Genomic DNA, 144,179 nt, shown 5'->3' on the forward strand with positions numbered 1-144,179 from the left:
CCCCCAAACAACTTGTTTGTGCCTTATTTGTCCCTGTCCCCTTCCACCATACACCCTCCACACATATGTAAACACACATACACAAATTACACACACTTACTCATACTTAACCCCACACACATGTACACACTCCATCTCACACCACTTACAAATACAGTGGGGCAAAAAAATATTTAGTCAGCCACCAATTGTGCAAGTTCTCCCACTTACAAAGATGAGAGAGGCCTGTAATCTTCACCATAGGTACACTTCAACTATGAGAGACAGAATGGGGGGAAAGAATGCAGGAAATCACATTGTAGGATTTCTAATTAATTCATTGGTAAATTCCTCGGTCACCGATAAACAAGCAAGATATCTGGCTCTCACAGACCTGTACCATCTTCTTTAAGAGTCCCCTCTGTCCTCCACTCGTTACCTGTATTAATGGCACCTGTTTGAACTTGTTATCAGTATAAAAGACACCTGTCCACAACCTCAAACAGTCGCACTCCAAACCCTACTATGGCCAAGACCAAAGAGCTGTCGAAGGACACCAGAAACAAAACTGTAGACCTGCACCAGGTTGGGAAGACTGAATCTGCAATAGGCAAGCAGCTTGGTGTGCAGAAATCAACTGTGGGAGCAATTATTCGAAAATGGAAGACATACAGGACCACTGATAATCTCCCTCGATCTGGGGCTCCACGCAAGATCTCACCCTGTGGTGTCAAAATGATCACAAGAACGGTGAGCAAAAATCCCAGAACCACACGGGGGGACCTAGTGAATGACCTGCAGGGAGCTGGGACCAAAGTAACAAAGGCTACCATCAGTAACACACTACGCCGCCAGAGACTCAAATCATCCAATGCCAGACGTGTCCCTCGACTTAAGCCAGTACATGTCCGGGCCCATCTAAAGTGTGCTAGAGAGCATTTGGATGATCCAGAAGAGGATTGGGCGAATGTCATATGGTCAGATGAAACCTAGGTAGAACGTTTTGGTAGAAACTCAACTCGTCGTGGTTGGAGGAGAAAGAATGCTGAGTTGCATCCAAAGAACACCATACCTACGGTGCTTTGGGGCTGTTTTTCTGCAAAGGGACCAGGACGACTGATCCGTGTAAATGAAAGAATGAATGGGGCCATGTATCGTGAGATTTTGAGTGAAAAACTCCTTCCATCAGCAAGGGCATTGAAGATGAAACGTGGCTGGGTCTTTCAGCATGAGAATGATCCCAAACACACTGCCCGGGCAACGAAAGAGTGGCTTCGTAAGAAGCATTCGAAGGTCCTGGAGTGGCCTAGCCAGTCTTCAGATCTCGACCCCATAGAAAACCTTTGGAGGGAGTTGAAGGTCCGTGTTGCTCAGCGACAGCCCCAAAACATCACTGCTCTAGAGGAGATCTGCATGGAGGAATGGTCCAAAACACCAGCAACAGTGTGTGAAAACCTTGTGAAGACTTACAGAAAATGTTTGACCAAAGTATTGATATGAAATTTTGTTATTGACCAAATACTTATTTTCCACCATAATTTGCAAAAAAATTCCTTAAAAATCAGACAATGTGATTTATGGACTTTGTTGTCTCATTCTGTCTCTCATAGTTGAAGTGTACCTATGGTGAAAATTACAGGCCTCTCTCACCTTTGTAAGTGGGAGAATATGCACAATTGGTGGCTGACTAAACTTTTTTGCCCCACTGTACATGCTCACTCACAAACACCTATACATCCATGCTCACACACAAGATTACACACCCATGCTCACACACATAATTACACATCCATGCTCACCCACATACACAATTACACTTCCATGCTCACACACACGCTCCAAAATAGTTTAGACCTGGGCCACACCTAAAACTAATTTCTAGGCTTTGGCGCCGGCAAACTCTTGGTGTAAAATGCCACTCCCTTGCCCAGAGAAAGAAGAAACTGATCCGGAGAAGTAGGAAGCTGAAATAAACTTTGTAAATTAAAAAAAAATGTATCAATTGTTTACACTATGTGCCTTGTATAAGGAGCCAATGGGCATATCTACCCCAAAAGGGGATTAGACATAGTTCCAAAAGTAGCTGGAAACTATCTTAGTTTGTGAGCCATATCCTCTACTTTGAGATTTACTAGTTTATCCTACTTGTTTTCTAACCTGGCTTCTATCCTATTCCTTGCTAGAAATCCACCTACCCTGAACTTTGGACTAATTTAGTAGTTTTGGTTAGTTTTAATTTTGGACTGTCCTCTGGTACCCCCTACTTGGTTATCCCTTTGAAGACCTTCTTAGCACCATATCCTGGGTCTACCTCTACGTTGTTGACTCTGCTGCCCAGACAGGGTTGTCTATAAGTGTAAAGCCTCCCAGCAGAAGTGGTAGATGTTAATACAGAACATTAAAGGAAATGAAACATGTGGGACAGGCAAATGGTTATCTTGAGTTTTTACACCAGGCTAGATGGGCCGAATGGGTCCTATCTGCCATTAAATTCTATATTTTTATATCAAATTCTATGTACCCTTGACCTGCTTAAAAGGGGTAAACCAAGTACCTATGGTCATCAATATGGGGGGAGCAGAGGGGGCCATGGATAAAACCTGTGTTGTGTTTGCAATTGTTTGATATCCATGAGAGCAGAGTAAATAATCTAGAGGTGATATTGTGCGCTTGAGTGATATTAACAATAAGTATAAAATATTATGCAACCTTTGAGAGTTTGTTTTTTTCAATATTCCAAATATAGGAAAAAAATACAAAAAATAAAGAAAAATATATATATATACACCACTGAGTACCTCAGAAGACAGTTTCACAGACAGCTGTCTCTTATCTGCTCTGTAATGTTATAGAGAGCAGGTTTGAAGTAAATGATATATTTGCTCTTTTTGTAAATGCAGGCCTTTGTTGTGTTAATAAATATTTCCCCCCCTCTAATGCATTCCATCACATTAACACCATGTCATACATTGTCTTCTATGTTCTTTTAACTATTCATTAATGAAGTACATACTGCAAAGCAATATTCACCACACACCACCACCAAACAATTGTTCACACCCGAATCTATAGAATTCACAATAAACTTGAACAATAGATATGTTAGTGGGAAATGGCAAGATGCCAACAACTCATTATTTGTCATTGTTTCTGCCTGTTTATGCCGTCAATGTTATTTTTATGTACTTAACATTGTAACCAGCTCAGCCTTCTTGGAGGATGGTTCAATGGCGATATTTTACTTCAGTTTCACTAAAAGAAGGTATTTTTTCACGTGTATCTGATGTCTATGGGGGGGATTATGGAAAGTACTTTTCAAGTAATACATGTAAGGTACAGTAAATAAAACAAAGCACAATGAATTATGCACGTGTGTTACTGTGCATTTTGTTACTAAGCCTTCCTTCATTCACTTTAGAGTTATTTGTTCAGCAGACAGCTGGTTTGGCAAAGTTGTGCTCTGCTGCTGAGCAGACAGCCCTGAGACACCGAGGTGGCCTTGTGGTGGGAGGGAGTCTTGAAGGCAGTGAAGCAAAAGCAGCCATTGAAGCTGCCTGCGGGTTAACAGTGCAAGTAGAGGTCCTGTGAAAAGTCTGTGTAGTCTGCCTTGGCAATTCTCCAACAAGTACTGTTCACAGGCCTGTTCTCAGAGCCCCTTGTTCAGCAGAATCTGAAATGGGAACAGAAAGTAAAATGCATTTTCGTCAGTCTCAATGAAGCCCTTTTATGGACAGGCCTACGCCTGAATTGTGTTTGATGTGTCTTGAGAATGGTGACCCGTGCTGCCTGCATTGCCTGCCCTCAGCTAGACAACAGGTGAAATTCCCAGCATGTAGAGGCTGGTCAGTGACGCTTCATTCCCACCCTAATAGGAAATCCCATACTTTCAGCATTTAAGAAATAAATTATTGGTCTCTGGTGATTAAATGTTAACAGGGCATTTCTACTGCTCCAGAGATTTTAATATAATGTAAGGATACACACAAATGAAAAAAGTTTCACCAATATATCTAAACATCTAGCTTATTTTCCTATAAACTTGCATTTTTGATAAAACATTATAATACACAAAACATAACAATAAAAACAACTAACTCCATATGGTAGGGTGACCATTTTAGGAGGCAGTTCTTATCTCTATCATCTGATTTTATCAAACTATTTGTTTTTAATAAAAATCAGGTAAATCAGAAATTTGCAGGAGGATTGAACAGAATTGAGAGTGTTATTCTATAAAGTCTTATTTAGGCAATAAATCCTATAGATTTTTTAACATGTTTATAAAAAAGGTGACAATAAGTATAATGGTCCTCCCATATAAGTTAATTGGGTTAACCTGTATGTGTTAACTAGTGTGTTAGTCTTCATGGACAGCTGCCTCTTTGCCACATAAGCGGGTTGATCAGGCTCCCCCAGTTAGGGTAACCACATTTTATTTCTGCCATTCAGGGACACATTATGAAGTGAATAAGATTACACCGATGAGGGGGAGACAGTCAGAAAATGGAGAGATATGCAGGATAGGTAATGAACAGGAGAAATAAATGGGAGTGATAAAAGAGAAAGGAGTGAAAGAGAGAGATAAAGAGAAAGCGAAGGAGAGACAGAGAAAAAGCAGGAGAGATAATCAAAATAGGGGATAGGGGGAAAAGATGAGGTATAGAGAAAGAGGAGGAGAAATAACAAGAAAGGTGAGATAAGAGAGAAAAAGAATAGCTGAGGAGAAAGATGAGCGATGATGTGATAAATAAAAAGAGAATGAGAGATAAAAAGATAGGAGAGAGATGAGATTAAGAGAAATTGTAGCTGGCCAAATTCTATGTGTGCAATCTGGGTACTGGGGAAGTCCCATGTGTGCAATCTATGTGCTAGGGCTGGCCTTTTGGTTGTGTGACCTATGATCTATGCCTGTAACTTGGGGTTTCTATGCATTAATTATATGATCTATACCTTCAATGCTGATTTTTTTCGGTTGATCTATACTTGCAAATACAGGTTTGCACATCTTATTAAGTGTATCTGTGCATACAATAGTGTGTCCCCATGTGTTGTTTATTTGATCTTGAAATACATGAAGGGAGGGAAAGAGGGGTGTAGCACAGTGAAGGCAGAGACAAAGAGACACTGGGGGTGATGACAGGGGGTCATCTGGACACCTAAGGCTGGCTAGTGGCCAGGCTCCATCATTTTGTAACGGGGAAGTACTGGAGTACTGGAGTCAAAGCAGGGGGGGTCATGTGTATAATAAGCTCACATGACTCCACCTCAAGGGTGCAACAAAAGGGACGGTGCATTGTTCATAGACATTGCCTTTAGAAATGTGCATGTGATTGACATGCGTGGAAGTGGCTCCTATTGGTTGCTACTGGTCTGTCTGGGTGTCCTTGGTGGTTCTGTTGCCAATCACGGTTGCAGTTTTACATCCTAGGCCTTAAGGGCCAGTTTTTAGAGACGTAATATTACATCATCTGTTCTTAAAGGGTTAAACTATCTATCTATTGATAATGTTGATGCATTATGAAGTACAGCAGGCCTTCTTGGAAGCATGTGGATGTGATTTTTCTAACCTACACTGTATTTGCATTATGTGGTTTAGAAAATGATTTCTAAACAAAACAATTGTGTTGGAGAAAGGCTAGGAGAATGGACTTTGGCTTTAAGCCCTACATCTCCACTGTGTACTGTAGTCATGTTTATTAGGTAAATTAGGCAGGTATTTCTAGTCAATCATCAGCCACTTATAACGTGACCCAAGTCCTGCTGATTGCTCTGTTTTTAATGTTTTGAGCAAACGTTTCAATGAGGAAGCAACCAGTCGCAGCTTAGACAGCTTTCAGTCCACTGCATGCTTTGGACTGCTAATTAGCCTGTCAGGACTCACCGTCTGCTCTCATTCTCCCATATGTTTTTACAGGCCACCCTTTGTTTACACAAGGATTATTTCCTTTCCAGTACTTTAGAAATATTCTCAGGCGTTAAACTGTACTTGCTCCTATAATGTCATTTGTTAGGAACCTTTGACAGGGCTACAATTAAGTCCTGTGGAACTTAAGACTTGCTGGACAAGTCCTGTAGATGCCATCTAGGGGCTCTGGCAAGTCACATTTTTGGAATCTGGGTGGTGGGCAAATCCTATGTGTTCAACACGGGTGCTAGGAAAGCCCAATCTCTGCAATCTGGGTGTCTGCATTTTAGGGTTTCCATACATTATTTATTTGATCTATGATTGGTCATCACAGAGATCAAATGACTGTACTGACTGCTGATCATGTGAATATGCAGGAATTTCACGAATGGAAGCTTCATGTTTACACTAAGCGTGACTTTCGACTTGGATAAGGGGGGATGATGGTTCCTGAGGAACGTCATAAAAACTTCAAGGGTTAAACCATAGAATGGAATTATCTTTAACCACACCTACTTTCCTTCTGACCTGCACGCAGACCTTATCGGCCATTTTTTGCAGGGCCTACAGTGCCCTTCACTAATATTGACATCCTTGGTAAGTATGAAGAAGGCTATGGAAAATTGTCTTTATTGTTTAATCCTTTGATACACAAAATACTCTGCTCTCATGGATATCATAACAATTGCAAACACAACACAGGTTTAAAAAAAAAAATACAAAACAAGGGATCTCAGACCATTCCTTCATCCACAATCTCTCCAGATCCTTAAAATTTTGAGGTTGATGCTGGTGCACTCTTCGCTTCAACTTATCCCAGAGGTTTTCTATGGGGTTTACATTGGGGGACTGGAATGGCAACGGCAGGACCTTGAGTTTGTGGTGAAAACCATTTTTGTGCTGATTCTGATGTATATTTTGGATCAACCACACCCCATTTTAAGCTTTCTGGGAGAGGCAGTCAGGTGTTCATTTAATATCTGTTTATATTTGATAGAGTCCATGATTCCATGCACCCTAACAAAATCTCCAGGTCCTCTGGCAGAAAAACAGCCTCAAAACATGAGGTATCTTTCCATATGGCTTACCTATGTACACCAAACCCACCTCCAGTGTTTATTGCCAAAAAGCTCTATGTTGGTTTCATCTGATCATAGAACCCGATCCCATTTGAAGTTCCAGTAGTGTCTGGTAACATCCACCACCATATTTAATGTAATATGGTAAAGTGAAGACAGTTAAGTTAGTTTTTGGATGAAAGTAGATGCATTTTTCTAGAAACCCTTCCAAACAACTTGTAGCGATATAGGTGACATCGGATTTCAGCTTTGGAGAATTTCTGACCCCAAGACGCAACTAACTTCTGCTATTCTCCAGATGTGATCCTTGGAGATTTTTTGGCCTCTCAAACCATCCTCTTCACAGTATGTTGAGACAATATAGACACATCCTTTTCCAGGTTGATTTATAACATTTCCAATTCACTGGAACTTCTTCATCATTACCCTCATGGTGCAAATGGACATTCTCAATGCTTTTGCTATTTTCTTATAGCTACTTCCCTTTTTGTGAAGCTCACCAACCTTTTACCGAACATTACAGCTATAAGACCAAGGAGGTCTTACCCATTCTGATGAATGACTGAGAGAATTTAGTTTATGTGTTACCTGTTTTTATACCCCTGTGAAACAGGAAGTCACGGTTAAACACTAATAATGTAAAAAATAAACTTCAAATATATTTTACTCATATGAATTCATAGGGCTAATAATTGTGCCACACATATATTTCAAAAAAACCTGTATTGTGTTTGCCATTGTTTGGTATCAGAGCATTTTCAAAGGGTTAAATCACTGAACTGCTCTGCAGTATGTGAGATGTATAAACTGAGTAACTGATCTCCTTCTGTAAGCTTTACATCTCACGTACTACAGGGCAGCACTTCACATGTTCTGTTCAGCAACCAAAAATTATGTATATCCTGGAATAAATGGTGGTCACACTAATTTTTGTGGACACATTGTTTACCACTAAAAGAGGAATAATTGACATAACAGCAATTTATTCTAATCCTTCTTTTTGTTCTGCATGACTATCTTTCTCTCTGTATTCTTTGGCGTTTCTCATTAAAATTAATCACCGTATATTTTTATTCATTAACATTTATATACATAAGCTATGAAACCAAAAGTGACAACCAGGATTTTTTTGGTTGGTATAGGGGGATCTTTTATGTCCTATAGTATATTTTCATTAAAAATATTTGGTATATTTGGTATGCATTGACTGTGTAGGGACATTTGTTATTAAGCATTGCAAACATGATTTGTATTATCTTGATTTACTACTTTTGTGATACTTTGAGTTCCATCTCTGACTTTATTTGTTTACATGTACATTTAAAATATATACGAATAGTAACGTAATCCTATAAGTTTCTGTAGTCAAGCAAAAGGATCTTAAAAGTACAGTTAATGTAGTCTGTGTGCCTTTGCCACAGTCTTCTACGCATCTAAAAGCCAACAAAACCCCTTAAACGATAATATTTATGAAATTGGTTTTAGGTTAGTGTGACATGAACAGCACGAACTAAAGAGAACAAGTTATCCAAACTTTCAGTAAATTAGGCTTACCATGGTTATAAAGTATTTAATTCAGAAATCCTTCCCATTTTGACCCGTTAATCTGCCTAAAATCCCTACAAAAAGGAAGTATTTACAAGGCATATATATTACCTGTATGCTCATTATCTTCTAGCGTTGTTTTCCAAGAAAGCTAAAACTTTGATTGTCATAGTGGCTTGAGCATATCTAATGGAATCAGACTGAGGCAAAATAAACAGGCTTCTGAAACTCACACTCATGCACCGTGATCTCATCTCACCGATTACCCATGCAGAAGGAAATAAGAAACCAGCAGTACGACCAGCCTCTGCTCAGATATAATCATTATGATTTTCTCAGCTCTAGTCTAATATCGGTTATTGTAATATTGTAGTTTAGTTTTTTATATATTATATTATAAAAATGTGGATGTCCTTAAACTTAAATAACTTTAATATTATCAAGAAATACAGGGGTCTTGTGTACTTGTACAATGGTGAGCACTAGGATCTTCTCTTACTACTAGAACTAAAAGAAGCAAACATATAGTAATATATTAATGGGTACCAGATAGGATGGGTATACAAAGAGCTAGGAAATATGCTAATGCTACTTTTTTTGTGAAAAAGTCTTTACTGTCTCTTCCAGTAAAGACTTTACTAGAAGACACAGAAACCATATACTTTGAAACAAGGTGGTAGATGAACATTTTAAACAAATAGAGATGGAAGCATGAGAAAAAGTCAACGATGCTTTGAGGGTTTGAGAAAAGTGGCCAAATGCTGGGAGAGAAGGGGATGTAGAGATTTAGACATTTAGGGAGCAGATAGGCTGAAAGAGAGGGATTGTGGACTAGGGAAGTAAATGAAAGGAGTAGAGGATGGAGCCATTAAACATGATTACTTTAATGTGGCAAGAAATTGACTTCCAACTGATTGTATTCATAGTCTTCTCACATTTGACATCATAACATGTATCATTAGGCTGCCGCAAGTAAATGCTGATGTATAGATCTTTAGCGGACTTTCAAACTTTAAGTTTATGAGACTTCCCCAAGTGACTTATGACATTAATAAAAATGTACAGACCACGAGAGACCAAGCCCTAGATAATAATAAGGAACTAAATGACCTGCATTCATGTTGCAAACACTTTATAGTTATTATGTTCATTTGTGATTAACAAGTTTGGCGATCAATGCAACGGCACAATCAATCATTAAAATGCAGAGCATGGTCATATAAATACTACACAAACATTCCTTTAGCGTACGCTCTCTTGGAACGTCGTTCAGCGATGTAGTAATGTCAACGATCCAATCGTTTGGATACTACTTTGTAAAACTTGCTCAGCCATGTGTCTGAAATGGGAAAGAAACTTCATGTGCTTTCACATGCTTGGTTCCCCTGGGAATGTCTGTCTTTGGTTACCATGTGTGCCCCTCGTCCGTCCTAACGTCCAGCTTATCTCTGTCTCAGACATCAGGCATCACAGTTTCATCAATGGACTCTTAACTGCTGTCTGGGAAAATGAAGAAACGCATACACACACACACACACACACACATATATATATATATATATAGATATTTTTTTATGTGTAGTCGTTTTTTAAGTGATCTGGAAAGAGGAAAATGGGTTATTTAAGATTTTTTTGTCTGAAAATAATGGACTGTGCTTTTGCCCTTTTTGAAAGATTTGGCATAGCTGTCAATTTGGGCTCAAGTAAAATACTGTGAGTCTGCAGTAAGATTTTTTTCCATGCATAAAATTGTAATTCAATTGTCACATTATCACCTAATGTAAAATGTACTCTTTACCGCTTGTATTTTTTGCACTGAGGTATGTGATATAGTTATATGGGGTACTATGAACATCCCTGTTGTTAATAGTTTTTATCATTTAACAATGTATTTATGGCATGTATACATGTCAAATACGTGTGCTCGTCAGCAATATGTTAAATGTATATGTGCCCTGGAGATGATCAGCATATTTAGTCCCCTCCCTCTGCTGCTACACACAGAGGCAGATTAAGGAGTTCCATGGGGTCTACTTAGGTCTAACTCATAGTTCACAACATTTCAAATGGTTAGAGGTGTGCATACCTAAGAACACCTACGTGAAGTGCTGCTCCTCCAGGTCACACTGCTCAGTCTCCAGGACACAGAAGCGGAGTTTAGCTACACCCACTCCCTGTCCATTCCAATACTATTTTTGGCTATGTGGGCCTTCACAAAGCCCCCAAAAGAGTTAGGGATCCAGGTAACTTGATGCCTGAAGTTCACATATATGATGATGTGACTGTGGAGGTGGTGGGGTGAAGACTTTTTGTGAGTGTTTGGCTTGTCAATGCATTTTTAGGTTACAACCATGTTTTTTCTGTTATGGTCAGAGGCATGCCTGGGGCAGAGCTTTACCAAGACTTTTCATGTGACTTTGTTACTTTAAGATAGTTGTTTAGGTAACAAAGTAAGGATTTTAGAAGAATACTATATTTTATGTACACAATGACATTTAGAAACACACATTCTGTTCTTTCTGTAAACATTTAGGGCTGAAGAGCACCAAACATGTTTACAGGGGGCGAAAGAGAGGCAGAAGGACTGTCCCTCCTCAAAAGGGACACTTGGGAGGTGAATTATTATAGCTTAGGGCTGGAGAAAACTGTAATACCCTTATAAACAACAAATATTCTGAAGCCGTTAATAGGGAAACTTTCTCCCCTGCCTTTCAGGAAATATCTTTCTTGAAGGCATTGAATGAGGAATGGAAAGCATAGAATGTCGTTTTAAATACTTTTAACGTAATAAAGATGTTTCTGCCTCCATGTGATGAAGAATCATTTCATCCATCAAGCTAATGTTTAGCTAGCTTTACATGTTCACAAAAATTAGTATAACATGACTATAAACATTCAATTTTCTTTCCTGTTTTCATTCTAAATGAAATAATTTCTTTCAAGACCTTTGTTAAATGGTATTTCCAGATCCATACATGACACAAAATCTGTCCTTATAAGTGATGTATTTCCTCCATATTATTAATAGCTTATCCCTCAATAGAGCTTATTGAGTGAGTAGTTTGTCAAGCAATGAACAAACCTTTGTAGCAATACTGCTGCAAAACTGTGGCCAGGACTGCTCACTGCTTTCTGCTGATGTCAAGAGATGTTCCCATTGATGTCAGTGGGCGTTCCTGCTGACATAGTGGGAAACACCCCCATTTAAAGGGAAAATGGGTGGGGCATATCAACACCCCACTTCCTCGACTTGGAGGTGCTGGTCTGGATAACCAGAGAAGCAGTGTTTGTCCTGGAGTTCTCCGACTCAAATCTGGAGAGTTTCCAGATATGTCCTGTTTTTTTCTGTTACAGTACTGATTGTTAGGCACAGACCCACTGTTCTACCTGGCTGCCTTACATTTATTGGCAGTAAGGATCATAGATCAGTTGGGGAGCTCCTCTGTTCTCCCATACTGGCTTAGTGAGTTGTAAAATCAGCAAAGGTGTGTTTCAGCACAAACCTTCATTGCGGCTCTTATGTGGCCACCATCCAGGGGTCAGCAAGATGCCTGTACACGGACACTGGTGTCCATCACCACAATTTGTGGTGTCTGTCCCCCTACTTGTCCCCTCCAGATACGGCCCAAAATGAAAGGAACATGAGGTCTGTTTCAGTGCTCTCTTGGCTAATTTGGCTAAGCCCAGGGATATTATCAAATTTCCTGGGGCTTAGCACTGAAGCAGCATGTACCGTAAGAGAGTACTGAAGCGAAGGTATATTGGAACAGACCCCTGGCTTCAAACAAAAAAATGAATGCATACTGTCAGCTAAACAGGACATTTGAGATTGTTCAATGGAATCCTGGGGAAAATAACTGCATAAATGGTAGCTTAATGCTTACTGTTTAGCTGATGAGGACCATCTATAGCATTTATTCTGTGTCTCTTTCCCTACAAAATTGAAGTCACAAATGTTCTGTTATCATTTCCATTACAGGCCACCAAATAATTTTATGCTCGTAGATGCTATAGACCTATATCTCCTTCATTCCTAATACCCACTTCCGTGTGCCGACCTGTTCTCCTCCTAGCTGCAGGAGTGGAAAAAGGAGTTAATTTCTTGCGGTGGCTGGTCTCTGCAGCAAGGGGTCACTTGACCTGGCTATACAACACATACAAGAAGCAAGATAGACCATTTAGCACTTAGTTTTATGTCCTTCTCAGCACTTTGGGAGTGTCAAAGTGTTATAGAACCTACTGTATATAGTTTGGCCAGAACTAAACTGGGAACTTGAGCATTAATACAGCCACAGATTGACATCTGTGTGAAGAAAAGTTTGTATGTTAGGACAAATGTGCCTGGGTAAGGCAAACATGAGTAAAGACAAGTGAATATATATTTGCAGTCTACTCATTAATATTACCACTACCATTGGGCTGTTCTCAAGGAAATGATTAATTCTAACTATTTTTTTTAATTATTTTACATTTTAAAATTAATTGACAGGGCCATCCTCCCATCAACCCACCGAGGTCCATCATTTCCCCACTTGTTGCCCCACCCATCACTAGATCTTATGAATCCTCTCATAAGCATACTTCATGAGAACAATGGCAAGCCTAGGGTATGGTATTTCTTCAGTGAAACTCACAACTAATATGCATACATACTTACACGCAAACTCACTCTACATACACACATTCTTTCTCTCCATCTCCCAACCTTAAGCTTACCCCTACACACACTACACACACTAACTCTATCACACACACTCACAATAACACCATATACTGACCACCATCCATATGTTAACATCAAATATTAGCATACTCCAACATCATACAATAACATAAACTTTACACACTCTACCATACATTGACACCCAAACGCAACTTCTAATACCATCTCTACACTCTAATTCCATACACTAACAAACACAGACATATGCTAACCTCATATGCTTACAAAACACTTTACAGTAACACAGATGCTAACACCGTATGTTCCTGCACATGCATGCTAGCACTATATACGTATACACAAACACTGTATGCTGATGTACACACTCATGCTAATGCTATACAGTAACACACAACACCACACGATAACACCACTCATACACATGTACAGGCTACCCAACAACATACACCAACATCAACTGACTCTAACACTAAACATACTCACACAAACTATGCACACATAAAGACAAATTAAAACTATGCACAAAGAAACACTATACACACACAATATTCACACTCACAGACTAACACTACCTACACAGAATACTATACACACACAGACTAACACTATACATACACTCTGCAAGCAGAAACACACAAACACTGTTCTCACACAAACTATGGACACACAGACTATACACACAGACTAACACTATACACACAGACTAACAATATACACACAGACTAACACTTTGGACACATCAACACACACAGACTAACAGTATACACACAGACTAACACAATATAAACAGAATCACACAGAAACAATATACACAGACTACTATGCACACAGAAACACACACACAAAACTCTGTTTCTATCTTCCTTTTACGAGATTCTACTGCATCTCACACTGTATGGGTCACATCACACACGTAACATGTCCCTGCAAAGTCCCTTCGGTATCTGGAGCCCTTAGTGTGCCACTGCGGCCAAGTACGGGAACCTGAACTTAAGTTGAGAACTATAAGACAATTATAGATTTTATAATCTGGATGAGTATTTTTGTAAACATTAACATCCTGTCTAGGGGTTTCCATGCAGTTCCGTGGCGCGTGGATGCTGAATTGATAGACTGTAGTTTGATGTTATTTTTTCTGATGAAGCAACAGATCAACATGATGTTTATTATTGAGTGAAATCCCAACCGAGCCTTAGAAGCCCAACCAGGGCTTTAAGGCCACAACCATTTTAAACAAGTACATTTTAAGTAACTTAAAGGAATTCCAGCCCTATTTTAATGTTAAATGCACGTGCATTTTGCATGGTCTTCAGTGAATTATACTGCATGCAAGGAAGTATATTTTAATATTGTTCTTGCACATGCTCAGTGGAGCTCCCATTCTAGTCAATGAGAGCTGAGCTCACGCTGAAATCAGTGGGACTAGCAGCAGCCAATCACATGCATATACAGATCAAAAAGAGGTTAAAAAGGCTGCACTTAAAATAACAGATATGAGATAAACAATGATAGTTAATATGCTTCTATGGTGAGAAGCTCTTAAAAAAGCATATAACCCCCCTCAACTAAATATGCAATAGTACAAATGGGCTAGGACACCGCCTTAAGAGTGTCCATAAGTGTCTTTTATGAGCCTAAATTTTTAATTTGGCTCTGAATACGGTGAGCAGACTGTGTATAGGTTTTAACATTTTCATTTTATACAGTGATGTTTTTTTGCACTATGATGTCTCTCTTTGCCTTTTATATTTCATACAATATCTGCAAAAAATATCTTATATTTTATAAGTGCTGGGTTAGAGAAATACTCTATTTTTTTGTTTGTTTTACAATCACATGCATGTATCTGGACACCGACATTTAGCATAATTTTGGTGGCTGTTTGAGTGACTTCAGTGAGAGTGCTACTGAGCATGTGCAAGAAGTTTACATACTAATGATAAGGTATGCATTATTTAGTTATTGGGGTTATAGATTTTTTTTTCTTTCCCAGTAGAGGCAGCCTGGGAAAGAAAAAAATTCTATAACTCAAATAACTAAATAACGCATACTCCAATGTGCATGAGCTAAAATACATGGGAATCCTACCAAAATGGACTCTGATTATCCATTCAAAAAGTAAATATACAATTGGGGGACTAGATTGTTTCTTTAAATGGACTATTGTATGGTAGATATGGCTAGATGTTGTTCCACATGGTTTTGGATGCACTTTGCCCATTTTGGCAAATACTACATCTGTGTGCTTCTTATGAGTTTTAGTGCTTTAATTGTTTAGAATCTCTAGATGTGGTTTTACAAAAGGAAATTTAATCTCTAGCTTCAGTAGTAATCAGATAAATCAAGGTATTGCTTATCCCCTATGTTTTCAAAAGAGCTACATTATGTAACAGTAACCAATAAATACAGAATGTAGGGATTTTTCCAGGGGCTCTTCAAGCTGAAAAAGAAAAAACAAATCCAAATAAAATATGCATAGGTCATGCAAACTGAGCAATTAGTGGTAGGAAAAACACAAGTATTTTCCATGTCACTATTTGAAGGATGTTAAAATATTTTATAGATTAAATATTTTAATTGCCTAGCCTAGAGAGCTATGTATGGTGGAAGAAAATGAACAAATATTCTAATATTTCATAAGGCACTATTAATTTAGAATAAGACTGCCTTTATTTTCTACAGACTTATTCACAAGAATATATTTGCCAAAACTTGTTAATTTTAAACAGAAAAAAAATTGATCATATATAGTTTTAGTTTTAGAAACAAGCAACACAGCACAAAATATTTCTGCATTCTTCTTTTTTTAGAATCCATAAAACCATTGTGAAATAGGCAAAAAGTCCAAGCATGACTGTTTTTAATGAAAAAATCATGATGCCGATTCCCGTTGGCATTGTGTTTGCAAATAACATGCAGATAGAGAGATAGAAAGGTACTTTGATTTATATACATCTATCTATAAACCAGAAGACTCTCTTGAAATCAGAGCTGGTGGGGGGGGGGCAACACCACTGCGTTCTCCATGCAAGAACATTGGTGATGGATACATGGTTCCTTTAAGTGCCATAATCTGGCCCTGGTAACAAAATATATCCAATTAATAGCACATAAAACATCAACATCCCTTGGATGTCTCATGATCTGTCTCAGCTTTACAAGCTTGGTAGCCAATAACATTTACAAGATAAACTAACTTACATTTTAAACTACCCATGGTCATGACAAGTTAAAAAAGCAAATTAACATATGCAACAGAACTGCCACACTGTATAAGCGTAGAGCAAATATAGAGTCAAGGGTGTTAAACACACGTCTGACATTTCCTACTATAGCTGCATCAAATTAGTTGTACTCATATGAGGAACAATTGGAGAACAAAGGAGAATGAAAATGTGTTTGTATCAAAAGCTTGTTGCATCACAGAATTGTTAATCACTATAAAGGGAAGGTTTATAATGTGCAAATACTTGGAAAATAACACATTTCTAGACAAAAAAGCTTCATATGATTACCGTATTTGATTATAAGACGACCCTGATTATAAGACGACCCCCCAAAATCTGAATATTAACTTAGGAAAAAAAGAAAAAGCCTGAATATAAGACGACCCCAAAGGAAAAAGTTTTACCAGTAAATATTAATTCATGTAAACTATTTTTTTTAATAAAAGCTATGATTGAGAAAAATATTTTTTTTGTTTTTATTTCCTTGTATTTTCCAACCTGTCCCCCAGTTACGCACATCTGCCCCAAGGCTTGCCACACCAATATGGCACTGTGGCCCATGATATGCCTTTTAACCCTCTATATGCCACTGTGCCCCATGGTATGCCTTTTGACCCCCTATGTGCCACTCTGCCTCCAGAAATGCCTTATAGCCCTATATCCCATTCTGGCATTTAGGGGGTTAAAATGCATATTATGGCGCAGAGTGGCATATAGGGAGGTATAAGGCATTCCAGGAGGCAGAGTGGCATTAAGGGAGTTAAAAGGCATTGTATAGAGCACTCTGCCTCCAGAAATGCCTTATACCCCTATATGCCACTCTGGCATTTAGGGGGTTAAAAGGCATATTATGGGGCAGAGTGGCATATAGGGAGGTGAAATGCCTTATACCTCCCTATATGCCACTCTGCCCCATAATATGCTTTTTAACCTCCTAAGTGCCAGAGTGGCATATAGGGGTATAAGGCATTCCAGAAATGCCCTATGCCCCCATTTAACACACTAACACACTAACACACACACACTTACCGGTGCTTCCAATTTCCTGCTGTTTTGCCGGGGCAGCGGGTTGACGTCTCCTTCCGCTGCAGCCGGAAGGAGGTGGAGTTGGCAGCGGGGGTTTGTCTGCGTCCGTCGCGTATACCTTCCCCGGCTGTCAGAGATCAGAGTTCCCCACACTGGTGCGGGGAACTCAGATCTCCGACAGTCGGGTAAGGTATGCGCGACGGACGCAGACAACCCCCGCTGCTAGCCACACCTCCTTCCGGCTGCAGCGGACGTTGTCTACGCGGATCGCTGCCCCGGCAAAACAGCAGGAAGCACCGGTAAGTGTGTGTATGGGGGGGGGGGACAGGGGGATCCAGGTCCCCTGCAGCGGTGCGGGGGATCTGGATCTTAGTCTCATAATCAGACCTCTATTTGAGGTCTGATTAGAAGACGACCCCGATTAGAAGACGAGGGGCATTTTTCAGAGCATTTGCTCTGAAAAACACCTTGTCTTATAATCGAGCAAATACGGTATAATCATAATACCCACATGATAGGTTTTTCCACCTTGCTTTTCCTGCAATTGATGTAGCTTAGGTCCGTTTCACTGAAATGCAGTCTATAAGGTCTTTAGGCCAAGGCCCAAGCTTCATGTAAACAATCCTTTGAACAAATATGTAAACTAAAAACACATATCAAGTGCTACCCGTATACTTATGGTACTGGATTTTGATATTAAAAATCTGGAACCAAGGAAATGTAAAAACTTCATATGATCAATTTTTTCTCATGGAAGAAATATATGCTGGAAACATTTTGTTCTTGTGGCTAAGCATTGCCTAACAAAACCCTGTGGTATCAGGACAGTAGAACTATAACATCTATGTTTATTTAAATATATCAATGTAAGGCACAATTTTATTAATAATAAAACCTCGCACAAATCACTGTGTACATTGTCTCTGAGAAGGAAATCAGACCTTCTTTTCTAGGAACACACGTGGCAGTAGAGCTCCTGTTTTATGGAGAATAGAACTGAACAAAAATTTTGTTTCCCGGGGAGCATTCACAAATGTGATGTGACTACTGCAATTTTTCTCAAAACTTCCAGTGGGATTGAGGCGCCTGTTGAAGTAGTGGGTAACTGCAAAATCCACTAATAGCATTACAACATACTCGACTTGAAACGTTGTACAACTGACCATGGATCACTTTCTTTCTGAAGAAGTTTCCATATGGTAGAAATTCACATTTCCTCCGTGTTTAGAATATGGGAGAAATGTTTCCTCCATCTCTGATAGTGGACCCTTGGAACTGCACAATTTGCCCATTTGATAGAAGGTTTCTGTCTGTGATGGTATCTGCTCATCGCACGTAGTTGAAGTGTTTATGCCTGGACTATTTTATATTTAAGGTATGACTCTTTGTTCTTTATTATAAGTGTACCCTATTAGCATTTTACTTAGATATGGTCTTTGCTCTGTTAGATAATTATTACTTGGCTACATAGTTGGTGTATCATATGAAGTCCAGAGGGCATTGCCACTGTTGGTATTTCATAGATCCTAGATAAGGGAATGCTGGAAAAAGAGGAATGCTGGGAAAGTGTAAGTAATTAGTGACTCATTCTTGTGGTAGAGCTGGTCAACAGAAGTCTGCTTAAATCAATATTTCCTTAAATTAAATGTTAATTGTGTCATTGTACCACTTCAACCTCAGAATCAAATCTGGTTTTCATCAGCCTGGGTGCTTCAAAAGACTGGATTTTAAATTGCAGTAATAGATTATTCTAAGCAGGTCAAGTCCATGACCAAAATGTTTTGCATGATCTGTTTCTACACAAAGTAATTTTTTTTGACAGCTTAGTATTTAGAGGGCCATAGAAATGAAGCCCTTCTGTGCACTCCAGCCATCGTATGCACTTTAATGCTGTTTGCTGTGCACAGCTATTTGCTCTGCAGGAGATGTGTTAGGCTGAAGACATCTCTGTGCATATGATATGTACTCCCCTCCAGTCAGCTCTAGAGGAAAAGACTCCCAATGGGAGTCTAACTAGACCCCTGAGCACATGCACAAAAATGCTCCAACTTATGTGAATATGTTTTTAAAGATTTTAAGAGTAGAAATTTCAGTGAACACAGAGATAATCCTGCATTATGTATTATTCATGATGAGACAAATGTTTAGATTTATACTCTATATAGAGGTTCCCTATTTGGGATACCTTGAGCAAAACATGTTCTGCCAACATTTGGGTGGTGGTCAGAATGTTAGATATGGTAGACAAAGATAAAGTAACAATTTAGAGAAATACTATATGCAGCTATCCTGGGCATATAGAAGAATACTGTGCAGGGATACTCATATTCTCATTTGGTAATATTGGTTACATAGGTAAAACTGAGCTGGCTGATCACATGTGACTTTTTGCCTAGACTTTGCTTATTTGTGTTATACTACTTTGTAACCAATAATAGACCACCATAATTTTTAAGATTAATTTCTGTATAAATTGGCAACAAGTGTAATACTTAAACAAAGACCAGGCTTAGTAATTAACATTTAGAAAAACAAATCTGGGTTGTATTAGGCAAGTGAAATGTAAGTGTTTATTTTAAAGAACTATAACTAATGTCTTTCTTGGATTTCACTGTGAACCATTAATGATTCTTACTGAATTATATGTCTAAATGGCTAAAGAGTTTTGTGTTAGTTTGTGTTTCAGGTGAAATGTTTACCATCAATTTGATTAACAAGTATAAAGAAGCACATTTTTTATTAAAATGGGTGTATTGACACTAAAAGGAGAAATAAACATGGATTTCGCTACTGCTTGCACTAATCAGGGCTGCAATTGAGAGGGTATAGCCAATAAGGCTGTAAGGGGGCCAGCCTTCAGGAGAGCCTGTATTGAGCTTTACTGTCACTAAGACTCTGTGCCTACCTTTCTTGCTTGTCCAGTCGTGCCGGCAGCAGAAAGCATGAAGTACGGTGAGGAAGCGAGTGATTGAGTGAACAAGAGGTTAAGGGATGGTGTATGTATTATTGTATGTATGTCTGAGTGAAAGTGTTTGTGTGTGTGTAAGCATTAATGAGTATGTGTGTGAGCATATATGTGTGTATGTGTACGTGTGTGAGAATGGATGTGTATGTGTGTGAGCATGAATGTGTAGGCGTTTGTGAACATGGATATGAACGTGTACATTTTATTAGCATGAATGTGTATGTGTGTGTGTGAACATGAATGTGAGAAGTATGTGTTAACATGAGTTTGTAAGTTTATATGTAAGCATGAGGGTGTAAGTGTGTTTTATAGAGTATGTGTAAGCTTGGGTGTGTACATTTTTGCAAATGTAAGGGTGTGTATAAAAATATGTGTCAGTGCGCATGTGACTTACCGGGGGGGTAAGGGACTGATGAGGCCACCTGGCTTTACCTAACGCCATGGCCAAAAGGTGACAGCCCTCCCCCTGATACTGGGAGAGAGGGTGACAGAGGTGTATGGACCCTGATGGAACAAGATAATGGGAGAACTGGGAAAGAGACATAGGCTTAGAGACTATATGGAGTAGTCACAATGCATGATGGGTATTATATATAGAGATGAAGTGTATAAAGTCCCCTCTTGTATTTAACACAAGATTTAACACATTTCAAGCAATTTTATATTCTTGGAAGAACTGGGTTATTTAGAGAGTTTTGATATTTGGTAGGGAGAAACTATATATGAAATATATAGGTAAAAAACACCAAAAACTTTAGATATAGGGTATGTTTTATCCTGGGTCTTTGAAAAAGTTATCTTTATTGTTGAGTAGGGAATTGGGGGGGGCAGCTTAGTGGATTTAGTGTAAGAAAAAAAAATAATGAAAAAATATGTTTTAGTGTGTTTAGTTTTAAGTAATGTGTACACCTTTTTCATTTTTTCTTTTTTAAAAATTGAAACAGATTCAAATCCAATTGAAATTGAATGTCTTAAATTAGAACATGTAAACTGATATATATATCTGGGTAGTTTTCTTCATCTGCTTGTACTGGTCACGACATGCCACATGTGAAACTGTGTTTTTACCCATGTTTATATTTCTATTTATACTTATGATGAGTTTTATTATTTGTGTTTTCAAATTAAGAAATTGTAAACTATGGATGAAAAACATCCTAGCAAACATGTAACTGCAAAATATCTTTGGTCATGAAGACCTTAGTGGGGTGAGGTATAAAAAGCCTGCATATTAATTAGAACAGGGCCCCAAAATTTCATTACCATATATGTTTATTATTATAGTTTATTTGATTAGATATAGCTTGGAAGAGAGAACAGGGATGAGATGGGCCCATTGGTTCTGATGCTATCAAATTTAGATATTTTAAAGGAGGATTGTACTCAATATGGCTAATTGTAGTAAGAATCTCTCGGAAAAACCATCATTGCACAAGAACTAAAGAGGTCTACTGTATGTTCATTCCTTAGCATGATATTCTCACGGCAAATTAACAGTCTTTTTTTCTTTATGTGTCAAATCTACTATTCAATAACAATTAATAGTCTCACTAGTACTATAATTTGATTATATACACTGCTGAATAGACAATTTGTTTGGTGAATTAAATCCTTAATGCATGAATGGAGTGCATTGTAGTACTGGGAATAAATGAAAATCTTATAATAGGGGATATCCATTCTAAATGATTCACTTTTTGCCCCTGAATAGAAAGAGTATTGAAATCAATAAAAAAAAAATGAAAACCTATACAAATCTAAAAGATTTTTTAAAGAAAAAACACTTTTAAATTCCCAATCATGTTTTTAGCATAAATAGCTGCAGGATTAAAGTGTGTTTTTGGAATCTGGAAAAGTTATTCTTAATGTTAGCCAGCATTTTGGTGCTTTTGGAACAGGTAGAAACGGGTGAGATCCTGAACATTCTCTCTTTTCCCCTATTGTTCCATGATTAAGAGAGAACAGCCATCAATTGATTTTAATACTAGTACAAATAGCTGTATTTTAGTTGTTTCCATGTGCTCTAGCTTTGTTATCTTAGTCCAATCTACTAGACAAAAGCCCGACTCCTTATAGTTTTGCGGAAAACAATAGAATGGTGCAGTCTTTCAATGAGCGGGACACTGTAACTAATGAGTCAATGGAAGAATGGACATTGTTAGGATCACCATGAAAAATCAGTTCAGCGTGGTGATTGTGCAATGAAAGTCACCCAAAATATTACATGACTCGCAACTGCAGATAGGAAGTTTATTGGAAAAATGCTAACCTACTGTACATTACGATATACAGCACTGTATTTATTATGCTCAAGGATAAAAATATTCTTCCCTTTGAAGATTGCTGGGATATGGCATATTGTAATTTAATAAACATGAAGACTGTAGCCTATTACCATATGAGACCATTCAAAAAATTATAAATTAGTATACTTTCTTTTTTATTTAGTTATTTTGTTGTTGGGCTGTATTTGTTTGCTTATTAGAACTTAGTAGCATGCATCCACACATACTTATATAGGAAACATAAATTAATTAAAATGAAAATAAATTTAAATCAATAAATAATTTAATTATGCATCCTTTTTTCTGGCAAAATACTGATTATACTAAACTGAAGGGTTCATAAGATGGCTAGGAAAATGTTTTTCATTCATATGATAGATATTACTGTACTTCTCTACATTGTCTTATTGTCAATGAGATTTAATTGTGCCTTTCTTTCATGTTTTTGTGGAACCAATAAAAAGTTTAAAAAAATACACAGTCTGTTATATGTCAAATATTTAACTTTATTGTGATGTGTTATATCATCACGGTTGCCTATATTACACACTTTTTACGTATAACACACTGGATCTATAATTCATAAAACAACTTTGATAATGCTTGCTACCATACTTTTTTTTTATAGTTCTTTAACCATCACTTACTTACCAGCCATACATTTTTTGATATTTTCTTTCTGTCCCACTACCACATAGGATTGTTTTCTCAGGGTTTTTAATAAGATCTTCATTCTACTAGTATCCCCACAGTCTTACAGTCTTACAAATTCACAGGTAATGTACGCCTGCCTTATTATGGTATGAAGGCTATGGGGGGAATGTATAAAACAGTGATTCTAGTGAAAACGTGGCGTCATCATCAAAGTTAGAGTGGAATCATTCAACATTGGGTACTAAAATGATATGACCCCTTTTATTACTTTACGCCAGAATCAATTTTAATATATAAACATTTATAGGTCCTGGCAGCTTCAGACAGAGGAACAAGAAATAAGAAGGTGAGCTCAGGACAGGGGAATAAATTATCATGCAGGATTAGCCACTAGGGAAATGTTTGCTAATGTAATATGTTCCCTAACCAACATCTTTAGTAATATCTTGCAGGTGGCAGATCCACTTGAATGATGTGTCGACAACCTCTATAACTTGCCGCTGTAGTAAGCATTAAATTCAGCCTCCAAGACCTTGAATATACTGTATGTTCATTTCATCTTAAAAGCCAGATTACTCATAAGTATAATTTTAAACACTGAGAAAGTAACTATGGTATTTATGACTTAAGCGAAACTTAAAGTGCTTAAAAAAATGCTAATAAGAAATTGGGTGTGTATGTTAACCCATCACCAGAATAGTAAAGCCTAAATGGCATAAACCATATACCATCAATACATTGTATAATATCATGCCCCCCAACTTTCCCGATTTAGGCGGGACAGTCCCGATTTTGGGTCTCTGTCCCGCCTATGCCTTCCTCTGTCCCGCTTTGCAGGGGCAGAGGAAGGGTGAGGCCAGGGCCAGACTGGCCCACCGGGATACCGGGAAATTTCCCAGCGGGCCAGCTGGCGCCTTATGAAATTAAACGGGCTGGCATGCACACACCGCACAGCCCAATGGCCGTGCCTCAGCTCTTCGTCCCACCCCTTTTAAGACGTGGGACGAAGTGCTCAGGCACAGCCATTGGGCGGCGCGGTGAGTGCACGCCAGCCCCTTTAATTTCATGAATGCCGTCCTCCACCAGCTGCCCCCACCAGACTCCAGTGAGTCAGAAGCACTTTTAAGAAGTATAAGGCATTTCTGGAGGCAGAGTGGCATATAGGGGGTATAATGCATTTCTGGAGGCAGAGTGGCATATAGGGGGTTAAAAGGCATATCATGGGGCAGAGTGGCATATAGGAGGGTATAAGGCATATCAGGGAGGCAGAGTGGCATATAGGGGGTATAAGGCATTTCTAGGGACAGGTTGGCAAGCCTGGGGCAGATGTGCATAACTTGGAGGGCAGGTTGGCAAACAAAAGGAAATAAAAACAAAAAATGCTCAATCATAGCTTTTATTAAATATGAAAAAATAGTTTACATGAATTAATAAAGAAATACAAGTTTCTTACAAGAATATTGTGAAGAATAATGTCATCACTGTTTTGTTCCACTGAATAAAATGGAACGTTTTCATCAAAAAATTATTGCAGTAGCAAATGTTTTGATTCCAAAATCAAAGGGCAGTGTACATGTATATGTGTGTAAGGGCAGTGTATATGTGTGTGTGTAAGGGCAGTGTACATGTATATGTGTGTGTAAAGGCAGTGTATGTGTATATGTGTGTGTAAAGGCAGTGTATCTGTATATGTGTGTTTATGGGCAGGTGTGTGTAAAGACAGTGTATAGGGGTCCTGGGAATGAGGCTAACATTAGCCTTTTTTAATTAAAAAAATCTCTGCTGCTGTGGACTACTCTTCCAATGATGCTCAGCCAGCATTATGGTGGATACCTGGCTGGCTGAGAATCATAGGACTTTTAGTTCACAGCTAACATCTGCAGCTTTACTGTTGCTGCACTTCCCATGACGCTCAGCCAGCATCATGGAAGAAGTATGTCTGGCTGAGCCTTATAGGAATTCAATTCAATGTGTTGGTTATTTTTAATATGCATGACTGTGCTGACAAAAATGATGCGTGTTTTAAGTGGCGATGCAAGCGCAACATTTTAAAGTGCAATTGCTTGTATTGGTTCTGCGAGATTTTTTTAAAAAAAAGTTTCCCTAAATAGTACATATAAAGAATAAATATAAATCTCAGAAGGGATATTTTCTGATTAGGCAACGTTACTGGCAAATATAAGACTCAAGATTGTTGATGTACAACTATAATGTCCCTCAGTTTGCATTCTGTCTTGCAAAGCATCAAGGCAGTTGTGGTCCTAAAGTGGCTTTTGGGCTACATGTTGATTATCATTACCTCTTGCACCCACTATTTATTACAATATACAGTACAGTTATTTAGGTCTAACAGTTCTTGTGTCCATGTGTGGAAAGAGGCAGAACAGTAAGACACATCTACAAATTTAACACAATCTATGTCTTAGCTATTCATTTTCTGAGGTAGGATGTGATATACAAGGGTTAATGTAGTATACAAGCAAGTTAACACATAACACATTCACCTCCTCACTTTACATTTGTATGTTCGTGGTGAACTACAGTATATTCTCTCAGTGATCCACAGCTAATATCTAGTGATAACCACCCTCTTCACTACCTTAATGGAAAAGTCAGTCTACCATTGTCGTTGTTTCCCCCCCCCCAAAAGAACCAGTGCCATACTTCTGCGATACAGCCTCAATGTTTTGTGGGTTCTTTTCCATTGTTCAAGTGTGACCTTCATGTAAGTCAAAAATACCCTTCATTGCTATGAGCTACTCAAATGTTTAAAATCCTGAGATATTTTTGAGGATTCTGTAGTTCCTCATGTAAAGAGAAATTAGAACACACAATTTACAACAAGCAAAAGGAAAACATTACTTGCAAGAATGATTAGGTCTGTAATGTATTGTTGCTTTTTTCCCTGTATATTTATTGTTCTATGTCATAGATTTTGAGGGGTTTGCAGCCTTCTCTCTTGGTGCTTGCACACTATGCAAGCAGCCTTGGTTTCCCCAAGGGGTCACGTGACGTAATGTGACCCAGATACATACCTGTATTCCAGGAACAAGGGGTTGCAGGGGTCACACTGGGCCCCCAAGAGGCACGGGCCCTGTCGCAGCTGCTACTTTGTAAAGCTGAAAGACACACCGATCAGCCATAACATTATGACCACCTGACTAATATTGTGTAAGTCCCCTTTTTGCCCTCAAACAGCCCTGTCCCATCGCCGCATTGACTCCAATGGACCGCTGAAGGTGCGCTGTGATATCTGGCAGAAAGACGTTAGCAGCAGATCCTTTAAGTCCTGTAAGTTGCGAGGTGAGGCCTCCATGGATACATCCTGGTGTCATGTGCGACGCCAGGCCCGGACTGAGACAAAAAATAGGCCCGGGCATTTAAGCCTGAGCAGCCCATTTTTATTTATTTATTTATTGATTGTTAAAGCCCACCCTTCATGTACCATCATTCACACAAATCATTAACACATTCATTAATGCAGTCTCACAAATCATTCAAGCAGTTCATTCACACATGAATTCATTAATTACCTTGTTTTTTAAATCAATCCGGCCCTGACGCGGCCCGGCCCACCGGGCAAATGCCCGGTGTGCCCGATGGCCAGTCCGGGCCTGAGCGACGCACATGCACCTGGCCATCCACGTGATGTAAAAGAAGAAGTGATTAATCAGACCAGGCCACCTTCTTCCATGGCTCCCTGGTCTAGTTCCCATGCTCACATGTCCATTGTAGGCACTTTCAGCAGTGGAGAGAAATATTTTTGTTATCCTTTGCCATTTTCATGACATGTTTTGTATCCAATGTAAAAGGATAAACTGTAACAGTTTCTAACATCTGGTGCATTTTGCCGCTTTGTCACCGGAATATTGGGTACTTCTTGGGAAAAGAAAAATAATTGTATTACTGATTTTAGAGACTCTTTTCAGCCTATGTTTTTGTTTTTGGTGCCTTCCTGTGCAATTCTTAACCCTCTGGTAGCTGCTGCTTAATGTTGTCATGTAATGGTGTCGTTGAGCCTCCCTCTTGCAATTCTTCATTTGCCCCGCCAGGAGATGTGTGTGTGGCTCCACCAAAACATATGGTTCTATTTTGCATAATGTTTTCAGACAGCTGCGTATTATTATTTTTATTAACTTTTAATTATTTTACACCAACAATTTAGGCAGCACTTCTTACAATATATACATTCAAAGGGTATGGCAAAACTGGAATTGACAAACTAAGGCAAACCAATATTTAAGTAAAGAGGACTCTGCTTGAAAGTTTACAATGTATAAATTGTTTGTGTGTTCTAGCTGTTACTCTCACTCCTTATCATGATCTTGTGATAAACCATAGAATGGCCGAGTCTGAATAACCCCTTTTGACACTATGACTAATATACAGTAGGACTTCATTAGCATTGCTATAAAAAATTGATTCACTGTGATGTTTCAGTAGTGAAAGTCATCCAACATATCACAAGACTACAAGCCTGCAAATAAAGGTTGATTGCAAAATTAACTAAAAAACATTTCTGTATAAAGAGTGTATTTTATGCTTAAAGAGAAAAAAAAACATTGTTTTCATGGCATTTCCCATTTGAGTCCTTATCTGCTCTGTCTGATTAGCACCTACTGTTCTTTGCTGCACTTCGAAAAAGAATAGAGAGGTCAAGTGTGTGTCATAGTATTATGCAAACAGTTTATGGGGAGTCACAAATTTATTGAACCTTTAAGGCCTTACTTTATGACCCAGTGAACATACAAAAAAAGTGGACTTTATCTAAAAAAAACAAAAAAAACAACATGTGAAAGGTGCAGTTCCACTTTCAAAAAGATTAATTGTGCTCTATACTTAAGCAAATAAAGTTTAGGGGATCTGACATTGTTCTTTGAAATTTGAACCACATAGAATCAACACATTTGTTACTGGGTTACTGTAACAACAATCTTTCAGTGCCTGGTTTTTAGTCACATGACAGTTAAGCGTTCCTGGTAAAAATATGAATGACAAAATAATTCAACATTTCTGAGTAGTTTTTGGGCATTCCAATGTCAAAGGAATTGTGTTTCTTATGCGGCCTTTAGCTATAAGCCAGTTGAGAAGGTGAAACAGCAACTTTAAGGAATATTAATTAAATTGTGGTAATTCAATTGTTTTTGTAGCACTTTAAAATGCAAGTATGGCAAATATAAAAAAACACACTCAACTATACTGAATAAAACCGATATTTTTACAGACACGCCAGAAAACACCAAAGCTTTGTTCTTTTTTAACAGAACAATCCCTGCTCCGTCAAACCCCAAATAATTATTTCAGCTCTAAAGTCGAAACAAGATGGCACCAAAATCTGGCTATGGTAAAAGAGTGGCCGAGGGATTTTTGACAAATTGTAGTAAAACATTCTCGATAGTATTTTATACCTTCCTCTGCATAGATTTTACAAACCTGACCTAATATAGCTCATCCCAGAGATGTAACAGAGTCTTTGCTACCTAGAGTTCCTGGGGAAGGGCTCTACAGGCCCTAATACACATTTTGAGAAAGAGATGGGAAACCCAGCTAGATAAAAACTAGATTAACCAAAGGGACACTGTCTATTCCTTGAAGATATAATGTTTGTTTTCTCTTTTTTTCAGCTGTTTCCAAATGTATTATCACGGCTGGACAGGGAAGTCCCTTACAGACTTGTCTGAGAAACATCCCAGAAGGAAGTACTAGAGATTACAGCTATTGTCAGTCTGCCTTGACTAATACTATCTTACGGAAATGTTTTAACAGGACAAAATATCTAATTAGATTACACAAAAGTGTGCGTCTTGGGCTCTCAAGCTATGCCAACAGAATAATACAGAAAAGTTCTGATTATAATGTATGAACCATGAAAGCTTCTAACAATGAACACCTGCGCAGTGCTTTGTACTAGTTAGCACAGTGCAACCTGTGCCAACAGCCACTTGTTCCTCTCACTTCCGATTAGTTACAAATCTGTCTAGAACTGTGGCATATGAAGCGAAAGCCAAATATTAACCTTGTGAATACGCACACACAAACTACACATATGCTATGTTAACAATTTTTTTGAAATATTTTTATTAACAGTTTTTAAGCTGTCTTGGAACTTATTTAACTTGTAACCTTGCAATGATGCCAACACTAGATACATATATAAACAAATCAGCAGCAAATATGGAAATATTATAGTATAATAGCTAATGGAAATATTCTTTTTATTTTCTGCTCCTTTTTAAGGAGGCTGCCGCTCCCTCAACAGAGCCTCCATTAGAAATCTTGGTAGTGAATATAGTGCTGTAACGTAAATAATGGTTATGCTGTTTATTAAACAACCATCAAACTTTTCAACTTCACAAGTTTTTTTTGCCTGTGCTATTAAAGACGAAAAATGTTCACTGGAACATTGACTTATGCCGGGGGTAGACAGCAACATTTCTTAGAGTGGATATTTGCTGGGATGTGTGGTGGACAGTTGAATGATGTTCTATGGACCTTCACAAACCTTGCCACGGACACTTCACTTGTTCAAGAAAGAACAGACAACACTTAAACTACATGTCATCATGGAAATGACAAGCTGTCACTAGGGGGGGTAACATTTTTCTAGTGAAAACATATGTGAAATTACCTTAAGGTTTCCAGACTTTATTTCTAAGCTGGCACTGATAGTGATAAAGTCTACTAAAATATGGTCACTGGGTGGACTGCATGTGTTCATAGGCCTCTTGGCATATTATGTGTGCAAGTGTTTGCAGAGTATTGTATGACACAACAGAGATGACTGGTGATGCTTGTGCAATTACATACACAGCCTACTTACCCATACATAAAGCGTGATGCTTACCTGTGTTGACTTGTCAGGCACACATTTGTGAATGTTCGGTCCACTTTAACAATTTGCAGTAAACCCACTAAAGGGGGGGTTAGGCAATACTTACTGAAATGTTTATTTACAATGAAGAACAAAGTAAAGCAGAAGAAGTAAAAGTGAACAGTATCACTGCTTATAGAAATCTTGTTTAGAATTCAAGTAGTCAGGGTGTGGGTCATTTAGATCTGGTTCCTTAGTGTGTGTGGACACACGCCACTAAAGTGTAGCTGGTGACCTTGTATATCCACCAGGATACGCATATCTTATATTTTTATATAAAGAAATTAAAATTGAGCTGTGCCAGTATGCTTACAATATACAATCACATAAATTAATTTATCAAAATGTAATTAACATCATTATCATGTTTGGCATTTGCGGGGGGGTTTCAGTTAATGTACTCGGTAAATGTTTTATATATTTGGTATAAAAGGCACTATTTCATCCATTGGAAGCTGAGATCTAGGCAAATTGAAGTTGAATCGCTTTGTCTCACATTACCCACACATAGACTGTACGCAGCAATTGGTTGCCACCAAAAGGGAGCAGTAGTAAGTTAATACAAATTAAGTGACAACTTGATGAGTTTCATATTACACAGTAACGAGAACACCTTACAAATGAGAAATTGTCTGCAGACAACCTAATATAAAACAGATTAATACGACAGTATGTATTAGCAGTTGATCCAAGTAAACCGTGGTGACCAGCATTTAGTGTAGTCTGCCTATGACTACCTATAGGCATCAGGTGCTATATTACATTTTCCACTCAGTGTTCAGAATTCAGCATGGGCATTCCAAAGGTATGTTTAACATTCACATGCGCAGAGTGACAGCGCATTTATCTCAGGACACAGAATGCCATATGCCTACACATCAAACAGTGTGGGAACAGACGCTGTTAGCTGAGCAGCTGTACTGAGATCCTGTTCACACCCTTCCTGTGTGCAGAGCCTTAGCGAGGGATATACTTTTCCCAACAGGCTTGTGATTTTACCTCTTCCATTCACTGCCGCCGTCTCTGCTTCCAGTCCCAAGAGGCGGTGGTGGGGGGGCTAGGCACTTGTCTTGCTGTCAGCTGCCTGTTCCTTATTGTTCTCTTAAGCAAGGTGTAGATAGTGAGCTAGACAGGCTTTCTCTGGCACCTAGATAAGGTACAAGAAACAGAACCCTATTTTTTTTTTCTTAGCTTGTATATGAGTAATTTGGAAGAAAATGTAATTTATCATTGCTTGTACAGGAGTTTGATAAGTGTATCAGCCCTGGAGGCTTGAGTATTAATAGTAAGCACTATTTTTTTTTAGTCTTGTAGAATAATTATCGGAGAATGGGTAAACAGTGGTGACCCTGTATTTTGCCCTTTGCAATTTTGTTTGCCGCTCCATTGCATGCATGGGGTGCAAAGCCACATGTTTAATCATAAAAAGAGCAAAATTACAGGGGCACATTGGACATTATTCCAGCTCTGGATATATTATTTTGTCTTTACCTGTCTAAGTATCCACATGCACCCATAGTAAAGAGATTGTAAGAGAGTTTAAACATGCATGGGATAAACATAAAGCTATCGTGAATCTAAGACAAGACCAAGAACTGAATAAGGGGGCAGACTAGATGGGCTAAAGGGTTCTTATTTGCTGTCAAATTCTGTAATACATATTTGCTTACTGTCATCTTGGTTGAGAAAGTAGTATCCATATCTGTGAAAGCCATTCGATAATAGCTTTTATTCACCAGATTAGTATTTTCAAGGTTATTAAACTGGAACCCCTGCTTGGAAGGTTTTTTTTATTGCGCTACAATTTTAAAGTAACAGTTTTTGGTCATTAGATGGACCGTTGCAGTGGTTGTCATGGAAAATGCTGGTCATCTTTTGACCCAGGTCTTTGTAGCTTTTGCCTTTTTGAATTACCACACTAGGGTGGTGACCATGCCTATACTAAACATAGGTATAGAGGAGCTACAAGTAAAGACCAACATAACAAACACATAATTTCTCTATTGGTAGCATCAACATGTTATTTCGTTATTTAACATGAATACAGATCTACTGTCAAGATCACAGCTGAGCTCTTGATGTGTCCACCATCTAGTCAGCTTTTTTGGCATCAGTCTGTTTACATGGTCCATAACATTTTGTTGCATATACTCTCTCCTGTTCAGCTTTAACTACTGTATATGGAGGGGTGATATTTTCCAAGAACCACTATCTATGCTAACTCATGTTGTTCTAGAGTAGCAATGAGTGACAATATTCTCTTTAACTTTGTGTCTGAGAGGCAGAAGGTTCTTGCTCTGCCATAACAGGGCCTCAGACATCGCAAAACCACTGGGACGCTTGTGAAACTTTGACCTGGTGCTCCATTGCATCCCTGTGCAACCCTAACTGTCCAAAAATAATAATTTCTTCTTGCTCATAAAGTGTAATCTATTAGAAGTATTACTTGTTTGTATTGACTCCCTTATTTGTTGAAAAACTTTTGGCGCATCTTATAAGCTTCATTGTATATTAAAACAACATTATAATTTTTAAACATAAAACAGATCATATAATGTAGTACCACATTCGTTTTTAAACCTTTTGCAGGGGCCACAAGCACATTCTCAAATTCTATGGCAACATCTGTCTATCCTGCCACCCCAAGACGTCGATAGTAGTATTATTGTTTTGTTATTGGTCTTTTCCCAGCCTGTTTATTTTCCTGAAATGTCTCTCAATACACAATACATAGTATTGTCAGTCTTTGCTTCCTCTGTCTCCGTAGTTTCCTCTGAGAGACTTGTATTTTATTGATTTTGTTGAATCATCAATAGAGACATGCGTAGAGAGATGCAGCCGAATATCAGATTCTGAAGACCTTTAAGCTACTTGTGTACCCTGTGGCTAACTAAGTGCCACTCTTTTATTGCAATACACTTTTGTAAACCTATTATTTATGACAAAAATAAAGCAGTACTATTCTTTGTTCATCATGAAGGCACCTCATACAGCTATGGGTTTGCTAGCCCTAGAATAGTTGCTGATACTAGGAACTCAAACCAAATGTCATTAATGTCTAAATGATAAGGTGGCTTGTTGAAACAGTGAAGACAACTGATTAAACGTTACTTATGGAGCACCAGCGGCTTCCATAACATTAATGTTCGTAAACCAACAAATATTACAAAGAGAAATGTAATAGCACTAAACTGACTTATCTAATAGTATGAGTCTGCTTTACACCTATCACACATCATCTTACTGACCAGTGGGATTCTGTATTAACACGTCAACAGCTACAAGTGGGATACTTTTGTCACGTTACCCATCACAAGCAAGGTGTAGGAGTCAAGAGTGAGGTCAGATGAGTCTTAAGATCTGGCGAGTGCCAGCAGACTTTGTGTCTCTAAACACGGCAATCTTCCGTTCAGCTTTTGAAGATGCCAAAAAGAGAAGGTAAAATAATTAATGAAATAAATAGTCACAGTACACAGCAGGAGAATAAAGAATAAGAAATCTGAGATAGCAGCACTGTTAATAAACATATAAAGCATATTTTAAAGTTTTATATAACTGGGAGAAAGAAAAATTATGGCCAACCTAGAATAGGCCACAAGGCAAATGAAGTTCAACCAGCCAAGATCCTATCAATATGAAACAAGCCAGGAAATTGTAAAGAGCCACACATAGGCTTACATTACCTAAATTGCCAATATTTGAAAAGTATTTCCAGGGACATTTTGCCGCACAGCTTGAAAGTTTAGCCTTAAAAGCTCCACCTACACTGCCCAATATAAGTAGCATAATTTAGCTTTGCCTAGTTATTATGGCACAGATTATATCGCCAAGTTCTCGCCAATAATACCATACATACTTGGTATGCTGAAGAGCGTAGCATCTATATCAGGCAGGTGAATTTTATCACCTGTACAAAGGTTATTTTGAGGAAAGTAGATAAATAAATAACGCGAAAATAATAGTAAAACTATTAAATAGTAAAAATAGTAAATTTCTCCAAACCTAGTGATTTATTCACATTTTGTGCTGGTCGGTCCTGAGCAAGAGCCTTTGTTCTCTCTCACTCACGCCCTCTTACACTCTCGCTCTCTCACGCTCTCTCTTATTCATGCTCTCACACTCTCACTCACACTCTCACTCAATCTTATTCATGCTCTCACTCTCACTCATACTTTCTCACATTCTCACTCACGCTCTCACCCACTCTTATTCATGGTCTCTCACAATCTCACTCTTTCACTCTCATGCACTCTCACTCACTCTCTCTCACACGTTTTCACACTCACTCTCAATGTCTCCCTACCTTCTTTGCTGACTGCTTCCATGTCCCTGTCTCCTTTCCTGCAACTCCACTTCTTCTCTTGCCTCTTCTTCTGTCTTCTTTATTCTATCTTCTTTCATCAGTTTTCTTCCCCATGGTATCAACTCTGATCACCAAGGCCTCACGGAGCATTTCCTCAAAAGGACGGAATAAGGTGTGCACGGAAGCACCCTCCCTTTGAAAAAACACTCCAGAAGGCTTAGTCAGGAGAAAGAAGCCATGGGGACTCAGAAAGACATGTCGGAGCTCTGGACAGTTAACAAGTATCCAGTACTGTGAACTAAGGTTGTTTGTACTGGGAAAACGAGATCAGATTTGCATTGCCTAAGTGCCTATATATTTTTATTTGTTAGAGGCTGATTTAGGAATCGGGATCGCCTGTACAGGCGCGACCAGGCAAGTCCCCATCATACATGTAATGGGGTACATGGTGGACAAAGATTGTTGAGGGGTGAGCACAGCAAAACACTACGCCTCTAACCCAGACTTGGCCCTGTAGGTCTAGTAATCGGCTGCAATAAAAGTATACAAAGCATGGAATGTGTCCTTTGTTCGTTTTGGTATTAGTGCAGTGAAGAGGACTAATAACTGAATGGGGAGCAAAACCTTAGAACATGCTGTTCCCACTGCATACGTACCAGGTGTTTGGAAAGGCCAGTCCCTCTTTGTAATCCAAATGCCCTCTCTGTCTTTCTATGAGCTGAGAATGTTTTGGGGGTTATATTGATGGGAAGGGGGTTGATAATTGCATATAAATTATTTTGGCTATAAAAATTTCACATGGAGGTTACATGGACATAAACATATGTTTGTCCTCATAAAATGACTGCCGGTTTTAGTCCGATGTGGTTCTGCAGACCCTAGAACTGGAAGTGACTAAAGAGTTAAATGTAGTATTTGGGAAAGAGACAGATCCTTAGAGCTGAATATATTTAGGGGATATAGAGAGGAAGATCACATTCTTGTCTTATGTGTAAATAAAATAACTGTTTTAATGAAACGTTGGATGCCATTGCTTACATTGTCAGTATGTGAATTTCAGAACTAGAGAATAAAGAGTTTATTCTGGTGTCTGCTAAGTTATCCAAAAAAAAATTACAAATGTAATTTGTAGAACAGTGCATCGTCTTTCATTTAATATGATAACATATGGAAATAATGACAGATACTCAGTGACAAGCACACGACAGTTAATGACTGTCAGTTCACACTTAGATTTTTATAATTATCTGATAAATGTCAATTACAGATCTGTGCTTTTGCTGAAAATGTCACTGCATGGGAGAGAATCTGCTGCTCATTCTGTCGCCTGCAGACAGTCATTTCCATACAGCCATCAACCTGCTACTTGTTTGTTGTAACCCTTTCGGCAGGTGTGTGAAGAAATAACTGATTTAAAGTTAACAGGAGACTGTTCCTTTTTTTCATAATAGACTTGCAGATTACATACAGTCCCACTTTAACTTGAACACACGATAATTTTTCCCCAACAGAATAAGGAACACAATAAGAATATATAACTGAGATGATTCTAGCCCCCCCCCAAAAAAAAATGGCAACATCATAAGTCTACACTTATGGACAAAGGCATTATTACAAAATGAAAAACAAACAATCTCATAAAACTGTATCACGAGATAAAAGCTTGCTAATTACCAATTCAGTAATTAAGCTTGGCACACGGCTCCAGCATGGCGTTCATATGTCTATGAGCAATATACTCTATGGTCTATGATAAGCCAAAATGGGTTTCCCTAGTTATGTATTAATAATTCCTAAATCACAAAGCAATCTTTAATGAAGAATGGGCTGTATTAAATTGAAAAGATTGACATATTTAAATAGATCAGTCTAATACTTGGAGCAATCTATTATTTGAGTATCATTAATTCCAAGGGAAATAATATTCTTCCATTGATTTCTCCTTTCAATAAGGTTTCATTCCTTAAAATTGAACCAATTCCACAATATGTTGCCTAGAACACTAGCTGTTCTAGGCAATGATGATCAGATTTAGGACCCATAACAGGGTAGCTGTTCAAAAGGACTTTATTTACATTTGCTTTTACATTTTCCCCTTCTACCAATTTATATAAAGATGCTCAAATTTGTAGAACTCTTTGTTTTACTAATTAGTGGCCAAACTAAATGGTCTTTTTCTCCTATAGTAGTGCTATAGTGCTATGTATTATTATATATATATATATATATATATATATATATATATATATATATATATATATATATATAAGGTGGTAAAGTGTATGGGAGAGTGGTTGATGGGATATATATCTCACCTGGTTACCTCAGCCAGGCATGGTAGCAAACCCAGGTGCTCTCAGGTGAGGCTTCCTAAGCTCGTTACTGGGGAGGAAACCCTAAAACAGAGGGCTGTTAGGTTTGCAGAGAGAGGAGAAACTGGGGGAAGGAGCAGCTACAACCAGCACTGCAGCCGACCAGGTATGAGGCTTTACCCCTGCAAAACCTTTTACTTTGCTTTGTGCCAGACCTTGGCTTGTAGAGAGGTATCCGGATGTTTAGTTAGAGCCGGACAGGCTTAGAGTTTGTTTTGTTTATACGGTGCTCTGTGCCTACAGCATCTAAATAAACCCGCTTTACGTTTGAAACCGGTGTGAAGACTGTCATTGCCGCCCCATGCGTGAGCTGTTCCCTACAATATATATATATATATATATATATATATATATATATATATATATATATAACGGATGGCTAAAAGGGATACCCGGTATATTTATTTAGAAAAAAGGAAGACTGTGATAGCAGTTATTTTCCAGGCATTTTGTTTATCCAAGGCATCCCCTAAATGGTATCGTACAGTAAGTGTTTCAAAAATCAGATGACATGTCATTGATCTGTAAGGTCCAGATAACTAGCTCTCATTTGAAAAGACTGTAATTTTTTTAGAAGGTGCTCGACTGATAAAAAAACATAGAAGCATATGTTGTCACATTCTGGAGATGATTAGGAGGCATGTCATGGGTTAGATGAGGGTCACTGTGAGGTGGCAAAGGGAAACAGAGGGTCAAGTATGTGCACATGGCACAAATATACAGCCACAGTGTTGACAAGACAAAAACATGGATACTAGGTGTTCTCATACAGAAGCCTTTATGTTTGTGGTATTTGATATGAAGATACATAAGATGTAGGCATACCTTGCACATGTCCAGACGGGACTCAAATCCATCTGTCCCCCTTTCTCCTCTTTTTAGGAGTTCAGAATGCTTGGTGGTATATCAGTATATCATTGTTGTGCAGCCCTAAATAGGTGTAACAAGTGTGCCTGGCAGTACTGGACTGGCGATCACCAAGTGGCCCTTGCACTTTAAGGCCAGCGGGCCCCTGATGATGTAAGTGTGGCGACACACTATGTTTTTATACTCAAGATATGGCATATGTTTCAAAGATGTTTTATGCCTTGTGCCTTGAACGCCTAGAGGCAATGGTGTATGTAACAGCCAACCCCCTGCGGTCAGCATCCTGAATGCATTAAAAGGCACTGCACATTGCATGCAAGTATTCAAGAAGCCTTGGGGGACCCTGCTACTTAACAACCCTGTCACTTGTCACCCCTAGAGCAGCACACCCCATTTATACCTCACCCCCTACATGTTCATTGGGCTAAGTTCCAGGCTGATATGAGTTCACCATATTAACCTTGCCTTTTAAGTCCATGGCTGCTAGGTAGTACACATAAAATAACACAACCATCATGTAGTCCATTATATTTCTTTGCCCATTTTCCCTTCTTGTTTGCACTTCTGCCATGAATACTCTAGTTATGATCATATTGTACGTATAAAACCTTTATTATCTTATTGACCTCAGAAGCATTCACTTGGCTTTTTGAACTCCACCTAATAACTGTACTCTGCACTTTTTGCAAGAGCCTCTTATATCTTTGATTTCTTCATTTGTTCCCCGCTCTCCAATCTTTAGTCCTGCTTGTTCTTTGTCTTTTGCGCTTACATAGTTTGACAGCACATATTTCCCTTTATTAACAATTCTAATCTTATAATTCGCATTATCTTAGAGAGCATTCAGGTATCATCACTGTCACTCAGCACACCCTTGTTCGTGCTATGCTTTATTTTTGTGTCTTGCCCTGGTCTGTCTGTTGTATCTAAACACATCAAATATGTGTGAACTTGTCTTGGTTCACTTTATCAAGGATTCTTCCAATGCAATGTAAATTCCAGTCTTCCAGAGCCAGATCTCATTTTTCAGTAGATATATGCATGTATATATTTTATGGGATGGGAAAATATGTCATATTTCACAGACATAAAAGCATATAATTTTTTAGTCTACCAGTTTAGTGCTGTAAAACCTCAAAACCTATTCAGCCCTTGCCTTTGTTTGATATTCAGGATAGCCTTATGCCTAACCAATGCGTGTTAAAAATCCTTCACTTTATTAACCTCAAATCCCACAGACATCACCAATTTGGATGAACATTATGTAGTCAGTGTGTTGGTTCTGCAGCACCAAGGTATTATACCTGTTTAAGTTGTGTTATTACACCAGATATCTGGCATTTTTATTTTAAGCGCTGAATATCAATCTATTTGTTTTCCACTTTGGATGAACATTATGTGTCTAAAATTAAAAAAAAATTCTTCTTCTTCTTCTATACGTATTTTTGTAAAGTTCAGAATATCTGGAATTAGTATTAGTTACTAATATGGAAAATACTAAACTAATATGGAAAAAAGAATTAAAAAGAGGGTGAATTTGGAGGGGTAATACCACAAGGTTATTCAAACTGGAAAGCCGTTCTCTGAATGCTAAACATGGACTGATCTGAGGACATCACTCATACATTGCGTAAGTTAAGAGACCTCTGTGCTTTAAGGTCTCTGCCACCTATCTACGCTACTTATTGTAAATTACATGTAATAAGAAGATATTGTTTTTGTCACTGTGACCCAAATATGTACTAAATAACTGCAATAGAATAATGTATTAATCTGAAATTATTATTTAATTGTATTGAACAAAAAACATTGTGCTTGCACATAGATCCTACTTGTATAATCCATGCCCCAACTGTTCATACAGTTTAATAGAGATGCAAGTATAGGGCATAGATAACACAGACTTGAAAGGAAAATGGTATTTGTTGGATATTAGCAATTCCTACGCTCAGGATTCGTATGAGTATTCCTCCAGATTACCGGCAAGTTATTTTACCCCTTTTTTTCCTTTAGTGTACCATTTTGCTAGCAGCTTTTGTGAGTGGGCGTCAATAAGGGAAATCTTAGGATTTCAAGAAAGGAAACCAATTACTATGCTCTTTAACCCACGGTTCTCAGCTTTGAATCTTGGTGGAGAGTCTAAAATTTGTTAGCATTCCGCTAAATGGAGGATGACTCCAATAATAAATAAAATATATTACACTCTATTTCATGGGGCCTCGCTTTATTTATTTTCCAAATCTGCCAGTTCACCATCTGGATTGCTGTATTGCAGGGTACAATACAATATGTAAATACATGTGTCACAACAAGACAAAATGTGTTGGGTGTGGGTTGTGATAAACTAGGGCTCTAGATCAGCAGATAACGGAAATATATGTATGTATTAAATCAGGACAACTTTAAGACACAAGTGGGTGATATTTATAAAAATGCAAAGGCCACAAAGTAGCACAAGTAAGACGTATAAGTAGAAGTGGTACACCAGAGGATGAACCATGGCCCACCTAGACCTCCTGTTTACTTTGTCAAATATACCTGGGAACTTTCTAGCTCCATCTACTCAGAGCCCCCCTTTGTGGGATGCGGGTAGGAGGTCCTGCTGACATCGGTGGGCAGTCCCACTGAGATTATGGGCGGTCCCGCTGTTGTTGCGGGATATGTGCTATTTTTAATGAGGAGGTGGGCGTGGAGCGGGGCAAGTCACCTCCCGCAACTAGGCCCAAACTGACTTTGAAAGACATTCTTACAGCAGTACGGGATATAACTAGTATATAGCACTGTATAGAGCACTAGTGCATTACAAGGCATTAATACAAGCTTGCATGCGCTAAAACCATATTCCTATTTCTGCTACCCTCATGACTTTCACACCATAACTTTTCACTCTGTATACAGACTTCAAGACAGATTTCACAGTAGGAAGCAATGCTTACTTTCAAAGCACTTTTGTGGCCAATCACCATGTTGGAAAAGGGTCAACCCTGACAAAGACCCTATTAGCCTTTTCACTTCTCCCACCTTCCTCAGTTGTATTCCTTTGTTGTCTGTACTAAAGGGGCAACCCTTCAGCACTACACTAGTTAAACCTTATCTGAGAGCTTGGTGTGTAAAATGGGATTTCCTTGTGTAACACACCCCCTGGGGTTTGTGAAGTATTTTGCATTTCCAGGCTAGGGTTTATCAAACTTATTCAGTGTTCAGTAATCTTAAGTGTTATTGTTTCAGTGGGTGTGCACATGCTGAGTGAAAGCAAAAGTATGGAAATAAAATGCTTCCCATGTGCAAGCATGTTTAAAATAATGGTATAATGCATTCCCTATCCTCCATTCTGAATGTAAGCTTGGTGATGCAGGTCTCCTGTTTCTTGTCTCCTTTGGAAATAAAATAAACACCTTTGGATATTAAATAAAATTGTTTGCAAGGCGAATGTAGCATGAAGCATCCATCAGTGTGCTTCCATTTTATTATAAGATGTGATCATGTTGAATGCAATGGGCATGTGATGAGGTGTAATGGTGAGTGTGTGTGCTACACTGTAACAAGTTCAATTGCTTTATTCTTATGCTCACCGACTAATGTTTTTAGTTGGCTCCAGCTGGCTTTTCATCCCTTCTGATGAGTTGGGCCAAGTCAGATCAGACATCAATGTCAAAAACACACTAGTTTACTCATCCTCTAGTATATTTTGACATTTTGGTTATAATTTAGACTACATGGTCACACATGTGGTGAGTTTAATTGACCTGAGGACACAGAGCAGAGGTGGCACACATTCTTCATGTTTATCTTTGCCCCAAGTTCTAATTCTAGATCACCGCAACTCTACTCTAAAGTCAAAGGATCCTCAGAGCTTGTCCCTTGGAATTGTCACTGGAAGGAGACAATTCACATTGTTAGAAGCTAAGCCCTCTGTATTTTACACTAATTTGATGTTCATGTTTTTCCAAGTTTTGATGAGCCACTTTAGTGCAACTTGTGCCGCTATCATCACATGGATGGTTCATCAACTTTATCCTTCACAGAGCATGTGTTTCCATGAACTGTGTCTCCACTGATTTGGATTTTAAGTACTTCCGCAAGGATCTGAACATGATAAAAATCTGAATTGTGTAAAGATTTTATGGGAGACAAAAAAGATAGTTCTTGTGTTGGGTTGTTCTTGTGTTCAGGGGCATTTTGTGGATACACTGAGAAAATAATTCTGAAAAATGTACCTCAGGAATATTTGCTTTTGTGATTAGTAAAGGGTTAAATTCAGAAGAGTCTCAAATCAGGTTTTTATGTATCATCATCACGAGGCATCAACTTGCATGTTCCAAAAGTGTATTTGAGAATTCACTTTTAGTCATTTGCACTTAAATGCATATAATAGCTGCATGGCCCATTAAAATTGTCATGGTATTCCCTTTTGCACTTGCATGGGGCATTATGTTGAATCCCCTCATATGCATCTTGCACCTTGCCTGCCTCCCAGCTATTTTCTGTGCAGGAGATCCAAGTGATGATTTACAGATTTTAGGGTGAATCCAGTTGGGCTAGCTTCCCTTGCTTCTTCTAACACTCTGTGTCCTGTAAGGTAATAGTATAATCGCTAGTAGTTCTGTACTAACAAAAACTGAAAGGAGCCCTACTATGAGATCATATCTTGCACAGTCAGTAACATCTGAGATCTGATCCATTAGATCCATAGATCTCTAATATACCCCTCATAATCAGCAAGAGCTTTGATTGTGGGGTATTTTAAATATATTCATATATTATGGACCCTTTTATTAAGTTGCTTTTCACCACATATTATACATATATAGAGAGAGAGGTCTAATAAAACACCAAATTCCATCCTTTGCACGACGTGGAAAGGCAATCAAGACTTTTCAACATATAATGCTTTATTGCAATCCATTTGTGCACGCAAGGAAAAATAATAATAAAAAGCTGTTTTACCATTTGTTTCCTTTGATAAAAGATTGCATTACCGTCTTTCAGTTAAGACCCGACTCTGCCCAGTTCCTGATGCATGGTACAACGCGTCACTTAAGGAAAATTGACGCCAATTTTGCTTTTATGTCTCTAATGAGAGGCTCCAGGGCAGTGAGTGTGGATAATAGAAGTGTCTGTGATGCCAGCCACTGTTATATACAGCATTCGGGGAATCACAGACCTGATCAATTAGTGTTCAGCAAGGTTCCGGGATGTTAAAACTTCAACGCTCACACAATTAGCTTCAGACCTGTGAGTCACAGCGGCATTTGGTATACACTGTAAATTAGCGACCACGGTTATTTCAGGTAAATATATCTAAACTAAATTATATATAATTCATAAAATATGATGTTTCCCACAAAATAAGGTCTTTCTATTTTGTTCTAGAAACATATAGACATTTGGTATACAGCCATGTTATTTTACACCAACCTCCTAGGATTGTCTTTCAGCCGCTTATAATCCAGGTTTCCAGGATCTAGCAGTCAACAGTAAGAAGCAAAAGCTTGCCCGTGGATGTGTTCATTAAAGAAGTTTTTTCAATTCTCTGAGGTCTCTACTTTTTGCTGATTTAGTCCAATATCATCTGGAGGTTTTCCACTGGACTGCCCTGCGTTGGCTAATGCAGGCCTCTGACTATGAATAAACTATATTATAGTGGAAATTTATAATTTAGTATCAGATGCCTCAGTTTGATTTAACATTGCCATTGTGAACATTCTAAATGTGCATCCAGCTGAGAGAATAAACAAAGGTTGGATGTTGTACCAGTTCCTCAACCACTGATGACAAATATCATGAGGGCTTTGTGTACCACAGGTCTGCGTGTGGTAACAGAATGCATATTAAAGGGTTTTGCCTTTGGAAGACGCACAATGTCTCGTTGTCCCATTTTGAAACTGGTAGGGTTTCCGTCTGTGCATTTGGACAGGGGGTATCATTAGACAATCCCTGGCAATCTTGCTGAGCCAGTGCTTGAGATCACTGGAGCTGAGTACACCATGTGAGCGCAGGCAGCAGGAGATCGTGGGATTCTGTAGACTCCCTCTATCTATTTGAAAAGAGGACCATATATAAATTGTTACAGTTACTATATGCATTAAAGTGCATTTAATGACTAGAGTGTCTCTCTCATTAACAGTTTAATTATTGCTTTCTGCCTTCTGCCCTACGAAGTATTCACTGGTTAAATTATTCTGCTTCTATTTGTCCTATATTGTAAACTTGCATTTCGCTAACATCTAAAAAGAAAACTTCCCCCTTTTGTATTAATTTTCACAGGATGTTTTATCTCACTTTAAAAAATGTACTTAAGAGATTAGGTCAAAGGGAAAAGCCATTTGCTGAATACACTTGCACCGGGGAAAAATGAATGATGTTTTCTCCAAGTTCTGGATCACACAGTGAAAAGTATTGTAGTGATTTTTCAGAAACAAGCGGAGAGCTTATCTACACGAGAGCAGAAATACTACATACATTGGAAAATGATATACTCTTTCCCGTTGTGTGTTGACATTAAGTAAATAGCAAGGTTAGTCATTCAACATGAATGAGCGTGGATACGTGTGTGCGGGTGTGTGTGCCAAATCTAATCAGAAGAACTATGTACGAGAAAAGAAAATGCCATCTGTACACTTGCTCCAAGTTCAGGAAATCAGCTACTTAGTCATACTTACATAACACTGGAAAAGCAGAGGTCTATAAAAAGAGGTTCAAACCTAATCTAATATTAGGACAAACGAAAAAAAAACTCTAATAACCTCTCTGGACCAAATACTCAAGCGAAATAGTTTTTACTATTCTTTTGAAATCTTTCAGAAGTCACACATCAGGACAGAAGAAATGCGTAAACATAATTTTTATGTAAATAAAGTATATGAATAACAATTTTATCTCTATATTAGCTATAAGCAATATATACATATAGGAAATATACATAAAGATGACAAAACATCTGATATGCTGGGATTAAATAACTAAAAAATAGGAGTTTGCAGGAGAGATTCAGTTTGAACTTTTTTACTTCATGAAGTGTTATGCCAACTTCAGTTGCCCTGGAAATCAAGGCTAGCCAAGCTCTTTCTGCAGCAGAAACGCACATGGCTTGACCCTTCTTCATGTATAGTGAAGTAGTTGAAACCAAATTTCTCCTGCAAACTTTCCTGTCAGCTCTCAATTTGGCTAATATACCCCTGGGCCTGGGGGACCTGGCGAGAAGGGCTCCGAGCATCTTGGTTGGAGGCTCATAGGGAGGGATGTTTTGAGTTTCCCCATGCTCAAAGTTTAGTATGGCTACTAGGGCTTGGATCAACTATGCGTGTTGAAACTCACCTTGTATCAAGCAAGGTTGGAGTTGCTGCTTCTAATGCAAATACGCTACATGGACAAAAGTATTGGGACACCTGACCATTACACCAACAGACACTTTTATGACACACAGCTGGGAAGGCTTTCCACAAGATTTTAGAGTGTTTCTGTGGGAAATTTTGCCTATTCATCCAGTAGACCATTTTTGAGGTCAGGGACTGATGTTGGATGAGAAGGCCTGGCTCGCAATCTCTGTTCCAGTTCATCCCAAAGGTGTTTGATGGGTTTGAGGTCAGGGCTCTGTGCGGGCCAGTCAAGTTCTTCCATAACTAGATGAGAGCCTTTTTGGCATCATCTAGTTAGTGGCAAGGTCACAGATAGCAGATTGTAACCAGGGCTGTTCTACATGAAGGACAAGGACATGAAGCCAGTTGCTTAGAACAAGAACATTCGTCAGAGCTCCAGGGTGGCTATCCCTTTCGCTGTCTCTATATATATTGTTATATAATATAAGCATTTCAGGGTAGGGACCTTCTTTACAAATGTATTTATATTCTTTGACTATATATGAATACGGTACTTTAAACTATAAAACGCTAAGTACATCTGTTAGGATAACATTGCCTAATGCAGGAGTGTTACACCAGAGTCCATTTGGAAACGTTGACATAATAAAGCTCTAATATTGAGAATGGCAGGAAAACCTCTATTATTTGAACTCATTCTATCTGCTGTAAGGCAGTGTGGCGCCTGGAGCCTGTCTCTATTTAACTCACTCCCCTGGATTTCCGAGTCACCACCACAGCCTCTGCTAAAAGCCAAATATTTCACTCCAGAGACATGTTACACTTCCTGATAAAGGATGCACTTGCATGTCTCCTAGTGACCTTAAACACTAATAAAGGAGACACAATATGACCTAGACGGGTTTGAAAGCCAATCATAATGTGAATGATTGGCTCACAGGCTTGCTGGCTACATTCAGAATCGCTCTGTCTCAAAATCTCTGGAATATTGTTTTGTTTTCTTTGTTATTATTCTGGCTATTTAGAAAGGCCATTATAACAACCAATTCAATGCATCTGTTTGCCAGCAACGAAGGTTAATAACTTTGAACTAAGGAATCAAACAGTGCAATATGGAAATCAGTTCAAACTGATTGCTATTTAGCAGTGAACACAATCTATACAAGTAATATACGAGAATGGAAATGCAAGCTCTGCGCGATAAATCAATAAAAAGGTGCCCCTAGACCAGCAAATATATTGCACCATAGTTTAATTTTCTAAACAGAGGTATCTGTATTTATTTCAGAACTGGAGACAACAGGCAGTAATTTATAGGAAGGCCTGAAAACTGATTGATGGACTGCCACAAGGTGCACATGAAAACATAGAATGTGTCGGCAGATAAGAACCATTCGGCCCATCTAGTCTGCACAATTTCTGAATTAGTCTGGCTTATTTTAAATCTAGGATAGCCTTATGCCAATGCCATGCATGCTTAAACTCCTTCACTGTTTTAAAACTCTACCACCTCTGCTGGAAGGCTGTGCTGTGTATCAACTACACTCTCAGTAAAGTAATATTTTGGACATGGTACAACGCTTCATGGCACGAATTGGCAGGAAAGTGCTTTCATTGAAATCCTTCAATGAAGCCTTATTACACCCTCGTAAAACACCTGCCAGTCCAGGTCTATAGCTGATGGTGGTACACTGCATATCAGGAGCTATGTTTAGCAAAACAGATCATCTGGACAGCAAATAGGTGGGGAGTGGAGAAAAGGATATGGTGGGTTTGCAAATGGGACCACTCAGATATGATAAGCATCAAAGTGCATATGATGTCTGGATGGTCTCTTTAAGAAGAAAAAGAGGTTCTACCATGGCTTCTCCAAAATATTTAGGATATGTAATTACTGAGTTATAATTGATACTGCATCAATTATAACTCAGTAATTAGATATCCTAAATATTTTGCCGTTTACTTAAGTGAAAACTGGTGGTAGACAATTCAATTAACACAATGCTGGCATTGGTTTTATGTTCATTAGCAAAAACTTTTGCGTATATTAAACTGGATGCAAGTCATATTTTAAGTTCTCTAATATTTTTCTTTAATATTGTTAAAGTGGACCTTTCACTTGAAAAAATATATATACCTTCCTCAAAAGTAAACTGAAAGTATTGTATCAATATTTTGCACATTTTTAATCTATCATCATTTTTTGGATACATTCTCTTTTTATTAAGTTCCATGTTTCAATACCACATCATACATGCGTGCAAAGAGCAAGGGCTTTGTAAGATTACAAAGCATAAAACATAATATTCTATATAAAGCCTTAGGGATAAAGAAAAAAAGCCATCCCTCTCTTCCCAAAACATATGTTGACAAGAGACAAACATGTTAGTCTACAAGCAAACCAAAACAAATGGATTTTATACAATAAAACCAAAACAACCCCTTCCCTTCCATATATACAGTTGTGTGGAAAATAAATTCTATGGTTTTACATATCAGGACTTAATAATAATCATCTGTTCCTTAACAGGTCTAAAAAGTAAGCAAATTAAACCTCAGATGAACAACAATACATCATATATTACACCGTGTCATGATTTATTTAACAAAAATAAAGCCAAAAATGGAGAAGCCATGTGTGAAAAACTAAGTCCACCCTTACTGCATCCATAGGAATTAAGATTATAAGTAGCGTACAGGCATTGCTAATTAAATGCCCTGAAGCATTCAGGTGTGTGTTAACACAATGCCAAGGAGTAGAGACATCAGCTATACCCTCAGAGAAGCAATTGTTACTGCCTATTAATCTGTGAAGGATTATACGGTTGTTTCCAAACAATTTAAAGTCCAATTGGGCTTGTTTTGCAGCACAGGACCAAGGAACTTTGCAGTCATTAAGTCCACCATGAACTCATGCAACAGGACAATAATCTCAAGCATACTAACAGAATGGTTAAAAAAAGAAAAGTTGCAATGGCCCAGTCAAAGTCCAGACATTTGCTGTGGGGGGATCTTAAGAGAGCTGTGCATAAACAAATGCCCGCAAACGCAACGTTGAAAAGAAGAGTGGGCCAAAGAGATACTGATAAAGTTATTGCTGATAAAGGTGGTTGTACAAGCTATTGAATCATGTACTTATTTGTTCACACATGCTTTCTCCATTCTGGTTGTATTTTTGTATTGTTGTTAATCTGAGGTTTTTACCTATTTTTTAGAACTGCTATGGAAAAGATGACTGTTATTATAACCTGATATGTAAAACCATAGAATTGAAAGAAGGTGTACTTTCTTTTTCACACAACACTCATCACCCATAACATTATGACCACCTGCCTAATATTGTGTAGGGTCCTTATTTTGCTGGAAAACCAGCCCTGACCCGTCGAGGCATGGACTTTACTAGACCTCTGAAGGTGCGCTGTGGTATCTGGCACCAAGACGTTAGCTGCAGATCCTTTAATTCCTGTAAATTGCGAATTGGGGCCTCCATGGATGCATCCTGGTGCCATGTGTTCTCCAGGTAAGGGACACACACGCACCCGGCCATGTGATGTAAAAGAAAATGTGATTCATTAGACCAGGCCACATTCTTCCGTTGCTCTGTGGATAAGTTCCCTGGGTCTTATGCTCATGCTTATGCATCCTCTTTCTGATAAGCTGCTCTGTTTAAACCTTTTGGTCTTCTAACTGCTCCCAAATATTTGAGAAAGTGAGTTCTACGGTAGCTGGGATTAATTATAATATTAAAAATATATCTTAAACACGCATTTTTTGTTTTACTTTTAGTAATATTTTATTACATATTTCATAGTTTGGATTTAGAACAGAAGCTTGCATTTAACCTAGATGGAGAATCGCTCAAGCAATATTATCGGTAATGTTTAAGGCCATTAAGAATCCTGTGGCATGAATAGATAAGTCTGCAGTGCTTCCAATATTGCCTAGAATCTGAGACGCTGGCACCACAACTATCCGCAGACGTCTCTGATTATAGAATGCTTCTGTGCCTTGTGTGTGTCACCATGATTTCTTACAGAATTTGTACATATCACAGACACCCTTGGGATCACAAACTCCCTATTGTATTTTCACCTTCTTCACATATACCACAATCCTGTGATCTTCAAATTATCCACTCTTCCTGTTTGTAATGTTAGCTGAAGCATATGGAATTTTGACTGGTGACTGGCTGATTCATTTATTTTTGTATGCACGCTAAAGATGTTTGTTCCCCTTTACGTTGGCAAATATTTCTTGGCTTTTTTCCTAATGAAAAAAATAGTATCCTCTAGTAAATTATTATTTTCTTTTTTATTTGCAAGATCTTTTGAAATGGACAATTTATGGATTAAAAAAAAAAACGTCTTTGGGTCACCGGTGCCAAGATTTAGGCCCTGGTCTAAATAGGGGCCATGTTGGCCCCCAGTTCTGTACCTGCAGTGCAGCCAGTAGTTTTGGCAACAAGAAAGCTGAAATTAATGATGTTGTTATGTAATGTCCAGCTCCTGTCCTTGGTTGGGTACTTAGGTAAGACCAAAATTGGTACTGATGGTGACCCTAATAAAATGTATCATAAAAGTGCGGTTACAACCTAACAAAATAATATGTTATTAGCCTTTGGAACAAATCCTTAATTTATATATAAAACTGTATTTTAAACATATTTGCAGAAACCATTATATTTGATGTATATATATTAAAATGAGCCACATTTATAACAAAATCTATGGATCAGTCACAATGTAAACCTATAGACTACTCTTAGTTGTATCTTTTTTGGCTTTGTATCTTAACTGCTATCTTGCTATGTATGTTTGGTCTGCTGTTAACTATTATACTTACAACTTCCCCTGTGGTGCATTTACAAAACTCAAATCAGGCCTAACATGGCCTTCTCAGTGGCAAAAGCATATTTTCCCCATGACCTGCTGAGTTCCTCGAAGAATAATCATGTTCAATTGAATACAGTCTCTGCTGAGTTTAATGCATGGCTGTTGAGTCTGTCCAAATCACAAGTCTGGCCTTTAGCAAGCTTTATCTCAAAAAGCTTACATCAACATTTTATGCATACCCACTGCAATGTACAAATCTGACCTTTATCCAGAAATGATGGTCTCAGGAATGCTGTGCTTGAGCAAAGACCCCACAAGTTATTCATCAAGACTCACTCTTGTTGTTATGCAATAATCTATTATTATTATTATCTTTTATTTATATAGCGCCAACAGTTTACGCAGCGCTTAATAAAATACATAAATTCACGGGATATGACAAGACAAGAATTGACAGACTAAGACAAACCGATACATTCGGTGGAGAGAGCATTGCTCTCAAGCTTACAACTAGAACCAAACTTTAGCACAGCATGAAGACTTAACTTGGACACTTGTTTCTCATGAAATGAGTGCCCACAGATGTAGTAGTTCTTAAAATATGTATAGCCAATTCTCAGTGAAACTCTTTGGCACCTGTGGTTGAGGATCACCCCAGTAAGATCTTCATCAGGATAAGTCAAACCTTTAACCCTAGACAGTGAATATATAGGAATGTGAAAATTCTCTTATCATATCTATTTTTGTCATTTTACAAACAGAGACCCATAAGCTCTTTTGAACAACCACGACTTAAAAGAAAAAAAATACAGACTTTTATGTGATGACCAGCTAATGGCTAACACACATCTGCAAATTGTCCCGAAATTAGCAGACTTGATGAGGTAAAGAGTAATGAAGCAGTTAAGTATTTCTAAGAGACTCGAAGAAAGAAAAACAGGCTAAGAACAGTCTTGTGTTTGGGAGGAGGGTTACAAAATGAGGCTGCTGCTGTTGTTTTCATTGTATGCACTCTAATCAGGGAGAGTAAGAACAATACTGCATGTAATGCTGATTTTGGAACGTGTCCATGCAGCTTTTCCCAGGCTAGGCAGCCTTGGGAACCACTGATAGTGTGGCACACCAGGGGCATAGCCTCAATCACCAAGCACAGGGCAGGGCAGCCTTTTCTTTGGGTGAGGTATGTGAGGGATGACAAGAATCTTCCCAGAAGTGCACAGAATTCCAGCACACTCTAAACAGAATGCTGTAACAGTGCCTGCTGTACATGTATGTATATATATATATATATATATATATATATATATATATATATATATATATATATATAGTCTTTAAATAACTTGCACCCTTCCCTAACAAACATTAGATGGTACAGTACTGCGGGAACTAAAATAATATAGAACCACTGATAATACTCACTTGTTGAAAATGTAAGGTTTTAATCAGTCGGTAACCACAATGAAGCCACAGATGATAAATTATACATATACATCTATCAGACACAAATATTCTACAAAACTCTGATTGCACCATTGTAGAAACTTTACCCCCCCCCAAAAAAAACAATGCCAAAAACAATGATGTGTAATTAAAAGATGTGGTAATTAAAACGATGGTCCTACAGGACCCATGATGTACCTGGTACATAATCGGTTAAAACCTCTCCTACCACTGTTGCTGAGCGCTCTATGACCTCTCCTCCTCTTTTTCTTTATTTCTCCTTTCTATCTCTCACCTTTCTCTTTATCACCCCCTACTTTTTATATTTCTTTGTTCTCTTTATCTTCCCACCCTTTCTGTTAATCTCTCCTCTTTCTCTTTACCTTACTCTTTTTCCTATTTCTCCCCTTTCTGTATATCTCCCCTCCTCTTTCTCGCTCTCTTTTCTCATTATCTTGCCCACTTCTCATTATCTCCCCTTTTCTCCCCATCTCTAGCCTTTCTCTCTCTCCTTTCTTCTTGTCTCTCTCTCCTTTAGCTATCTCCCCTCATCTTTATCTCTATCTCTCCTCGTATTCATTATTTCTCCTTTGCACATCTTCCCTCTTTCTCATCTCCCTTCTCACTATCTCTCCCCTTTTCTCTACTCACTAGCTCTCCTTTTTCTCACTATCTCTCCTTTCACTTACCTGTCTTAAGTCCTGTGATACAAGCGTGAGATCTGTTCATACAGACCTCTGTCTCATACAGACCGCACACTCCTTTTATTTTAGGCCAGTTAGAGGAAGATCTATGAGATCTATGATCTCCCCACCCAACCTGGCTCCGCCAAAAGCACATGGGGGCATGAGATTATGTAGGGAGGTCATGCCCCCTTTGACCTCCTTCTGAAAAAGCCACTGTTTTTCAGAAATAAGGTATCATCTTGACCAAATTATTTTTTCCCCCCCATGGTTATCATGGTACAAGGCTACACCTGGCTTTTTTTCATTTTTCAATAATAAAGAGTCGGTACTGCCCATTTTGGTACAGTTTCCTCTTTTCTGCCTCACAGGGAGTATGAATGTGGTTGACATTAGGTCAGATAATTATAATCTGCCTAATAAATCCTTGTGGATATGGCATTTGAGTGAATGGCCCAGTTTCTGAACTCTACACGATGACTGGATATATGCCAGGCTCCCATATCACTGTTCTCGCTCAGTGTAGAAAATATACAAGACATAATTTATCAAGAAAAATGCATGACATCTTCATTGTAAGGTATGCTTGATTGGTGAGAACATTTCTGAGAAGTTGATGTTGCTTTATCAATAGAAGGTGGTAAGGTACTGTTTAGCTGCTTGTGGTAATAATGCAATACTTGGCACCTGGATTTATCATAAGCAGTTGTACAGAATTAATTAGGCATTTTATTTATCTCTCAATACATAAAAAACCAAAATTAAGAAAAAAAGTGGTGGCTCCAACTACCCAAATTACATTTTATAAATTAAAAAAAAATAGAATTGTGTGAGTGAAGTTGGATAAGTGCCAACCATAAGCTGCTTTTTAACAATTTGCCACTCAATGCTGATGAGAAAAAGATGATAAATTATGTGAAGCAAAGCAACAATAATTAGATAAAGAGCCCTGGACAGCACTTGATATTTTTTAAATAATGCATAAAACCACAATTCAAAACAATGGCACATAAACTTTATTACCTGTATTAGTGCCATTATCTTGATTTACATTATTCCTTTTCTCAGCAATTTCTATTTTGTGTACCTCAATGATACCTATATTCCAAAGACAAAAAAGTATTTATGCAAATATTAAAAAGTTTATAGAACTAATAAAAAGGAAATTGATCCTGTGTAACACCATTGTTTTTAATAGTAACAGCATCTCACAAGTGTCCTGTTTTAAGCAGGACAGTGCCAGAAATCGGTAACATTTTTATTAAGGAATGAAAATTTTAAACAACTATTACAATTTTTTGACAGAACTCTTCCCTCAATAGAAATATGTTAACTTCCCAAGCCTCAGCAATTGTTACTATATTTAAAAAATATATTGAATGATGAGTGGATGATGTCTTGTTTGTCAAGACATTTAGTCATCAACAGTGGTACTAACATCTAAGTAGAGGGCAAAAGTATTTGATGCCTCCTCCACTGGCCTACTCAGCAGTCTCCACCACCAGGCCTGCCACCCTACTCCTCAAAAACCTTGGCCAGTATATGCTGCTGAGGAAATAGTTATGTGAAGCTGTATCATTGTACTGTTTTTTTATTAAAACAAAATTATTACAGAAAATTATGGGAGACACCAGTTCAGGTGGGCTAAGAGTTAGCAGAGAGCTTCGGAAATCAGAACACATGAGACCCTTTGTAGATGTTCATAAAATTAGTCTTGCTAATTACTAAAGTAGCCACTCATAACAAGTCAATATTTGGAATAAGGGTTTAGGAAAACTACCCCAAATGTATTTGCCACTACTATGACAGATATACTTTTTATTCCAAAACCAACAGATTTAAACTGACACATATATGTTTCAGATCTTACCATCAAGGACATATAAGTAATGCCCAGATGTAGGATGTATAACTGAGTGATTGGTTCCTAATGTGAGTTTATACATCCACAAACTCTAGGGAAAAAACATTAAATGTGCTGTCCTAACAAAAATGGGCATTATGGTCACTCAAGCCTTGATCCACTTCCCATTCACCCTGACCTTTCTGTCCACACTAATTCTATCTATCGACACCAGAACCCCCACCTCGCCTCGTGCCGTTGGGTGGGATTACTCCACATCACACAGTCAACCATATTGTTAGGTATGTCTGCCATTCACTCCATTTAAAATAAGAAGCATCTTAAGTAAATCCTTTTGTGTGTGCATTTATATTTTTAGGCAAAAACTTAGGACAACAAAGCCATATTTTAGGCTGCATTCTTGGTCATTTACTTTTTCATTTTTACTTGGTTCTCTCAAATATGCCAAATACATTGATTGAAATTGATAACACATGGTGAATTGGACTAAAATGGCCTAGTTAAGCCCAAAACCGATTAAGAGAATACAGCATCCAAAAATATTAATGTTTGTCAGATGACAAAACAAAAAGCCTATACTGCCTTACTGTAGTAAATAGGATTATATACAGTACTTCATTAAATCAGTGAGTTGATCTGAAATGGGAAATTCCATTAAACCTATTTTGAGGCTCTTTAAAAAAAAATATTATTTTTAGGCCACCATGTTAGACCGAGAAGCTGTATTTTTTGCCATTTACATTTAGCATGGGGGATGCAGAACATTATTTGTTTCATTAAAGCAGATGATTTATCACTATAGCAGAAAAACCCCCTTATGTCATTAACAGGTAATGTTCAGCCTCCCATGCGCCAGGTACCACTCCATTCACTCTCAGGTAACAGGATAGCGTGGGCTGTATTTTAAAAACCTCTTGGTAAAAGCAGTTTTATGTACATTAAGGTTGTGGTGTTTCTAACCCCCCCCCCCCCCAGTGATGTACAGTGCTTTGTGTCAGACTGAAAGGGTTAATATAATTGAGTCAGATAGTGGTTGCATCTTAGCCATGGTAGTTTCTATTCTTTATAATAGTTATTTTTAATACTTATTTTGATTTTGTATATCAATTATCCAGCCACTCCTGAACTGTCCTGTATTTATGATACAACTTATTTATGCCTTTGATACAACACACCCACCTCTATTACCTGAACAGTTTTTTGAAACTTTCACACCTTCCTTTCTCAGCCTTCCCAACTATGATCAGTGCAGGATATGTGTTTCAGCTGGGCACATGTCAATGCACGCTATATACCGGTACTTACTGCTTGTCAGCTCCGGCACTGTCTCCACGAACTCTGGCAGTTGAGGTCTGTGTAGACCCTTGTGCACATGCACGAAAAAAATGAAAACTGATTTCATACACTTGTAGCCAATGGACAAGTTGTGGCTTGAGTGGAACGTCTCCTGCTCTTTATAGGGGGCAGGAAGGGGATTATCCCTGTTTAAGAAGGTGTGACTAGCCAACAAATCAAATGAAGGTCTAGGAGGAGGTGGGATTTGGGCAGGAACTGGGTGGGCCAAATACTGCTCCTTTGTCCATAGATTAAATACACTGACCAGGAGGTCTGGTAATCACCTCTGATTTCAGGAGCTCCCAGGTGAAATCCAGAACGTTCCCAGTTATGCCATGTGGACATTTAAAATTGGACTTATATTATTTTTAGATATCGTAGGATCACAATAAATTGAATGCATACACTGACATAATAATGCAATAACCACATCAGAGCAGAAGAGAAGCCACAAAAAGATGAAGCTCGTGGATGTGTGTATGCATGTTTGAGCATGTGTATGCTACATGAAAAATTTCCTAGGGGTCCCAGTGTGTCTTAATCTGGCCCTACACGTGCGCACACACAGTGGGAGAAATGTCAGTAATTTCATACATAAACAATATTACCTGCTATTGCTGGGAACATCTCCAACCAGAGGCTGTGCATGATGACAATTGGAATCAAGTTATGCCTTGGTACAATGAGATATAGCAGTTGATATGATGTCAACCGCTTCATAATAACAGACACCAGCTCTCAAACCATTATCTGCCTCATGAAACAATCATCTTAGGACTTTTATTACTACAAAATCACAAGCTTGATGTCTCCAGAAGACAAGCTTTGTTGAGGCAGAAGATATTTGTAGCACTCTGCCTCCTCGTATGACTATCACACGGTGATTGGGTTACACGTTAACTGATGGAAGCTTTGGGAAATGGTTGATTCCACAGGCAGCAGTCTTAGGATGCTGCCGAGATCACCAGCACAGCGTGAGCAGCAGGGAGCAGAGGCCCCAGAGTGATGGAATCCCTTCCATATTTTCACAGCTGTTTTATGCTGCAGCTTCTTCCACTGTAATGGGATATTATTCACAGGAATAGTGTCTACCTAAGGCAACAACTGCTTTGCAAACAAATAAACAGCTGACAGAGCTTTACAAGCCTCTGTCACAACCCCAACAGCATTTCAAAAGGAATATGGATAATCTTGTAATCCCTTCCCTCATGAAGACACTGGGAAGTATCTCTAATTACATTGTCCCTCTCTTTGAGATAGGCTTTTAAAATTTCATGCTAGCATTTTCATCATCAGAACCCAACGTTCATTATTTTTGGAGGATATATTTCCATACTTCATGGATTTTCTGTGTGAATGTTCCAGCACTAACGAGAGAATTCATAGGAGATCATAAAACAATTTGCTAAATACAATCCAATACAGCAAGCTGTAGGCGCTGGACCTGTAGGCTTGTAGAACATTGGTAGCTGACATGTAGCTCTCAGCTCGCATGATCTCAGCTAGCTTTATACAAAGTGCTGATTTTGAAAATGGTATCCTATAAATCCCTTGTATTCCATGACAATTCCAAAAAGTAACCAAGTAAATTGTTTTTGTTACACATTTTCTCTCATCTCATCATCACTCATCCCCTTAGATAAGCAGCCAAAATAATAGCTAATAAATACACGCTATAAACCTGGTATCATCACAATAAAATCAGGAAAAGAGGAAATTGACACCAATCAACTGCATTAATTATCAGATGATGGCAAAAACTAAGAAACTAAACTGTCCCAATAATAAAAAAAATATAACAGAAGGGAAAAAAAGTGCATACAACACCAAAAAAGATTTGTTAGAAACAAAACAAAACAAAAACCCATGAAACTTAAAGATACATGATCTTACATATTCCCAGTGGGTTTAGCAAAATAAAAACATAATGTAGCACAAAACAAAGTAATACTGTACCCTTGAAAAATAATAAAGCAAGATACAAATAAAACTAAGAAAAAAACCTAAGAAAAGTGTTCTGTATTGAGCACAACTAAATAATATATATGTAATATTAATATGTTAATAATAATCTCATAATTTGGAGATTATACATGGAACCATGTAGGGTGCAGGACTTTAGACATTTAAAGAGTGACTTAAAGTTATATACACACATATAGCCACAGTACTAATAACACATTTGTGTATTTCTATTTTGTTTTTTTCTGATATACCCAGAGAAAAAGCTTTTACATGTTGAAGATGGATTCTCCTAAATTATCCACCACAGAGAACACATTCGGGAAGTCATATCAGATCTAAAGGCAAGACACCCAAATCCTACACTGACAGTCAGTTGTACTCTACATGACATGTCATGGAAACAATTTATTTGGAATGCTGCCTGATTCATACATGGGTTTTAATGAAACTTTGTATGAGGAGTACAGTATTTTATTGTATTATTTTGCATTCCCATATTATACTTTTCTTGGCTATAGGATCTCTCTATTAAGCTTATGTCGAATCGGGCTGGCCGCCATGTTGAGTTTCCAAGGCCAGCTGGAATGAGTTGGACTTCAGGGGTCATTTGTGTATTCACTTAATTCACCTGGCTGCCAGCTTGAGTACAGATCTCCTCAAAGGGAACTAGGTTTCCAGACAATAATCGGTTGAGTTTGTCAATTTAATGTGACATATTAACTTTGTAATTTGACTTAAACTTGGAAGTATAGCGATTTTACATATTAAACAATGCAAGGAATTCCCCAATCAAGACACTGCTATTCACACAAAGCACACTGTGCTCATTCTGTGAATATTAAATCCTCTGTTTTTGCAGTACATTTGGAAATATTCATATTCTAAGGAGATCATTGTGCTTTGATTTGTGTATGCTTTCAATTTACTTTTGCACCCCCCCCCCAAAAAAAAAAAATCTATAGAGCAAAAGATTATTTTATTGGTTCCAGGAGATGTATAATCAGGAAAAGAACAAGAAGAAGAGATAATTCTCTATCACTTTTACATTAATCCATATGGTAAGGGTTGCATGAATAACAGATTTTCAGATGCAAGATGGGAAACCTCTCTTCAACCATAGAAAATGTATATTCTGTATGTTTGGTGATATACAATTGTATATAAAATTATATATGATTATAATGAATGATTGAAGGAGAATTGGATTGAAGGAGAACTGGGATAGATTCTCCCAGTAGCTGGACACAGGGCAGGATTTAGAAATGACCTATATGTGCTATACTGGCTCTATTGAATCTTATATAGAGTTCATATTTTCAGCTATGCAAAAGCTTTCTGTAAACCATGAAACTGTTCATAAACCTAGTTCTGTAACTAATGAGCTAAAACCCATAAAATTAACCCATCATTCTTTAACTGTGTATTTTAGGTTACATTCTATCCCGTAGGTCTCTACTAACGTCTTGTGTATTAAGCAGTCTTCCCTTACTCCTCAGTGCAGTCTATTCAACTCTCAATTGAAGGTTCCAAAAAATGATCAATCAGGATTAAGTAATTAAGGTATTATGCACTCTATACTTTGTAACAGTACAAGAGAATTCCACAATAGGTTTTCACTGCAATCAAATATATTATAAGTAAAACACGTATTTTTAGAATCAGTCTTGCCAGCCAAATCTCAGATAAAAATAATTGTATTTATTTTGTGTATCTATGTTGTGACATGAAACCTTTGCAGTTATCCCATTAACTGTAAGGGAGACTACCTCCTGCACCCCATTTTTTATTAGTATTGTTTTTTACTGGCCTTGCCCTGTATATGATTTCTAAAGAAACATAAACAAAACTTTACATGAAAATGCCATGTGCACAAAATTAACATTTAGGAAAACTGAGTTGCCACTGTCTTTTATAAAACTTTATAGAAGTTTTTCCATTATATTTATATCTAAAGCATTCCACATATCAGCTGGCACTTTCTTTTAACCATAATAATCACGCATATTATATCCAGTTGTATCAAACCTGACCAGCTGTTGTGTGTTAGCGTATTTATGAACTATGTAAGCCAGAGATACTTTTTATAAACCCAATTTCAGTTACTATTAACTAACACTGTTCAGCTTTCCCACCAACTCATTTTTTATCTGTAGAGGAGATACTGAAAAGCTAAACAAACTTAGATTTTCTAAATAATTTGGAATACAGTTTTCATGAAAAAAGGTAGATGTTTTTGCAGCAGGAACATTTAATTTCATAAATGTCCATTCCTATTGATAGTGTATGCTCTGTGTCTCCTAAGGTTTATTTTCTAAATACACTAAACTCAGTTATATTATGTTTTAGCATTGGTTCACAGCTCACAGAGAGCTCAGGACATCTAGGCTAGAATCTCTGTTATAGTATAGTGGCGAGAGAAGGAATCTTGGAAATCTTGGAAAGCATGAACAATAACAATACCATTCACCAATGGTGGTCTCAACCAGGTCTAGGCTGGGGATGACGAAGTGGCCCTGACGTAAGTTTGGCCGACAGCTGACATTATATTTTTATGCTCACCTAGCATGCAGCCAGTCATATGTAGCCGACGGATATGCACTGCAGCACTCGATCTGCCACTGCAGCAATGTTGGCCAGCGGCCCACCGGGCATTTGCCCGGGCCTGGTCACAACATAAGCTTGCCATATCAGTCTTTTTAGGAACACATATACATTCCACATGTTGCTGACCTGTAACTTAGATGGTGCAGGACAGCATTTTACACATGCTGGCCAGTAACATGTGTAAATCTATTCCTCAAAAAAATGGCAACCCTATCTCACCATAAAACCCTAATCCAGGTGAACGTACCAACATGCATTACGAGACATTTAAAAGCAAACACATATCTGGTGGTACCAGCTGAACTTTTTGGGTTGTGGGTACAGCATTTCAAAGTTATAACCAGCACTGCTTTTGGTTTTTTTTTTGTTTGCCTTCGTTTGGCAGGGAGGATAGGTAGAAGGGTTGAACTTGATAGACTTAGATATTTTTTCATTCTTAATTACTATGTTTCTATGTTACTACGTTATGTTGCCCCAAATGAGGTCCATGAGTGTAGGTCTGTGTAATTTACTAAATATACATATTCACTTAAGATGAATGAGGCCTTGCACAGGAGATGCCACCTATTGCTGAGTTCATTTCTCTCTTTAGTCAAGTGCTACTACATAAATAATGCCAAAGAGAAACTGAAAGCGACTAACCAATTCCAGGTTAGGCAAAGAATGACTGGAGGTAATTCTCAGGTTAATTTATGATAACAGGAAACATGTATCTACCCATTTATTGTAAACAGAAAATTATATTTATATGTATAAAATGAAAAAAAGGAAAAGGATAACAGAAGCAGAGCATCTGATATTTTAGAACATAAAATCTCTGGCCTACTTTTTATTCACTTCCAAAAAATACTGAAGACAAGACACTTTACAATTCCTGTCTCCACTCGACCTCCTCTTGACCTTGGTGATTAAATGCAGCAGATATACCGATTCTTTATCTGCAAATGCTTCAAAATATATTTTTAAAAGCTGTGAGCACACTAAGTAAATCTGGCTTATGGTTCTGGCTCTGAAGATGTCGGTTTTGCAAACCCAAAAGTTTTTAATTTTAATACTGGCTGAGAGAAACAGAGGTTCAGAAGAATAGTCTAACACACAAAGCAACACACTATTTGTTAATTTTACCCAATATCTGAGTCTTACATTCTGGTATAGAAATCAGCACAGCGGCATATAAGGGGGATATAAGGCATATCAGGTGTCACAGTGGTATATATGGGGGTATAAGGCATATCTGGGGGGCTGAGTGGCAGGCCTCGGGTCAGATGTGCATAACTGGGGGGGCAGGTTGGCAAATAAAAGGAAATAATATACGGAAATGTATGTATATAAATATAATATTTATTTTTTCTTACTACAGATTTAGGTTTCAGGAAATGGTTTCATTGAGTTAAAAAAATGGTCCCACCAAAATACATGTATATTTGACTGCTTGAAAAAGTCGCATTATAAACTATAAACTTTAATGGAGAACAAACTTCAGGGGAAGCCACGACCACATGATATGAAGACACAATCCAACAATTCCACCTTTAAGTTAGGACATTCCAAATAATATTCTTTGTGGAAACCAACTTTATAGAGAAGTCTATTGACTGAAATATTTACATACGGTCCTGTGTTTTCAAGTTTATTCTAAAATAGATTTTAATCTTGAATTTATTTTCTGATAACCTACATTTTGAGTTTTCACCATTTACTTTAGAAATGGTTATTAAAATTCTCATTGTGCTATTCTCTTAATGTTAACATTTTATCTTGCAAACCAGTACCAATGGCATTGTCTTGAAGGCACTCCTATGTCTAGCATTTGTATGGGGGTGGAAATTACCTCACACATTTATCACGCGCTTAACACAGCTAGTAATTCATAGCAGAATTTTTTCATTTGTGCCAAAATCAGTGTGGAAAAGAAGAAAGGACTAGAATAAAGCAAAAAAAAAAGTAATAAAAAAATAATTGAATAAGCGCAAAGATGGATTTCAACCAGGCAGATGGCATGTTACTAGAACTCGCTGAGGAACAGATGACAACCACAGGTTAACCAGTCCAAAATACAGGGTAGAAGACAAGCCAAGGTCAGTAGCGGGTAAAACTGCCCATGAAGCGCCATCAGGAGACAAGCACAGGGTCAGCAATGGGTTAATCAGTCCTAGCGAGGTACCACAGGGCAGATCCACAAATGTATCAATAACCAATTCTGCCTCAAAACTGGAATAACAGCCAGAGTAGGGCAGGGAGCAGGGGAAACAGGAACTGGGAACTGACGGACTGAGGAAACTGGGGTTGCTACGAGAACAACAGAGTGCTGAGTTTCAGTGGGTACACTAAGACAACTGAGGACCTAACTGAGCATTAAATACTTAATATCCCACCAACCCCAAGGAGAGCTCCAGCCAAAAATAGGACGCAGTCCCTTTAAGATCAGGACACTGCTGGCATACACTCATGCCCATGTAGTGCCAGCTACAGATGAAAGGAGTTAGCGTCTTCCCTTTTCTGTCAGTGCTTGTCATGGGACTGCTCCAGGATGTTGTCAAACTCATTCACGCTGTGCTCTGGGACTGATGCGGGAGTCTGCGGCCCCGCAGGTCCACATGGTGGAGGTGAGTGTTAATCCTGACAGCAGGAGGGCTATGTCATTTATCAGGCTTCAAATGCAAGGGTTTATATTTATCCCTAGTCTGTTCCTGGTCACTATAGAGATTAAGGGGTGGTGGAGCCTGTTATGGCTAAGCCAGCACACAAGCCAAGCTTCACATTGTTAAGAAAGCGCCTACCTGCTGTAGGACATGGAATGCCAGGAACTACTATCCAGAAAGAACAACTGCTCGGGAACTACAAAGTAATCAATGACTCGAATGGAAATGACCAAACTTAGCAGAAGACGATAAAATATGGGCTGGTAGACAGATCGATCAAAAGTGATCGATCAAAGCCAGCATTCAGTAGCCAGAAAATCAGTCAGGTGGCGCTACGGGTAAGTGATGTCAGAAACTGGCTATCACCTGAATAAGCAGTCTAGGTGGCACGGTTACACAGGGATTCAAACCAGTGATTTGGCTGTGAGAGCCAGTGTGTCCAGCATTCCTTGTTCCTGCTTCCAGAGATCCTAATTTCAGACCATTACTTTGCAATGATCATTTTAAGTTTTGTCTGGCACCAGGACCAGGGCCATCTTTATTATTAAACACTACCCCAAGTGCATAGCCTAAGCGACTAATTGACTGAAGTAAGGTTTACTGGTTTGTGGGAGTTTCCACTTTGACCAACCTCATCGAACTCCACCAGCACAGAGAAATTGAGCTATGCATTATACAGGACCTGATAACCTATTTTTCCACTAAATAAACTTGCTAGGTTTTGCCCTTCATAAGAAGGTCAGAAACAGGCCCAGACCAGACCTTGAGCACCCTGGGCAAATGCTGAGGGGGCCTGTGCCCTTTATGATCTCTTCTTACGATATGCACTGTTTGCGTGGCTGATTGATGCTTTAGTGAGGCAGGCTGCTTACTTTAAATAAGGGCCGCATGCTGCAATAGTCTAGCTGAGTATTGATGGGACGGCCACATAGGGGTGATTATGTGGCCTTTGGTTTTAAAGTGCCAGGACATATTTTTAGTGTATAAACCATAAGTAGAAAACATGACATAATAATGCATCATCAATAATCTATTGTGGGAAAAAAAACTTCAGATTGGTGGTCTTTAGTGAACCAGGAACTGATGTTACAGGAGTATATATTTTTAGTATTTTTGTCTTGTCTGAAGAGGCACTTATATTCAGGATTGATCAAAGGTCGACCGGAGGATGTACATTCATAGTAATGAATGACAAACCAGAAACATCCCAATCACTGTTACAGGAAATAGTCTAAACTCATCTTCCTTCCATCATTCAGTTTTGTCACCGACACACAAGTTGACAATGTCTTACCCATAGTCTCTTCCTATGAAGGACAACTATTGTAAGGAAACTGACATGACTACTGAATTTCTTAGCAAGGATGTGTATCACCCCTGCCATTTGTATAGCTTTTTCTGTAAACTCCCAGTGGGATGTATTTCTGGTAAAATGTGAACTGATGATAGAAACATTTTTTTCCTCTTGCTATTCCTGTCCGTAAGGTACACTATATGACCAAAGTATGTGGACAGCCCTATGACCCGAATCCTCTGGGTCATAGGAGCGGGGTCTTGACAGGGAACTCCCCTAACGTCAGCAAAAACGCCCACTGATGGAAGCAGGTAGCCGGAGCCCAGAAGTTCCCAGGTATGCTAATCACACTGTGATCAACATGTATGTGTCCATTGACTTGTTATCGGCCAAAAGACAGGGGGACAATTGGACTTACCAGCAGGGTCTAGACTTGCAGGGAATATCCTGTCCTCCAGTGACCTTCCATTAGCAGTGACGTATACCGGAAGGGAATGCCCAATTGCACATACCTGCCACTGCATGAAAGCATGAAAGCATTGGTACGTCCTAATAGGCTTTATAGTACAGCTTACCAGAAGGAGTTAAACTGAATTACTGACATGTTATATATGATACTCATGAACAACAGCTCTGGCCTCTAGTTATCTGTGTATATTTTTGCAATTATGCTCTCACTGTAGAAAGTGAAAAGCTAATTACAACCAGGGCCGCCACCAGGCTTAATGTCTGGGCACCTATACCTCTCCTGCCCCATGTTCATCCCATTACTCCACACATAACTCCACCTTAAGATCCTCCCATAAGCCCACCTTTTGAGAACAGGGGCAAGCCTAGTGCGTAACCGGGTGCACATTGGCAAGCCTAGTGTAAGTGGCGCCTGGGTGCAGTACTTCTCCTAGGCCCCCAGGCTCACTCCTGACACTCCAACACCATACACTCATGCACAGATATGTTACCCCATACAGCAATGCACACATACACTCTAACACTACATGTGCTCATAGTTCATGCTATACATAAACACACACAACACCATATGCTCACATACGCTAACATCAAACTCTTATATATATGCACACACTATCCAAAAACATACAATAACACACACCAAGATATATATATATATATATATATATATATATATATATATATATAGTTAGATTCAGTGTGTATATTATATAACAGTACACTATACCTAAACACACACTCTACTTACCCTCTTACCTCACTGAGTCCTGTCTCCCATGTTGCTCACGCTCCGTGCACAAGCTGCAAAGGCCATACCTGGGAATTTATGGGCTCCGGCTACCAGGGCCTACCCTTGCGGGACGCAGACCATTGATTGGGGAACGGTCCCACTGACAGGGGTGGTCTCACCATTCCCAGATATGGCAATGATTGTGGCATACTGCGGCTTAACAAAAAATACCAGGGCCCCCTTGCGAGACGTACGGTTAGGATCCTCAATCTCCTCTTAGCTGTGGACCGGGGCAGATCTAGTAGGGTAGACATTTCGTGAACAGTGGCATCCTATGACAGTGTCACATCTGTGCTCTCCAGTATGTCCCATTCTACTGCCAATGTGTGTCTATGGAGATATGCTTGATTTCATACACATGTTAGTAATGGATGTGGCAGAAACACCAAAACGCATAATTATCACACTTCTCATCCTAGATTCCTAAGTAGGATCTAACTGGAAGGCTTGTCCTATTTGAATAGTTTACATATAACATTGTAGCTTTAAATGCGTGTTTAGAGGTGTCGCTAGAGGCGGGGCATTTCAATTACTTTGTGATCTCTAAATAAATAACATTCTATATTTTATGTACACCATTTATTACCATATTTTCTGCTGTTTTTTTTTTTTTACAAATTATTAGTATGAGGGCTGTAGAACACGCTCATACTGTAGATAATGGAAAAGAGGGACATCAGGGGAGCAAAGAGGGGAGAGGGGGCTTTGGGGCCAAAAGAGGGACTGTCCTCGTATAAAGGGACACTTGCATCCAAATTCCCACGCGGGATGCAATTACTTCAAGGAAGGGATCCCGTGGAAGGAACCATTCCACTGTTCCAATACTTTGTAAGTGCCAAAACAGAGATTCCCGTGGCGGATGTAGCGATGACTCCAGTGGGCGTGTCCTCATATAATGGAAGGATTACCCCGATGGGTGTCAGGAAGGGGTGGGTGTGCCTGGCAGGGGGCGTGGTCATTCTCCGCTAGACTGTGGACTGCAGCGTGGGAAAACAGCGCAGACCTGGGCAATAGATGTAATGTGAGCGGACCTCCAGCGCTAACTCCCATCATCCGGACCCCAGGAGCCTCACCCTATGGACACTGCATCCCTCACTGCCTGGACGCTGCTTCGCTTAGCCATTTGGAGCCCTCACTGCTCTGCGATTGCTTTGTATCTGCCGGAGGATAATTAAGAGTCCATTGATTTTGGTTGAAAATTGGCTGTCACCCAGTTTGAAAATGAAGAGACCCTGTGATGACAGCAGCTCGGACAGTGACATGGATGAGACCATTGATGTAGGGAGCGAGAATAATTATTCCGGGTGAGTTGGGGCAATCTGCTGCAGGATTCACTAACCGCACACTCAGGCCAGGGGACATGGAACAAAATGAGTAGATATCTGGAAAAATGAGTATTATTGCTTCAGATGTAAGATCATCTTTCCTTCTGTGTTTTAAAACTTTTCCTTCTAAGTTGTGCAGTTGTCATAGCTAATGGTAAAATATATAATAATTATTATTATTATTTTAATTAACCTACAAATACGATCAGATTACTTACATTAATAATATTAATTATATTTATGTACAAGTAATTGTGTTAAACAGTCCAATATATGTAAAATACGGAGAAATGCCCTTTGATTTTTGTAAAAAAAAAAAAAAGTGAATAATATGCACAAATCTGGTTAATGCACATCATTGAACTACTAAGGACAGGGTGTCAGTATAAAAACAGACTGGTTATAAAGATTCAAAATAATAAAAACTAATAAAAAATAGTAATTTATTGCATTTCCAAAAAATTAATCTGCAATTACGTACCAAATTGTGGAGCTTTAAAATGATAGTGAGTCAGTTTACCAGCCCCGATATAACTATGTAAATATGAAATTATATATATATATATATATATATATATATATATATATATACACATTATTACTTCAGCGTTAAGGTATGACATAATTATTTAGTAATTAGTAAAACATTTTTAGATTTGTAGTACTTTTTAGATATTTTTTCTTTTCTTGGAGTTAAGTATTAGATTTCTCTGGTGTGATGGGGTTTTTTGGCTGTGAAAGTTTTGATAATAAACTTGGTCCCCTTATATAAAAAATTCTATTTTTCTTTATCTAACTTCAAATGGCCGTGGATGCAGAATTTAGAATGAGATGGATCTGCTGCAAAAAAGATAATACGGGACATTTCCGATGAAAAACCAAAACAGTTACTAGTAGTATTAGAATGCAAAACAGTGTGATCTAACTGCTAAAACCTACTTAGCCTATAGAAATTGCTCTGGTGCATTATTATTATTATTATTAATATTATTATAAATAATAATAATATAGTTTTATATAGCACCGTCATATACTGTAGCGCTGCACAATCAGTTATGCAAACAGTGGGACTATAATGCCCATTTTTCTCCCAGCATTATATAGCCTACAGAGCTCTATGGTATCGTAGTTAAATCTATGATTTCCTAGCCTTGCGTTTGGGCTTGCAACTTTCCAGTTATGGCTAACTGTTTTCTTGCTCTCTGGTTGCGGAAGATCCATAACAGTACATAGTGCCTATTCTGGAGCACGTTGGTTTTGGGGATAAGGGCATCTTTGTTCTTGTGCTTCTCTATGCGGACTCGCTGTTCTCTTGTTACTTGCCGGGTATCAGACATGCCATTCTAACTTGTTTGGGAACACAATTGGCAATTCTTCGCGTGCAGCGGGAGAGTTGGCATGTACCCTGCCTGATACCCAAGACAGCATTGTGGCAACGCATGGTGGTTTAGCATGTCTTCCCTGCTGCAGGCCAGCAGCGTACATTTATTTATTTATTTTTAGTGCCCTAACCCCATTTAACTTGCTTCCTGATCGTTTTAACCTTTGGTAGACGCAGCCGTCTTAGCAAGTAGTCCCAATAAATTAATGTCCAATCTGTATACCAGTGGGAGGCCATCATGCGCCATTAAAAATTTTTTCATAGTTAATGGCAATGTTGAGCCATTGGTTTCCCACCTGTTGGAACAGGCCCTAGCGCACGAAGGGTGATTTTTAATCTAATTTACATGAGCCAGGTTAGGACATATTTTTGAGAAAATAAGGAATGGTATACCAATGGTATAATTTTTTTAGGAACCACAAATTGTGGGGTTTTTTTTAATTAGTGTCATGTATAACATTATATATATACAATATATATATATATGGTATTTTTTTTTAATTTCTTTAATTTCTTTTATTTTTTTTTTACAAAATATTGCCCACTGGCCGCTTTGGAGAATGAGTTACAAAAAGGTTTACCAGGTTATGTGAGAGGGTAGTAGATGAATGGAACAGCCTCCCAGCAACAGTGGTAGTGGCTAAAACAGTGAGAGAGAATATAAGCATGCATAGGATAGGCATATGGCTATACTGAATCCAAGACAGGACCAAGAACTAAAGAGTCTTGACATCAGCAAAAATTGGGACAAATGGTCTTAAAAAAATTGATAAAAGTATCCATAACTAACAAATTCCGTTTAACCACTTTATAACATCCTACATTTTTAATCTGCAAGTGTTATCGCACTAGACTAAAAATTTTTTTTTTACAATGTGTTTGACAGAAAACTGTCTGCTTCTGCTGCACAAAAGTAGTTATTCCCCCCCATTGTTGTGATGTGTGCTTGTCAGATTGTGTTAACGTTCCCAGCAGTCATATACAGACTGTCACCTCATCTCGTATTACAAGATGTGTAAATTATTTATAAATGCATGCTGTGATTTTGTCAAACCCGAACTTTCACTGTGTTTCAAGTAAAAAAAAAAACTACTTTCTGTTTGACGGAAACATTTGTTGCTGAGGAAGCAGTCTTTAGAACTCAACTTTATCATATATTTATAACTGGGATTTATACTGCACAGTTCCAGAGCTATACTCAGTTCCTACGGGGCGAATATTAGCCTGTAATTCAGATTTTTATATTTTGAATACATTTATATGAAAAAAAAAAAAACATATTAGAACCCAACTCTTGTACTCGCTACTCAATAAGTTAACGGTTCAGCCAGACTTTGTAAAAAGTTATTTGCTCGAGGACCAGACCAGAATATTCATTTCTACATTTTGCGTCATAAACTATGAGGGAATAAGGATACCGAGGTCCGCGCAGGAATTTAATGCTGTTATGTTTTGATTTTGCCCTGTAAGCAATGTTCTAAAATGAAAGTCCATTAAAGGGTTAAATACGAGACAAACATTACTCCCCCCCCCTCTATAAGGGTTTTATTTGCACGTTTCTGCGTATCTATAAAAAAAATAATAGTAAGCTCGGAGAATTTATCAAGACATGGGGAAACTACCCCATTTCCATTATAATTACTCCATGTTTTAATAAGAAAATTTGCAACAGACGTATATAATTAATAATTAGATATTTGTTGCTGTATCAAGGGAAAAGAATGGAGACATTCTGGGAAAAAAATAATATAGTATAGTGTTAACCATTTTTAACCTCTGAAAAAACATTGCAGCATAATTTTTAGTGCAAAAAGAACAAAAAAATTGAAGTGTTTAAAGGGTTAAAAAAGTGTAAATTACCAAATAGAGAATACTGTATTTTTATATTATAATTCAGTGTAGTTCGTGTTTATTTTTGGTATGAAATCCTTTAAGAATGTAGGAACTCGTTTGCTCCAATATAAAGATGCCCCCAAAGAGGCACTTTGATATCCCTAGCTCGATTGACCCTTATCCTTCATGTTTGCAGCTACTACTATCGAGCTATCAGTCTTCAAAGTATTGCAAATAAGATGTATAAATGTGTTTTAAATTCTAAGTGGAGAATTTTATTGTCAAGATTAATCTAAAACCAGCATTTTTTCTGGAAACCGCTTCTTTGATATCCCTACCTCGATTGACTGGTGTTCTTAGAGCTAGCAGCTAACTACTACCGAGCTGTCTTCAAAGTTTCTCCACTAAGGTGCATGGGTGTGTTTGAAGGTATAATGAAATTTAAATTCCAAAAAGTGAAGAATTTTATTGTAATGTTTACTGTAATATTTAGACCCTAGTGTATTATATTCACTATAACCTCTCACAAGCAGGGCCCATATCCTTCCTATTATGTCTCAGGTATTACAGTTATTTAAGGAAAAATGTAAGATGTGACACTAAAGGGTGAAATGGTGTCATTATTATTATTATTATTGTATTTATTATTATTATTACTATTATTATTATTTATTTATTAACAATTTTTGTTAACAAATTGTTAACAATTGTTAACAATTTAATTTAATTTAAAGACTCGAACCTTAATCAGGCTTAGGTCGTGGCTCTACCATGGACATTTAAATTACCACTTCTGTTGGGAGACTATTCCACTAATCTACCATTATCTCAATAAAGCTCAGTAAAGCTCACCCCCTTTTGCATCTCTTTTTGTGATTTAACAACTCTTGTCAATCATTTTTTGATCTTATGTGAAACTTTTTGGCCTCATATAGGATAGCCACACGCATCCTTAGGTTATATCCCTTTATTAACCTCTACCATGCTGGATGGTTATTCTGTGTATCCACTACCCTAATGAGTTTCTGGTCCTTTCCATTAAACTCCCAGCATTTCTCATTCTTATCCATGAACAGTAATTACCACCCCTACTTTGTTTCACCGCTAAATGTACTTAACTCATCATTTCTAGGCTCCCCCTGTCTTGTCTTCCATCCAAGTTTTTAGTTTTGTCCAATTTTACTCTATAATATAATTTCTCAAAGCAAAATGACCTTTCTATGTTCAGTTTTATAAGGAAGATTTTTATAACTCAAAAAAATCCCTTTGGAAATTAGAAAAGAAGAAAAACGTAAAGTTGCCATTGTAGCGTCCTTAAATTTTCGCTTCGATTTGTAACCATTGAATTATTTCTGTATTAACAGGCACAGCAGCGGATCATTAATTCGATCCAATTCCCCTACGACAACCTCGCAGATCATGGCCAGAAAGAAGCGGAGAGGGGTAGGTTTTCTTTTCAGTTTTTTTCAGTTTTTTTCCCCCTAAAAACAAGGAATACGTGAAAAAAATAACACTTTAAACTAAACATTCAGATTATTGTATGAGTTTATACAATATCTCATACCAAAGCCTTGCATCCATACTTGGGTACTTTCTAAATGAGCTGACCCAGAGAAATATTAACCCTTTAAATAGCCCAGCGAGACACTTCAGAGTAGTCACTCCCCAATTGAGTTCCCCGAATGGCTCCAATACTGTTCCTCATGGAAATCGTGACTTGTCATTATTTAAGGATACCATTAATTAAGTCACCGGCAATCAAGAAGGGATATCAACCACAACATACTGATAGCAACAGTATTGGGAGCCTTATATATGATCACAGCAGTGTAGAATAGGAAAGAGTCATTTTTAGACTGCGTGACCCCAAGAATCTGCCCCTTCAGACAAAACCCTGAGACTCAAACCTTGAGGGTTCCCAGGTATGTTCACATCCCATGGTCAGTTGAGAAGATACTAAAATACACCCACCAACACTACCCATCAACACAGTCCCTACACTACACAGTCCCTACACTACACAGTCACTATACTACACAGTCGCTACACTACACAGTCACTACACTACACAGTCACTACACAGATACTACACTACACAGTCACACTCACTACACTACACAGTCACACTCACTACACAGTCCCTACACTACACTACACAGTCCCTACACTACACTACACAGACACTGCACTACACAGTCCCTACACTACACAGTCCCTACACTACACAGTCCCTACACTACACAGTCCCTACACTACACTACACAGTGACTACACTACACAGTGACTACACTACACAGACACTACACTACACAGTCCCTACACTACACAGTCCCTACACTACACAGTCCCTACACTACACTACACAGTGACTACACTACACAGTGACTACACTACACAGACACTACAGTACACAGTCCCTACACTACACAGTCCCTACACTACACAGTCCCTACACTACACAGTCCCTACACTACACATTCACACTCACTACACTACATAGTCCCTACACTACATAGTCCCTACACTACACAGTCCCTACACTACACAGTCACTAAACTACACAGTCCCTACACTACACAGTCACTACACTACACGGACACTACACAGTCCCTACACTACACAGTCCCTACATTACACAGTCACTACACTACACAGTCACTACACTACACAGTCACTACACTACACAGTCACTACACTACACAGTCCCTACATTACACAGTCACTACACTACACAGTTACTACACTACACAGACACTACAGTGCTATTGCTATTCCTGCATGTATAAAAGGTCAATGAAATATCATATTGAGATTCTAGTTATAAAATATTAATACGTGCACATAATGGTTCATCAAATATTAAACTTTGTAATCTTAATTATGGGCAATTAGCACAATTAAACTGATTAAATGCAAAGGTTTGAAGTTATGATTAATGCAATAATAGGGACTGCCTCTTCAGTTGTAGATTATTTAGGCACCGAAATAACATATCCAGCAATAAAAGGGAGATGTTTGGTCCAGTTATCATGGTCGTATCCTCTTATGCATTAAGGTATTCCTGCAGTAGCAACATAACTAGTATGAATATAATTCAGAAACAAGTACTAATATCCTTTTTCAGAATAGCTTACAATTTTATGATATGGACTAATGAATAGAAACATAGAATTTGACGACAGTTCCTGATGTATCGATTCAGGATAGCTTTATGCCAGTCCCATGCATGTTTAAATTCCCTTGTGTTTTAACGATCACCACTTCTGCTGGGAGACTGTTCCACTTATCTGCCACCTTTCAAAGTAAAGTAAAACTTCCTTACATTGAATGTGAATCTCTGACCCTCTAGTTTTTCTGCCTTTGAAATAAACATCAATACCGTATTTGCTCGATTATAAGACGAGGTTTTTTTCAGAGCAAATGCTCTGAAAAATACCCCTCGTCTTATAATCGGGGTCGTCTTCTAATCAGACCTCAAATAGAGGTCTGATTAGGAGACTAAGATCCAGATCCCCCGCACCGCTGCAGGGGACCTGGATCCTCCTATCGTCGCCCCCCCCCCGCACGCACGCACGCACGCACGCACTTACCGGTGCTTCCGGAGGTGAAGTTGGCAGCGGGGGTTTGTATGCGTCCGTCGCAAATACCTTCCCCGACTGTCAGAGATCAGAGTTCCAGAGTTCCTGATCGCTGACAGCCGGGGAAGGTATTTGCGACGGACGCATACAAACCCCCGCTGCCAACTCCACCTCCTTCCGGCTGCCGCGGAATGAGACGTCAGCCCGCTGCCCAGGCAATACAGCAGGAAATTGGAAGCACCGGTAAGTAAGTAAGTGTGTGTGTGTGTGTGTGTGTGTGTGTAGGGCATTTCTGGAATGCTTTACACCCCTATATGCCACTCTGGCACTTAGGGGGTTAAAAGGCATATTATGGGGCAGAGTGGCATATAGGGAGGTATAAGGCATTTCAGGAGGCAGAGTGGCGTTAAGGGGGCATTTAATAGAGCACTCTGCCTCCTGAAATGCCTTATACCTCCCTATATGCCACTCTGCCCCATAATATGCCTTTTAACCCCCTAAATGCCAGAGTGGCATATAGGGGTATAAGGCATTTCTGGAGGCAGAGTGCTCTATATAATGCCTTTTAACTCCCTTAATGCCACTCTGCCTCCTGGAATGCCTTATACCTCCCTATATGCCACTCTGCCCCATAATATGCATTTTAACCCCCTAAATGCCAGAATGGGATATAGGGGTATAAGGCATTTCTGGAGGCAGAGTGGCACATAGGGGGTCAAAAGGCATACCATGGGGCACAGTGGCATATAGAGGGTTAAAAGGCATATCATGGGCCACAGTGCCATATTGGTGTGGCAAGCCTGGGGGCAGATGTGCGTAACTGGGGGCAGGTTGGAAAATACAAGGAAATAAAAACAAAAAAAATATTTTTCTCAATCATAGCTTTTATTAAAAAAAATAGTTTACATGAATTAACATTTACTGGTAAAACTTTTTTCCTTTAGGGTCGTCTTATATTCAGGCTTTTTCTTTTTTTCCTAAGTTAATATTCAGATTTTGGGGGGTCGTCTTATAATCAGGGTCGTCTTATAATCGAGCAAATACGGTAATATGTTACATCCTTTACTTTGTGTATTTATAGCCCTAGCATATTTTAAGATAACATTAACATAATTATTTATATAGAGCACCAGCACCATTACAAAGGTCAAGAATACAAAATTACCAACAACATTAAAACTGACTCTGACTAAGTTAACCTACTGGTAAATAAACAGAAGAGGGCACTAAACATGTGAGCTTACACTCTATTATTAAACTACCAGAGGCAGAGATGAAGATCTGCCATATATTAGCTCATTAGCATCCCTTTTGATATTGAATCCTTACAAAGAGCAAAAGTATACAAAAAGGAACAAAAAATGCCTTGTGGTGTAGAAGAGAAAAATTATATAGTTTTTTTTTTTTCTTGTTCTTTGCTAGTAAAACGCTGTGGGTGATCAAAGCAAAAACTTCAAACTTACTCCACTTACACTAAATTGACTTTATTTGGAATAAGATATGTCATCCATTGTTTATACTTAATCCGTTAAATGTATGATAACTTCGTAGTGAGCTCTGCAGAAATATAGGAACTTGTATTAAACGGACCCAAAAGTAAAAAAAAAAAAAAAAAAAAACACAATATCAATACTGTCTAAAGTAATTTAATTTTTTTCCTATTATTATTATTATTTAAGTTTCACTTAAGCAAGCATAATTAAAAATGAGGGGGGGGGACATAAAATGGATAAATACGTATTTGTATTTGCAAAAAGTGTATATATATTACATAATTAATACAGTGTGACATTGCCAAAGGGCAAAATAAGATGCATACAATTTTGCATTTTTAAGAATAAATACACATTTTTGTATCCATATATATGACAGATAACATATAAATCATATATATGTGTTTTATTTAAAGGTTTCTGTAATTTCCAGTATCTATAGGGCAATGACAAATATTTGTGACAGCTGAAGGACAGAATTTATAACAATAGGAAGGGTTTTTAAAGCAAAATGCAGTACTTTTTCTCTTTAAAATGGGTAAGATCTCCAATCGTGTTACCTTTATTATCATTATTATGCATTGATTTATATAGCGGCATCATATTCTGCAGCGCTGTATAGTGCTCTAACGGGCAATAACTAGTAGTGCATCACATAACACTTTGAACTTACAGAGGAGGGTCCTGCGCAAACAAGCTTACAATCTAGAAATCTTCCCTTTTATTTTATGGGGAAAAAGTTTATTTTTTTTAAACAAAATGAGCATTTTTAAGTATACACAATTAAATATTTCTAAATGTAATAATTTAATGGGACAGCATCTTTGAGATACTTCAATTGATCAATATCAGACATATTTCCTATTTGAAATTAAAGAACTTGGTGTAACAGCCCAAACTGTCTTTTGTTAAAAATAAACTCAGTTTAGTAGGGTTGTTGGTCGTTATAGAAATATAGAATTAATCTACATCTACATCTACTCTGGCCATTTTTCAGGCTGTAAAGAGTTAAAATAGAAAAAAGGCTCCAGGCACTCAAGGGTTCCACTCAGGCTTGAACTTGATAAAGACCTCGGTGTGAGGCCGAAACGTTGTTGTTCTTCTCCTTCAATAAACCTGCCTGAGTGGAACCCTTGAGTTCCTGGAGCCTTTTTCTATTTTGATTTACTGGGGAGCTGGCCCTTCCTGGCAGAGCTAAGCACCTGAGTTCCTGTGGTGTGTGTGCAGATTCCTGATTGTGGTGACTTGCTGTAAAGACTTAGACCTCAACCAGTCCTTAGATTCAGGATAGATGTCTGTATAACCCATGCATGGTTAAATTCCCTTACTGTCTTAGCCTCTACCACTTTTGCTGGTAAGCTCTTCCACTTATCTACCACCGTCTCAGAAAAGTAAAACTTCCTTACATTACATCTAAGCCTCTGCCCAACTAGATTTGGACATTATGACGTTAAAGTAATCAAACTTAACCTTTTTTCAGTGTATTTCTGGGATTCTGTAATAGACTTTCTATTCCAAAATGTGTAATGAGTTAATGCTCGTCTGCTTTACTTTGTCCCTGATTATTTCTTCTCAACAGATCATAGAAAAACGCCGGCGTGATCGTATCAATAACAGCCTGTCTGAATTAAGACGACTTGTGCCGACTGCCTTTGAAAAACAAGTAAGCTGTTTTCACAAAACTTTTTTCTTCTGATTCTTCTCTTTTTTTTTTAACTGCACCTCTGATCTGAAATTGTTGGTTCATTTCAATGCTCATTAAAGTAATATTGCATGCAGCCTTACCCTGGCACTGAGTATACTTTTCAATTAAATTCTTTGTTGTGGCAAAACTGTTAAAATGTAATCCGATCATGAAAGTTGGGGGGGGGGATATTTCCACTTGGGTTGCCTGTTGTATTACCCTTAAGGGCAGAGTCCTTCATACTTAAGGAAATGTGGTTGATTTATAAAAGACAGTAATCTTTTAGAGTAAATGTACTTAAAAAAAGGTCAGGGAGGAGAGCTTCCAATCCAGTATGGAAGGAAGAATATTCAACTTTAATATGCATTTTTTGAAACTAGGGGGGGGGGGGGTACTTACCTTCAAGAGAAGCTGCAGCTTCAAAGCTGTGGCAGAACACCACCTCTGTGGACTGACAATTTGTGCCACTGATTGGCTGCTTGAAGCAACCAAAGAAAAGCAGGAAAGTGCCGCCATTTAAATCAGTGGCATGACATAAGTGTTCACCAAACACATCAACTGTATGGGAAATAGCTGGGGTTGGGGAAAGGGGCAAATGTGTTCAAGCTACTGTGGGCTTGAGCCAGATGCATGGCTTTTGTTCAATAAAATGTATTCCAATAAATGCTTAATTTGGGTGGATTTATCATTTTGTTTCTACAGTTATAATAGGTGACATTTAATTTAAGAAAATGTAGTTTACCCCAAAGGTTGGTGGTCCTTGAACCACTGGAGGCGTTAGTCAATTATTTGTAGCAGAAGCTTCTAATGGTTAAACCTGGTAAAATGTTCAGATTCAAATATGTTGTATCCTTCAATTGGAATCTAAATATCTTTGAAAGCCGTAGATACATTTAAGGTGAAATGGGAAAAGAAAAAAAAATATTTTGGTTTGTAATGTGTCCTTACAGTTCTTTACTACATTCCTCATTCATGGTGAGATGGTATATTTTTTATCAGCATTTTATACGTCCTTTATATATTGGAGAATAACTGTTTAAAAACAATAGGGTCCGTAGTTAGATGGCGATGGTTGAATAGGCCTGCCAACCCAAGTCCTTTTTTGGGAGAAAAACAGCAAAAATACATATAAATGCAGCCTGCAGCGGCTGGTCTTCAGCACCTCAGTGGTGAGCATGACGGCCAGCATGACTTTCCTTCAGTCCCATCATGCCGACTATGGGTGCCGTGATATGATGTAATTTCCTGGTGCTCAGATTCAGTAAACCTGGAGTTATGGGTTCTTATTATATACAAGTACTTACTAACTTTGTACGTGTATATGATACCAGAATTGTTACAGTATACATGTAATAATTTACTTTATATTTAAGATATCTAGATCCTTGGCTCAAAATATACGCATTAATCCAGTTCATTTTTTTTAATGGTTTCACATTTGAACAGACATATGATCACCATTAAACATCTATGCCACGCTTCAAGTATATTAAAAAAAACCTCCAGAATAAAAAGTATTTCCCTCTGGTGACAGAGAAAGATCAACCATATACAATATGACATGTACAATGGATCTCTTTAGAAGCCACAAGTTAAAAGGCCTTTTAATACACATGGGAAGTCTGCTTTACAGCTTAACATTCTTGATGTGGTTACCAAGAGTTCTACAAAACCAAGCATAGCACGTGGGATTAGTGGAGATACAAACCATGACCAGGGTAACACCGCCTGTTTAACTTTATTTACTGGTTTCTAAAATCACAAACAGCCATTTATATGTATTAAACCTGAATAAAAAAATGAGGATTTCATACAGACCTACAAAATCTGGTCATAAAAGAAGTTCTGGGTGCTAAAATAGAATGCCATCAGTTGCTTGTTCCTGTAACATATCAGAATAACTAACAAATAAACTTTTCTATTATCAATATCTGTCCTTCATATTAACTCTGTCATTATTATTGATTCCCATTGAGCTAGGCCAGTCTTTTGGTCATTGGTTCTGATATCCTTCGGGACTTGGATGGGATAAAAGGAGTTGAGTTTGGGACGGCATAATAATTACCAGTAATCTTCCCAACGTGCCACTCAATTCAGTCTTAACGTTCACACCAAATCTCAGGCATAATTACACAGCTACTTTTGATGAATGCATGCAGGCGTTCCTTTAAGAACTTCTGTCCACCATGGCGGAAAATATCTTTAGAAGTGATATATTAACCCTTTTGGTGGTACAGCTGTAAGATGCAAGTGGATTTTGTTTCACGTTTCTGCTAAATACGGCTGTACCTTACCAGCTGTGTCATATTTAATATTGCTTTAACGAAAAATGTGATGTAGAATAAAGGTTGTGAGAGTTGTGACTTATAAAAGTTTTCAAAAATACAAAATAATCAGTTAATTATCATGCTGACATCAACTTTACTTTCTTCGGTTCACTATTTGAGTTGAGTGTTGTCAATTTTAAAGGTATCCCAACTAAACTTGGCGTGAACTCTGTGGTAAGAGAGTCATTGTCCCAGTTCCTCTCCTACCACTCTATTCTGTATGGACTTTTTCCAGGAACTCACACAGAGAGTGCCATTGAAGAAGTGTGAAGCCTAATGTTTTGTGTTCAGGACGCTTTGTGGTTTGCTAGGAACTGCCTGAAGCGTTGTAGGGAACAAATCGGTGCTCGAGACTGTTGCAGGTTGATCCTCACCTCATCCTTAATGACTGCTCCATCATTGACAGTCTCAAGGAGGAACACTAACCTCCACATCATCTCTTATGTGATTCCCTCAGGTGTCACTCCAGCCATAATACCACATAATAGGCCCGCGGGACTGTTTCCTTTTTTTACTGCTTTCTTGACTGTAGCTTCTTTATATGTGTAAATGATTGTTAGTGTTGTGCTGCACCACAGAAGAGTACTTTATGATGTGAAATATGTTGATTGTACAAATGATATGACTGTATGCACATGGCGAAGCTGTCTATGTTTTTGTTCTGTGTGCATCACAGCATGCCTTGTATATGAAGTGTATGTCTAGTCTTTGAATAAACTGAATCAAGCCATTGTCCCAGTCGTCCAGGGGGTGAATGGTTTAAAGGGCAAGTCCGCTTGAGTCACACCAAGATTAAACACGTGAATGTCCGAGATAATGACTGGCAGTTTTGACCGATGATCATCACCTTGGCCGTGACAATTGTATACCATGTTTACATACACTTTCCTTAGTGTATAGCGTTATATTTTCTATAAACACAAATTAAAGTAAATGACATTTTTAATCCATAAAAAAGATGATGTCTTTGTCACAGAATTTATAGAAACCTCCTAATTGTCTTATGTTTTACAGGGATCTGCAAAGTTGGAAAAGGCTGAAATTCTTCAGATGACTGTAGATCATTTGAAGATGTTACAGGCAACTGGGGGTAAAGGTAAGGCTTTGATTCATTTTAATTATAACGCTGCATGGAAATCTAAGCAAACATCTCTTTTGACAAGCACTGGTAGGCAGATCCAAGTAAAAGGATTGAAAATCAATGCTAATGGTAGGATTGAACTCGTGGGAAAGGACAACAGACACAAAAAGAACACTTGACCCTGGTTTTGTGTTTGCTTTCATAACACTGTGGGAGCAAAAGCCTCATTCACAGACAGTCCGACCATATATTTGTTTGGGGTTTTTACAAAGACAACGAAAAAACTGTGCACGGAGACAAAACAAACACACAAACGTAAGGGAAAGAATAAACAGAGAACCCACAATTGACTTGTGCAGAACCCGACATATTGTTTGCGTGAAGCAGAGGAAGTGGAGAGGGGGAGCTATTCATCTGTAGTCCACACGTTGTTCTGCAAGTCACTAAAAAAAAAAAAACAGCGATTCTGGACACATGCACAATGACCATAGAGGAAATGGAGAGAGTAATTGTTCCTGTGCTCACCACAGCCTGGAATTTAACTTCCTGACAACTTTTTTATTAAATGAGATAGCATCTTTTTTTAGCTACCAGAACGTTTAACCTATTAACGGTACAAACTTATTGAACGTCTACTTAACACTGTCTGTATTGTTGTTGTGTTTTGTTACCAAGAATGAATGTCAGCGATGTAATGAATGCACCAGAGTAGTAGCAATGTTGCTCAGGAAGAGCTAGCTTGTGACACCCCAATGACTGTGATTTACAACACTCATCATGAATAATAATAATGGTTTTACAACAGGCAGTGTAGGAAGGTCCCTGGTTTCTGCTTGCAAAATGATTGCGTTATTTTGTGACTAAAGGGTCTATTCACTAAGAGAAGAGTTGGCAGGAGAGTTCTGTTTTCAACTCCCCCACTTCACTAATCATTATGAAAGACTAGCCCAGGCAGGTTTCTCTAGAACGTAGGGCTGAGGAGACCCTGTATAATGCATAGTCTGATACTGAAGAAATCTTGCTGACTATGCATTATGCAGGGCCATCCAAGCTCTCGCTGCAGTAGATGCTCACTGGGGTTGGACCTTCCTAGAAAAGTCAAGGAATGAAACCAACAACTCTCCTGTTGTGTCCACTTTGATATTATCATAGTTAATGTTGTCTGTTCTCTGTACAGTAGAGAGTCTTTGACAATTTTTGACCCACCATAATAATTTATATATATAATATTTTTTCCTAAAGTTTTAGTTAGGAAAAAATCTCAGAAGATGCTCCTCATTGTTTTTAAGCTTGGCATAGAAGCCCGCATTAAAGCAGTCAGATCATACATTGAAATCCCACAGATTGCCAGGAATGGGAAATGAAGGGAGCCCTGCAAACGTAAAGAGAATTGGGGAGCAATGAGAAGCAGTATTGTGGTAAGAGCCTTTAATCTTGATGTGAGCGTGTGTTTCTGTGCAAGGCAGGGAGGGACAGTCAGATTGAGCATTACCATGGGAAAGATTCCTAGGAATGTCGTTAGCCCACAATACAAGATGAGAAGCATCATCATGCAATTTCTGAAGAGTTGGAGCACTGATGTTCTTAATTTTGTCTCCAGTGAACTATCTGGTTTCAAACATTGTCGAGTATTAAGTTACCAGAGGCTCTCACACATTAAGTTACCACAGCACTATTTCACTGCTTTACTACAGCACAAAGGTCCCCTTGCCACCCACATTACAGTAGAAGGGCTTCAAATAAACAATTTCAGGAAGAGAACAATAGAAGAGGAACAATAGAATAAAACCTCCAAACGTCTCCATGGTACCTACTAGTAATGCAGCCTAATATCTCTGTAATGCATTAGTGTCCCATCAGTTAACATGTATGATGATTGATTTTTGTTAGGTTGGATTTCACAATCAGGTCTATTTACTAAACAGCCAGTACATGCATTTTGGAAATCAGCCAACTCGCAAATTCACATATGTATTTGCACTTGGAAAGAAAACAACACTCAACACGCAATAGCAATCCTCCAGTAATACATTTTTTTAAAAATACGATATAATTCAAAGTACATAATAAGTAAATATGATTAAAAAAACAATCGTTAAAAACCATTAGGGCACCTCAGTAGGCTCCTCCACCACCCTGTATGATGTGGGAGTGTGATAAAATAGCCTCAGGAGGTATGGGACCCACCTATATCCCTTCAGGTTTTGACGACGGGGTTCATCCAAGCACCCCTTGGGTACCAGGAAGGGGGACAGTGAAAATCACTGCAATCTGTGGCTAGAAACATGTATGTATGTAAACGGTATATACCCCTGTGCACCAGCGACCTCAAGTGGTCAGACAATGCATTGTTTCCTCTATTGACTTGAAAGGACCCAGTCATCTCTGAACATTTGAAAGAGGAAAAGTTATTTCTAGTGAAGGCTCGGGCACTAAATATTAAACCAGAGGATTTTTCTAACTACATTTAGGGAGAAATGTTAGTTTCAATATATTAGCAGGACAATCACCTTTAAATACTCTAATTTTTAAATGATATTTCAAAATATCGAATCTCATCTAATAACAATCCATCTAATAACAATTGTGTTAACATTCTATTCTAAGAACCTGAACAGTCCAAAAGCCATCATGTTAAGAGCACCTAGCAATTTTCTTTTTAATCTTGAAATACACTTCAAATTATCAATCAGTCAGAGGTGTGACTCACACTTTTCAGTGTATCTGTCACAATAGCAACTCCTGCCATATCAAAATATCAAGTTGCCATTATTCTTGTGATATTACTAAATGTAGAACTGTGATCAATTATAATCTGAAATTAAAGAGGAAAGGCAAAGGTATTCTTCAGTTCTGAGTTTCATAAAATATTCACTGCTGTCACATTCAATCATTCGCATGCAGAATCTATTTTTACAGTCATCCAGTTTCCTTGTGTCAGGTAGCAAAAAGTGGTGTTCTGCACAGTGTTGAACAGCATCATTGGTTCACCTATTGCATCATTATTTTAGAATACCGTATATACTCCAAGGATATATTGGATCAGCAATTGCCTGTTTTCTAGCATTACGTACTCAGTGTGAATTTTATTTACGTTTTGTTTACTTTTTTTTTTGCCCGGCTCCATTTTCATTTATGATATTTTTTAAGGAAAAATCGAAAGGTAACAACGTATGAGTCGGGTTGTGAGTTTCTAAATGATATGGCTGGGGAATATTGTGACTGAAACCTATAACTTAACCTCCTGTATTCTGAGTGCTGTGGTTTGAGCATTGGTTTTGGTTAAAAAAATGCTATTTTAAATCCATTTGTGACCTTCCTAGAGCAAAGAGGTTTAGAATGGTGTCCAATAACTTGGAAAACTACAATGTTCAGGAACATGCAGGATTGTGTTCAAAGTTTTATTGTTTTTAGCCAGGTTAGTTTTGTTATTATACCAGTTCTATAAATTTGGCTTCAAGAAAAGCTATTTTTGTAATATTTAATGTTATATTTTCAAATTAATCCATACTCAAATATACTGGAGGTCAATAAATACCATTATTTGGAAAATATTTTGCAAATCTGCAGTGTTTTAATTTCCAAATAAAGTTAATGGTACATGGTTTGCTGAAAGTCCCACACTATTTAATTATAATCTGGTAATTTAATTTACCCTAAAGTGATGTTTTCCAGTTGACTGCGAAGTCTACGCCAAAATGTCACTTCCTGCACAAGGTCAAGAAAGTTGTCTTAATGTCTCAACCTTTATTACTATAGTAATATGTGTGTATGTTTACAGACATCTGTTGGTACCCAGGGCTAGGTTTACATTCTAGAAGCACATAGGAATCATTAAAGTCGATGACACCATCTCCAAGGGAGGCTTTGTATGTAGAGTTTAGGCAGAAAAATGTATGAGTAAAAAACCTAATATTTCTAGAAAATAAATAATAATCTCAAGCAACAATGATCATTGTTTTTGCTTTCTTTTTCTTCCCTTAGGTTACTTTGATGCACACGCTCTGGCTATGGATTTCATGAGCATTGGTTTCAGGGAATGCTTAACAGAAGTTGCAAGATACCTTAGCTCTGTCGAAGGCCTGGACACATCAGATCCATTGCGAGTGCGGCTAGTTTCTCACCTCAACACGTGTGCCTCACAAAGGGAGGCGGTAGCCATGACTTCTTCAATGGCACAACACCAGCATTCCATGCATCCTCATCATTGGGCAGCGGCCTTCCACCACCTACCTTCAGCTTTGTTGCAGCAGAATGGACTTTTATCACCTGATAACATTCCTTGCAGACTTTCCACAGCTACAGATTTCCCACCACAGCACAGCTCCGCCATGCTCACTGCTACGTTTGCTCATGCAGATGCTGCGCTTAGAGTGCCCTCTTCAGGTAGCATTGCTCCTGGCATCCCTCCACTATCTACCTCCTTGCTCTCCCTTTCAGCCACAGTACATGCGGCAGCCGCTGCAGCTGCCCAAAATTTTCCCTTGTCCTTTGCTGGAGCATTCCCTGTTCTGCCACCGGGGGCAGCAGCAGCAATGGCGGCTTCTGCTGCCACTGCCATTTCTTCTCCATTATCTGTAACGTCAAGTCCTCGGCAGGCTGGCAGTGCAAACAGTAAGCCTTACAGGCCTTGGGGAACTGAAGTGGGGGCATTCTAATTTCCTATGCACAATAGGTGGACTGGATTATTTTTTTAACTGTGTGCAGAGTCTGCATATGCCATAAACATGAATGAAGTGTCATGTCTGAAATATTGGTCTGGGAGAAAGAATGCTATGTCCAAGAGTTTTTTTTGTAGATGTTTGGTGTGATTCCTTGCAACTTCGTTATGGCATAATGTTTAACAAGCTTTGGCAACAGTAGAAATGTACAAACCATGACCCAGAAAGAGACAGTTGCTCTGAGCAACAGCTGAGAATGGGCTATTTTGTATGTTGATTCTCTTTGTACAGTATTTAAGGTCACCACTATCTGAAGAGGATATACGAAGAGCAGAGTTTTAGACCATACTTGTGGACCCATGAAAGAACAGCTGGACTAGAATCTTGACCTCATTTTGTTTACCGAAGCCCCCAAAATGCTACAAAGAAGAGACGTGCAACAAAAGACAAAAAACCTGAGGATATCTGCCATTATTTGCTATTTTTTTTAGTAAATGCCTTGCAGGAGTTTTGCCATTTAATATTTTGTGCCCCAGGTGTCTGCCGTCACCAGAATCTTCCTCTATGTATTTGTCTCATTCCCTACCTACCAACTCCTTGGCTTTGCAAGAGATGTGTTTGGCTGAACACATCTCCTGCTTGCCACTGTGCATGCATTGTGTAATAAGGCCCCCGCGCCTCAGAAAGAAGTCCCGTTTTTTTCAGTTGGAATTATTTCTTTCCACTTATTGGTTGGAGGAGGGGCTCTCTGCAGCTCTGGAGCAGCAACATTTCCTAAAGGTGAGTATGGGAATGCATTATAATGCACTTACAGGGTTCTTAAATATGCATTCTTCAATAGTGAGATTCCTTTAAATTATAAACTATTATCATACAACTCAGTGGTTGCAACTATGAGATTTTGTGATAAACATGTTTTATAATTATTTATTAAAAATAAGGCATTATTGTTAATGCTTTATGGATAAATATAAATGTTTGTAACAGCTTGGGCAGTATGATTGCACAAATTGTTGTGAGGTAGATCACACGGATTAGTGGGACTGTACAACGACCAATAGGAGATTGGATCTCATGGCAATTTTTATTTAGGTGGGACATGTTGGGCTTATGTATAAAGAACCATTCTGTTGCAATTCAAGCAAAGCGACAAGTTGAGCAGTCACCCAAACAACCAATGGGATGTTTCAGATGATTGCCATAAGTTCATGCTAGAACTTCTGTGGTTCTGAAACTCTAGAAATAACAGCTGAAACTCAAAATCTACCTCATCTATTTGGTAAAATAGGTTCTTCAGTTCTGAAATAGTTCTTAATAGCTCATTACATTTGCATATAATAGTGGCAATGAACTCCAGACATTGAGGCCCGCAAGCAGACCATTATTTCTGGGTATCCTTCCTAGAACACTGGTAACTCAACTCAACAATACATGAAACTGATCAACTCACCTTTGTTCAAGCAGAGGTATCCAAACTTGGTGGTCTTTTTACAGGCTAAGATGCCTCAGGTTCATCCTACCTGAAGGAAATTATAAGCCGCAATGTTTTTCTATGAGTACATAGAGCTAAATATTTAAAAATTTCTATTTAACAGTCCCTTACTATGCCATACACAATGCTGCAGTTCATATAAAAGAACCTCAGTGACTTCTGAATCCAGTAATTGTAAAGCAAAATACTAGTAACTACACCTCGGGTATCTGAAAGACCACCATCCTTTTTTCATGATTTACAAGAAAATACACCGTAAGTAAGTAGTGTTGGCTAGCCTGTATCGAACAGATAATCTACAATTCCCAGGAGGCACAGTGGGTGCATGAACATTACACTTATGAAAGGTTAGCCAACACAAAGACCTCCACATCAAGTATTCTATGCCAGCCTAATCGGGCTATTTTTCATGTCAAATCATTTACCTCCAAGTAATAGAATATTTATTAAGCAATGCTGCACACTACCTAGCAGTTCCTGAAAGTATGTTGAAGTATCCTCAGTTTTGTCAAGAGTGTCCCCAGGTATACACACACCACAGGATGACCATGCCTGTAGTGAACACATACATAGTAATTTAACAGCATAGAACCCATAAATTTTTCTTTTATCTTAATTATTTCTGAGCCCAGACCACATTTGTGGCGCAACTATTTTAATGTTAACTATGATCTTGCCAAAAGTACTGGAAATTGTAAGGGTTCCTGAAGCCACTCAGATTTACACAACAATCATTAACACTATGTGTTGTATTAACATTGCTAAATCCTTAGGATGAGAAAATGAAGAATCAGTGTTTTCCAAACATGATTATCCACGTGCAGTAATTTAAATCATTTAGCTAATGAACTTTCAAAGCCTATGTACATTAAAGGACAATTTTCATTATTTGAGCTATTTATATTACAGCAAAAAATTCAAAATCCGTGCAGGTTTTTATTAATGCACATAAATGATGAACATATGAGGGCCTGCCTTATGCATTTTATATATTAAACCCAGTGACTTCTACCATCTTTGTACTCCCCTAAGGTGGGGGTAGATGAACTTAATGGCATGAGCATGCAGTCACCTACTTACATTACACTTCTTATTGTGTATTACGCATGGATGCCAACCTTGTAACATGAGTGTGTGCATAGGCTGGCTGGTCTTCTGCTCCCCTTTAGTAAGATGAGATGTCATTTGACTACAGGGTATTTAAAAGGTGATGGAGGTTATGGGGCTGAGTGACAAAACATCATAAGGCAAGTTTCCTTAATTTTGCATTTACAGCGAATGAATCAATAAGGACACATGCGTGGTTTCGATACCTTTTAAGTAATATTAATTTTTCCTTATTTAAACCTCCAGCTGGGAATGTGTTCTTTAGTTTGTTATAGGGTCTTTTAAAGAATATAAGGAATATTTCTTACACAAAAACATTGGCTAAATTCTCATGGGATCGCGTATTTCCTCTAAAAGCAGATCAGTGCTCTTTAAAGAAAAATTGATGTTTTCACTCTGTTTGCTACGTATATGATCTCTGGATTATTATAAAGCAGTAGTTGGGCGGATCGTGTAGTTTTGTGTTTTGTTTTTTTTTTACATTTAAGACACAGCATGCTATTATGCACACTTCATTTTCTCTGCTGTGTGGAGAAAGCAATAAATGTTTTGAGAATGTTAAACATTATGCAAAGTATACTTTTACAATATATTTGTTTTATAAATAATATACCCTTGTAGTTGTTTCGTTTGTGCATTATTATGTAACCATTTTCTATGCAAAAAAACTTTATGTATCACGTATTAAAAGAAGTGACTTCTGGCTACACTTCATATGAAGAACCATATGTAGTTTTGTTTTTCTTTTGTCTGTGGTGGGTTCTAGGTGTGCGAATAAGGATGCTCAGCATGTGTCTGTAAGAATTAGAGTTCAAAAGTTTAAAAAGTAAAGCTAAATGAATGCCACATAAATGACTTTACATACTTACCACCATCCAAATTTCCAATAGAATACCCAATAGGCAATATGGATGTGAAGTATAATTTGTGTATATCAATCCATATTTCAAACCGATCACCGGAAAGAATGGCAAAGTTTTATATTTGAATGTGTATTAAAAGATGGTCAGTGCAACCCAAATAATTACTAATCAAGTTCTTGAATTACAAGTAGACAAAGTATTCTCATGTTTTATTCTGTTTCCATAAATCATTAGGGGTTTAATTACTTGATGTATACAATGTGTTTATAGGTATATTAAATCTTCTACAAAGTATTGATGACCCTTTTGGAAGTCCACAGGTCAACCATAAGACATTTTCCTCATGGAGGGACTTCTTTTAAAATCTCAAACTTTTGTTGTGCTTTTATGTTAACATTTCTAAAGCTGTTAAAGGAAAATTTATTCAGCGTGAAAACAACTGAAGTCCAGCTTATGTTGGTGCGAAGAATTATTATTTATTGCCGTTGAAGAATTCAAAGAGGAATAAATCAGTAAACAACCTGGTACTGCCTTAGGCCGGAGGAAGCCATTGTAGTATAGAGATATAGGATGTGACAGGCTAATAACAGCCCCCCACTACTGGGAACTGAGTGTATGTGTACAGGGGTGAGGCACCACAATCCATTGCCCTTCTGATGGCCTTATTAAGGCTTAATTCAGCCTTTAAATCACTTTAAAGAACTGTTTTGAATAGCATGATTTAAGTACATTATATGAAATTATACAAGATGCCACAGCTTCAACTTATTTAGAATTACTAACGTAGCTGGCACGGAAAACTTTGATCTGAGTGAAATGGTTTTTGTCTGGAGGCTATCATCTTGTTAATGGCAAAGCCACAATGCATTCCTAGCATTCTGCTTGAGTCTGCTTTTACATTTGTAATCCATTTTAAACATTAATATATCATACACAATCAGCCCTCACCCAGCATGACATCTTGAAGTGTGCTAAACCAATCATTTAGCACATTTCACATTAATATCAATAGGTCCTTTCGCTTTTCCTTTCGACTCAGCATTAATATTAGAAATTAACATTATGCCTTGAGTGATGACAGACATATGTTTGTGATGTTCTTATTTGAAACTCTGACAATCTTAGTTGAAATCTGAGATTAAAGTATTTTGTGCTAATCCTTTTAACCCGTTCAAAAGTAGACATGAAAATCCTCTAAAGGCAATAAAATGGTTACATCTCTATACCTGAAAACTGCCAATTAACTGTTTACTGTTGTCATGTGGGTCGTGGTCCGACAATCCTTCTCTTTCTGCCAGGCACCATTTTCATTTTTGGAAAGTCTGTTTTGGGGAAACTATATCTGAATGTTGTAGTGATCAGAGGTCGTTTTTTTCAAAAGGACTGTATTTCTGTTGTATGAGTGTAAACTACTTGGGCCAGAATCCTATTGGGGTCTTTCTGATTTCTGGTGTTGGAGTCTTTTGCTACAGTCCCCAAGACATGCTCCATCATAGAAACATCCAAGATACAGGAAAAGGTTGTGTCACAAACACCAGAACCTAAGTTCTTCACCCTGTTCTTCAGTTCTTCAGGCATAAGGGTTGGGCCCCCTGATTGGCCAGGGACTTTGTTGATCCCAATAATGTGGAGGATCAGGTAGAGGCAAAGACAATAGGCACTGAGTATTAATAAGCAAAGCAATTACCTGTAGGTAGGAAATATCACAGGTGAGTCCACAGAACAGGTAATGGCAGGATGCCAGGTCAGGTACACAAGACAGGTACTCAGCCATGCCAGGTTCAGTATACTAAATGGGTAGTCAGACAAAGCCAAGGTCGCTACACAGAGCAGATAGTCAGAGTAAGCCAGGTACTGTACACTGAGCAGGTAACATAATCCAAAAACATAAGGCAGAAAATAGGCAGACCAGGAGTTATACACAGGTATAGGAATTAAATAAGCAAGCCAGCCTGGTTTCATAACTGCAACTTGGATGACTTGTAGTGATGGGGATGCCTTCCCTTAAAAATGGTTTAGAAGGCTACCATGCCCTATGGTGCATCAGCATATGAGGAGGATCAATGGATGTCAAATTTTGCAGTGGGTGTGTCTTGCACTGTGGGTGGGATAATGGGTGATGAGTAAGGTTCCCCATCACCCTCCATTTTGTCCAAACCTACGCCTACATCACTAGTGGCCACCTTCTTGTTCCGGGAGTCTGAAACTTCCCATTTTTCCTCACCTAATGCCAAAGTTTCACCAGTATATTAGTAGGTCCACAACTATCTCTTTTGTAGGAACTCAACTAGCTAAAACATCCAGGAAGTTTGTTTATGTGTTAACTTGAATCATGAACCACTCTGGTTCCTTTTACCCTCTTTCTGCTTTGTCTGTTCAACAGTATGTGTCTTAGACTGTCTAGGCTTTTCCAAGGTCCCGAACTGTGCCATAAGATTACCGGTCTCATAAGATGTTGCTCTTCTGTTGTCTTTGTTTATGCACTGTGTGGAGCTAGCAAATTGGCACCCTTCTCCCGATCTTCCTCCACTTTGAGTTGAAGATCATCCATTTGTTCCTGCAGACGCAGTGGCTTTCTGCTCCGCAGGGGAGCACTGTGATAGATCTAAGTACACAGCAGCCTGTGCTGAAACATACTTTCCAGTGTTATAGGAGTCCATTGTCGGAGTCTAGCCACCATCAAAGGAACTAGCCTGTCCCTTACAAAAAAATTACTGCAGTTTTTCTGCAGTTTTTTGGACATGAAAAATCTGCAATACTGTACTTTTACTGCAGTATTACTGCACGTTTACTGCAGTTTTACTGCATTTGTACTTCACTGTACTGCATTATTACTGCGTATTTACTGCGCTTTTTTTTTTTACTGCAATTATACTGCATTGTACTTCAATGTACTGCAGCTTTATTGCAATTGTACTTCCGTACAAAAATAACTGCAGTAAAACTGCAGTACAGTGAAGTACAAATGCAGTAAAACTGCAGTAAATGTGCAGTAATACTGCAGTAAAAGTGCAGTATTGCAGTTTTTTCATGTCCAAAAAACTGCAGTATTACTTCAGAAAAACTGCAGTAGTTTTTTCGTAAGGGGTACTTTTTTGTAGTTTCTCTCCCCTTCCGAAACATAAAAAAATGAAGGAGGTCTCCCCAACCGATCCAATTACTCTGCAGACTACTGTGCAGAGCTGGTACAGGCTCCATAGAATGTATTAAAAGGCGCTGGCATCATATACCAGTGCTTAGCAGTGAAGGCAACAGCTGTAGAGGCAATGCCCAAGATAAATACACTGCTAAAGAGTACTAAACATAATCTCTGTGTACACTGTTAACAAGGTAACCTTAATATACTTTGTTCCTGTAATGGCAGCTAACCCAAACTAAAGGTTTCTATTATTAAATCAAAGTTCATAGAACTTTTTCTTTTTTTGTAGTACATTTTTCTTACTAACAGAATTAAGGATTATAAATGTTAGGGCCTGAAGCGCCCTGACAATCATGGGAACTGACCTGAGTAATAAATCCATGAATTATCTGGCTCATGCTGACCAGTTCTCACGCCAGAGTAGCTCTTTCAAGTCACCGTTCCAATTCAAAGATGTCCAAAAAACGCATAACAATGTTATAACAATATATATAACAATAACACGCATAACAATAGCCATGTAATAACTCAAAAAATATAGTCTGTCTGCGGCATAACACTATCTGCAAAAGTATTTACAATCTGTTCATTTGTTCATTGTACGTTGTTGTAGATAGTCACAGAGATCTCTTTAGCCTTAATTTATTGCCGCACCCCCACACATTACCTGAAACAATATCCACTTAATTACAGATGATGATCCTAACTTTAAATGCTATCTATGTCAGTCATCCTGCCTGCAAAAAAAAAGTTTTCTTTCAAATAAAGAAATTTAGAGACATATATTATTTCACTGCGGAACATCTTTCTTCTTATTTAACTTTCTGTTCACTCAACATCTTGAAAGAGTAACCAATACATCTGCATAAATGACTCCAGCACTGAAAAACATCTGACTCTTGTAATATTATTATTCAAGGAAGTAAAAAAAAGTCATGGAGGTCACAACTGCAACCAGGTCTGCCACTCTAGGAGGCCAGAGCGGAGCGACCCCTGTGACCACTTGTCTGCCTCTTTAAAGCAGCTTTATACACGATAGGATGATTTCTCACACTCCCTCCCTGCACGTTTCTAACTGATCCAGAAGAGGCAGGAAGTGAAATCACATCCGCTGCCTGCATGCTGAATCAGTCTGCACACAGCACAGGTAAAGAGTGACACACCACTCCTGCAGGTAAGTGGTGTAAGTAAAAACAGAAAAAACTATGGGAAATGATGGGATACATCCAAAATTATTAAAAGATCTTCAGTGTGTTCGGCCTGGCAAAATGGCTAGTAGATTTATTTAACCAGTCAATAATGACAGGCGTAGTTCCAGAAGACTGGAATTTGGCAACCATAGTGCCACTACACAAAAATCGTAGAAGGGAAGACTCGGCCAATTATAGACCAGTAAGCCTTATGTCAGTAGTTGTCAAATTAATGGAAACCATGCTAAAGGATAGGATTTTAAGTATCTGGAAGTAAATGGTTTGCATGATCAGAAAAAACATGGGATTACTACAGGAAGATCCTGTCAAACTAACTTAATTAACTGGGTAACTAAGATAATAGACCAGGGAGGAGCTGTTGAAATCGCCTATCTAGATTTTAGTAAGGCATTCGACACTGTCCCTCATAGAAGACTTGCAAAATGACATATACCAAATTGTTTCTTGATGTACATGCAGTTTTCACCTTGTGAAGTAGATTAAAAAAAAAAGGTTTAGTGACTCTTTAAATGTTTTATTAATAGCATTTGTCACATAAACAATTCACAATCAATTATCTAAAAAGCACCAGTGCATACTTTTTCCAGACTTATATTGAACAATTTGATTAACTGCTTTTCATATATATATATATATATATATATATATATATATATATATATAGATTTGCTAAACAGCTTGAACTTGTTCAAAGTGCCTTTTATTACAGTAAATTTTACTTCTGTGAGGCTGTGTGTGTGAGACTGCCCAAGTCTCAGTGTGTGAGACTGCCCGAGTCTCAGTGTGTGTGTGTGTGACTGCCCGAGTCTCAGTGTGTGTGTGAGACTGCCTGAGTCTCAGTGTATGTGTGAGACTGCCTGAGTCTGTGTGTGAAAAACTTCCTGAGTCTGTGTGTGAATGTGTGAGGTTTTTATTTTTTAGTAAAAAAGCTCAAAAGTGGCTACTAAAAAATTTGAAAATTATGATGACTTAAAGGTAAGCAGACATGCAATAAAACATCTCAAAAAGCAAGCAGGATGCTGGGTTGCATAGGGAGAGGCATTAGTACTAGGAAGAGGGACAATTACAGATATGCCACTTTGCAGGTCTCTGGTCATCTGGGAGCAACAACAGCTCAAACATAAAGTGGTTGACCATGCAGACTCACCGAGTGGAGCCACTGAGGGCTGCAGCAAGTAAAAATCATCTGTCATCTGTAGCATCATTCACTACAGTGTACGATTGGCATAAGCACTGTGCGTTGGGAGCTTACAAAAAAAATGGGTTTCCATGGCCTAGAAGCTGCACACAAGAGAAAGATCACTATACATGATGCCAAGCATTGGCTGGAGAGGTGTAAAACAGGTATAGAAACCCTCATGCACACCACCTTGACCATACTTATGCATATATATGTTATTCATGGCATGCTATTTTTCAATTCATTGCACAACATATATATATATGTGAAACAAAAATCTGTATATAAAAGATCTCATTTGTATTCAACGTATCCCTTTAAGAATATTGGTGCTAGCATCACTTAAATTCAGTCCACATCATGCTTCGCCAAGATCTCCTTACACATGTTTTTTTTTTTTTTTACAGATTCTGTTATATTTAATATAACTAGAATGAACTGCCAATATAACTGCAACAGTAGAGTTGATCTTAACAGTTTCATGAATGCATAACACTCATGAGAGCCAACACTTTTGCTGGGCTTTAATTAGATGCTTTGTGATTGGTCACCACCTTCTGGCAACTTTGAGATTGCAGGGACATAAAGAAATGTAGATGTGGAAGTTAAGGTGACAGTTCACTTTTTTTTTGCTTAATTTTTGGAGACTACAGGTCTGATAGTTGGGGTGCTATATCTTGAAATTTCCACAGTAAAATCACACCATATTGTAATATGTTATAGGGGGGGATATGTGCAGCAACTGTATTGGTCCAATGGGGGGATTTTGTTTAACCCCATGTAGAATGTTGAAAAATGCCAGTTGCTAACTACTGGGCTGATATTTGGGGCCCTATATCTTTAAATTCCCACTGTAAAATCACACCATATTCCAAGATTTTATAAAGGTTGTGTGTGAGAGATATGTGCAGTGCAAATATATGGGCCAAAGGGGGATTTTTCTACTGTGCTGATATTTGGAGTGATATATATATCTTTAAATTTACATTGAATTTACATGAAATATTTCCATATTGTATAATATTATAAAGGGGGGAGTATAAGTGACACTACTGCACTTTTAAAATATTGGTCCAATGTGGAATTTTTGTAATGTATTCAGAAATGTTAGAAAATGTCATTTGCTGGCAATGGTCTGATAATTACCTTTAATTTGTTTAATAAAATTATATAATTTTGTAGGGAGATATATATGTGTTAGAACTCTGCCTAATCCAGTCATAGTTGTATCATTACATCTTTATTATTAAGTTTGTAGTTCTTACACAAATAATGCCAATCTGAAACCAAAAGCGTCTGATTACTTGACCACTGTTAAGTCAATCTTGCCCTTGCAAAGGTCTGTGTAACACATGTGACTAGTTTTCTGGTGGTCTAGAATTACCCGGATGGTTATTACTTGTGTAATTTATTTTTATATTTTCTGCAGCGTATGACTACACTTTCAATGCGCCTATTGTAGCTGCACCTGAAATGAAAGAGAAATACGGTGAGCTCATTATGGTAACAATTAGACTTGTGCATTTGTATTCGGGCGAACATGAATACCGAAGAAACGAACGTGGCGGCGGCAAAACGTACACGAAGACACACAACACAAAGCTTTTCCGTGTTCGTCTTCGTTAATATCTCCAACTAATCTCCCTGGTCCCTTCCCCATCTAGCTTAACTTATCTACGCAGCATCGCAGGGGTTAATGGGTGCGGAAATCCATAGGATTGCACAAGGAGTTAAAGGTCAGTGCGAGCAACTACTGGTCTCCTCCAGGGGCCTCTTCTGGTATCAACCAACCTCTCCAGGCAGAGTTTTGCTGTCAGGAGTTAAAGGTCCGTACAAGCGACCAATAGAGTCGCTCGTATGGACCTTTAACTCCTGGAGCGGGGAGACCAGTGGTCTCCCCAGGCCAAGTTTCGGCACTAGGATTTTAAAAGTCCGTACAAGCGACTCTATTGGTCGCCAGCAGAGGGCTCGTCTGACATCAACCAATGAAGAACAGCTGCACTTCATCGGATGATGGCAGAGGAGGCCCCTGCCGGCGACCAATAGAGTTGCTTGTACGGACCATTAAAATCCTGGCGCCTAAAGCTGCTGCGTACCGCGCTAACCCCATATTAACCCCTTATAAAAGAAAAAAAAAACAAACACGAAGAATGTACACGAATATTCGCCCGAAACCGAACACAGGAATGGGCGAATATTCATGGATTATGAAGAGTTTTTTCCCCACGAAGACAAACACGAAGAGTTGGCCGGTTCCCAAGTCCAGTAAAAATCTACATAAAAATAACATTTGCGTTATCTGATAGGGTCTCGTTTGGCTTGTTTTGTGAGGCTCCTCCGCCTATAGACCGCAACTCATTGAGCTTCTCTGTTACAGGAAGATAAATATAAATGAACTCTGCCTGTGATATAATATAAAAACATATTTGGTTTGAGTCTGAGGACTGTTGCTGCTTTTCAGGAGCTGACGTTCAACTGTGTCCTGAATAGCATACGGAAGAGCACTGGCCAAGGGTCCTGCCCTGTAGACGTTAAATGAGATGAAATCACTTAACAGGTGACTTGATCTGTCAGTGTTATGGAATCTCTTAATGTAGGGAGGCAGTCAACCTCTAACAGTATAGAGCATTTCATGCATGTGTTGTGTTCTAGAAGTTGCTTCTTTGAGACCATTTTAAACTGGGGTTATGTGCATGCACCGTGCCTGTTTTTTTGGATTTGCACTAGGTGGGTTAATTAAGTTACAAAGAAAAACAAGTGAGCCACATAGAAGTCGAGAATAATTTTTTCTTCTTTCCCTCTGTAGAACTGATCCTAGCAACGTATTTCCATCTCATTGCATGTCCCCCAACTGTCCCGATTTGGGCGGGACAGTCCCGATTTTGGGTCTCTGTCCCGCTCTCCCGCCTATCCCTACCTTTGTCCCGCTTTGCAGGGGAGGAGGAAGGGTGAGGCGAGAGCCGTTCTCACCTTAGGCGCAGCTGGGGGGGGCGCACAGCCACCCGATCAGCAGCTACAGGGCTTGTTGGGAGATCACGATCTCCCTCTAGTCGGCTCAACATGAGGAAGCTTGAGGTCTGTCACTTCCGCTTTACTGCTCCCTCATCACTACGCACCTGCAAATAATGCAGAGCGCGGGGATATGACATCATCCCTGCGCTCTGCAGCAATACCCTGCGCGTAGTGATGAGGGAGCAGTAAAGCAAGGTCTGAAGTTACAGGCCTCGCTCTCCGACCTGTAACTACGGGATACTTACCTTCCGTCTCCCCGAACCGCCGTTGTACTGAAGCCCCTCGTTGCATGTAGCCGCTGGCAGGTTTCCTGAGCGCAGACTGCATGGACTCTGGCTCTGTACACACACGCCACCGTGTGGCCTCTTATAGGCACTACACTTATGCGTTCCAAGCCTCCGTTTCATGCGGGGCGGGAAATACAATTAGTATGTCTATTTAAACCTGACTGTTGCACTAGCTCATTGCCTGTGATAGTGCCTTGTGCATGTTGGCTGTGCCAATTAAATTCCTTACTTCGTGATTTTGGCTTTTGACCTTGGCTTGTTTTTGACGTTCCTGTCTATCTCCTGTGTTTGACCCGGCTTGTTTTGATTATCCTGTCCTCGCCTACTCCTGACCTCGGCTCCGTGTAACGACTACTCTTTTGCCTGTTGCAACCAGTATACTGCTCTGCTCCTGTACCGGTGGATGATACCAAGTTCTTGCACTGCTGGTCCTCTAGCCGTGACACCACCACAGGATGGAGGATGGAGGAAGAAGGATGGTGGAAGAGTTAAGAGATGGGGAGAAATGGGCGTAATGGCATTGTATATGAATGTATGTGTTTGTAAGCTTGTGTGTGTGTGTGTATGGACAGGTGTGTGTAAGAGCAGTATAGGTATTTGTAAGCTGTGTGTAAGGGCAGTGTATGTGTATATGTGTGTGTAAGCACAATACACGTGTATATGTGTGTGTAAAGGCAGTTGTGTGTAAGGGCATTGTATGTGTATATATGTAAGGACACTGTACGTGTATATGTATGTTTATGGGCAGGTGTGTGTAAAGGCAGTGTGTATGGAGAGACATGTGTAAGGGCAGTGTATGTGTATATGTGTGTTTATGAGCAGGTGTGTGTAAGGGCAGTGTATGTGTATGTATGGACGTAGAAACTGAACTCATCACACTTGTAAATTCAACAAGGGTGTTAATTTTGGGATTTCCTTACCAACATCATCTTCTGGACAGGGATAAGTTGACATTCTCGCTGAAATCCTGCATGAAATAGAAGAGAGAAGTTTTACATCCCAGGACCCAGAGGATGGTACGTATGTTCACATCATGCCTGTGGCTTGTCCTAGAAGATGTTTGTTTAGGCTTAAATTTTGGCACGCTTAACTCTTTCATTGTTTGACCGGTGAGCCATGCAGTGAAAAACATTATTCATGGGTTAGACATTCTACATTCTCATATGGGGATCCAAATTCTTGCCAAATCACATATTTAGTCTCCACAAAAATCAAAAAAATCGGTAACTTGGCGAAACACAATTGTCCGAATGCAGCTCAATGCAAATGGAATCAAACTTTACATGCTCTTTCAAGACTCACTGATCCATTTATTGGCTCCATTTATCCTGGAAAGGCAATGATGATGGGCGAAGGGGTTCGGAACTCAGCTGGATCATGGGAGCTGAGTGTGAGTGTCTCCTTGCAGCCTGCATGTGGCAGGTGACCATGGAGCGCTCGCATGAGAACAGAGCCATATTCTGAGCCAATTGTTTTCTGTTTGCCCCTGTATACGATACCATCAACTGGAGAATTTGGCTTTGTGGTTGAAGGAAATCCTCCGCTCGCTATTTGGTGCTTCATTTACTGAATGCTATTAGTAAAAAGGGACACATGGATCTGTGTTTAGGCGTTCTGGTAATCCAGCAAAATGTACATGGATGTATTCACTAACCCGTGAGTCTGCAGGAGAACGGGACCTTTTATCAATGTGCATTATGAAAGGCCAACCCCAGTGAGCTTATCCTGATAAGAGTGCTTAGTTGCAAAAGGCTTAAAGTGGGAGATTTTTTGAGTTGCCTCACTGATTTAATTATGCATGTTCTGCTCTCCATACATACATACATACTTCATTGTGTCTGATTATTCTTTGAGTAACTGTAATTCTTACATCAGATGTTTCTGTTTGAAGTGGCAGGTTCTTTGACCTTCTGTGTTTAATGGAGAATATTGATGTCATCTTGTTGTGATTATGATTTATGTTTGTATATGTATATTGTCCATTTGTCTCCTTAGCTTTACTATCCAAACATCAAAGGCATGACAAACTCTGGAAACGGAAAACCATTTAGTCCTGAATGTTATGTCAGTTTCCCCTTAAGCACGTCTGCTCTCCTCCTATTCACCTTGTGTCTTTTCCCAGCTCCCAGAATTATCCAGGTCCTCGCAAATCTTCTACACCTGGTGTGGTGGTCGTCGTCACTTGACACAAAGAATTCACTAAAGAGTTATGCTTTCTACTCCTTGACTTCACTATACACTGTGAAGGCCTAACCCCAGTGAGCTTCTGCGGCAGGAATAGCGTGGGTGACCCTGTATAATGTATAGGTAGATTGCCAAGGTTTCTTCAAGCATCTCATCTATTGAGTAATGCATTTATATAATGAATAGTGAATTGGGTTAAACCCCGTTGGGGCAATCCATAAGCTGTTGCGATAGATTTTTAAGTTTGTGTTTTTACGTGATTAAACCATCAGAGCATAGAATAAGAGGAAGGATCTGCCACCCCCAGACATCATCTCTTGTAATGTTTGACAGCTTCTTTTAGTCGCACATTCAGTTTCCAGTGTGCCTGGTTCATGAGCCGACTAATATGTGATGGCTCATGGAGGTAAAGAGTATTCAGGTGAACTTTCCACTGTGAGCTTAGGTTTTCCCTTTTGTGGCAAATGACTGTCCTTCATTTTGTTTTTAGAGACATTAAACAGATGGGCCACAGTAATACAGTAGAGTCGGTCAAGGAAGTATTGAACATGATGAACAGAAGCTCACTACGTTCTCTGGCTGGTCTATCTGCCAACCCTGTACAAAAACTCCTAGGTGTGCTGCATGAGTTGGTCCTATTTAAATTTGTTTGTTTTGAAAATACATTGAGATTCAAATCTATAACAGATATTGTGTACTAATCTATATACATGCTGCTGTTACCTCCATGATAGATTGCAGAAGTGTACCTGCTCTGCTCTGCTCTGCTAACATTGCTGTTAATGCAAATGCCACCTCATTTCCTGCTTGACACTTGGTGTAAATTGGATAATTCATTACGGTTTATACGATGTATAAATGCTAGTGCTTCAAAATATTCACACCTGGTTCAATTCAATATTCCATTCATACATGAGAGCTTGCACTTTATCATTTATTTCTTTCCCGTCCCTCTTTTTTGTAGCTGCAGACTGCCTTTGCAGGTACTGCCTTGGACATTAAAGCAGTGTACAAGTCCACAGCCCAAATGAAAGTGCCTATGGAGTGGTTTGCCATTGCCCTCTGAAATATCAGCATATTGCTGTCCAGGCTGGAAGAACAGAAGATGCCCGGTGAGACATCTGCAGAGGGTGGGATTATGAGCTGCTCACTATGATCTGTTGGTAGAATTAATTTACTGACTTTTGCTATTTTCATGCACTGTTCCTCTGTTCCTTTCCTAAAACCTACAGTTTACCGCCATGTGCTTTAAACAGCCATAATAACATTATTATACTATATATATTAGAAACTTTTTTCGTATGATGGGAGATGTACTATTAACTTCCAATTCCTAATCCTCTGGGTCGCAGGAGCGGGGTCTTGACCCGCCCTGCTCCCCGCCCATTTTCCCTTTAAAAGGGGGTGTTTCCACCTGCCGTAAGCGGGAACACCCCCAACGTCAGTGGGGTCACCCCAATGTCAGTGGGAACTCCCTTTGACATCAGCGGGAATGCCCCCTGGTGTCAGCGGGACCTCCTTCTGATGTCAGTGGGAACTCCGACCGACGTCAGTGGGCAGTCCTGGCCGCGTCCCGCAAGGGAAGTCTCTGGTTAGCCGGAGACTAGAAGTTCCCAGGTATGATCATCATACCTGGGTACTCTCCGAGTTTGACCCGGAGATTGCCGGGTGAGCGCTGCTCCTCCGGTTCTCCGGGTTAAGACTCGAATCCTCCGTGTTGCGGGAGCGGGTCTTGACACGCCCCGCTCCCTGCCCATTTTTTCATTTACATGGGGGTCAGCTGGACCGCCCACCGACGCCAGCTTGATCATTAAAGTATTTTAAATAAATAAAAAATTTGCATTCTGTTTTTTTTTTTTTATCCGATTAATCGCAAAAAATAATCGGCCAACTAATCGATTATGAAAATAATCATTGGTTGCAGCCCTAACATAACACACAGGCAGTGTCTGTCATGGCTGCTGTCAGTTACTCTGTCTCTGGAGTCAGTTATCAATGTGACTCCTCCCACTCATTGTTACACACAACAGTAGCAGGTGTCTTCCAGCTTTTCTCCTGGTCTAGCTACACTCTGGCTAGGGGACAATTCAGACAGATGGCGTGCTGAATGTCTTCTGTTGTAGAAGAATTGATAAGATGTCTTCATCTTTTCATCTCTTTCCTTTACTGCCCATGGAAGGTCATCACTTGCCGGCATACTGAGATTCCACTGAGGGACAGTGGTACACATGTGGCGGCCCAACATGAGGTGAGCTGGACTTGTACCGGTTGCCTGCAGTGGTGTGGCCCTTTAAGCCATGAGGGCTAGGTACGGATCCTGCTGTTTCAGAATATGCTTAGCAGTCTGGACGGCCCTCTCAGCAGCACCATTGGACTGCGGGTAGTGTGGGCTAGACGTGGTGTGCTGGAAATCATATTCCTCACTGAACTTTTTGAACTCATCAGAGGCAAACTGCATGCCATTATCACTCACAAACTCCAGCAAACATGCTTTTGAGATGGGAGATGACACTTTGGCTAGTCATTGCAGTGAGAGGTGCTATTTCAATGTATCTTGAGTAGTAATCTACCACAATCAGGTATCTCCTACCCCTCATCTCACATAGGTCAGCAGCAATCCTTTGCCCCCAGACAGCCGGGATGTTACCGGGGGCTCCTTCCTCTGAGTAGGCCGATTATCACGACAGAAAGCACACCTCAAAATCAGTTCTGCGATATCCACATTAATGCCAGGCCACCAAACTGATAGCGCAGCCCTTTCTCTGCACCTGGTGGCCATGGTGTAGCTGTTGTAGCACCTCCCGCCTTAAGCTTGTTGGGATGACAATCCTATCCTGGAAAATAATAAGCCCATCCACCTCAGAGAGGTGAGCCCTCTCAGTATAGTACCTGCTTAGGGACACACAGGCAGATCGGCAGCTTGGCCAACCCTCCCGAATAAACCGGATAACATCCTGGAGATCAGCATCCTGCAAAGTTTCTTGTTTGATTTTCTCTAGTCTTGCTTCTGAGACTGTTACGTGAAGACATAACAGAGTCCACAAACATTTGGACCTCATTGTCGAAGTCAGAGGAGTCACTGTCTTCCAAGGGAAGTCTTGACAGAGTGTCAGCTACCACCATCCTCTTCCCAGGAACATGTAAAGCTTTGACATTGAATCTCAGAAGGTGCATTAGTAACCGTTGGCAGCGAAGTGGGGCCTTATCCAGATCAAACGAGTTAATCAGAGGTACCAAGGGCTAATGATCTGTTTCCAGGCTCAAGAAATCCAGGCCCACCAGATATCGTTGAAATCGCTCGCAGGCCCACACACCCGCCAGACACTCTTTCTCAATTTGGGCGTACCGCTTTTCAGTATCTGTTAGGGTACGTGAACAGAAGGCCACTTGACACAATTCCCCATCATGTTCCTGTAGCAGCGCGCCGCAAAGCCCATAACAACTTGCATCTGCGCTCACCACTGTTGTCCTGGTAGACTCATAGAATTTTAATACTGGTGCTGACACCAACATCTTCTTCACCTGAGCCAAAGCCTTCTCTTGGGGTTCACCCCAGTACCAGGCAACATCATTTTTTAACAGGTCGGTCACCGGGTGCAAAACTGTTGATAGATCTGGGAAGAATTTGCCCAGAAAATTAATAGGACCCAGAATCTGCTTGCACTGTCGCAGGGCTTTTTATTTCTGTGTCGGCATGTACTTTGCTTTCATCGGGCCTTATGTCCAAAATAACCCAATTCAGATTGTTTAAAGCAACATTTATCTTTGTTCAGCTTAAGTCCAGACTGTCTGATAGTCTGTAGCACTTTTTTCAAACGGTGATCATGTTCCTCTGCTGTAGAGCCATAGACCAGGATATCATCCATGACAACTACTGCGCCTTCATGGTCCCTCAAGAGAGCACTCATCTCTCGCTGGAAGATCTCTGGAGCCGAGGAGATGCCAAAAGGGAGGCGGCGGAAGCAGAACTGCCCGACAGGGGTGATAAAAGTAGTTAATTTCTGGCTACCTGGATCTAAGGGGATCTGCCAAAATCCACTGGAGGCATCTAGTGTGGAAAAGAATCGTGCCCCCACCAGCTTAGGTGTAGTATCCTCAAGTGTAGGCAAGACATACAGTTCTCTTTTTACTGCCGCATTCAGACGTTTTAAATCCACACAAATTCTGATTTTTCTATTTTTCTTTGTTACCGGCACCATGGGTACACACCAGTCGGATGCTTCCGTCACCACCTCAATTATGCCTAGAGCCTGCATACGCTTCAGTTCAGCCTCTACCTTGGGCAAAATAGGAAATGGTATCCTGCAAGGAGTAGACAAACTGTAAGGGACAGCATCGGGTCTCAGTTGAATCCGTACAGGTTCACAGTTTAATAGTCCTATGTCTTCAAACATGTCACTCTGTATTTCATTAATTCTAGAGACAAGGCCTAATCTACAAGCCACTGTGCGGCTAAGGAGGTTGTTACCACACCGACCTCTTATGACATAGATCCAGAAGGTGAAGTGCCTTGATTTATATACACTGTGTGCGAGGAATCTGCCCACACAGTCTACACGCCCTCCTGGGCTGCGGACGCATGCTCTCCTAGCTTCCAGGATGGGGCATTGTGGTAATGATTTAAAGGTTTTCTCAGACATAACAGAGATATCTGCCCCTGTGTCAATCTTGAATTTGATGTGTGCCCCCATCACAGGGAGTTCCACATTCCAGCTGTCATCAGTGTCCAGCCACTGTGACACTGATCCAAGGAATGGTTCATCTGTACATTCAGATTCACATCCAACTTCACCTTTTCCTTTACCATCTCTGTTCTGTATGTAACTTCAAAATGACCCATGCGATTGCATTTTCTACATCTCTTATTCTTAGCATGGCAGGAGGTTTTCAGTCCATGAATACGTTACAGCGAGAGCAGCGTGATTTCAGTCCTTCTGCAGTCTGCAGCCTACTGCCTGTATTATGCCTCTCTCTAATAGAACGTGTGGTAGACTGCATTTCATTCACCATTCAGACCTCATGGTCACATTCTGTGTTTTTACCAACTCGCTTTGGCGTGCCACATCTAGTGTCAGTTCAGGCTCCAGCTGCAACTGCTGCGACACATCAGCATCAGCTATACCAATAAGAATTCGGTCACGGATGTGTTCCTCCTTCATAGGACCAAATTCACAGTACTCTGCAAGTTCATATAAACTGCGTACAAAGGACTCCACAGACTCTCCTGCTAGCTGACTTCGTTTATAGAAACAGGCCCTTTCATGGATTACATTTCTCAGTGGGACAAAATGGGCACTCAGTTTGTCCATGACAATATCAAAGTTATATTCTCCCCCTTCCTGCAAAATGAATGCATTATATATGGGCTCTACATCCTTCCCCATGGCATACAAGAGTGAGTTAACCTGTACCTCTCCACTCTCCTTATCCTATTTTGAAGCGACGCGAAACCGGGAGAACCTCTGACGCCATGCTGGCCATGCTGTAGGCTGGGAGAAATCAAAGGGTTCAGGAGGCTGAAACTTGGACATGCTGGCGATCTTGCAGACTGTAAATGCAGGGTAAACAGCACTTCTGACACCATGTCATGAAATATACACTCCAGGAGATCTTTTAACTGCTTTATTCATGAAACAACACATAACATAACACACAGGCAGAGTCTGTCATGGCTGCTGTCAGTTACTCTGTCTCTGGAGTCAGTTATCAATGTGACTCCTCCCACTCATTGTAACTTTATTAGTAGGACTGCTCCCATGACACCTAGTATGGCCATGTTATTATTTTTTAATACAGATTATTCAGGAAATCACAACATTGGTCCAGGAACCTGGTCAACAAAAATTCCTAAATAAAAACTTGGGCCTGTCTGTGGCTATGCTATTGGTGTCTAATGCAATACTGAGTAAGCCTTTTATCGGGCCCGGTCGCAGTTGCTGCTTGCTCCGGCAACAAGGTAAGTAGGGTGAGGGAGGGGGGGTGCAGTGAGAAGGGGCAGAGGGGGGTTAGATAGTGATAAATGGGGAGAGGGGATATATAGTGAGAGGGGGTACATAGTGAAAAGGGGGAACATAGCGAGAAGGGGCAGATAAGATGGGGAGAGGGGGTAGTGTGAATGTGTATGAGAATGAATGAATAAATGTGTGGATGAATTGTGTGAATGTGTATGACAATTAATGAATTCATGTGTGGGCTTTAACAATAAATAAATAAATAAACAAAAATGGGCTGCTCAGGCTTAAATGCCGGGGCCTATTTTTTGTCCCAGTCCGGGCCTGGGCAGATTCCTTCTTATTTGTGTTTCTTAATTTGTGTATGATGGATCCCTTTGATCACCTGTCTTTGAGAAGGGGCCCTCTAATTCATTTCGCCAGCCCTGGTCCCAAATAGGAGCCTGTAAAGCAGATTATGGAACAGGCACTATGCAATTCCATTTTTTGCCAAGAGATGGCAGACATAGCCATTCATCAGAATTACAGATTTTACACGTGCTTTTTCTTTTTTTACAAGGATATTTTTTTCCTTTCTTTGGTTTTAAATGGCATTTAGAGTTACTTAGAGTGACCAGTTACACAGAAGGGGCGATGCCTGAAGGCCATTTAATCGGAGTGCATAGGCTCCTCTTCCACAGGTCCAGGTTCTCCGACACTGACAACCAACCATCTGCCCCAAGACATACCCCGACCCTTAAAATACTTACTATTGATCTCGTGCGTCGGTTATATTGTTCATATGAAAACTAACAATACCAATTAGCAATGGATCTGCGAAGAAAAGTTACAATTCAATTAGCGAAAAACATTCCCTGACCGGGAATCGAACCCGGGCCGCGGCGGTGAGAGCGCCGAATCCTAACCACTAGACCACCAGGGAAGTTATTCAGTCTCTCAATGAGCAAGCTTATCCCAGTAAACTGCTTTCTTCTGCCCATGTACATTAGCCTGTTAATTATATAAAAGTAATCAAGACAAGCATGTCATGTAATTAAGAAACAAGAGAATACACTACATTTAGATACATTCATGGCTGGTATGCTACTGTATTGTTGCAGTGGAGACACCTTAGGCAGTCCCTAAGGTAAGTTCTGGAAGGAGTACAAGCATAATGTCCCATATATATATAAGGGTTTTTTTGCTGTACCTTACAGCTTGCATCATTCAAACTAAATACCTGGCAATAGTTCTGGTTGTCTGCGTTCCTAGCCAGCATTTCCTTTATTAGGACTGCTGGTGGCAGAGACATTGTGTTCTGTGGATGTTACCAATCTTATACTGCCTTACACATTATGTTGGCAGGATGTGACGTGAAGACATTGCCCATGATGTCAAGCATGATGCTGCATGCAGTGTCCTTGCTGCAAGAATGTTGGCAGCATGTACTTGGAGCATTTGACCGGTGAACTGCTGGCCTTAAAATGCCATGGCTAATGTAAAGTGGAGTTGAAATCTGTTGATTCCCAAAAGAATTTTCATCATATTATAAGGCCATCTGGTTCAGCTTAGTTGCCGGTCTTTCCCTGGTTGGGAGGTAAGGGAGAGAACAGCATTTCCTCATTGCTCCAATCTGAGCCAGATGTGGGCATTGATAGTGACATAGTTTACCCTCCAGATACTTAGATAAAACATGACATCACTATTCACTTAAATTTGTATTTCATTCTAGAACAAGGGATAAACATTACTGTGTCCACACCTGTTCATGAAATTGCGTGTTTAGCACTGCAGCTGCTATTAGACTTACTATAGATTTGTAATTGAAGCTGTAGTGGGCTGGCCCTCCTGTCATGCCCACAGTTGCATATTCTAGTATTGATTTTAATACACTTATTGTATTGTGTACATTTCTGGATCTCTGCTTTTTGAACCCCTTTACATCTGAGTTTATTTTTAACATTATAAGTCTATGCCCCACCATCTTCTGCCAATGCTCTGCTCTTTTTCCAAACATGTTCCATGCATTTTGCTAATGTATGCTATAGTGGAAATATGTACATACATAGCTAATGTGTAAGTAATGGTTCATCCCATACTCATCCCAGAGTCTGTATGAGACCATGAGAATCTGCTCATATACCCTTAGATTTTAGTAATACATTTTAGTAGAAAAAATCTTTAGCTCAACTGACCAGATTCGCATTTCCTTGCAACACTCACAAACAGGGCTGGCCCTACCATGGAGCAGAGTGGGGCAATTGCTACAGGCTGCACTTTTGAAGGGGCGGCTGTCCCAAGCCCTTTTTTTTATTATTTTTAAAGCGGAAGAGAGAGAGGGCGCCGAGTGGTTTTCGCTTACCAAGTTGTCAGTACCCGCTAGGCGCCCCTCTCTTTCCTCTGCGAGCCCTCTAGCTCGGTCTCGGTGCCAGCTTGTAATGCTCAGCATTACAAGCCGGCACCGAGCAGGGAGACTCTCGCCGCAGAACTGCTGCAAGGTAAGTACAAAGGAGGGGGAAGGGGGATAGGGTAGATAATATGGAGGGAGATTAAGGGTAGATAATAGGGAGGGAGAGGAAGGGTAGATAATAGGGAGGGAGGGAGAGGAAGGGTAGATAATGGGGAGGGAGGGAGAGGAAGGGTAGATAATGGGGGGGGCAGAAGAAGGGTAGATAATGGGGGGGGGTATTTTAAACTTCGCCCCAGGCTAAGTTTGCTATGGTATGCAAGTAACTGTAACTTTAAATTAAAATTTATTTTTCTACTATTGTATTCCAGTGAGTGGAATATGGAACTCTATGGGCCCACTATTAGTGTCTTCTTATGGATATTGCTCTCATATAAGTATATAATCATACCTCCCAGCATTTCAAAATGTGAAAGGGACATTTTTTTTTAAAGCTCACGAAACTTACCAATACAAGCAATTGCACTTTAAAATGTTGCGCTTGCATCACCAATTAAAACACGCTTTATTTTTGTCAGCAAAGTCATGCATATTAAAAATAACCAACACATTGATTTGAATTCCCATAAGGCTCAGCCAGACATACTACTTCCATGATGCTGGCTGAGCGTCATGGGAAGTGCAACAGTTTTTGTTTTTTTTATTAAAAAGGCTAATGTTAGCCTCCCTCCCAGGACCCCTACACACTGCCTTTGCACACACATATACACATACACTGACCTTACACACACATATACACATACACTGCCCTTACACAGACATATACACGGACACTGCCCTTACACACACACACACACACACATACATGTACACTGCCCTTATACACATACATATACTTGTACACTGCCCTCACACACATATACACTGTCTTTACACACACATATATATGTTCACTGCCCTTTGATTTTGGAATCAAAACATTTGCTACTGCAAACATTTTTAGATTAAAAAGTTCTATTTTATTCAGTGGAACAAAACAGTGATCACATTATTCTTCACAATATTCATGTAAGAAACCAGTGGTGGAACATCTGGGGTCGCAGGGGTCGCAACTGTGACCGGGCCCTGGAGTTCTGCTAGTCAGGGGGCCAAAGGTGTGCCGAGCGGTCGTTTTCAGCAACCGCTCGGCCTGTCTCATCTGCTCCCTGCCGCCACCTGCCTCAGCGATGCCCCGACTGCAGTGGTGGGAGCGTGAGGCATCTGTCTCGGTGCCAGTGCTTCATGCAGAGGCAGAGCTGAGGCCTTGCGCTCCCACCACAGGACTTCAGCAAGGTAAGTGAACTACAAAGGGGGGGGTAGGGAGAGGATAGATAATGAGAAGGGGGTAAGGAGAGGATAGATAGTGAGAAGGGGGGTAGGGAGAGGGTTGATCGTGAGAAGGGGGGAGAGGGGGTAGATAGCCTGAGAGGGGATAGATAGTGTGAGAAGGGGGTAAGAGGGGGTAGATAGTGTGAGAAGGGAGGGGTAGATAGTGTGAGAAGGGGGGAGAGAGGTAGATGGTGTGAGAAGAGGGGCGAGGGGGTAGATAGTGTGAGAAGGGGGGAGTGGGGGTAGATAGTGTGAGAAGGGGAGAGGGGTAAATAGTTTGAGAAGGGGGAGAGGGGTAGATAGTATGAGAAGGGGGGGGTAGATAGTATGAGAAGAGGGGAGAGTGGGTAGATAGTGTGAGGGTGGGACAAAGAGCTGAGGCACGGCCACTGGCCGGCACGGTGCATGCAAGCCAGCCCCTTTAATTTGATTAGGCGCCGGCGGCCGGAAGAGGCTTTCAATCCCGCAAACAGCCGCTCAGCGGAAATTTCCCGGTGGGCCTATCCCGCGGGACGGCGGGACAGAGACCCAAAATCGGGACTGTCCTGCCTAAATCGGGACAGTTGGGGGGCATGAATAATGCACTAGTGGAAGCAACACATGGTTTTGTCCTTTTGGTTGTAGTTTTGCATGCTTTCTCTTGCATTGTGTATTCCACCTGCAGAATCTCTTTATTTTGGAAACTTTAAAGTCTCCGGGAATATATTAACTGTAGGACTCTAACTCCATGGAAGCAATTTCAGCAATTTCCTGTTTGTGGAGAGTGGCATATTCAAAACAACAGCCATGAGAAACGACAGACTAGTCCTAAAAAATATTTTTTAAAGCTTATTGGAATTAAGGTGACCACATTGGTAATTTTTTTCCAGGACACAGATACACGTTTCATGCTTCTGACCAGCCCGTGCAATGTTGCTCTGCAGAACTTGGTAATAGTTTCCTTTCTGTGTGCTTTTACATTATTATGTATCTATTGCGCCACCCACCGCCCAACACATGTGCCCTGATTTGGACACCTGAAATGTTGTAACTCACAATGACTGTGGAGCATTCGTAGCTAGAAACCCGAGATTAGGAATCGGACATACAGACTATGGGTCATATTTATAAAGCAAAATTGTTAACAAGAGAATTCACCATGGTATTTTAATGATCTAGATGACTTAGCTGCTTTTAGCTTGTCCTAAGTATTTTATACCAAGCTAAATGGTTAACTCTGCTTTTCTTTGCTTTCACTACCAAGGCAGAGTATTTACTTGTTGTTATTGTTTTTATTACCCCCGGGCTGGGCTGTTTTATTTCAAGGGACAAAGAGATGATGACATTTCTGAAAAGCCGCTTGCTGCCTGGTAGAAACTGCAGTAAAGTCCTGTGTAGTTGATTGCATCTCTTCCTGCAGATGATGTGAGAAATCTATATTTTGTTGTGATCTAACACTTATATTTAATTTGCAAATATTTCCTATGAATCACATTTGTATGTATACATATATATATATATATAAAACCTATTGATTACTTTATATGCCAGTTAAACTATGAAATAAATCACTGTTCAGAATTTTACCACTTCACTAATTTGTGTATTTATTTTTCCATAAAGGTATGTAGATTCAACTATTTTATTATATCAAACAATTACTTTGGAGCTTTCTGACAAACAAGAGTCAAGAGTTAAAGGGAAAAAAACATTCAGTGCTCACGTAAACTTGCACATACAAATTCATATTAACACACGCACTTATACATACACTCTCATTCTGACATATAGACATTCATACCTCCACGTGTCCTTGCCTGAAACTCACAAAAATTGCCTCACAGTATATATACTGTATATAAATATCATTTTAAAAGTATAAATCAATAAAAAAAAAAACAACTATTCATCAAGGGGGATCATCCCCTGTTTCCACACCCTATGTGTGATAGAAATGTAGGAAGTAATAAATACATTTTGGGGCTACAGACCTCCCTCATTCCCTAGTCCTAATGTATTTCCTTCCATCTCTGCTCTGTGGGACGGAAGGGGTATTGTTTGAAATTAAAAAAATTATAAAACTATACTTACTCCACATCCGTTAGGTGACTTAGTTGGGGGGGCAGAAGTGACATACAATCAAGTATTGTTTTGAGGGTTAGGGGGAGAACAGTGAAAATCACTTGTGGGGAAAAATGTATGTTCACTTACCTAAAATTTAGGGTCAGTTCAAAAATCATATTACATCATATTAAAAAAAAGGCACATTCAGGATGCATACTTATGTTTGCTTTCTAGTAGATAGAGGCAGAGGTTGGAAGGAAATAAAACAACAGTCTAATGTTCCAACTTCTATAGCAAAAAAAACAAAACATACGCTAATCTGCATGCTGTAAACAAGATAGAATAAAAAAATGTGAAGATAATTAGGAGGCTAGACTGTCCCTTTAAGAGGAATACACCAATGCACGTAAAGTGGGTTTGGTAGTACATATATATTGCTCGCTTTAATCCACGGACACAATTAAGTAGGATTATGTAGTCTATCGGACCATAAAATGTAACAGGGAAAGTGACAGATCTTCTGTAACTCTTTATTTTTTGTATTTGTGTTTTTTAGTTTTTAGTATTTATAAACCTTAAAAACGGAGAAAACGATATAGTTTTCCTTTAAAATTTCTGAATACATTTATTCCTATAAAAAAATTACGAGGCTATTGTAACAGAGGATTAACTATTAAGTCAGTCTGTCAGCAGATTTAACAAGTCTTTTCAACTTGAACTTGTACGTACGGCAAGTATATAAATGTAAAATGCAACAGTGCATATCCGGCTGGTGGCTGCACGTGAATGCTAGACTTGGGCACCAGGGGGCTCTTCGTGTTCGTCTTCGTGCTCGTCTTCGGCAAAAAAAAAAACTTCGTATTCCGCGAATATTCGCCTGGTCCTGTCTTCTCTTCGGGCGAATATTCGCGGACATTCTTCGTGCTCGGGTTTTCTTCGTTTTCCCCGGTTAAGGGGTTAAAACGGAGTTAAAGCCGCTCTGGCGCCAGGAGTTTAAATGTCCGTATGAGCAACTCTATTGGTCGTCAGCAGGGGGCTCGTCTGCCATTGGTTGATGGCAGACGAGCCCCCTGCTGGCGACCAATAGGGTCGCTCGTACAGACTGTTATACTCCTGGTGCCGTAATTGTTCGGCAGATCCCGCTGGTCTCCCTGTTCTATCATTTATTAACTGATAGAACAGGGAGACCAGCGGGATCTGCTGGGTAAGTTGCAGCATTGGGATTTTAAAAGTCTGCACGAGCGACTCTGTTGGTCGCTCGTGCAGACTTTTAAAACCCCAATGCTACAACTTACCCGGCACGTCCCACTGGTCTCCCTCCCTGTTCAATTAATTAAATGTCCGTACGAGCGACCAATAAAGTCGCCCGTACGGACATTTAACTATCTGAACAGGGAGGGAGACCAGTGGCATCGGCAGGGTAAGTTGCAGCATTGGGGTTTTAAAACCCCAATGCTGCAACTTGCCCTGCCGATGCCACTGGTCTTTAACTAATTGAACAGGGAGGGAGACCGATGCCACTGGTCTCCCTCCCTGTTCAATTAGTTAGTCTGTGCGGGGTTAAATGTCCGTACGAGCGACCCATAAAGTCGCTCGTACGGACATTTAACTCTGTACAGGGAGGGAGACCAGTGGCATCGGCAGGGTAAGTTGCAGCTGCAACTTGCCCTGCCGATGCCACTGGTCTTTAACTAATTGAACAGGGAGGGAGACCGATGCCACTGGTCTCCCTCCCTGTTCAATTAGTTAGTCCGTGCCGGGTTAAATGTCCGTACGAGCGACCAATAAAGTCGCTCGTACGGACATTTAAATCTGTACAGGGAGGGAGACCAGTGGCATCGGCAGGGTAAGTTGCAGCTGCAACTTGCCCTGCCGATGCCACTGGTCTTTAACTAATTGAACAGGGAGGGAGACCGATGCCACTGGTCTCCCTCCCTGTTCAATTAGTTAGTCTGTGCGGGGTTAAATGTCCGTACGAGCGACCAATAAAGTCGCTCGTACGGACATTTAACTCTGTACAGGGAGGGAGACCAGTGGCATCGGCAGGGTAAGTTGCAGCTGCAACTTGCCCTGCCGATGCCACTGGTCTTTAACTAATTGAACAGGGAGGGAGACCGATGCCACTGGTCTCCCTCCCTGTTCAATTAGTTAGTCCGTGCCGGGTTAAATGTCCGTACGAGCGACCAATAAAGTCGCTCGTACGGACATTTAAATCTGTACAGGGAGGGAGACCAGTGGCATCGGCAGGGTAAGTTGCAGCTGCAACTTGCCCTGCCGATGCCACTGGTCTTTAACTAATTGAACAGGGAGGGAGACCGATGCCACTGGTCTCCCTCCCTGTTCAATTAGTTAGTCCGTGCGGGGTTAAATGTCCGTACGAGCGACCAATAAAGTCGCTCGTACGGACATTTAAATCTGTACAGGGAGGGAGACCAGTGGCATCGGCAGGGTAAGTTGCAGCTGCAACTTGCCCTGCCGATGCCACTGGTCTTTAACTAATTGAACAGGGAGGGAGACCGATGCCACTGGTCTCCCTCCCTGTTCAATTAGTTAGTCCGTGCCGGGTTAAATGTCCGTACGAGCAACCAATAAAGTCGCTCGTACGGACATTTAACTCTGTACAGGGAGGGAGACCAGTGGCATCGGCACTGCCGATGCCACTGGTCTCCCTCCCTGTTCAATTAGTTAGGGGTTAACTTTATTTTAAAGGGTTAAGGGGCCGTGCAAGTGAGCCTATTGGTCGCTTGCACGGCCCTTTAACCTATGGATTTCCGCTCCCGTTAACCCCTTCGATGCTGTGTTAGATAACGCAGCATCGAAGGGGTTAACGGGAGCGGAAATCCATAGGTTCGCTGTCAGGGGCTACAAAGACCGTGCGAGTGAGCCTATTGGTCACCTGCAGGGTCTTTCTCTGGCATCAACCAATTGGTTGATGCCAGAGGAGGTCCCTGTAGGCGACCAATAGGCTCATTCGCACTGCCCTGTAACCCGTGACGGCGAACCTGCGGATTTCCACTTCCGGGAACTGCCGCGATGCCGCGAAGCCGCGAAGACAAGGTAAGATGAAGGGGGGGAATGGTAGACGAAGACGAAGACAATCACGAAGATCTTCGTGGTGTGTGTCTTCGTCTTCGCCTACGTTTTACCGCCGCCGTCTTCTCTTCGGCGTGTCTTCGGAACGAACACGAAAACGCACTCTTCGTGTTCGTTTCCATGTTCACCCGAAGACGAAAGCACAAGTCTAGTAAATGCTTCAGTGGCTGCTGGCCTTAAAGTGCCAGAGCCGCTTAGCTGTCGATAGTCTGGCCCTGCCCAAGCTCGATTGTACCTGCTCTAGAGAGTGCCCATTTTGGTGCAGTGCTATGGAGGTCTCTGTAGCTGCTGACGCAACACTTAATGTGAGGTTCTAGGATTTACTAGAGCTTCGAAAGCAGGTTGTGAGCAGGAGAAAGTATAAGTATGTAGCCCTCCACCTCCAGAGCCTGGTCCCATCTTACTTTGGGCCACTGCCAAACACCTTATTCTATGCAGTAACACATAAAATATCTAAATGTAGGCAGCATTTATGCCACAACAGCATTTTCCATTTGCCAAATTTTGTCCCAAAACAGACTGCCAGTATCGAGTATGTTCTATAAGAAAATCTGTTTTTGCCCATGATATTAAGAGGCCACTAGGTTAACTTGCCACCCGGGCTTAATGCTGATAACTATAGTCTGCGCTCTGCTGTTAATGCCCCATACACCAGTGTAGCCCAGATGAGGACTTTATAGACTTTGTGTCTAAGGTATCACTGGTCCTACTCCATTAAAATGCATCACCTTAAAAATATACTGGGGGTATCCTTCTTTCACAACACAGTCAAAATAGATGATCAGAAGGTGGGTTGAGGGGTGGATCTTCACCATTCAATTGCCTCCAGCTTGCCTCCTTCTTAGCCACAAAGACATCTGCCCCAACCTATGGACATCTGTCCCACCTTATAGACATCTGTCCCAACTTACAGCCACCAAAGAAGATCAACTGTCTTCACTATAATCACCAACCATCAATCATGTAATCCTCTTCCATTACCCATGATGTGGTTAGTCCTGTACTAGTCTGGTAGGCTAGTAAAAGTGTCCTGTCGTGTGCAGCTTGCCATGGCTAACTTGGTTATGTAGTGTGTGCAGGTTGGGAGTGGGAGGAGGATGCAGCATGTGGTGTGTGATGGGAGTGACAGTCAGTTAGTGTCTGCATTGCACTAGGGAGGAGGAGGGAAGGAAGGAAGAACAGAGGAGAGGAGGAGGAGGTGGTATTTTGCAGGCTGGCAGATGCTGGCTCGTATTGTTGATCTGCTGTTGAGATCTGTAGCTACGTTCGCCTGGGTTTTGCATGGCATCAGGTTGAAGCATCATAATGTGGCAGAATAACCACCAGGTCCGTTCAGTCTGCTGGAACTTGGGACTTCACACGTAGAGACCGAGGATCCTCTCCAGACATCTCCCAAGTCAATTAAACACTGGAAGCTGCTGGACGGGCAGGAGAGGTATATAGAGGTGGGCGCTTATTGTTCTTATCATCCACTATAGACATGTGTGTGGCCAGTCACTGGCAAACCGGGGCTATTTATTTTCGTGGCTGTATATGAGAAAGCTGTTATTATGCGTGTAGCCACGCCTTATGTGGGCTTCTGCTGTGACACAGTCTGTACAGATCTGCGAGTCCCAGTAGGGCTGGTGGGAGGAGGCTGTCCTGAGGGATGACCCTTTACTCTGCACTGTGCTTATGCCTGAGTGTGGCTGTCACACTTTATGTGTTGTGTTTTTTTTTTGTTTATATAGCTCCAACAATTTACGCAGCACATCTTACAATACATAAATGCAAAGGGTACAGACAAACCGATACATGAGTTAAAAAGGCTCTGCTTATTAAGCAGTTGATTTATATAGCAACTGCATAGTCCATAGCGCTCTCTTTGAGTCTGCAGCATGGCTTCTTAAAGCCCCCGTTTTCCCTTTTTTTATTGCGACCTCCCAGCCCAAAGCATCCCATAGAGGTTTGGATAGGCTGCGTAGACTGATAGAAATGTTTGCTCGGTTGTTTATTAATCCGCCTGTTGAGAGCAGGCTGCCAGATTGTGCGTACACAAGCCAAGCACGATTATACGCCTGGGGTAAGGGAAAGGGCACATGCGTGTGCCTTCGGTGTCGTAGTATATATAATTATAATAGTGTTAGAATAATTAGTTGTTTGATTTTAAAGTTTTGCTCCAAAATATTGCAACTAAGTTGTTGACGTTTATTTTTTTTAACCACTTTACTAGGAGTTGGAAGGGTAACAAAATAAAATGTTTCTATAATCATTAAATCCAGTGCTGTATACAGTAATGTGGATTAAGATTGACAAAAAACTTGGGTTTGTTTAATTTTTTTCTAATAAACTTACTTTATTTGCAGACCTGGAGGCCGCCGTTGTCACTCTTTTGATCTTTTGGGCAACTTTGCCTGCTCAGACACCACACTTAGCTGATTCTTTATGGCAATGCTAATGCAGTCCTGTTTCTTCAATGAAGACTTTTTCTTCCATACATTTTCATTAGTCACTGTCAGTGGGCGATAAAGACTGAGCCACTCTGTTGCGTACCAGAAGACAGTGGATAAGGAGCCAGGACTAAGATAACAGAGCTGGAACACATAAAAATGGTTAATACGCAGCTGTCTAAAAAACATGAAATTAGGCAAAACCTAAAACTGTTAAAAAAAAAAAAGGAACAGACCAATATTTGTGAAAAGTCACAAAAAGAGTTTACTTTAATGTCATAAAACAACCACTGCTCCAAGCTCCAATTGTATACCATAGTAATGTTATGATGTATTGATTTCTATAGTGCCATCATATTCTGCAGCAATGTACAATAGGTAGGCAGGACATAACAAGGGGTGTTATGACTTTTGTTTCAGTAAATCCATGATGTTATGTGATGACATAACATCATGAATTTACTGAAACAAAAGTTGAGGAGGGGCCCTGATTATATGACACTGTATCTCTATATGTCCATAACTATATTTATACCGTATTAATGCAACAATTCGAATGGCACATGTTTTAAGCTTGGGGTTTTGATTGGAGGTAGTACTCTACCCCTGGTGGCAGGATTGTTCAAAGTACAATCTGTCTATAACGTTGTCTATAATATACATAGGCTATGGTTTGTGCTGTGCAAATACTGGTGCTATCATAATGGCATTAGAAATACACTGTGCTACAGAATAACAAAAAAACCCACAAAAGTTTACACCTTTTGACCAAAAATCATAAATTCCAAAGATTTTTTTTTTACTTATACTTTGAGGCATTTAATGACAGCTGCATTTAGAATCAACGTGTGCTTGGTATTTCGCACATCTTGATCGGGCCCGGACTTACCATAACCTTTGGCCAAGTAGGTAGCCTTTTATGTAATTCCAAAAATTCCTATTTTCCTGATTATGCGCCCATGACTGCTCTTTACAAAACAGTTGAATTGTGTGAAAACCAGAAAAGAATACGGTGTCATCTGTGGGTCAGACATTTTTCTCATATTAGTCAACAGAGTTGTTCCTTGCAGAAAATGTCATTTATAAGATGTATTCACTTTATAAAGCTTTTTTTAGAAGCAGATGAGAAAATCTCTGAAGATAAAGTCATGGATAAACACATATAAAACAATTCCATTCATGGAAATTGTCGGTCACACTGGGCAGGGCTATGCGATTTGAAACAAAAATAATTACTGGCAAGTGATAACATTTTTAGGCTTGTCATTTTATTTAACACTAATATGAATACATGCGTATACATAAATATATGTAAAATATATTTGTGGGAGGGGTCTTCAGCATCCTCTCCTTCAGGGCGTTACGTTTGCGTTCCTGAGGGCGGTATGTTTGTGGACGGTTGGTTACCGCAGGCCTTAGACATTGCAGGACGTTCATTCTCTCTCTCCCAGGGGCGTCTTGTTGCATTTCCAGGGAGTCCTATCACTGCACATCCGTATACCTTACCGCTCTTTGCTCAGTCATTGCTTTGAGGCAGTTCTGCTAGTTTCCATGTGCTGGGGGGGGGAGAGGGGAAGCTCATTTCACAGAGCAGCTTCACTGAGCTACTCGTTTGCTTCACGTGCAGAGGGGGGGGCTATCCATTTGGTAAAAGTTAGCTTCACGTGTGGGGGGAAAATGGGGTTTTGTTTGGTCGAGCTACTCATTTGCTTCACATGCGAGGGAAGGGGCATTGATGTGGTAGGCCTCTGCCCCTAAAATAGCCTGCTTGTGCCACCGCTGCTCCTTTAGCAGGCTGCCTGTGCCACCTCTGCCTCCCTAAACAGCCTACCTGTCCCATTCATTCATTCACCATTCATTCACCAACATCTCAGTAAAGTAAATGGTAGGAATACTTACTCCCAGGTAAAAGTAAGAATAGAACTTTCCTAAATAAAGTTGAACAATTAAAATTTGCAATGTTATGGAGTTGTAGCACTCAATACATTTCCCATTCAAGACTTATTTACATATTATCAGAGTTGCTGTATTTGTGAATATTTGCATCTTCTGTCAATGTATTGGAGGGATTGTAACAAGCTGTCAAAATGCAAAGTATGCTTGTTATGATTTAACTCCATAATGGGTCTCCTACACGCTTCACAAGGTTATGTCTGGAGGGCCTCCTTCCGCAGCACAGGCCCGCTACCTTGTTCAGTAAATCGACTGCGCAGTAGGCTGCGCTCCAGGGCGCGATCGCATAGCACCAGGGGGGCACGCACACGTGACATTAAACCTCTGGCTGACTCCATGTGAACTGAAATTACCTCATTTTGCCCTAGACTGCCTAAATTAACCCAGGACCTTCACTATCTCCTTGCCCGTGGTCGGTGTAACACTCCTGCGTTATTCATGTATTACTTTGGCGATTTATTCAATTTGACTCAGCTTGTCCTGACCCTGCTTGCTGTTCTTCTAGTTCCTACCGGACAACGTTTTTGACCTCTTCTATTCTTCACCGATTTGGCCTTGGTTTCCTGTTTTCCTGCTGCTTCCAGTACTTATGCCTCAGGCCTGCCTACCTGTCCTGCTGAAGGAAGTCCTTATTTTCAGTACCATTACAATACTTGTTACATATTAGTTGCAGAATACAAATAGGATGCAATATATGCACAAGTTTTGGACGAATAATTTGTATGTCGACTGCATAAGATACTTCTTAGATCAATATATATATGGCAAGACATCTAGGGCATAAATTGCTATGGAAATATTATATGGATTTTTTTAAAGAATCAAATTATGAATACAAACTTATTCATCACAGCCCAAACTGAGCTCTAGAGAGAGAACATGGACCGGATACAGATGTCCTTTAATTCAGATGCAGATTCAAGAAGACTTTACATACCTTTTAAATGTTGCAACCAGAGACACGGTAAATAGCAGAGTAGTTACTATACTGAATTGGGTACATAAACAGACAAACCTAGACTGAGTTAGAACAGAATTGTGCCTGTTTATGTCATGATATCCATGTAAAAGTACTGTGAGTACTGTGGTCTATTGGGCCAATGATTATAGATTTTAGAGTGAACTTTCAAGAGTAATAACATCCTTTTAGCAAGTACGAAGCTAGTATTATTAATATTATCTTTTATTACAATATACAATGAATTATGCAGACAATAAAATACGCCATAAGAAAGGTGTGGATAGCCCTGGTCTTCATATCCAACAATCTAGGCAAGGTAGGCGCTGGCCTAGGGCGCAGATCTACATGGGGGAGCCTCCTCTGTGGCAGACTGAACAGCCGGCTCTTCCAATGGCGGGCAGTCCAGTCCGCCTCTGGAGAGAACCGTTTCTATTTATTTTTTTCTGTAGAACTGCTCATGGCATTTACTATGCATATTCACTAAACCAGTAGCAGCAAAATACATAAAGTTTATGTGGCAAGATTTGGACTTCATAATTATTCTTGAACTGTCTTGTTAGATCCTGGTTTAGTGAATAGTCTTTTGTGTGGCAGTGACTATGAAGCTGAATTTCAGGGACAGTTATACAACTGAGTTAGAGGTGAGTTTTTTCTGATTATTGCTGCTTATAAAAATGTTCTGTGAACTTGTCATGACACTTCTCAGCAGGTTCCAGGGTGAAGGTTGTGCCAGCTTGGCTAGAGTTGAATTCATCTCATATTGAATGATGTATTATTGCCAATCTCTCTCTTCATTATTTTCAGAAATTAGTAATCCTATTAAAGCCATAATGAACCAGAAGATTAAAATCTGTATAACAAATATAAAATAAATTTAACCTCATTCATTGCACTGCTCATTGGGTTTAGAACCATCACTGATCTTATCAGTTTGTAAAACAGGACAATAATAGTTGTGGAAAATATCAAGGCTATCTTGACCTATATAAGAGATGGAACACAACATGGTGTGTTGAAAAACCCACACCATCCATTACAGAAATTATTCATGAACAGAGAGTCAAGTAATTATTACCTGAAAAAAAGAACCTTTTATCTGCTTTGTTAAAGAAAACGAAATACAATCAAGGTCTCAGGAGGAATTGCACAGCTCATAAAAATGTGTTCCCTCATTTTGTAGTTATCCTTTAAATAGGTATATGAAAAGTCTCTCACTTTCCCTTTCCCTCCTGCTTTCTCTCTTTTTCCACTTTTCCTCCCCCCTCCTCTCTATCGCTCCTTCTTACTTCCTCTCGTCTCTTCTTCCTCTCTCTTTTACCTTTTCTTATCTTTTCTCTCTCTTTCTGTCTCTTATGTTATCATGACAGGCAATGTGAAGGCCTAATTATGGTTTTCCCAAAGGGGAAGATGGCGGTAGAGTTTGAAAGGGAATTGCAGTTACATATCCCTAACTTAACTTTACATTATGAAGGGCCAATGCAGGTGAGCTTCTGATCCAAGAATAGCTTGGGTGATTATGTATATATCAGTAAGATTTCTTGAAGGTTACCTTGCTGACTGAACTATGCATTATATAGAGCTAGTTAAGCACAATATGCAGAGATATGTGGCAGGGATGGCCGTTTATAATGCATAAAGGATTAGCCACAACTCTACCTACACTGCCTGTTACTTTAGTGAACAAATCTTAAAAAGTAACGCTGCCCCGTATCTCCATTTCTATAACCTCAATACACTCGTTGTGAACATTCTCTGTAAGATATACAGTTCAACCATGTTTATTTGTCTTTAATGAGGGAGCTGTGTGTTCAGCTCCGTCACTTCATTATACATTGTGAAGGTCCAACCCAGTGAGCTTTCACTGCAGGAAGAGCTTGGTTGGTCCTGTATAATGAACAATTAAATCAGCAAGATTTCTTCAAATGCTTAATCCTTCTTGTTTGGAGAAACATGTTGGACTTTCTAATAAATAGTGAAGCGAGAGAGTTAAAATGAAAATTCTCCTGCTAACTCTCCTGCTGACTCCCCCTAGTGAATAAACCCCAATCTGTGCATTGTTATTTCTATGGGGAAATTGGGTATGAGACATAATAATAATAGGTTAGAAACATTATATCATTCTTATAATTTGTTTCTATTTTAAACAAATATGTACATATATTATGAAGCAAAGATGTCACTAACTATTCACTTTTTCCAGTAACACCTACTAGTCTTATTACCTCATATTACATTCTCTCCATTGCTTCTGAAGCTGCTGTCAAAGGGGACACATGGTTTTGGCTAAAAAATATTGTTCTGTGTACTCCCTTAATCTCTCTTCAAAGTCATGTCCACAAGAGCAGAGGAATCTCACCAACTTCCTGAATTTAGCTAACATACATGTGAATGGCTGCAGCTGCTCCCATTGGGTTCAATGGGGGTGGTACAGCAAATGTGCAGGAAGTGAACTTTAGTATGCAGGCCATGCAAGAGAAGTAGCTAAACAAGACAGTCTCATTTTCTTTCTCCAACAGCAAAAAAGCATATGCATGCATATGCTTAATTAATTCTCGTATACATTGTAAGTTAATATTTGTGTAGGTGACTTTGTAATCAGAGTGACTCCCACTATTTTCACATACATTTATGGATATACTGACGCAAACCACACATTAAGTTTTCTGTCCACACTATGGTGTGGTGGTCTCACTGATTAATGTGAAGAAAGCTGTCCTGCCTACTCAATTAATCTTTATTTGTAGACCCTGGCAAAGGGACAGTCTTTGTCCCTTGTTTCCCTTGGAGTGTTTGGTGGAAACCACTAATGTGTAACTTTATAATTTGTTATCTGTTAGATTTGTTATCACAATATAATGTTTCCATTGTTTCGCTGAAGGATTTCACAAAGCCTTTCCTGTAACAGTTATATCACATTATTATACCCCAAACAGAGTTCTGTAATAAGACTAACCTCACAAAATGGATTGTGGGAGAATGTCAAAAGAAAATGGCAGGCCAAACTGCTTATTCATTCAACACAGAGTGGTAGGTAAGCTGTGGACAACTTATTATTTTGTAAATAAACCCACAAGTGGATGGACTTTATCATTAGCACTCCAGCCCTCGTGGAAGCAAACAACCAGTAGGATAAAAAAATATACTGAAAATTTTAAATGTAAATATACGAGTAGAAGAAGTAGTAAAACCACAAGACCTATTAAGATGCCAGATGCATTTCTCCTTATGGCCTATCCCTGTCTTGCGGTATATTTATGTTTAAAACTATAATCTGATACATGCTCTTCATGATTATACCAGGGACATTCTGGATTAGAGATCAAAAGCAATTGGCTCTCCCTGGAAGGAGCTAGAAAACCCTGGGACAGGACATGAAAGTTGGGGGACATAGTTCCTCCACTAACACTTAATTACTCACTTTGAAAACACAGTGCTTCTCTAGAAAAGTTACATTTTCCTTAGCACATGCCATGTCTATAGCTGCACTGGCAAAGCTTTTATCTACCTTGCTTCTAGATCTTTTATTTAACATTTTATATTAGCATAAGGCAACAATAAAACTATTATGTCCTGCTTAGCAAAAACTGGTGGTTTTCTAGTACCCGAATTGGACTTGTGCTATCTGGATTTCCCTTGCACAGTGGAGTCTTTTCATTAATTTTCATTTTTGCATAAACAAAACAAAACAGTGTAGTGCAATCACATCACACACAGAGAACAGTACAAAGTATGTTTTATAGGCAGTCCATTTATAAAATAGGCTTCCGGTAAAGGTGAATCAAGTATTGAATGTAACTCATTCAACTGTTTGGTAAAGGGGATGTGTTTTGTGTTGTCTGTGCAAACACTGGGCTATTTTGGTATTACTTAACCTTGTGTAAGGTTCTGGTGTATCTACATAATAACCAACAAAAATATAAGCAGCCTACTTGTAGTTTGCCAACCAGTGGTGGATTTTTTATTAAAGGAACCATAGTGTGCATGCATCTCATCTGTGAGTCACTAAACTTACTTAGTTCCTCCACTATTTTATATTTAGTGAAGGAACCTTAATGCTTACCCTGTGACAAATAATCAGATGACCCCCACAGGTTTATACTGGTACGTTGTTTATTATATTATGTAAACACATAATTTTTTGTATCATGGAGTAATTAATCAATTTTTGTTTATGAAATTTTATTTTTTAAACAATTTAAATCCCTATTACCATTCCTGTGCTCTTTATAGTGTTTATGTCAGGAACGTTACAGCCTGTCCACCTTTCCGAGGGTGGAAAAATCCTATGCTGAGGGTGAACGCACGGAGAACTAATGTCAATGCCCCTTTACTTTACTAGTGTACACAGCCCCAGTGTAATATATTAATTAATATAAATATTAATATTCATAGATATAATTTTGGAACACTATTTGTTTTTAACTCAAACAGCAGCATTTCATTGATTAAAAAAACTGTTGGTCACTCTCCCTCAATGTTAAGACATTCAAAAACTTCTTTAAAGTGGACCTGTCATCCAAAAAAATGTAGATGACCGGGTACACTACAGGTAAGTATTATAAACTGTCTTTACCAGGAACTACTTCACACTACTTGCTACAGAACCTGGCACACATATGGAAGTGGGGCACAACACAGGGAAGAAACAAGGGTGCAAACAAATGTCAGGAGAATGGACATGGGAGGGTTGGTGAAACATACAGGAGAAGTAGAAAGTGGACATGGTGTGGTGCTAATGGAGGAGACCATGGTAATTCTTAATACTTTGTGTTGGTTTGATAATTTAGATAACTAAAAAAATCTTGTGCATTAAGTATGGCGGGCTAAAGCTGAACTGGCTGACAGTTTAGCTACAGCTTACTTTTTGTCAGTACAGTTCCGAAACATTATTAACCTTTTTTTACCAATAGAAACAAATAGTTTAGCTTATGGTTTTTTCCAAAACCTTATACTCTTACTATTTAAACCAATACCAATGTCAAAAAAAGAAGACATTCATATTAGTGATGCATTTATTCATTCAGGAATGTAATCTATAAAAAAACGTTAAATTAATTGGAAGGTTCTGCAAAAAAGGTGCATAGAATACTTTTTTGCTAGTACCAAGAATGGACAATTCTTAATAATTTACTCAGTGGTCCCTAACCAAAGGCAGTATCGTTTAAATTCCCTTTATTTTTACAGATAAATCAAATCTTAATCAGCATATCAATGTAATCCTACCCACAAAGATAGAAGAAGATATAAAACATGTGGCATTTTTTTAGCACAAGAGAACAGACAACCCTAGACAAGCTATTCACTTCTGCTAGGCTTCATCACTGAGGTGTATTGATAGTCTATCTAGACACATCAACCAAGGATTACATTTCAGACCTTAGGGACACAAGCTCAAAATGAAACAAACTTGTCCTGTAGTCTGTTCCCACTAAGAAGGATCTTGGATGAATTTGGTGTGGTTGTGCTATCAAAAAATAACCCCGTCCCTACACAGCAGAGCTTACTTTAGACACATTTGCATGTTCATATAGCTCCTGGGGCTCTCCCTTTTGAGATAAGAATAAGCCAAAAATGGCTAGAGAACTGTCAGTTACACATGCCCAGGAGAGGTTGAAATACTTTTAGGGATAAATACTTGATAAGGCAAAATGTGTCAGGAAGTTGGACATGATGATGTACTGTGGATTGGATGACCAAGCTGGGCACACAAGAGAGTGTTTCCAGTTATTCTGTATTTTAATCAATGGCATGAATCAATCAGTCAGTATATAAATACTGTTGGTGTTTATGTGCAACGGACACCATATTGTTTTTTCCTCTACTCTCATTGTGGGTGGCATCAACATGGTATGCCAAGTGAGATTCTGTCTCTGTAATGTTCCAGGCAATGACAGTAAGACACAAGGGTCCGGGTTTAGCTTTGTCTGCATTAAAAATGTCCACTTTTTTTTCTGATTAATTCTCAGTCTTCTTTTTATTATTATTATTATTATTATTATTATTATTATTATTATTATTGTTATTCTGTATGTTACTACATTTTTTTTATTTTGCATTGAGTTGAATCCACCTGCCTTGTTCCCAAGCCGTAATAAAAGCAAAGCTGCATTGTCTCAGACATTATATAATAATTATTCCTATTGTATGGTAGTATTTGACCTAGTGGCGTGGTTATGTTTTCTTACTGGCACACCACTTGTGCCATGTGACACAGCCTCTGTTATTAAAGTTTATTGCCTCATCTGGGAAGGGTATAGAGTGTTTGACTGATACAGAGATACAGTGTGTGAGAGATTGTGTCACAGGTAAGCTCTACAGTCTGTGCCACATAAATCTACATCTTTGTACTGCAGGAGGAGCATCAATGGACATGAGGCAGTGACTGGGAAAGCAAGACTCTAAACTGCATTGATCTGACTACGCAATTTTCATAATGGACAACAAAGAAGAAAAGAAGGAACGGAGACAGGGTTATTTTGCAAGGTCAGTGATTCCTTTGTCAAACAAAGTTCTCTTAATAAATTATACACAGGGCTGCCTTTTGCAGGACTTGTCTTGGCACTGGTCCTAAAACCACTGATTAGTTTCCATTAACTTGAGTGGACGCCTAGATACTTAGACTTTGTAGCTGTATTTAAAATGATTGGAATTTCACGCAGAATTCTCCTGGTGTTAAATTATTTAAAAAGTAAAAAATGGTGTATTTTTTAGTTATGTCATGTTGTAGATGATGGTTTCGGGAGATCGATTTTCTTCTTTAGGTAGCATTACTAAAACAGTCAATGATTTAATTGGAGAATAATATACTGTAATGAGAAAATATATATGTTATGTAATATTGAAGTTTAATAGACATTTATATAATAGTAGACATTTAAATAATAATTTTTATAAAAACTTCATTAATATTTATAAAAAATTGCCATTACTAACAAAGCAGGAGAAGGCCAAGTGTCTGTACAAGGATGCCACATTGGTCTACTGTCACATACTGCATATACATACTATTATATTGATTATATATATATATATATATATATATATATATATATATACACTATTTGTGGGGCACTATATAAAAACTGGAGTTTACAAAGAATGCTTCTCTTGTCGAGCATCAGTAACCCTGTTGAAATAAGGCCATCTGGTTCATTTCCCAGTAATTGATACTGTTTGTTAAGGTGATAATTTAGCCATCTGGAATAATAAAAAAAGTTGAGAAAACCTGTATTCACTATTACAAGGTACATCTTTTTATGTAACACACGCATTTAGGGAAAAATTAGTGCATTGTGTTAAAAAGCCACAGTATTATTGAGTACCTACTGATGGTTAGCTGAAACTATTATAGCAGATCTGTCACTTTTCCTAAATACTACATTTTAGAGTTATACATGTTAGAGTTCTAAAATATGATGTTATCAAAAAAAACATTAGTATTATATATTTATTAGAGGCCCACCATGTGTATGTATATACCATGAGAACTTTCTTTGTACATAAAGATCTACATAAATATCCCTCTCCGTTAAGTTATCAATCCCCATAACAGATCTAAAGAAGGTAAGTGAAAGGGAGTTATAGATAGAGAAAGAAGAGAGGTATTGAGAGATGACAAGAAAGGAAAGAGAAGGGGAGAAATAAAGATAAATGGAAGAGATGGCATAAAAAAGAGGAGAGATAATGGGAAAGGGGAGTTATAAAAAGTGGAACGTTTGAGAGATAAAAGGGGGAGATGAAGCGAAGGTGGAGAGAAATGGAAAAAGGTGTAAAAAGAAAGGGGGAGAGAAGGGAGATAAAAACACAGAGGAGAGAGGAAGAGATAAAGAGAAAAGGTGGGAAGCTTCTTATTTAAGAGATAAAAAGAAAGGGGGGCAATAAGCAGGAAGAGTGATAAAAGAAAGGGGTGAGCTAAAGAGAATGGGGAAAGAGAAGAGATAAAGAGAAAGGATATTTGACAAAAGTTCAGTGCATTGACCGAAACACTGATGGTTTTCGGAATAAACTATTAATCTTTGATCTATCTGTGAGTGCGTGATTTTATATAGCGCTTTATAATTGCCTCCCCTACTTTTGTCCCCGTCCCCAATGTGCCTTCTAAATATGATTGCTTGAGATGCCACTGGATGAGAAGAAAATTGAATAGATGATGATAGTCACATATAGCCACATGTAGACACAAATCACAGTCTCCCGATAAAGTAAATGCTCCGAAAATGATTTCATTCAAGACAGACAAAGAAAAAACACACAATATAGTTGTTTTTCTACATTAATGTATGACAGGGACGCCTGTCGAAGACATTTGAGATGCCTTAAGACAGCAAGCTGTAACATACATACACATGCTAACATACTGTGACAAACCCTATAGCATGAGGGCCATACATGTCACTTTTAGGGGTCCTAAGCACAGTCCTCTAGGGCAATCAGAGTCAGGAACAGCAGCTTTGAACCAAAACAGCACTTTATTTTTAATTGCTGAAACCCCAAAAACCAAATCATAAAAATAAAACCTAGCTCCCAATTGGAGCGCTCTCTAACTTAACTATGCTGGTCTAGACTGACCAGCCTAATCACCCACTACCTCAACCTCCCAGCCAGATCCAGCTACGCCAGGCTCTGGAAAACCTCCCCCAGACAACACACAAAATGTCCAGGCAGGTATTGCCTCACTTGGCTCAGGGATTGTCTTCTTCAGGGCCTCTCCTTGCCCTGGGAGCACAGGGAACCTTCCTCTTCCCCCATCAGTCTCCCTGAGTATCAGACTCCAGGGGTTTTTAATGTCCAGCACCTGTGCCTGATGCCGGCCCCATAGGAATGCCGGACCGGATCCTGTGGACTTCTTGCCTCCTGTAAAACCCGGCATGGAATTTCCACAAAATGGGGAAATGGAGCATTGGCCCACCCTGCTCTCCAATTGCTCCACCCCAGGGACCCATATTTACGATCTGGATAGCACCTGTACCCAAATGCCACACTAAGCATCTCCCTGGGGTTTACACTGTCACAATACACACACAGTAATATACTTACACACACACACACACTAACATACCTTCACACATGCTAGCTCACATACTAACATACACATGCTAACATACTTACACACAATAACATACACACACACTAACATACTTACACACGCACAGTACCATACTTACATGTACATACACACATACACACCCACATACTAACAAAACACACACATACACACTGGCCTATGACAGCTATTCTGCTCCTTCGCTGGAGATACGATGACTACTTCTGAGCGCTGGTAAATGAAGTCAAATACCAGCGCTCAGACTCAGTGTGTTGGAACTGAAGTATTGTGTTCCCCCAACCCAGCGGTATTCCCAACCCCACAGTGGCATTTGGGGCTCCCACTGGACAGGGCCCCTCCCCTGCAATGTAATAAGAAAATCAGCATGAGGGCACTAATGGACACCCACCCTGGTTACAACAGGCAAAACCAGTGGAAGATTGGGAACAGGTTCTTCACAGAGTGTGCATGTGTAGCGACTAGATGAAATATACTGTGAGGATAAAGCTGTAGATTACAAGAGAATGAAACACTGATAGTGTGAGTCTGAGTCTCACCTCTATAACATAGTGTGAGTGCCCCCTTAAAGGACTCTTTCACTTACTCTGCTCGATGTAAAATTTAGCATTTAGCTCCATTCACTGATAGGTTTCTACCATAGAGAATGAAAACAGATCTTAATAGAATCCTTGTTTTTGTGTTGAACCATCAAAGGAGAGAATAAAACTATTTTTATACTTTACCAAGCAACATGTCCCACTGCGCCACCTTTGCCCCAAACAGCTTATCAGTACCATTCTAACCACCAAACTACCTGTTTATACCATCTTTTCCCCTAGCTCGTCAGTGCCTTCAAACAGCTTGTCTGGGCCATCATTTCCCCCCAAACAACTTGCCTGTGCCTTCTTTGCCCCCTTCCAACATACACTTTGGCACAGTTACTCATACTCACTAACACACGCTCCATCCCACCCCACTTACACATCAATGCTCACACACAAACACATACACATCAATGCTCACACACACAATTACACATCCGTGCTCTCTCGCACACAATTATACATTAATTCTCACATACACTTCTGCATGCATATTCATGATCACATACATATCTACAAACATACCCCCTCCCTCCCAACCCGCTTACCTCTCACCTCTCCACTTTCTCGTGAGGTTACGTAACCGTGATATGTTCCTGTCTCCCTGTGATTCCAAAATACTTGGAAATGGCCCATACTTAGAAATGTCCCATCTGACCAAGACCGGAAGGAAGGGGCTTTTCTAAACAATTTAGAACCCATACGAGGAGACAGAAACAAGTGATCACAGGGGTCACTCTGCGCCCCCTAGAGGCATGGGCCTCGTCGCAGTTGCGACCGTTGCAAGTTACGTAAACTTGGTAAGTTTACTGTCGCTAACATCCCTGCTAAAGTAGAATACATATTAAAGTACTCTGTGACTACTTCAATATACATTCTTCAGAAACAATTACTTGAGGTAGAAACTGCAGCCCTGCAGCTGTGGTCCTTTTCTTGGTCTGACGATTCTTGTCACTGATTGGCTGCTTGAAGCAACTAATCAGTACCAGGAAAACACTTCCATTGAAATCAATAGGAACGCTTTTTGCCCATGTGCATGGATGTCTGAACAGATCACCGCCTGAAGAATTCTCGAGCCGGCACTGGAGCTGACTGGAGGTGAAATGTAGTTGGCTGAACACATCTCATGCACGGAAAATATCGGAGAAGGGGCAAACGCATACAATGGCCAGAGTGTCCATTTTATGTTTTTAGCTAAGGGAACAGCAAATTCAAGTTATCACATCCCCACCCGCAACAAAGCCCATTGCTACATTACAGTTTATCACAATAAGGAAAGTAACATATTGTTTTGAGGATCAATATATATAGCAAAGTTATTTCGAAATGTACTGGAAATCTTATAATGACTAGATAATTAGTGTTTACAAGAGCTTAAGCATATACACCAGATGTTTTACAACACATGAAAAAAATTGTTGAGAAAGACTAGAATTTGTATTTTTATTTTATTTTTCTCATTGCTCTTGGTAACACATATATTTTTAATCTTTAAGAACATTTAAAGGGACAGTCTTTTCCCCATTTATTTAAATCATTACCACATATTAGATTCCACTGTGCACCGACACCAGTGCAATTTACTTCATGCAAATCAGTGCATGGATTCTTATTGGAAGTAGAAAATAAGAAAGCAGGCAGTGTACTTAAATGCTCGTCAATGTAACTGGACTTATTTAGTATAAAATGAAAGAGACTCTCCAGCCATCGTATGCACTGTGCATATGCTAGCTAAGTGGTCCCTTTAAATGTTAATGGTGTCGCCCTTGCAAATGCATGGGTGGATTCTTCAGAATCTTCAATTTATATTTGCCTCCCCCCAGCTATTTGCTGTGCAGGAGAAGTGCTCAGCCAAGGGGTCTATATGTATTGATCCTCAAAACAACATGTGCACATTTACAGAAAGTATTCCCATTGATTTTAATGGTACCACTTCAAGCGGCCATTCAGTGACGTGAAATGTCAGGAGGAGGTGTTGCTCTTTGGTTCTGGAGCTGCAGCTTCTCCGAAAGGTAAGTAATTTAAATTTTTTTAAAGTTTTTTACAACAATATGTGTTCTTTTTCAGAAGTTATTCCTGAGACACTGGAATTCCCATTAAAGGCTGGTTGGACATTTTACATACAACTATGGTAGAGCGGTTTACCAGAAACAGTTGTTGTAAATTATACATTTTCATCAAAACTTTGCTATAGAAATGAATATAGAACATGTGCATGCTCCCTTTATGTATTTCTTGCTGTCACACAATGTATATAAGTGTGTGTTACTTGATGTCTTTTTAAACCCCCCAACCTATCTGATTAACATTTTAATAAAGTATATATTGTTACCCAATAAACATTGAATGTGATCAATCACATTATTAATGTTTGTATAATCACTACTAAGTTGCATTTCAAGGTGTACTGTGCATAGCAAAACAATCATTACCTGAGTCAGAGACAACATGTGTAGTCATTGACCTTGTGTAGAACAAGGCTTCTCGACAGTTATTCCACCCTTATACCCGATTACCAGATTTCTGCAATTAATTGCCCCCAAAAAACATTGATTTATTATGTAGCCCTTACCAAAGTTACCAACTTTTCACCACATGAAGAACATTGCTCTGATGTAGCTGCATTTTTAATATAGTTTTCCAATGCCTCAGACATGAGGCATATGACACATTTCTAAGCTCCATTTGAGACATTGAATCAAGCCCTGTTTGTGTTACGTTTAGCTTGAAAGTAACTAGCTCAGGATATCCTGTGTTTATGATTTCCACTGCTGTTTCCTTAACTGTTTTAAATCTGAAGCATCGTAGATCGTAGATAAATATATTCACCATGGTGCCTTGCGACCTTATGATTAGGATACTTCCAATCCCATTTTGACATGATCAAGTGATGGCAAAAAGCATGGCAATTCCCACAGCCCACCTAGCACTCAAGGTACATCAGCTATCTGGGATTTAGGGATAACCTACCTGGTTGGTAGTTGTGCCATGAAGACTGAGTCGGTATAACTTGCTAAAGTTTCTATTATTGTCTTTTTTCTACAACAAATATTAACATTTGGTGTATGAACTCAGCCATGGCTTTAATTGCACAAAACGGTTATTCGTTTTTTCTCAATATACCTTGACATTTAGTCACAAAGAATATCATGGATTGGAATTGGTTTTCAATGCTTTGCGTATAGGCCTAGTAGCCTTCAGGTCCTTCAGGCACAAGTCACCCAATGTTTCTCCACTATGTGCAGTCATATTTTCCTACCTTTGGCAACCATGAGTGTCCCCAGCAGTGATTGTCTGTTATGTAAACACTGTGCTGTGTGCAGTAAATATGGCCTTATTAATGGGCTTTATTGTGTTGTGGGCTAATCTCAACAATAGGGTTTATCACAAAGTTAACTCCTGAAAGGTTCTAAAAGTGAAAAACAAGTAACTTAAGCTGTGTTATTGTATTGTGTTTCTCCTCAAACTGGTCTATAGTTAACAAATTCTCAATTACGAGGTATAATAAATGGTCATCTATAATATGCAAATCCAGTAGGTAATACACCGTTCAGCCATACCATTATGACCACCTGCCTAATATTGTGTAGGTCCTCCTTTTGTCACCAAAACAGCCCTGACCCGGCGAGGCATGGACTCCTCTAGATCTCTGAAGGTGTGCTGTGGTATCTGGAACGTTAGACGTTAGCAGCAGATCTTTTAAGTCCTGTAAATAGCGAGCTGGGGCCTCCATGGATCGGACATTTTTTCCAGCACATCCCACAGATGCTCGATTGGATTGAGATCTGGGGAATTTGGAGGCCATGTCATTACCTTAAACTCGTTGTTGCCTTCCTCAAACCATTCCTGAACCATTTTTGCTTTTGCGGCAGGGCACATTATCCTGCTGAAAGAGGCCAAAGACATCAGGTAATACTGTGTCTATGATTGGGCGTACATGGTCTGCAAGAATGCTTAGGTAGGTAATACGTGTGTCTGGTGGGGGCAGCTTTCAATTATATTAGATATCCCGGTGGGTCTGTCCCAGATGATGGAATACAGCAGCTTGTGCCGGCTGCTGCATTCCATACGGTTGGCCCCCCCTGACTGGCAGAAACCCAGGGCCCGGTCGCAGTCGCGACCCCTGCGACCCTGGATGTTCCGCCACTGGTAACACAGAAATATTGGTTACATTAATCTATCAGATGCCGATGCTCAACTGTGTCATCCAGTATTTGTTCATCCAGTGATTTTAAGCAACACACCCCATTGAGCTGCTTCCCTTAATAGGCATTCTGATGGAGAAATCTGAAACAATGGAAAGCAGAAAGACCAAAGTGGTATTTGTAGCTGTACTTTTAATGTATCCACAATATTATAAAACTCGATAATTCATAAAAATATGACTTTGAGAAGCTGTCAATGCACTGAATTCTTGTTGATTTCAGAGACCGCTGCCTAAAACATAATATAATAAAGCCTAATTGGAAGCAGGAAGATGAATTAAGGATTATGCTGTAATTTAATTTGTTAATTAGGTTAGTTGTTTTTGGAGCTCAGTGTTTCAAAATAATTTTGCTTTTCCTCTAGTACAAAATATTGTTAGTCAGTGGCTCTGGTAGCGAGCCATATTTGTCTGGATACTAAATGCTGCAGTTATAAAGGATAAGCACTCAAGAAAGTCCTCAACTAATTTTCATCATGTATTTTTTGTGATCACATAAAGAGGGGACCAGAGATTACCACCACATATGGAATATATGGTTGTCTCCTAGGTGTACATATGAGGGTTTAAATACACAAGGCCTTAGTTGTGTACACTGTGGTTGAAGTCATCGCTCACTAGGCATACACTAAATTTGTTATCCATACATCATTGCCATCAATGAAGGCAATTATCTTCTGACTCTAATTGGGGGAAAGGGTAGTAGCATGGCCAGACTGGGGAAGAAAAGTGGCCTTCGCACTTTAAGGCCAGCAGCCACCAAATAATGTGGGTGCCTTTGGCAAGATACGCATACCCACACACTACGCTCTTACATTCTCCAAGCGTGCGGCCAAACATATATTGCAGTGACTGTACACTGAAAGATCCTATCAACCACTGGAGTGGAAGGAATGGTGCGTGTGCAGGCCTTTGGCCACCAGGCATAAGCCCAGTTCGGCGGATGCCCAGTCCGAACCTGGATAATAAATACATGCATTTTGCTTGTTAACAGCTATGTGGACACACTAACTGAACACTCCTAGATTCAGATACGGCAAACATTTGTTAACTCCTAAAAGGCTAACAGCTGACTTCATACTATGACTATCTTCCCAGAAGCATATCTGTAAATAGTAACCATTTAACTGCCCATCATGCAGGTTCTATGTAGTGAACCAACTAGGACTATTCTCTGTCCTCATGGTAACTATGACCTGTCATTATTTAATGGTACACTTTATCGAGTAACATGCATTCAAACACTATGTATACATTATAAAGGAATGGTACCAGTTCTTGGTGCATTCCAATATTCCAATACGTGCATTTTCGCTCACCCAGACTGCCTTCTGTGCGACCCCAGAATGCTGTACATGTCATTGTGCCCTCGGCATTCTGTGGTATAGCAGAGATGATTGTGGATGCACCCACCTCGCAGTCATGTTTGTAGTATTTATTTCTTAACGCCGATGGTACATTATATTATGCTAAACCTGGATTCTCTACTGAAGAACAGATATTACTCTCTGAGATTTTGGGGCTGAATGACACCAACTAGGGTCCACACCATGCCCAACCCCCAAAGCCTGTCTAAGAGGAGACTCAGTGTATTTTTTAATTGTGCTCCCATAAGTTTTTCAGCCTATAGATAACCGGTTGGTTGAACTGACACTCTGACATTTACGGCCCCAGACTTTCCGTGTTAGTCATGAAGTAGTTAAGAAATAAACTGATCTTAGTATATCTTTATAATAGAAATTAGAGCCTTTTTAAAAATAATTTAAAACATACATAAATAGATGGGTACCCATAATGGATGATAAAATATCATGCCCTTGTTGTTAACAGATGAATTTGTACAGAATTTGCAATCAGTTATATACGATCAGGTCATTCAGACCTTGGGCTCACAGACAAACTGAACTTTGAAACCGTTTAAGAGAACTATATCAGCCAGGTTTACGATGAAAACATAGGCCATGTCAGGCATTGTGTGAGTTCATTTAGTAAAACAAAAAACAAGTGTTTGTGAATTCTTCACATGATAGGCTTTTACTAAAAACATATTAATCACTTTGTTTACTTCTTTGGAAAGAAAAATTAGTTGATTGAGTGGCATTCTGTTTATTGTATTTTTTTAGAAGTTTAAATGGTTATCAAATTGGAATACAGGTTATAAGTTGTTTAATTAAATCTGTACGATCCAATTATGTTATACAGTGTTTGATGTGAGTGTTGTCTGTAATTAGTATTTGCTGCCTCTTATGTTATTTTCCACTCATTTTCTTAAAGACTGAAGAAGAAGCGTCTTTCCAAGCAGAACTCAGACCCCACATCTTCTAGCTCTCACGTCAGTTCAGCTTCCACCCCAAAGGATGAGCCTTTGAAAGTAATACTTGGGCATATCTCTGACAAAGGTCTGGATGAAGACAAGAAAAAGAAAAGGACCCAACCGAAACAAATAAGACGAAGTGAGGTTAAAAGATATAGTGTCAGTAAGTAGTATATTCTTCACTTCTGGACTTTTCCTGATCTCTTTTCATCCTCTAAAATTTCAAATACATTTGACTTTGCTTTAATTACATGGAAATTCCCTTGGATATTTGTTAGATGCCAAGGAGAAGATGCATCTGCGTTTGGTGGTCTCATGAAGGACACAAAGTTTAATTTAAAGATGACATCTGTATGTGTGGCAGGTTCATCAACACTCTAAAACACAGCAGACATATTTGAGCATACCTATTATACTTGTAAAATGCTAAGGGTAGAAGGTTATAGTGTCTTTTTTAGATAGTCGAGGCAACAATGGACAGTAATTCGCTCAGGGTTCTTTGCTTTTGACTGTTATGTGATATTTATTTATAGAATGAAAGCAGATTCTGTAGCCCTATCATAGTAGGGGGACAGTGAAAACGAACAATAAAACTGAAATTGATAATATACAATTTAACAATGCGATCAACGCATGTCAAGACATTTACTGTAGGTACCGAGGGAGAAGAGGAGCTTACAATCAAATAGGAGGTTGTATCAATCAGAATTACAAGTAGTTGCATATTAAATGAATGATCATAGGTAAAAAAACCTGTGCTATGTTAACTGAAATGTGTGTTATGGTAAAGTTCTGTATTTATTCATTGCTGCTTTGTTTACACGTGTAAATACATAAAAGGTTTTAACACAGTTCAGGAGGGAAGTTTATTTCAAAGGAGAAGAAATGTTAGAACAAAAGGCCATACTTTGAAATTAGAGGGTCAGAAGCTAAGAGGTAGTTTGAGGAAGTTTTAATTTACTAAGAAGGTGGTAGAGCCTCCCATCAGAATTTAAACATGCATGGGGTAGGCTTAAGTATATTCTAAATCTAAAATGAGACCGAGAAGTGATTAAGACTTGAGTCTTTACATCAAGGAAAGAAAACAGCAGACTAGATTGGGCCGAATAGTTCTTATCTGATGTCAAATGCTATATTGATGTGTTGCATGCAAACAGTAGGAGCCACATTGTCGAAGTCCTCTGAAGAATCTAAGTTACTTACTGAATAATCGTTCAATGATATGGTGGTATATTTGGGTGGTGTGTTAACTGAGCAGCTTTTTAGCCCACTTAAATCAATTTACTGCATGTTATCAACCTGTAACAAGGTATGTGACACACTTAGATGCTCATTTTTGTTGGCATTTAGTGTATTCTGGAGTGATGTACATGCAATCAGTGGTATGCATCTAATGCTCTTTGCAGCCTGATGTGTCCCCCACAACACTCTGGGCATCCTCATATACATCAGTTTCTATTAGGACTCAGTGTGCAGTCTCAATTATCCCTGGATCACCGACTTTGACTTCTGTACAAGAGGGTCAGAGGCTTAGATGAAAGAAGTCTTATTTTGCCAAGAGGGTGGGAGCGAAAATGGAACCATCTCCCATTAGAAGTGGGAGATGCTAATGCAGCGAGGGAATTTAACCATGCATGGGATAGGTATACATGTATCTTGAATCTAAGACAAGACCAAGGACTGACTAAGGTCTGAAGAAAATGGGCAGAAAAGATGGACTGAATGGTTTTTAACTTACGTCAAATTCTATGTTTCTGACTTCCGTTTCCATGTCCCTGTTTCCTTTTGCACAGCTCCATTCCTTTTCTTGTCTCTTCTTATCCTTCTGTCTTCTTTCTTCGTCCACTTTTCTCCGGTATCAGCTCCGTTTACAGGCCTTCTGAGACTCTCAAAAGGATGTTTTTGCACCTCTGTAGCTTGAGTACTTCTGCAAAAAAGTGGAGCCACTGCGAGCTCCAAAGGGTTAGCCTCTCCCCCATTCCTCCAATCGGTGTAGGTGGTCTGCTCTCCAAGAGGACTAGTCAATGGAGCTGATACCGGGGAGAAGCAGACAAAGAAAGAAGACAGAAGAACAACAAGAGGCAAGAGAAGAAGCAGAGCTGCGGAAAAGGAGGTGGTGACACAGGAGCAGTTGGAAAAGAGAGACATTGGAAGACATTGAGAGAGAGTGGGTGATAGAGCATGAAAGACCTTGAGAGAGTGCTCTCTGCTTCATTTTCATTTGTTTTGTTGTGATTCATCCTTCTTTTCAGACATTCATTTGTGTTACAATTTGTACAAATCTGAGTACTCAAGATACCACAGTAATTTTTAACAATTTGAAACAAATGGAATATTCAGTGAATTAACCAATTCTTTTAAACACATTTTAAAAATCAGGCATTTGTGTTATAAACACTACACATGATAATTTTGACACAACTGTGTCTTCAGAGATTTTTGACAGCATTACATTTATGAAGTCTTTATGGCTGCTGGTGGCTCTGCCACCAGACCCCCTTACCAATCTCCCTGAAGCCAATTTTCCAAACTCGGGACCTCTGTATTAGTTATAAATTCATAGAACAAATTTAGATTTAGGAGCAGATGAAAAACCCATCCAGCCCTTCTGATGGCCTTCTGGGAGGAGTAAATGAGAAGATGGGAGGCAAGATCAGTACAGTGAAGTAATAAGCTTTGCATGTTTTGTTCTCTTACTGCCGTATAATAGTCTTCACAGTTTACATCTGATAGTAAAATCTGCAGGTGTTTTAATGTAATGAATAAAACTAACATTTTTGCACATCAGACATCTATTTAAAACATATCTCTGTGTATAGTAGTATCATTTTTCCCAAACACTCCCTGGTTATGATTCCTACAAGGAATCTTTATCAGTCTTGTTTTACCTTTTACAACCCAGATCTGCAAATTCTTAGTGTTTCCCGGTAACCAAAGCTTGGGTAACGGGTCTGGTTCAAACAAAAATAGCCACCTATTAAAAATACCAGATAGATGGACCCAAAGTTGATTTTGAGCTACTCTGCTATTTCCATGGTAACTATTTCCATAACAATCCCAAGCTGCAGGATCAGCATACAAGATGCTGATTATATTGCGCTGTCAGCAGGGAAGCCATATTTTTTAAATATATTTTACATGTACGTCTTAACCATCTTCTACATTAATTCCCTGGTATAATATGATTGTTATGTTAAATCTATAATAGCTAAATAGCTGAACTGCACGCATTTAGTTTAGTGCAACAAAAGCAGCACTGAGTAATGGGGAAAGGGTATATTTTTGTACAGTTCAGACGTATACATATAATGAACAGACCTATTTTACTTCCCCATTTATATACCCTTTATCATCTCTTATTTCCCTATATCTTGCACATTTTGTATGATTCTATTCATTGGATGACGTATTCTAGAATAAACACGATCTAGATTTACAGTAGGCTATATATTTTCTCCTTGGGACTAGACAGCCATACAGGGCTATAGATTTTTGCTGAGAAAAACCTTACAAGGTACAAAAATAATATGGGAAATATTACTACAACAGAACACTGCCGGCATCCCAGTCAACTGCAAGGTGGGTTATAGAACGGGTAGATAACTCTGTTGAGGAAAGACAATATTTTAATAGCAATTAAAATGTCTTATTCTACACTTGAACACTTTTGTAATAAGGTGCAGCAAAAAATATTTCTAGACGTGCTGAATGCCCAAACACTTTTCAGAAATCATTCTTTAATGAAGTAAGATATTGCTTCATTTACTTTTTTTGTTGGGAACACTTTTTTGTCTTTTGACTCAAAAGCGGACGCCGCTAGGTTGTTGCAATAGAAACTGTAAAGACTACTTTATAGTTTGTGTTGTTTTTAATTTAATGTGATTAAACTGTCAGAATATAAGAAAACAGTGACAATCTGACAATAGTGTATTTGCTAAGTATATGAGAGAGTGCAGTCAATTTGTTATCTAAGTGGAACAGCAGCTTTAATAGGATGTAGTTGGTTAAAGAAACAGTAATGCTTTAGCATAAGTTTATCATATTCAACAGACCACATGTAGATTGTTTTTTAATGTATATATATAAACATTTGAAACATGTTTTTCATTTAATTTCATAGGTTCAGGGAGTATTGGAGTATGTATTTTATAGCACAGAAACATAGAATTTGATGGCAGAGAAGAATCATTCAGCCCATCTAATCTGCCCATAAATCCTGATATAAAGACCCTATGTAGTCCTTGGTCTTGTGTTAGGTTCATGGGCTACCATATCTTTTCATCTTTGCATATTTGGTAAGTGTGTTTTGGCTCAATAAAGGGATAGTCACCCCCAGGCGTTGTGAAGGACATTTTGTTAAATGCTCCGTGTGCACGAGGGATGTCAGCAAGTCCTTTTACAGGGGCTTGTCCCAGCAGAATCCCATGGCATAATTGGTTAAGTGACCAAACTTTAAACAAACTCAGTAGTGGCTAAGTGAGCCCACATTATGGAAGGTTGTATTTAGACAATAGCCTTTGAAGCTGTGCTTGCTTGTGCTTCCCACTCCTCATACCGGCAGCTGCAATGGGCTGACCCAGGCAGCTCCTCCAGAAGCCCCTCTGAAGCCACCATCTTCCCTGGGATATGTCATATCCCAACACTCAGTCTTCCAAAGGCACTAAGCCTTTTAATGCAGTCTATGGAGTCTTTGCCAGCAGGGCTTAATTACCTTGGCCAGGATATGTCACTGATACTGATATTGTGTGATTTAATTTAGTGCAATAAATACATTTTTTGAAAAATAATCTTTTTACATATTGTTGACATTTGATGTTTTTCTATAGGGAATCTAAGTCGTTAATTATTTCGCCATATTTAGGGGCATTCAAGAACGGTATAAGATGTAACTTTATACACAAGTCACTTTGAGGTCTAGGACACATCTTAACCACTACAGGCATCTTTATAAATGGTCTTGTGCTTTATTTCATTAGCAGAAAACATTCTTAAGTGCTACATTTGTTGTGTGTATAACAATAATTGCCTCAATAAGCTTTTAATCCGTCCCTGGACATTATTTATGATTGACCTTAATGGACATTTCCTTACAAAATGCTGAGAAGACAAAAGAAGGTCATATGACAAATTTTAAGGCTAATTTATTAGCATGTAGTTAGGGAGGGACATGGGCTTTTAAACTACAACATCATTGCAGTATATTTTCATCTCTCCCTTGGTTCCCCCACCTTTATTTTCTTCTCTTCTTTACAACTGTCTCTTTCCCTTATTTCTCTACTCAGGGGGGTCCTCTTCTAGGTCTACCCGACATGTTGGTTTTGGCACATTTCACAATTTGAAACCAAGGGAATATTCAGTGAATTTGCCAACAAATGGGCTGGTGGGGACAATACAGGGGCTGGGGGGAACAATACTGTAAAGTTATAAGGTGAGATGATTTGCAGACTGGTGTTGGTTATGTGGTTAAAGGACATGATTTGGAAGTTAAAGCTTGTGACTCGATAAAAGGAAAGGAAATATGGAGGTTGGTGTAGATCAGGTCTAGTATGTTTAGATTGGTGTGTGGCTCTCTCAGCCAGGTGCCCCCTAGGCATGTGATCAATGTGGGACTTGGTAATAGACCTGCACCAGTAGTAATAGAAAGATAAAGAGAAGACAAAAAAGAAAGGAAAATGTGGAAAGCTGCTTCAAACACCAACTGATGTGCCAGGCATACGTGATACTGATACCATATTGAAATATCCAATAACTTCTTGTGATATTCACAAAGGATAGTGGAAATATATTATGTTTGTATTTCAGTATTAAAGTAAATGATTGTTAGATTTTGTTAAAAGAGTTAAAAATCGGCATTAACAAAACAGTTGCCCTTTTGAACTTTTTCCCTGGAAAATTACAGATCACAAAAACGGCACCGAGCGCCCTCTAGTGGTAGAGTGAGATAACCACTAAAACTTAGTTTTCTAGTAGAGAGATTAATCAACAGTATATCATATTATAAAAGTGTTCAGTAAAAGAAAAGAACATCAATTTATTTGTGTATTGTGATGACATTTGTCATGGTTTAACAGATGAGATAAACTTTATATAATTCATCCTAAAATTAAAATGAGACATATTCAGATGAATTGAGACGCCTTTCAACCCCCCCCCCCACATCTCACATAGTGTCTTGTCAATAAAGTACTGTAATGGACCTAAGCATCTGATGATCATGTGCCTCCACCAAGTTGTACAGGTACATAACCTGTCATATATGTCTCACAATGCCTGATAACAGTCTCCTTATCCTTACAGGATAAGGCATTGTTTTTAAATCTTTACTCCCACTTCTCATGTTTATAGCCTTGCACCCCTACTGTTTATATTGTTATCTTAACAGTTGTGTTCCCTTTTTGGTTGCCATTTTTCCTTCTAACCATCAGAATCAAGGTTCTGTTTTTACAATTCTCCTGGAATGACAAATTAATGGATAATGTTGGTATGAACACAATTAACAGTGTAAAAGAAACCATTCACGGTTTATGAAAACATTTACGATGTATGAGCCCTGTTATTATTCTAGTACAGCTTTTTATTATCTATACAGCTTTTTACAAGATGACTGTAACAAAGTCATCACAATTAGGTTACATAATATGATGTGTAAAGTTCAGACAGTATTTGGGAAATTACGGCTCTAAGCGATAACACATAATTTGCTGTAGTCGGGTTTATGCAATGTTTGAATTGAGCTTCAATATTCTAAGTGTTATCTCTTTTGGTCTAAAGGTTTAGTCTCATTTAGGATTTACACACCCAAAGCAATTTTCCTTCACACACCTGAAGTACACTGTAAACAAAATCCTGTTAATTTTACAGAAAAAAAAACTGGCAGCTGTGGTTGCCTGAATAAATCTGTAAAAATACATAAAAAATGTAAACAATGTAAACAGTTTTTAACAGTAAATTGTATAATTTAAAACTGTTGTAATTTACTGGTAACTCCAACATCTTTTTTCCTATATTTTACATTTATTATACCTTACATTTCTTAGATTCTATATTTTACAATTGTATTTTTGGTTTTTCAGAATATTCCTGTAAATTTAACACATTTGTATTGTTTTTCAATTTACACAATTTTGATGTCATGATTTCACAGCATTTTACAGTTATTTTCACAGACATTTCTCTCTGTTTAATTGTCCCCGAAGGCTCTGATATACTCCCAAAATCCAATTGTACTTCTAAAAACAATTCTAATTATTAAGAAGACATATTTCATAGGACTTCCAGACCTACTGCTCACAATCACACTTACATTTCAATTGGATCACTTTCCTACACGATAGGCGCTTTAAATCAGCTGAAGTGGCACAAAGTGCCATACAAGTTAAGTACCATACAAGTTAATGAATGCACATTAAAGTGGCTCATATATGTTGTTACTTCATTTTGGCATACCATAATACTATTTGGCATGCCATAATTAGTATTCTTAGAAATGCCACAGGCATCGCTTCGACAAAGGGTAGTGGAGACCTTGGGGGAAAGGCTGTTACAAATCGCCTAAAGGAACTGTAAAGAATGACATGAGTAATCAAGATATTAACATGTCTGTCTAGTTAATAGCAATGTAGTAACCACCATGGCACAGATTACTTGACATGTTGCTTTCCTTGAAAATGAGAAAAAGGTATCTATACACAGCGCATGAACCACTTCTTTTTGTTTTCATGCAAAGAATTTGGATATTTTAAACATGTATTGACCTCCAGATCTCTGGATTAGTGAGTTTGGCCATTTGCGGACATTTCTTAAATTAGCATTATTTTTAGCAATCATTGTACAAAACATTAATTTAGCACTCTAGTCAGTGGTGTACGGTATTTATCATTGCCAACGCCCTATGCCTAAGTGCCACCAGCTACTCCTGCCGCACTGCGGCCCTTCCTCAGAGCGCCTAAATATGACATCATATTGACACAAGGCGTTGGGCTAAATTAAACTATGGAAGCTATGCATATCTTTTATAGTGAGCACTCCGCAGCGGCACACCAGGGAACCTTACTCCCCCAAGCCTTGGCCAGAATGTGCTGTCTCTAGTATGTTATCCATTTAACCTTTAGCACATCTGTAATTTTGTTATCAGGCTGTCAATTAATTACTGTAATTAATCAAGTAGCACCAACCATATCTGTAGAAATGTTCCTTCCTTTTTATTTCACTAAATGAAAAGAGACATGCTGCAGTCAGGCAGTGCTTTCTCTGGGGAGATTTGTTAACTCTGAAAAGGTTAAAAAGGTGCTACATGGGAAATAGTACACTTTTGCTGTTAGCTTAAGCACTATTCCAACCTGCCATTGAGCTCTTTTATAGAGACTCACGTTAATTGCTTCGGCGCTCAACTACAGATCTTAGCAAGAATACGGTTATCAGGTGTCCTCTTTCAAGATGAGCAGGGTGACCAGATGACTGGTTTCTTTAACTACCAATGTATTTTTGTGTCCCCGGTTAAAACAGCAATTTGGTCATCCTAACCTAGGGTGTTTTTTAAGTTACTTGGAAAATCTGGTCAGTTTACTTTAACATGTATACATCAGATTTTTTTCTGTTAAAATACGAAGACTACAAACATTTTCTTGTGTCTTTTACTTCCTGGTTTCCTACACTGGGTGTGTTCCAGTTTCTTGAGCAAAACAGGCCTTTGAAATACGGGATGTTCCTAACAGGTAATCAATATCCTGCTTAAGGAACATGTATTCCACAGTTATGTCTGTCCTACAACATGTACTTTGTATAGTGGTCCTCAGTTAGAAAGGCTGTTTGACCACCCTGTTGTAGGAAGTTGCTTAGCCTGGTGCAGAGAAGTTCAGCTGATGTCTCAGAGAGCCATAATCCTTGTAGGTTTTCAAGATGAGAAACCACAATGCAATTACTTACATTGGCAGCTTTTTGCCTTCAGGGACTATGTTGGACACCTCCGGTCCAGGGAATTCCTCTACGTC

At 39.2% G+C, this 144,179-nt stretch overlaps 1 protein-coding gene and 2 non-coding genes across 3 annotated transcripts; 2 read left to right on the plus strand and 1 right to left on the minus strand.

Annotated features, from left to right (window-relative positions):
- The first annotated feature begins 66,021 nt into the window (after window positions 1-66,021).
- On the plus strand, window positions 66,022-84,982 carry HEY2 (hes related family bHLH transcription factor with YRPW motif 2). The gene is made up of 5 exons (XM_053461076.1): window positions 66,022-66,308; window positions 70,908-70,986; window positions 76,194-76,277; window positions 79,640-79,721; window positions 83,691-84,982. Exons 1-5 carry the CDS (start codon window positions 66,226-66,228, stop codon window positions 84,362-84,364), a joined length of 1,002 nt encoding a protein of 333 aa, XP_053317051.1. The 5' UTR covers window positions 66,022-66,225; the 3' UTR covers window positions 84,365-84,982.
- A 13,009-nt stretch (window positions 84,983-97,991) lies between these two features.
- LOC128488306 (small nucleolar RNA SNORD94) lies at window positions 97,992-98,127 on the plus strand. Its single transcript, XR_008353727.1, has one exon. It is a non-coding gene; the product is annotated as a small nucleolar RNA SNORD94 (small nucleolar RNA).
- A 7,516-nt stretch (window positions 98,128-105,643) lies between these two features.
- TRNAE-CUC (transfer RNA glutamic acid (anticodon CUC)) lies at window positions 105,644-105,715 on the minus strand. Its single transcript has one exon. It is a non-coding gene; the product is annotated as a tRNA-Glu (tRNA).
- Between the last annotated feature and the right edge of the window lie 38,464 nt (window positions 105,716-144,179).

The sequence above is a fragment of the Spea bombifrons genome, chromosome 3, assembly GCF_027358695.1.
Source record: "Spea bombifrons isolate aSpeBom1 chromosome 3, aSpeBom1.2.pri, whole genome shotgun sequence".
In the NCBI taxonomy this organism is placed as follows: domain Eukaryota; kingdom Metazoa; phylum Chordata; class Amphibia; order Anura; family Pelobatidae; genus Spea; species Spea bombifrons.

What these genes read in the sequence shown, in the direction of transcription:
- HEY2 (XM_053461076.1), top strand. Translation starts at nt 66,226, where the DNA reads ATGAAGAGACCCTGTGATGACAGCAGCTCGGACAGTGACATGGATGAG. An exon ending in AGCGAGAATAATTATTCCGG is followed by an intron (nt 66,309 to 70,907) that starts GTGAGTTGGGGC and finishes CTGTATTAACAG; the next exon opens with GCACAGCAGCGGATCATTAA. An exon ending in ACAGGCAACTGGGGGTAAAG is followed by an intron (nt 79,722 to 83,690) that starts GTAAGGCTTTGA and finishes TTCTTCCCTTAG; the next exon opens with GTTACTTTGATGCACACGCT.